At 42.1% G+C, this 144,179-nt stretch overlaps 5 protein-coding genes and 2 long non-coding RNA genes across 11 annotated transcripts in view; all 7 read right to left on the bottom strand.

The window, feature by feature from the left end:
* Window positions 1-14,463: 14,463 nt before the first annotated feature.
* On the bottom strand, window positions 14,464-31,763 carry scaf1 (SR-related CTD-associated factor 1). Its single transcript, XM_084370512.1, has 6 exons — window positions 31,584-31,763; window positions 24,026-27,547; window positions 21,399-21,481; window positions 16,082-16,387; window positions 15,488-15,616; window positions 14,464-15,212 (listed from the first exon to the last, which is right to left on the bottom strand). The coding sequence occupies exons 2-6, from the start codon at window positions 27,477-27,479 to the stop codon at window positions 15,054-15,056; spliced, it is 4,131 nt and encodes a 1,376-aa protein (XP_084226638.1). The 5' UTR covers window positions 27,480-27,547; window positions 31,584-31,763; the 3' UTR covers window positions 14,464-15,053.
* An 827-nt stretch (window positions 31,764-32,590) lies between these two features.
* Window positions 32,591-88,220, bottom strand: abcc1 (ATP binding cassette subfamily C member 1 (ABCC1 blood group)). Of its 3 annotated transcripts, XM_084370670.1 has the most exons (31): window positions 88,064-88,220; window positions 82,955-83,131; window positions 81,770-81,898; window positions 80,808-80,945; window positions 80,576-80,701; window positions 70,369-70,430; window positions 67,941-68,072; window positions 66,321-66,548; window positions 65,271-65,448; window positions 64,749-64,910; window positions 63,999-64,091; window positions 63,502-63,705; window positions 62,984-63,130; window positions 62,690-62,777; window positions 62,445-62,514; window positions 61,994-62,120; window positions 60,721-60,897; window positions 58,476-58,643; window positions 52,646-52,820; window positions 50,394-50,454; window positions 49,350-49,473; window positions 49,025-49,232; window positions 47,721-48,031; window positions 47,302-47,501; window positions 45,474-45,600; window positions 43,760-43,861; window positions 41,057-41,203; window positions 39,392-39,550; window positions 38,304-38,470; window positions 35,297-35,491; window positions 32,591-34,861 (listed from the first exon to the last, which is right to left on the bottom strand). In XM_084370670.1, exons 1-31 carry the CDS (start codon window positions 88,100-88,102, stop codon window positions 34,753-34,755), a joined length of 4,530 nt encoding a protein of 1,509 aa, XP_084226796.1. In that variant the 5' UTR covers window positions 88,103-88,220; the 3' UTR covers window positions 32,591-34,752. The 3 variants fall into 3 exon arrangements, with proteins under 3 accessions (XP_084226796.1, XP_084226798.1, XP_084226797.1); XM_084370671.1 differs by lacking the exons at window positions 32,591-34,861; window positions 35,297-35,491 and adding an exon at window positions 35,505-37,836; XM_084370672.1 differs by lacking the exons at window positions 70,369-70,430; window positions 80,576-80,701; window positions 80,808-80,945; ... (1 more) ...; window positions 82,955-83,131; window positions 88,064-88,220 and having other exon boundaries at window positions 67,880-67,984.
* A 16,873-nt stretch (window positions 88,221-105,093) lies between these two features.
* LOC311267762 (uncharacterized protein) lies at window positions 105,094-116,281 on the bottom strand (the record flags this gene model as incomplete). Its single annotated transcript, XM_084370992.1, has 10 exons — window positions 114,911-116,281; window positions 107,920-108,045; window positions 107,657-107,771; window positions 107,434-107,496; window positions 107,268-107,322; window positions 106,732-106,823; window positions 106,410-106,527; window positions 106,178-106,279; window positions 105,797-105,967; window positions 105,094-105,146 (listed from the first exon to the last, which is right to left on the bottom strand). Exons 1-10 carry the CDS (start codon window positions 115,072-115,074, stop codon window positions 105,094-105,096), a joined length of 1,059 nt encoding a protein of 352 aa, XP_084227118.1. The 5' UTR covers window positions 115,075-116,281.
* A 1,795-nt stretch (window positions 116,282-118,076) lies between these two features.
* On the bottom strand, window positions 118,077-125,429 carry LOC311267554 (uncharacterized protein). Its single transcript, XM_084370673.1, has 14 exons — window positions 125,355-125,429; window positions 124,590-124,961; window positions 124,240-124,360; window positions 123,174-123,248; window positions 121,746-122,118; window positions 121,432-121,527; window positions 120,959-121,185; window positions 120,662-120,840; window positions 120,460-120,553; window positions 120,334-120,361; window positions 120,161-120,208; window positions 119,992-120,066; window positions 119,401-119,494; window positions 118,077-119,019 (listed from the first exon to the last, which is right to left on the bottom strand). The coding sequence occupies exons 5-14, from the start codon at window positions 121,894-121,896 to the stop codon at window positions 118,959-118,961; spliced, it is 1,053 nt and encodes a 350-aa protein (XP_084226799.1). The 5' UTR covers window positions 121,897-122,118; window positions 123,174-123,248; window positions 124,240-124,360; window positions 124,590-124,961; window positions 125,355-125,429; the 3' UTR covers window positions 118,077-118,958.
* Window positions 125,430-127,361: 1,932 nt separating this feature from the next.
* Window positions 127,362-133,443, bottom strand: LOC311268195. 3 transcript variants are annotated; one of them, XR_014623944.1, is made up of 4 exons: window positions 132,907-133,443; window positions 132,254-132,708; window positions 130,767-132,159; window positions 127,362-127,563 (listed from the first exon to the last, which is right to left on the bottom strand). It is a non-coding gene; the product is annotated as an uncharacterized lncRNA (long non-coding RNA). The 3 variants fall into 3 exon arrangements; XR_014623945.1 differs by lacking the exon at window positions 127,362-127,563 and having other exon boundaries at window positions 130,377-132,159; window positions 132,254-132,301; window positions 132,379-132,708; XR_014623946.1 differs by lacking the exon at window positions 127,362-127,563 and having other exon boundaries at window positions 130,377-132,159.
* Window positions 133,444-138,942: 5,499 nt separating this feature from the next.
* On the bottom strand, window positions 138,943-139,989 carry LOC311267373. The gene is made up of 3 exons (XR_014623829.1): window positions 139,896-139,989; window positions 139,214-139,278; window positions 138,943-139,124 (listed from the first exon to the last, which is right to left on the bottom strand). It is a non-coding gene; the product is annotated as an uncharacterized lncRNA (long non-coding RNA).
* Window positions 139,990-143,522: 3,533 nt separating this feature from the next.
* The window catches only part of LOC311267764 (transient receptor potential cation channel subfamily M member 4-like), a 78,231-nt gene continuing 77,574 nt past the window's right edge, over window positions 143,523-144,179 (bottom strand). The window contains exons 33-34 of the mRNA XM_084370994.1: window positions 143,937-143,973; window positions 143,523-143,851 (exon numbers count right to left, since the gene is read on the bottom strand). Of these exons, the coding sequence (XP_084227120.1) occupies window positions 143,809-143,851; window positions 143,937-143,973 (80 nt within the window). The 3' untranslated portion in view covers window positions 143,523-143,808. The remainder of the gene's footprint in view (window positions 143,852-143,936; window positions 143,974-144,179) is intronic.

Here is a 144,179-nt window from a genome sequence, read left to right on the forward strand (position 1 = left end):
TGAGAACCAGGCTCGTCCTCCTGCACTGTCTGATGGGCTTGGTCTCCGCCAGGGTGCGAAAAGTGATCTTCTCTCATGTCTTGAAGTTGTTTGTAGTGCACACTCTGACAATCCCAAGGTTACCTGCACAATTATAGATGGGGCAGCCACCGCCCAGATGCTAAAGCCAAGTGCTGTAAAGACCTTCAATGAATATGCCCATGACATCTTCATTCCACATCTGTCCAGAAAACAAAAAAATGTGACCAGGCTTGATCTGGTGTCGGACTGCTACTTGTCTGACTCTTTGAAGGCAGCAACAAGAGCAAAGCATAGGAAAGGGATACAGAGACGTGTTGTAGGCACTGCAGCCATTCCCAGGAATTTGCAAAATTTTGTCAGAGTAGACAGCAATAAGACTGAGTTGTTCACTTCCTCTCAGAGGCTTTGCTCAGATGGTTTGAGTTTGTGCACGAGGATAAACAGCTTGTCATCACTAATGATGTGGAAGTCCTCAGCAAGCCACCCCTTGCTGATCTGTCCTCAATTTCTGCATGCACACATGAGGAAGCTGATACTCGCATGTTATTACATGTGGCCCATGCAGTACCAAATGGTCACCAGAAAATTATGATCCAAACTGTTGGTACCGATGTTATGGTTCTAGCTGTGGCAGCAGCTCAAGGTCTAAAGGCAGGGGATGAGCTTTGGTTGGCATTTGGTACTGGAAAGAGTTTTCGATACCTAGCAGCCCATGAAATCTCAGCTGCACTTGGGCCTGAGAAGGCACGTGCTCTTCCAGTGTTTCATGCTTTGACTGGGTGTGACACAGTATCAAGCTTTGCTGGGCATGGGAAAAAGACTGCATGGGCTGTGTGGGCTGTCTTTCCAGAGCTTACAAATACCCTATTAGAATTTCCTTCTGCCCCACATGACATTCTACAGGAGGTAATGGCAACTATTGACAGGTTTATAATCCTGCTCTATGATTGAACCAGCACATCCACAGACAAAGACCAAGCTAGGAGGAAGTTATTTGCAAAGAGGCACAATGTGCAGTCAATCCCTACAACAACGGCTGCCCTAAAGGAGCATGTTAAGAGGGCAGAGGTCTATCAAGGAGGCCATGTATGGGGCCAGGTGCTGGTGTCAACACCAGAGCTTCCTTCTCCTTGTAGATGGGGCTGGTCAAAGGCATCTGAGGGTCATTATGAACCATTTTGGACATGCCTGCCTGATGCAGGCCAGTCCAGCTATGAACTTATCTCCTGCAAATGTAAGAAGGGTTGTGTTAAGCAGTGTGAGTGCAAAAAAGCTGCCTTAGACTGCACAGCTCTCTTTTACTGTGAAGGGGATTGCTGAGAGTCTTCCACGATTGACCCCATGTTTGGACAGTTACTATTGTCAGTTAGGCCTATCTTGCATTGTGAGCTTCCAAATAGGCTAAATACTAAAGTTGCCACCTGAATTCCTAATCATAAAAATATGTGATTTGACCCCAATATCTTTCAAATCACAGGAATCCCTGCAACTTTGAAGCAGTAACGATTTTCAAACCAGTCATGGCAGCCATCTTGAAAAATAACAGCCATCTTGAAATGTATTTGTATCATTCATGTACAAACTCCAAAGAAGTAAATACATTTAGCTAACTATATGATCAATATCACATTTTATAATCAACACACAAAAGAACATTCACATGGAAATGGTAGTCAATGGTGGCCATTTTGAAAAATTATGCTGTTAAGCCACCCCACTATTTGACAGGTTTTGTGCAGGAGACATTGATGAACACATGGACATCTTCCTTGATGTACAGGCTACTAAAGACACAATGATCAGGGCTGGTATCAAGATTTTCCAGCACAAATCATGCATCAGGTATTACTTTGGGTGCAATTCGATACAACATGTTCTCACAGAAGGCAGCGGCCGGGCTGATCAAACCAGAAACTCTACCTCCAACAGAGGGTGCAGTTGCACAGCATTCTCTCTGCACCAATCTCTAAACCCGGGACTGGATGCTTGTGCAGAGCATGTCTTTGGACCCCAGTGACTATGGATGGATGGTCAGAGTTCATGGTTATGAGACGATTCCAACACTAGACCCCATGGCTCCTGAGGAGCAAGCTGTAATTGTAAGGAAATTGCAGCAACCGGCGGTGCACCTGCAAGAAGAATGTTGTCAAGTGTATCTCAGCATGTGGAAGTTTTAAAGGCATTACATGCGAGAACTGTATCCATGATGATGTAGAGTCTGGAGAAAACTAAGACCTAGGCTCCTGAGACATTTGACATTGTGGAGCAGTATTGTTTTCTAACCACCAATACTAGTATTCAAGATATAAAAAAAACCATATAAAGCTACTTTGAAATTTACATGTAAACATGGGAGTGGCTGTTTTTCCACCAAGGAGTGGTTTGGATGCAAAACAAACGGTTGCAATCAATTCAGAATCCTGAAAAATCACTAGTTTGACCCCTCACAAGCTACCGGTTGTGATAGGGTTTCTGCAATCGAGGGCCACGATAAAGGTAAATGGTAAAGGTAAATATTTTACATTTATAACAGACAAGGTTCCAGGTACCTCAACTTTCAGCAGCTCTCACAGATTTTCCTCAGGGAGTTTCATTTAGCACTAGCGTATTATAACAAAATATTGGTGAAATGAACTAGTTTCGCGGCGGATAATGTGTTATATAGAGGCTGTGCTTCGGTGCCCCAATCACTCGCATTATATGGATATACGCAGCGCTCCACTGGATCTAATTTCGTCCGAACAACTCCAAATGACACCAGAGTTATCTGGGTGAGTAAATGATCATATTTTACGCTAGAAATAAGGTCCAGGTTGTAAAAAACGGTAGTTCCCCTTTAAATCTAGTGTTATCAGACACTTTTAGGAATACATTGTTGAAGAAATTGTTTGGTAAGGGATTTATTCACAGATTTTCGCAATATTCCCTGATTATCCCTTGTTGTTTTATATATTTTTATCACCTGGTTGTTGCTCGGTGTTTGTGTAAATAAATGTTTGAACACATCTTGAATGTGCATGGTTAACTCCCATTTCAAACAAGCGAATGCAAATTCAGCGACCTGGGTCATGGTTGTTGGGACCCACAGATGAAGTCGTTCACTGTGGATTTCAAAATGGGCTCTGAACTGAACTCAGTTTCCCAGAATTCCCCAGTCTCCACACCTAGGTGCAAATTCAGCTTTGAGCTACTATTGGTCAGGGTGACAGACCCCCCTCTGACCTGATAGTCAAAACTCCAGCTCCTTTCTTTTGCCGCGTTCCAGTTACATGGGAGACCACTCGCCCGAGTTGCTCTTACGCGAGAACGTGACGTCATTTCCTGGCTTGGCCCACCTCTTAGCGCTCCCGTTTGCTACACGACAAGTCGGAAGAACATGGACGCCATCAGGGCAGTAGCAAGCTAATCATTGTTTTGTTATTGTTAGCTACATTAGCCTATTTAGCAAACCAGCTCGAAAACACTTTACATTGTATTGCAGGCACAGCAAGACCGTGCAATGCATAAATTGGTGACCGGATTAAGGCAGCAATGTAATCAAGTGTGTAAGAGCATTTAAAATCGACATTAAAACGACCGACATGGTACAAATACAAAGAAAATACATCAATTATGGGCGCAGCCATCTTTGTTTGTCAAGTCGTTTGTCTATCCTCGCTCAACTCGGTGTACTCTCAGGAGGACCGAGTCGGACTGTTGATATTCCGACCAAAAGGGGGCGTGCCTCGGTGAAATGTCGCGAGACAGCTGCGAGATTTCTCACTTTCCAACTCGGGCGAGTGGTCTCCCATGTAACTGGAACATGGCATTTGTTCCCTCTCTTCTCCACCTCTCTCCCCACGGGGCTGCCTGCCCTCAAGTTCTCTTCTCTTGGATTCTTCTGGGCCTAACAGCTGCTGAGAGCTGCAAACTACATTTCCAGCAGGCCCAAAGAACTTCTCCTCACTGCAGCGACACAAGTTCCTGCTAGTACTCCAGATCACTTAGCACCAGCAGCTGTGACACAAAGCTTGCCAGCTAACTCCACAGTCTGAGGAACACCAAGCAGGTTAGCACCGAGCTGCTATCCCTGCAAAGGAAAGGAGCGACCAGGTTCCTCCATCTGCTGTCTTTCGTGAGATCTTGCACAGCAAGAACAGCATTGTTCAACATTGGAATCCCAACGTTCCCTGCAACCACCAGCACCTTTTCTTCAGAGACTGGTAACGTTGAACTGGGCCTAGATAGCATAGCATAGCACGGCTAAGCACAGAACTGTTTAACTCTGGTAGTTCACTGTTTGGGTGTTATTATGATCTCAGGTCAGGTTCTTGGTATTTTGCTTTGCTACACGGCTAATTTACATTAGTTGAATGATGCTTCACACAGACTCAAGGTCTTTGCATGCAACTAACCATCTTCTCTAACCTGGCATCACGTCACACACACACACACACACACACACACACACACACACACACAGTCCTTCAGCCTGAAGCATATCACACCCACATGTGATATCAGTGAGCACATGATGTGAGCACCACCATTGTTTCTTTGTTCTGCCAGCTACACACACACACACACACACACACACACACACACACACACACACACCTGTATGTAGTACATGTTAGTTAATTTGTTTTCATCTTTGTGTTAAATAAAATACTTTTTGAACCTTCATGCTGTCTCATTTAATATTGTACAAGAGTGAATGTTGCCAACCTCTACTCTGTCAAGGACTTCAAAACCTTCGACCATTACAAGCTGTTATGGTAATTTTGGTTGTAATTATTAAATTAATTATTAATCAGAGTTACAAACAGTTTAGTACCTTTTCTGAGACTGATTTGGTGAATTGGCAATCATTTCCCTTCTTCAAGGGTGGTGCCCCGAGGTGATCTAATGTAAATTGGATCTTATTATTAATCATAATTAATAATTATCCCTGATAATCATTAATTTTAATCATTAATTATTATTGATCCAAATGTAACCCAAAACTTCACTCAGGAGATTCCCCGCTAATTCCTGCCAGTTTCTCATCAAGGTGGGTGGGCTGTGTCCTAGTTCCCCTGCACCTTGACTGTGGGCTTTTGGTGTCAGCTTTTATGTTGATCAACTTCTTTTTATAATTTTATAATTTATAATTTTTTGCATTTAAAATGTCCACACCATGTCCAAACAAACATCTTTTTTAAGTTTTCTAAACCTCCACAGCAAGACCTTTGTGTGTGAGATCTCTTTTTACCCCTTGTGAGCCTCAGTGCTCACCGGGAAGGGCAGGAAGGAGGAAACAGCAGTAGGCGGTGATGACACAGTTTATTTTCAGGCCAGCAGACAACGTGGCTCACAAATAAGGCGCAATGAAACACAAAAGAACAGCCGTCTCTCTCTCACGGCCGAGGGTCGGGAGTGTCTGCTGCCTCAGCTGCTGTCTCTGCTCCGGTCCTCTCACAGGACCCAGCCTACTGCAAGAGACCAGAACCAGGTTACAAGCGTGCTTATATAGCTGACTGATTACCTGATTCTGTCCAGCTGTCTGAGCCACTCCTCCCTCTCCTCCAGCAGCCGGCGCCTTAACCACACCCCAGTGCCACATACCCCCACCGCCCGACTTAGGCCAGGATCCCGCCGGCGGCAAGCCCACTCCCCCCCCCCTGCCAAGCGGGAGAGAAAGTCAGCCACAACCATGCGGTTACCCGGCCTATGGATCACTTTGAACCTGAAAGGCTGTAATGCCAGATACCAGCGAGTGATCCGCGCGTTGGCATCTTTCATGCGGTGGAGCCACTGGAGCGGGGCATGGTCCGACCAGAGGGTGAATGAGCGCCCCAGGAGGTAGTAGCGGAGGGCACCGACCGCCCACCTTATGGCGAGGCACTCCTTTTCCACCGTACTGTAGTTCACCTCCCGCTGAGCCAGCTTCCGGCTAATGTACAGTATGGGGCGGTCGACCCCCTCCACCTCCTGGGACAAAACGGCCCCCAGCCCACTGTTCGACAGGACGTTTGGTAAGGGATTTATTCACAGATTGTTTCTGCAGGACGAAAGGGAGAGAAAAGTTAGGAGTGTACAAGAGTGGCTCCCCACAGAGGCCTTGTTTTACCCTCTCAAACGCCAGCTGGCATGGCTCCGTCCACTGGACCAGATCTGAGGCACCCTTTCGGGTCAGGTCGGTTAGGGGGCTGGTCAGCTCCGAGAAGGCCGGAATGAGCCTCCTATAGTAACTGGCCAGCCCCAGAAACCTCCTGACCTCTTTTTTCGTCCTGGGTATTGGGCAGGCTGCAACCGCTGCGGTCTTTTGTACCTGTGGCCGCACCTGCCCCGCCTGCCTCAGAGACTCGAGCACTGCCCCCACCTGCTGCATATGCTGCTCCCAGGTCTCACTATGAATGATCACATCATCCAAGTAGGCCGCAGCATACGCCGAGTGAGGCCGCAGCACCCGGTCCATGAGGCGCTGAAAAGTGGCTGGGGCACCGAACAATCCGAACGGAAGTGTGACAAACTGGTACAAACCGTACGGAGTGGAGAAGGCCGTTTTTTTCCTTGGACTCTAGCAACAAGGGAATCTGCCAGTAGCCCTTGGTCAAATCCAGTGTCGTATAAAAGCGAGCCGTGCCCAGCCGATCCAGGAGTTTGTTGACCCGGGGCATTGGATAGGCATCGAATTTGGACACCTCGTTGACCCTGCGATAGTCCACACAGAACCGTACTGACCCATCGGACTCGCGAACCAGCACGATGGGGCAACACCAGTCACTGTTGGACTCTTCCATTACTCCCATCTCCAACATGGCCTGAAGCTCCGCCCGAACAATTTTCCTCTTGTCAGCCAATAGGGTCGTGACCGGACTGTCACACCCGGGGGTGTTTCTATGTGGTGGTGTATGAGGCAGGTGCGACCTGGCAGGGAAGAGAACACATCAGCAAAACGCTGCTGCAACAAGGCCACATCTGCTCTCTGGCTCGGCGAGAGATGGTCATCAATGGGGACCGGCACTGACTGGTTTGAATTAGCCACCTCCGGTCCCAACTCATCCCTCTCGATCACCGTGGTTGCCAGAGAAACAGGCGTCACCTCCCTCCAGGCTTTAAGGAGGTTGAGGTGGTAAATTTGTGTGGCCCCACCCCTGTCAGAACGCACCACCTCATAGTCAACATCCCCCACTCGTGTGACCACAAAGGGCCCTTGCCACTTGGCGAGCAATTTGGAGCTAGAGGAGGGGAGTAATACAAGCACTCTATCTCCAGGTGAAAACTGTCTAAGTTTAGCCTCTCTGTTGTACAGCCGTTGTTGACTCTCCTGGGCCTGGAGCAAGTGCTCTCGTGATAACTTACCCAGTGCATGGAGCTTTGCTCGCAGGTCCAGGACGTGCTGTACCTTGTTTTTGCTGGTGATTGGACCCGTCTCCCAGCTTTTTCTTAACCAGGTCCAAGACACCCCGGGGTTTTCTGCCGAAAAGGAGTTCAAAGGGGGAAAATCCCGTGGAGGCCTGGGGAACCTCCAGCACTGCAAACAACAGAGGGTCCAACCATTTATCACAATCCTTGTGCACAAACTTACGAATCATGTTCTTTAGTGTCTTGTTGAACCGCTCCACCAGGCCGTCGGTCTTGGGATGGTATACACTAGTCCGGATTGAATGGATGCCCAATAATTTCTATAGTTCGTGTAGTGTACGTGACATAAACGATGTGCCCTGATCAGTCAGGATCTCTTTCGGGATCCCGACTCGGGAGATGACCTGAAACAGTGCCTGTGCAACACTCCTTGCAGAGATGGTGCGCAGGGGCACTGCCTCGGGATAGCACGTTGCATAGTCCACTAGGACTAATGCAAAGCGATATCCCTGTGCGCTCTGGTCAAATGGCCAGATGAGGTCCATGGCAATTCTATCAAAAGGGACCTCAATTAGCGGTAAGGGGCGCAGCGGCGCTTTTGGGGTGGCCGGCGGGTTGACCAGCTGACATTCGCGGCAGGATGCACACCACCGACTTACATCCGCTCGAATGCCCGGCCAGTAAAATCGGGCCATGATCCGGCTCAGTGTTTTATCATAACCGAGGTGGCTTTGTGGCACCAACAACTGGGTGAACTCTCCTCGTCCCGCTGAGCCGTCGCGATGTCCACCAGGGCCTGGGATTGCTGCTGGAGCGCGGTGGTGCTCTCCTGCATCGCCGCAAGGTGCTGAAGGGCCAGCGACAGCGGCGTCTGTGCTTCCATGGTCCCTGTTCGGCGCCAGATGTGAGCCTCAGTGCTCAGCGGGAAGGGCAGGAAGGAGGAAACAGCGTTAGGCGGTGATGACACAGTTTATTTTCAGGCCAGCAGACAACGTGGCTCACAAATAAGGCACAATGAAACACAATAGAACAGCCGTCTCTCTCTCACGGCTGAGGGTCGGGAGTGTCTGCTTCCTCAGCTGCCGTCTCTGCTCCGGTCCTCTCACAGGACCCAGCCTACTGGGTCCTGTGACTCAGAACCAAGACCAGAAGAGACCAGAACCAGGTTACAAGCGTGCTTATATAGCTGACTGATTACCTGATTCTGTCCAGCTGTCTGAGCACTGGCTGAGCCACTCCTCCCTCTCCTCCAGCAGCCGGCGCCTTAACCACACCCCACTGCCACACCCCTTTTCTCTGCATTTACTGTGATCAAATTCATGCAGTCAGTGTGCATGAATATCAGTTTCACTGACTATTAAAGGGAATATGGGCGTTAGATGAAGATTGCAAAAGGTATAAGGTACGCAGCATTTTGAGTTGATTGTGATCTATAAACAACCCAGCATAGGACATGCATGCACATTGTGTTATAAATCAGAATATTTTATAAGCACTTTCTGTGTTTCGTCTGTACACCACCTTTTGACATGAATCCTATGCACAATTTTATAAATGAAGCCCTTTGTCAGATTGGGATCACCTTGTTCCAATTTGCTAATGTTTTTAAAAAAATCAACAAAGTCAGTGAGTCCATTTTGATCCTTGACTGGGAAAATGGGGCCAGTTGTTCAAAACATTTAATCTGGATAAAAATTATCCGGATTTGGAAATCCCATTTTTTGCTATTCATGATCAGGTAATCCGTCTTACTCTTATACCGGTTTTTCAAAGCAACATTGGACTGGATCACCCTGATCCAGATACACAGTTTTCAAGTGAAGTGTATGTGCTGTCGTCCTCCAAAGGTGTCGGCGTGTAGTATGTTGATAAAAGAATTCTGCGGAGGCAGGCTGGGTTGAATTGATAGAGCAATCTTTATTGCAACAGATCTCAGGCCAGCGTCTGAACCAGAGTGTGCACTCCCTGGTATTCTCAAATCTCAGCAAAGTGATGCCCTAAATGCTTTGCCCTCTGCTCTATCAGAACTCCTCTCAGACCCTCAGTCTTAGGAGATCAACCAAAATTCACCCCCTTTCTCTGCCTGTGCAGGCCTTTTTTAGATCCCTTTCGCCTGCACCTACCTACTTCTTCTAATTGGTCACTTTGGTGGATTGATGGTCCATCTATCCAAAAGGCAAAAGATGAGTTGATCTGTCTCTGGCCCCTTTGGGCTGTCTCATCTTCTATAAGTTACCTAACTCCACTGATGTCACTTCTTGACCTTACAACCTTAAGCTGGCCGGACTGTCCCTACATGGACATGTTTAATTTGAGGCAGCTCCACACATCTGGAATAAGAATTAAACTTGGTTGCTAAGCTAACCTTTAGCGCACAAACAGAACTGATTAACGACTCTGTGTCTTCTCACAGATCTCCTCAACATCAGCCGCCTTCCTTAAGCCCCCACAAACAGGAGCAACATGTCACTGTTAAATCATCACTCAGAATGTGTTGTTGCACAGATACCACACAAGATTACCAAATCCTGATTACTAGTGCTCTGAATGGGACAACATATCACAATGTGGGCTACCAGCTATGTAAAGAACAACAAGTAGGGCGCTACCAGGCGCAATGTCCCTCTCTGTGATGTTTATGATGCACCTGAGCCTGTTGAAGAACCAGACCAACCTCTGGCGTTCTGACAGAATGAGGGACTGACTGGACGTGTAGTAAGGGATGCAATTGTTAGAAATTATTTATGATCATCTCTGATGATTGTTTCTTTGAAATTAATATACAGTGATGAACCTGCGAGGTCCCTATTGTTTTTCAAATGATTATTAGGGCCCGAGCACGAATATCGTGCGAGGCCCTATTGGATTTGCTCGGATTATTAGGGCCCGAGCAGGGAACCTGCAAGGACCCTATTGTTTTTCGAATGATTATTATTAGGGCCCGAGCAGGGAACCTGCAAGGACCCTATTGTTTTTGTAAGGATTATTAGGGCCCAAGCAGGGAACCTGCAAGGACCCTATGGCCCGAGCAGGAAACCTGCGAGGCCCTATTGTATTTTTTTTTCCCGCTGGGATTATTATTCATCGCTCTGCGCATTAGGCGGCTTTTTGGAGGCCTGAATATGCGCCAAAACTCACAAAACTTTGCACAGACGTCGCATCTGGCGAAAAATTTTATAATCTGTTGTCGTTGTGAATTTCCACCAATAGGTGGCGCTATAATCTAGGAAAGTGCATTTTGGCTAATAACTCCCATATACTTTGTTGCACATTCAAAAACCTTACATCCAGTGCATTGTGCTGAATCTCCTGATATAGGCCACGCCCATTTCCGCCTACGTTTTTTTTAGCTAACTCGCCAAATGTCGCAAACCTACTTTTTCGAACTCCAAATTCACCAATTTGCACGAAACTTTGCACACGTCATCTGTGGACCCTCTTGACAAAAAGTTATTAAAAGAATTTTGATATGCCAAAGAATACTCAAGTTATTAAATAACAACTTCCTGTAGATTAGGGTCAAAACAGGAAGTCTTGCATATCTCCACATTGGTGTGTCCAAATTACATGAAACTCAGGATACTACTTCCCCATGAGCCCTTAAGGCTCTGTGCAAAATCTTGGCCGACGACCACTAGGTGGCGCTCTTTAAATTGAAGTACTTTATATCTCCACATCTGTTGGTCGGATTAATACAAAAGTTGGTACACTCATTGCCAATGCCCTTCTGAGTATAACTGAAAAAGGTGTTACAGATCTGATGCTAGGTGGCGCTCTGGTGGCAGTTTCATTTTATATTTGGCACTGTGCCCACACCATAACACTTAGATGGATATGAAATTCATTGGGGTGGTATAGACTGGCCCCTGTAACTCACACACCAAAAATGACCAGCAGGTAGTGCTATTATCAACACAAAAGCGTTTTTGGCTGATAATTCCACATTATATGCCACACATTGTTAAACCTTATATCTACATGTTCCCTTCATACAGCTGAATTGTGTGATGTAGGCCACGCCCACTTTCGCGCTACATTTCCATTCGCTAATTCGCAAAATATCGCAAGCCTAATTGTTTGAACTCCTCCCAGGCAATTTCTCCGATTTGCACCAAACTTTGCACACAGCATCTGTGGACCCTCCTGACAAAAAGTTATTAAAATAATTGTGATAGTCCAAAGAACGCCCAACATATAAATAAACAATTTTCTGCACATTGTCGTCAAACAGACAGTCTTCCATATCTTGATGAAATACAGTCCCATTAACACTAAAGTTTTTTTAATTGTCTTCCATGGCCGGATGAGGGTTTCTGACAAATTTGGTGCTAATTGGCCAATAGGGGGCGCTTTTATTACTAAATGACCAAACAACAGCTTGACTGCCTTGACTTTTGATTCCTCAATGAAAGTTGTTGCATGAACAAGCCCCGACAGCACCATGCCCCGACAGCAGCATGTAGCCACAGCAGCACGCCGCGACAGCAGCATGCCCCAACGCGCGTGGTCTGCGAGGGCCCGTTCATCGCTGCTTGCAGCTTTAATTATTATTAGGGCCTGAGCAGAGAACCTGCAAGGACCCTATTCTTTTTGTAGTGTTTATTAGGGCCCGAGCAGGGAACCTGCAAGGACCCTATTGTTTTTGTAGTGATTATTATTAGGGCCTGAGCAGAGAACCTGCAAGGACCCTATTGTTTTTGTAGTGATTATTAGGGCCCGAGCAGGAAACCTGCAAGGACCCTATTGTTTTTGTAGTGATTATTATTATTATTTTTATTTATTTATTATTTATTTATTTTTTAGTTATTTGTTTTTTTTCTTCTGCCGAAATGATCGCATTTTTCACTGCCTGAACATACCCCAAAACTCACCAAACTTGGAATATATGTCACACCTGGCGAAAAATGTTGTCGTTGTGAATTTCCACCACTATGTGGCGCTATGATTAAGGAAAGTGCGTTTTGGCTTATAACTCCCATATACTTTGTTGCACATTCAAAAACCGTATGTCCACGTGTTCAGTGAATTGTGCTGAATCTCCTGACATAGGCCACGCCCATATCCGCCCACCGTTTTTTTTTGCTAGGTCGCCAAATGTCAACACAATATTATCAACACAAAAGCGTTTTTGGCTGATAATTCCACATTATATGCCACACATTGTTAAACCTTATATCTACATGTTCCCTTCATACAGCTGAATTGTGTGATGTAGGCCACGCCCACTTTCGCGCTACATTTCCATTCGCTAATTCGCAAAATATCGCAAGCCTACTTTTTCGAACTCCTCCCAGGCAATTGCACCGATTTGCTCCAAACTTTGCACACAGCATCTGTGGACAGTCGTGAGAAAAAGTTATTAAAAGATTTTTGATATTCCAAACAATACTCAAGTTATTACAACTTACTGCAGATTTCGCCCCAAACAGGAAGTCTTGCGTATCTCCACATTGGTTTGTCCCAATGACATGAAATTCAGCTTACTACTTCCCCATGAGCCCCCAAGGCTCTATGCAAATTTTTGGGCGATGACCACTAGGTGGCGCTCTTTAAATTGAAGTATTTTATATCTCCACATCGGTTGGTCGGATTAACACAAAACTTGGTACACTCATTGCCAATGCCCTCCTGAGGATAGCTGACAAAGGGGTTACCGATCTGACACTAGGTGGCACTCAGGTGGCAGTCTAATTTTATATTTGGCACTGTGCCCACACCATAACACTTATGGATATGAAATTCATAGGGGTGGTATAGACTGGCATCTGTAACTCACACACCAAAAATGACCAGCAGGTGGCGCTATTATCAACACAAAGCCGTTTTTGGCTAATAACTCCCACATTAAATGGCGCACATTGTTAAACCTTATATCTATGTGTTCCCTGCATTCAGCTGAATAGTGTTATGTAGGCCACGCCCACTTTTGCGCTAAAATTTCATTCGCAAAATGTCACAAACCTACTTTTTCGAACTCCTCCCAGGCAATTTCTCCGATTTGCACCAAACTTTGCATACAGCATCTTTGGAAGCTCCTGACAAAAAGTTATAAAAAGAATTGTGCTAGTCCACAAAACGCCCAAAATATAAAACAACAGTTTCCTGCACACTGTGCTCAAACAGACAGTCTTGCATATCTTGACCAAATACAGTCCAATTAACACTAGTGTTTTTACTTACGGTAAAACTTCACGGTTTGTGAAAAATTCCAGGCAAATCAGCCAATAGGTTGCGCTTTTATTGCTAAATGACCAATGAACAGCTTGACTGCCTTCACTTTTCATTGTAAGTTCAGGCTTTCTCCAGCAGACGGCAGTGCTGCCTTGCTAATGGATACAAACCTCTCTTTAAGAGTCTGTAGGGTCACGCAGTGTAGTTGTCTCATAATTTCTTCTTCATGTACATTGCAGGGAGTTCTTCGAACTTCAGCGTACATTATTTACTACCGGCAGGAGCAGCCCACCCAAACACAGGACAGTTAAGACATGCGTGCACAATAATTGGGCAATGGGGCCGGGTAAACAGCACGCCCCGACACATGTGGACTGCGAGGGCCCGTTCATCGCTGCTTGCAGCTTTAATTAAATACGCATTTGTTGAAATTAAGAAAAAATAATACAACCATTTAGATTATTGCACTGTCTAAAAAGTGGCGTTATATCTATTCTAGATATGGTGGAATACTGTTATACTAAATATTCTGATCATGCACTTGATATCTTTTTATCAGCTTTGCATAATATGCGATAAATTCCATTGATAAAATTAAAATAGCTGAGTTAACCCAACATTTAAAAAAAAAAAAATCTTTTTGGATTACTAGAGCAAATTCCTCTATCGATTACTGTGCTGCTTTATGCCTGGTGTTATCAAAAAATGCCAAAGCATTCTAGTAGTGATGATTATATACTTAAAATATAAGTTTATCAAGTAAGCACTGCAGGACATGATATGCAAATACAGAAAACAGACTAAATAATTAGGTCTGTTTTCTGTATTGTGTACAGCTTTTCAAGTGACATTTATATTTTGTTTGTCTAGTTATTTTATAAAGATATTTTCTCAACCTCAATAACACATGCAAGCTACACACAGACAGCAGAATCAAAGAACTCAGAGGTCAAATGTCAGTGTATTTGAACCATCATCATTCAGCCCTCCATCTCACTGACAGCTCCAGCCTGCATACTGGCTGCAAAGACACAGAGACAGATAGAGGGGAAATGCAGTGTAGTGTCCTTACAGTACACAACAGTATTATATTGCCCCTCAGCTTGGATTATGATATACATGGGGGTGGTATAGACAGATTAGCATGAACACCTAATCCAGTGCTATTGAAATATAGCCTTGCAATTAGTACCACCATTGCAAAGTTTCTAACAGACACAGTCAACGAAAATTTTAAAACTATTAAGCTTCACGAAGGTAGTATTTATTGCAGGGTTGGTGTACTGGACTGTATTAAATCACACAGGTATGCATGATAGCACTTACGTCCTGAACATTGTATACATAATACATTTTCTATGTGTGACATATTTACAGTGAGGTCACAGAGATAAGAGGAGAGACCTCAATAAGATCACATAAAAGCATAGACAAAGTGGGCTATGAAACCAATAAAAAATAGACAACAATCAGTGGATGGGCCAGATCTTTTGCAGAATGCAGAGTGGGGACCATTTTTAAATAGTCTCCTATCAAGCAGAGGAATGCAAAGCTCCTGGCTCCCTCTCATCCCTCTCTTCCTCATCCATTTTGCGTCCATGTTTCCGGAAGTATTTGTAGCGCTGGACGTACAGCTTGACAAGGTTGCTGACTTTGACAGGGTTGATTTCCCCAGTGCGGCTGTGGCAGATCTGAGACAATGACACAGTGTGATTAAATAGCATGTTTTGATACAAGGATAACAGTACAGTACAGGTTAACAGTAGTTTAGCTTTTTTCATGGGGTTTCATGTAGGAATAGACACTACTATTGCTTTACCTGCCAGATTGACATATTTGTAAGCATACTCTACAAACACTAAAATATTGTGAATTACATTAAGTAAGATATGGATTGTGGTCCACACTGATTTGAGTAATCAGTGTATTCTTATGGCTGTTACGTTTTGTATGTGCTGAGGCTGACCTTGTGCACAGCTTTCCTGAGGATGTCTTTGTATTCGTCTTTGTTGATGTCTTTGCGCTGATAGTAAGGTTTGATAGCAAGCTTCACCTCCTCCACTGCCCGTTCCTGGGTATGCAGTTTCTTCAGGTACTGGACAATTCAGGTAAGATACAAGTTAAATTAATTAAAGGGTTGGAAGTTGCACAGATCTCCACATTTCCATTACAGTTAGGTTGGCATGTATGTAATTCTGACTCAAGATTAGGCTTATAAACTTTGTAGCCAGCCAAGCTGATACCCTGTACTGTTGTTCTAGGCCTACTTCGTCCCATTTTTACTTCTTATCCAAATACTAAATCAATTAGTTGAATACTTGAATACAACAGTTGCTTAGTTACAGATACTATAATTAACATATGTTTTAAAACTGTATGAATATTTTCATTTTTTCAAGACATTAACAAGATAACTTTGTACACTGAAATAATAATTTGAGATAGTTCAAAATGATTGGTTCCTTTAGTAGATGCTGAGAAGCAGCCATGCAGCATGAGTGGAATATATTACATAAAGGAGAGCAAAGTGTGCTGATCAGGTCAAGAACATCAATTTTACCTTATCAGGGTCTTTGCTCTCATTGTCCCATCCAGTGTCACCTGAGCTCCCAGTCACTCCTGACAGCACCACAGGCATGATGGAGGGCGGGGTCTGTGCACATCCACCACCTATTGATTGGTGCAGGAGAGAAGGTGGAGTTTTGGTGCAACCAACCAAAGGGAGGGAGCTGTGGAGAATGAACTGTGCTGGGCTCAGACCAGGAGGCGGGGGGAGAGCAGGAGGGGGCGGGATCTGTGAGGCAGAGGAGGCTGAGGGGGGAGGAGCGTGCTGCTGGGACTGGTTCTGGTTAGCCTGTGAGAGGATCTGCGTGAGAGACATGAGACAAAGTTAAGGGTGCTCAAATCAGGATCTTTGGGGCCAATCACGATCACCGGAGGCAGTATTGGCTGATACTGATCACTGATCAAAAGGACGTGTCTTTACGTTTTTGTCATATAGTTAATTATTAGTGGCATAGTAAAATCACCAATACAATGTTGAGGAAATAAATACATAAAGCCCTAGTGTTTCCCACACATCAATTTATTTGTGGCGGTCCGCCACAATGTCAACATTGGCCACCACATATTGATTTTCTATTTTTGGAGCCACGCATCCCGTTCTCACTCACTCATACAGCGCACCCGTCAGTGAATAGCATGTTGTTATATACTCTGATACAATGGATGGCAGTGTGGTTTTTAGTCCACCGGTAAAACCAATGAAGAAGAGGAGGAGGACTATTTAACGCAGTTGGTTTGACCGTAACTTTCTCTGAGCTCGGCTGGCTTCATCGTCGAGATCAAGCCCCCACAAAGAACCCCAGGCCTTGAAGCCAGTTTTTGTCGTGGCCAAGCCGTGTAATTACATCATCATGTGATGCACTGGGGACTTTTTCCCATAAGCTAATATTGTGAAAGACAATGCATGTACATTGCATAACGGCTCCGGTGTGGTTTTGCTCCGTTGCTGGCAACCCCCACCGACTGCATTTTGAGTCCGGCATGGCACTGTCGGACAGCTGGAGTTGTGAGACCGAGGAGTTCCCGTGATAATTACATAATCATGCGCGACCGCATTTATAAGTATGTGTTATAAACACAACAACAAGAAGTGTTCCCAAACGAAGGATTAGAAGAAGTGCTTGCGTTTGTCTCTTTTTTGAGATTTTTGTGCTGGCGTCTACATGGGGTGTTTTATTATGAAAATTAACCCGATGTTATGTTGTTGTTTCAGTGTGTGACTTCCTGTCTGCTCTGTGCTGAATTTGGCTGAATTGATGCGTTATGCTCCAGCATCTGCCAGAAATAGAAGCCCTGCGTATCTGCTCCGGATACGCATTGAGCGGAGCATGACAACACCGTGTTTGTTGTTGTTGTTCTTCTGTGTTTATTGGCTGCTCACAAAACAACTGTAAAGGTGCATACCACCACCTACTGTGTGTAGATGCTGCACTTGTTAAACCAACAAAAGCAATTTGGCTTTGTATTATCGGCTAGATATATCGGCTATAATTTCTTAATCTGCTGATAACGAATATTGTAAATTTTCCATTATTGGGCCGATAATTAATCTGTCCGATATAAATCGTGCATCCCTAATATTTATTTTACATTGATATAAAGGGATAGGTTTAAAACAAAATGAAAAGTTATCTCTAAACCGTAAAAAAAAGATTATGGGAAATTTTTTTTTGGGTAAAGTTATGTGTCTCGCTCTAAGTTGTCTCACTCTTTGTACTTCACCACCTGGTCAAGGCTTATTACATTTGTGCTCAAAAGTTTAGTCACACATACGAGTTTACATACACAGTTTTGAGTTCCAATGATTTCTACAACAACAACAAAATATGTTACTACAGTTATGCAGATGACACACAAATTTACACAACCATCTCACCAGGGGACTATAATCCCATACAAATGCTGAGTAAATGTGTTGAACAAATCAATGATTGACAGTGGCGTGCACAGATAGACACTAGGTGGTGCTAGAGCACTTGCTCGTTGCCCTCTGGACCGAGCAAGTGCCCTTATCAAAGTTATTATTTTTTTAATAGTGTACACTGTACTGTATGTGGCCCATGTTGATCGACAGGTCCGGTCTATTATAAATATATATTTAAGTATATATATATATATATTATATTATTTACAGTGAGGATTTATGTACATATAAAGTGCAATTTAGTCTGTAAATGTAAAGGCTGTGAGTGGATGATTTTGGAGTCAGGGGGTCCAGCAGGGGGCCTGTGATGTCCTTCAGGTGGCTCAACACCAGTCTCTCAAAGAACTGCAGCACTGCACTGTCCGCACAGCTCCAGACACATCTCCTCCCCTGCCACCACCCAGGTAACACATAAATGAATTGAGTGTATTGTTTGCCCCCTAAGCCTCAGTTGCCAAGCTATTTGTTGTGAAGTAGCCTCTGTCTGTCTCATACAGCGCCAAACGGCCGAGCCTAAATTCAATTAGAAAAAAACATTTCATTAGCCGACTGCCCACCTGCTTAACAAGCTAGACGCTAGCCATAATCAATTAATGGATGTAACGTGACGACCACCACACAACCAGTGTCGGTAGAATTTGGCACTTGGTACAGCATGTGAAGCTATCATACTATATATTATAGCTGAATATTTACTATTGTGTATGTAATGTTAAATACCATTACTGCTACAGCAAGACCTTTATTTTGAAATGCACCTGGACAGGAACTGTATAGAGCTAGAGAAGGAAGTAGCTTGACTGTATGTAATTTATTTGCTAAATGTCAAACAGAAAAAGTAGCCGTCTGCCTTGTTGTAATGTCACCAAGCAGTCTTATTCATACTGTTGGTCTCTTCATTTACCAATTGCAGCATGCCTAGAAAGGAAAGATTGAGGAAAGAGAAAGAAAGGGAGCTACAGCAGGCAGCCCAGGGAATCAGCCATCAAGCAGCAAGGAGGATGAGGAGGCAGGTGATGAAGAAGAAAGGTCAGAGTCAAGACCAGACTCATGTGAACTGTTTAGTGTCTTTTAAAGCTTAGATTTTAAAATTGAACTGTTCCTCTAATTTTATTGAAATATCTTAAAAGCTGTCCACAAAGTGGTTTGGCGGTACTAAATCAGGCATGAAGCACCTGACATCACATTCTGCTGTTGCTAGTTCGGAATAATATGTTATTATTATTAACATATCTAAATAAATATGCAATTACATAAAACATGTGCCTGTAATGCTTTTTATAAGGCAGCCGGCGGCTCCACACGCCGCACAAGGTGCCCTTATTTTTCGCTGAGCACCTGCCCCCCAAAATGTCTGTGCGCGCCACTGATGATTGAATGTGTCAGAGTTTTCTTCAGTTAAACAAAGATGAGACTGAAATAATTGTTTTTGGAGCCAAGGAAGAATGACTAATAGTCTCTGCTTAGCTTCAATCTGTAATGTTGTATTTTAAATGCAATTTTTAATTTCTTTGAATGTAATTTTTATGTTTAGTTGCCTTGTGTCTGAATTGTGCTATTCAAATAAACTTGCCTTGCCTTACAGCTCTCATTTTTCTGTGATGGAATCAGAGGAACACAAACTACTTTTTCACAAAAACATTCATGAAGTTTGGATCAGTAATTAATTTATTGTAGGTTTTCTGAAAATGTGACCAAATCTGCCAGATTACCAGTTTTGGTGATGAAAATTGCTTGTAGCATGGCTGCTTAACTTCTTCTAATTGATTATGATTGACAACAGCTGATGACTTTTCTGGGCCCATTTTAATGTGGCTTTTTTATACACCCATTACACTCAGCAACAAACACTACAATGGGAAAGTGCATTATTGATTAACAAGTCAGGAAAGTTACTTGGAGCCATTACAGGTTACAGGTCCCTGCATCAACTGTGCAAACAATTGTTTGTAAGTATAAAGTGCATGGCACAGTTGTGTCACTGCCACGATCAGAAAGAAAACACAACTTAACACCTGCTGCTGATAGAAAACTGGTCAGGATGGTCAAGAGTCAACCAAAAACCATAAAAGCTAGTCCTGCGATTAATTAGAAGCTGCTGGAAGACAGGCGTCAGTGTCCACAGTCGTCTGTTTTGCATCAACATGAGCTGAGGCTGACGTGCAAGAAAGAAGCCCTTTCTCCAGACGCAGCACCTTAAAGCTCAACTGAAGTTTGCTGCTGATCACATGGACAAATAAAAAACCTTCTGGAGGAAAACTCTGTAGTCAGATGAAACAAAAACAGTTTGTTTGGTCACAATGAGCAGCAATATGTCTGGAGGAGAGAAGGTGAGGCCTTTAACCCCAAGAACACCAGACCTACTGTAAAGCATGGTGCTGGTAGTATTATGCTGTGGGGCTGTTTTGCTGCCCGTGGATCTGCTGCTCTAAAGAAAGTAAATGGAATAATAAAGAAGGATGATTATCTCCACATCTTCAAGAAAACCTAAAATCATCAGCAGAAGATTGGGTCTTGGGTGCAGTTGGGTGTTCAAACGGGACAATGATCTCAAACACACATCAGAAGTGGTAAATGAACGGATCAATCAGACTAGAATTGAGGTTTCTGGCAAGTCTGTGCCAGGAAGCCAACAAATTTAGTTGAACTTCACCATTGTTTAGTTGAAGTCAAGAGGAGTGGTTCTAAATTCCGCCCGGACTACTAGGAGCTTGTGGGCTGCTATCAAAAGCACCTAGTTGAGGTGAAATATATATATAACTAAATATTAAAATTACTGTATGTATATCTTTGATCCAGCAGAGTTGCCACATTTTTTTAGTTTTAGTTTGTGTTCCACTGATTCCATCCCAGAAAAATGTGTTGTAGAAGTCATTGGAACTCAAGACTGCCATGATATACTGTACATGTTCTTCTCACAGTCCTGCTATCTGTGTTTAGCTATGCTGTAAGCTAATAGCTCTGTCTGCTGTAAGCTGTTAGCTCTCATGCTGTATGGCTCGAAACAAATGGCGTTGTGCTCCCACGCCGAGATGACTAAGAACAAAAAAAAAAGCTGCAACAGGTCCTTCTGCTGACATTACATCCTGCAATTGACTACTTCTTTTGCCCACATTGCGAGGTCGATGGTGAAACGATATATTGTGCATCCTTAGTGTACACATAGCAGTAAACTGGGGGTAAGACATTTGTTTGTCCCAAACACATTTTCTGTTGAACTCGGGATGATGGGACACTGTTAGTCTTGAGCCCTGACAGACAATTTACAGACACATTTTTTTTATGCTGCCCTTAAGGTTCCTGTTAGCATATCACAAAAAATAAATAATTTCCAATCAAAACGGAATTATAGCTGTAGACAGAAAGACAGTCAGCCTCACTCTCTTACCTGGCTGGTTGCTTGAATGAACTCCTGTGCTTTTGCTCTGCTGGCAATATTGGCTTCCTCCATTTTGAAGAGTAAAGCAGTCACTGACAGGAAGAATGATAGAGACCATTATTTCACAAAAAGTACATAGGGCTATATATTAACATAACAACATACATGCCAATGCAACATGTACAGTTGTATGTTGCATACTCCGAGAGTCTGTGACTTAATGATTTTATAATGTTTAGTGTTTCTATCAAATTTTGGGAACATTGACTCTTTTAGTTCTCCTGTTAGAACAACGCTATCGAGTGCAGATGCAGAGACTGCCCATTAGGGACACTGATGGATAGATATGTGTCTATAAAATAAATGCTCAGAACCATTTATCAGTTTTGTTTTAATTTGTGGGGTTGGCATATTTTATATTTGACAGTTATTAACAACAATTTACATCAGTTTTAGAACGTTCTACACAGCACAGCGGCTCTCACTCAACCATTTTTGGCCAAGCGCACCCCTATTCATTATCCAGGTCCCTTATTGCACCCCATCAAATAAAATGTAGGCTAATGGTCATTAGAGTATTTATATTGCATCAAATCTGTTGTGACTGGAATGACCTTGTATACTATTTGGTAGTTGCATCCAGTGGTTCCCAACCTAGAGGTCAGGCCCTTCCGAAGGTTCACAAGATAAATCTGAGGGGTGCTGAGATTATTAATGGGGTAGAAGAAAACAACTTCTGCTATGCAATTATTGATTGTTCAGGATTATTTTTCCAGAACTTTGGTCTAATCTTGGCTTTTTTGTGAAATATTTCAGTTTTACCTCTCAGATAACTATTTAAATTAAACTATATGAGGAGTCAAGGGGAAATGTCTGGTAAACACTCATGGGCACACAATGATTACATTTAGGCAAACTTTACCTATTTGGATAAATACACATATTGAAAACAAGCTATACAATTTAATACCTTGGAAAATGGCATTTCAACCTTTGTAATAGTTTTAAAGGGCCTTAATTTTTGCTAAAATTAGCAACTTTTAATACTTTTTAAGACCCTGCATACACCCTGTAGAAAGAATTAATAAGCATGTCACTAAATGCCAAATAACAGATTTGATTTAACTGGATAGTTGGAATATCATCATCATTAGTTTTCCAGGGAGCAAAAAAGCCATTCATTGTTGAAAGTTAAGCAAATGCAATAGTTAGAAATTTGACATTCAAACTTTAATTAGGCATCACAGACAGCAGCCTAAGCATTCTTATTAAATGCAGTCATAAAAAATAAAGGCAATTTAAATTGAATAGTTTAACAGTGTGTTTCTGGATGCTTGATGCCAAGTTGCTTTCACTGGAAGTCCGACAGTGGAATACCACCACGGTGATAACACAATGTTCACAGTGTATCACAGGGAAAAATTCATGCTTTCAAGAGGAAGAAACTCTTAATTGCCTTCACACTGAGTACCAAGGAAGAATTGAAATGGTAAAGGCCATTTTCATGAAATTTTAAAGCTGATACCTCTGACGTCCCGTTCCTGTGAAGGCAGCATGAAGCTGCACTGCATAAAGCTGACAATAGCACTTTTGCTATGAAATGATACACTGTCTCGTCATATTGGTGTAGGTACAGGTATGCTTTATACGTTTTGCAGACCACAATCTTGCAAGTAGATGCAATTTTTAACTCGACTTGTCAAGAATTTCTAGTGTAAACCCACAAACGGCCCCCCAAAAACACTATAATATATCGGTAATATTACATTAATTTTAACAATTTTTTTGCTTCAGTTTTTATAATGCAGGGTTTTAGGGACGTCCTGCTGCTTGTTCAGCACCCCTTCTGCCCATGGCCATGCTGATATGGCTAAAAATCCAGGCCTGGGTCTTAATCTATTTGTATAGAGCGGTTTGTAAAACAGCAACTTAACATACCATTTAAGCTTGAGCAACAGTAGAATTATGGTTGCAGACTTCTCTCATCGTTCTTCAAATTACAACTCTAAACAAGATTTATATATCAGTGTTTTTTATTAATTACCTATTTGGCCCCAAAAAGTCAAATTTGTCTCAACATAGTTTCAGAATGCTAAAAAAAATGAATAAATAAATACAATTCTCAAAATAGCATTAAAGATTTCTAACAATTTGCACTGTTGCCTCAGCAAAGCATCTTTCACTTCCAGTCAGTTAAACAGCCCCACCCCTTGCTGTAGATCCTTGCACACACTCTCTCTCATACACACACACATACACACACACTCACATCCTTCTGGTCATGAAAAGAAAAAAACACCATAAGAAGACTTTCAAGAAACAGCTGTCAGGTGAACTTGTGGTTTCCAGTAACAGTAAAGTGAAGCTGATGTGCTAGCTGTAGTCCATCTCTCTCTAGGCTGTCTTCTTGCTAACCTAGCTGGGCATTGTCTTTTGGTCTGTGTTTTATTTACCAGTGCTATGTTATATGACTTTGTGCCTGACAAACATGAAACTGAAAAACAGCCGTGTTTACATCATAACCCTACCAACTAATCACCACCATCTTAAGATTAAGCCAGAAGCTTCTAAAGCATAGCACTACAAAATAACACAAGACGACTAAGTAAAGCCACCCTACAGACTTCTCTACTCACATGCTAGAACTCCTCCAGTTGTGCAGTCCACCCCGGTTTGCAGACTCCAGGGCAAGGTGGGCGCTGCTGGAGGTGGAGGAGGAGGAGGCTTACTAGCGGATGAGGAGGACACAGAGGAAGAAGAGGAGGGGTCTGACGAAGACAGAGGTAGAGAGAGGGACGTGAGACCACAGCCTGTCGAAGAGGACGAACAAGGTGGTGAGGCCAGCGATTTGGTTGTATCATCTGGAGGAGGGGGCTTGGCAGTGGATGCAGACACGGTAATGTTGAGGCCAGCTGCCTGGGCGGTGGACATGCTGGATGGACTGGATGGCGGGAGTGTGGGGCTGGTCTGAGTTGGACAGTCCTCAGCTAGGAAAGAAGGATCTGGAGTCTTACAGCTGCTGTCTACAGTCTGAGAGTCTGGTGAAGACTCTCTGGTGTCCCGCAAAGGAGCCATAGAGGGTGGAGGCGTGTGGGGTGGCGAGGAGGAGGGTGGGAGCACACTGGTGGAGGAAGATGAGGAGGAAGAAGAGGAGGAACAAGAGGGTGCAGGGCCAGCTTGGCCAGTATGTGGACTGACTGTCTTGCTCCCATCTGCAACGGCTGACTGAACATCTAAGGAGGCTCCACCCCAGCCCTCAGATGTGGCTTTTGCTAGGCTGCCATCTCCAACTATCAAGCCTGAAGCTCCACCTTTTTCTCTTGTCTTCTTGGCCAGGCGGCGGCGACGCTTGGTTGCCAGAGATGAAGAGGGGGAGGAGGCAGAGGATGAGGTTGATGTGATGGAGCTTGGTTTTGTTTTCTTGGATTTCATCCCTGCAGGACTGGTTAAGGTGGATGGTGGTGCAGCCAGACTGCTTCGCTTGCCCACACTAGCCAAATCTTTATTGCGGCTGCCCAGTGACAGCGGCTCTGAGCAAGGTTTTAGGAATGGAGACCTGCTCTCATTGTCCCTGCAGAAGACCACTGCAATCGAGCCACCCACCACAGAGCCCCCACCACCTGGCCCTGTACCTCCTGACCCTAACAGGTCCATGCCCAGCTTTCCTGAGCCAATTGAAGTACCTGTGGTGCTGCTCACACCCTCTCGCACCAGCACAGATACTTTGGACTGTAGCTTGCCTTTCCGACTGCCACCGCTTTCTTTCTTGGATTTGCCGGAGCGACCCAAATCCTTTCTGCTGCTCTTGTCCCGGTCTTTGTCTTTCCCCATCTTCCTGGCTCGCTTTACAGAGGGGATTCCAGATGAGACAGAAGTAGAGCCTGATGTTACAGTCAGTGAGGAGAGGCATTTACTTTTAGTTCTATTGGATGAGGAGGAGGAGGACTCAGATTGGCCAATTTTCTTTAACGCATGAGACTTCTTTTTTGGGTGATGTTGTCCAGTCTTGGGGGCAATTTTAGTTTTAGGGCTTGGTACAGGTGGTTCTGGAGGCAAGGCAGCAGGGGGTGTATCCTCTAAAGATGGGTAGTCAGAGTCCAAAGCTTCACCATCCAAAGACAACACATCAATCTCTAATTTATCTGAATAGTGGTCCGACTCGTAGCTGTGATACCTTGGTGGTGTGAGCGACTGTGATCGGCTGTGACCACTTCCTCGATTCTCCACCTCTCCAGCTGAATGCCATTTTCTCTTCTTCTTTCTCTTGTGGGGTTTGTCAGATTCTTGCGTGGGCCGACAGGGAGAGGTTGGGGCGAGTCTCGGGGAGCCAGGTACGGTGGTGGTGGTTGTGGTGGTGGTTACTGTAATGGTTCGCTTGATGGCAAAGAGGTCAGACCCATTGAGATCTTGGATAGATGGCGGGACAACAGGACGACCATCCCGTCGCCGGTCCCTCTCAAGCTGCCTGTCTCTATCACCTTCCCTTTTTTCTCTGCTTCTTTTGGACCTCTTTGCAATGTTGCATTCTCTGCTGCTTGAATGTTGTCTTCTCTTTCTTTCCCTCTCCTTTCGAGAGCTAGAATCTTCATCTCTTCCATCTCTTCTACGACTACTGGTACGATTTTGCTCTCTCTCTTTATCCCTGTCTCTCTCTCTTCCCCTGTCTCTTTCCCTTTCTCTGTCTCTATCTCTAACTCTGTCCCTGTCTCTGTCTTTATCTCTTTCCCTCTCTCTGTTTCTTTCTTCGGATAGGCTGGAAAAGGAGTGCCTAGTGTGGCCTCCTCTTGCTGAAGAGTTGCCTGATCGTGGGGCATCTGGGCTGCTGTGACATCTTTTCTTCATCTTCCGGCTGCTGCTCCTGCTGCTCCTTGTTCCTTTAACCTCCTTGCGCCCTCGCTCCTTTTCTTTGCTCCTTTCCCGACCTCCCTCTTTGTCCTTCCTTCTCTTTTTTCTTTTCTCCTCTTTCTCCCCAGCTTTCCTATCCTTGCTTTTTTGTCGGTCACAGTCCTTGGAACTCTTGGAGGACTTCCGGTTCTTACTGCCTTGCTCTACAGGAGGTGTGAGAGGGGGAGAGGGTGTAGAAACTACAGGATGGGAGGGAGGAGGCAGTGGCTGAGGAGAGAGGGAGGAAGAAGCAGGAAAGGAGAGATATCTTTCCTTCCGCCTGCTGACCAGCTTCCTTCTCAAATCTTCCACTCCTACCACAGGCTCATCCTCAGGCTCCCTGTCCACCTCCCAGTTGCCCTCTGTACGCACAGACACAAAGCCATCCACATCCAACACCCGCAGGATGCGCTCTGGCTTTGAACCAAAGAAGGAGACGCTGGGAGAACCGAGGGTGAGGATTTCTCCAGCTGGTCTCTTATTGCTTCCATCTCTGTCAGCAGCCCCGACTATCTCCCCCTCCTCTATCTCAGAGTGATCAGAGTCACCACTATCCCTCTGCTCTTCAGCGTTGGTGGTGCTACAGTCCACTCTCCTTCTAAGACAGAGCTTACTGTCCATACAGGGGCTTGGCAGGTCAGTAAAGGTGTCCGTGGAATCTGGAGGTTCTTCCTCTTTCTCCTCCTCATCTCCCTGCTCAGCATTTCTCTTCACCCCCTTCGCTTTGCCATTCCTCTCATCAGCATCTGATGCTGGAGAACCCGTGGGGTCAAAGGGGTCATATTTCTCAGCCTCCCCCTCATCCCCCCTCACCCCCTCAGTTGGATGAAAAGGGTCATACATCTCCCTTTTCCTGCTCTTGTTTTCAAAATCAACACTTGGCTGCACTGAAGCGAAAAGGAAGGAATCCGATGAGTTGGTGTTAGGCCTAGGTGTGGAGGGGGACTGCGTAGCAAGAGAGGGAGAAGTGGAAGACACCCTGGCCACCTCTGTCCCCTGGGTATGACCTTTTACATGGTTCTGATAAATTGACAAGTTGGCAACAACAGAGGATGTAGACAAGGGTGAAGATGGACCCGATGAAGGCGATGACAAAGACAGAGAGGGTGAGCAGGGAGGAGTGCCCCTGGCAATCTCTCTAACTCCACTTGGGGAAGAGGAGGCAGCAGGCCTCCTTTTGAAGCCTGATGCTTGAGTCAAGTCCATGGGCCAGGAAAACTGGTGATGCGATAGTCAGACACTGGGACTTGGAGGTTGGTAGCGATCCAGGAAACCTAGTAGAAGGGAAAGGACACATTCAGTCTTTATCTTACAATGAAAATCTAATTGGAAATTTTGAGACTGATTCCAAAGTACCCTGTGGTATAATTTGTGAACACTTAAAGGTGTGAGAATAATTTTATAGGGATATAAGCTGGTTCATTAGGATCAATTACAATTAATTTGCAAGAGAGCAACAAATTTGTGTTCTTCCGTCTATTTTTTTTGGACAAAGGTGGCAGAGGCTGAAAAGCATGTGTGGTACGTGCAGAGTTAATAAAGTCAATAAAAAACAAAAACTTGAGGGCATACAAAGAAAAGTGACAAAAAAGGGATAAAAAGGCACAAAGCAAACTTAAGTTTCTAGGGATGCACAATATGGACTTTTTTTCCAGCCTATACCATAACCGATGACCTGCTTCTCCTGGCCAACACCAACACAAGATAACTAATATATAATAATTTTAAATTTTATATTTAAAAAAAAACAAACACTGGCCCATTATGAGTGCACAAGTTGATCTGACTATAATACATGTGTGTAATTAAAAGAAATAAGTATGTTGCTTATATGTATTCTTACGGCAGGCCTGTTTTAGCCTTTTTGTTTATATCTATCAGTGTCAAACAGACTTGGTAACAAGTAAAAAAAATAAATAGAGAAACATAATTCAAAGCTCTACTTCCATAGCTTATAGGCTAACAGTACACGGCTTTAATGCTTCAATCTGTCTCTGTTGTAGGAAGATATCGGTAAAAAAAGGATATTGGTTTTGATATTGTTGACTGCAGCCAACTGGGATGTTCTATAAAAAAACAATGCCATTTTCCAGAGAATGGAGTAGTCAGTGCTTATATATGTGATGATCTGTTTTTCTTGAACATAACCTGCTCTGGAGCAGCTTAGGTGTGCAACATGAGTTAACATGGCAATGTACCCCAGAAGTGAATCAGTTTTGTAACACTGAAAACAATCCATATCCTAAAGATACCTGGCTAAACTCAAATCCTGCTTCGTAGTACAGGCCCCTGTAGTTTATGCACAAGTGAGCATAAAAAAGGCCAAGATTTGGTAAACAAAGATGGATGATTTAATATTCCATAGCTCTAAAAAGACTTGTTGGGTTAAAACAGCCTTTTTTCCTTCTCTATCCTCTACCTCTCTGCATGGCTCTACCCCATTGTTTCCCCTACCGTTGTAAAGGGGGGGCGCCCCGCCCCTCCAACGGGACCCCGCGCCGCCCCCCCCGAAAGTCAAGTTAATTTCATTTATATCACCAAATCACAACAGAAGTCATTTCAGGTCACTTTTCCTATAGAACAGGTCTGGACCGTGTTCTTTTAATAAATAATGATGTTATTGAGCTAATTTAACTGATATTGGTAAGTACGCAAAAAAAGAGAAAAATAATAAAACACAGATAGATGGACTGATAAACAAAAGTAGATAGATAGATGCATAATGATAAAGAGATGGATAAAGATAGATAAATAAATAAACAAAAGTAAATAGATACATAGATAGATAGATAGATAGATAGATAGATAGATAAAACCATTGCAAATAGTTGTTAATAGTTGTACATAGTTGTAAATAGTTGTAAGTAATTGTACCTGTAATTTGTACAAAAAAGAATTGTTGGAGAGAAAAGAGAAAAATACTGTAGATGCTGAACTTTTTAAGTAAATGATAAGATTTTGTTTTGTATTATTGGCACTATTTTTTGCTTTCAATGTTATTATCCGTGATAGCTGGCAATATAAATTGAGTCAATAATTTATCTGCCCTGCCCTATGTTGTTATTTGAGACTATGAGTAAAACGAAAACGATCAAGTTGTCTTTGCAACAGCGCCGCCAACAATAATACCACTTGAAAATGCTCATGGGGAAAAATTGTCTGTTGACACTTTAAATAAGAAAAGTAGTATTAAAAAGAAGTATTTTTTCAGTCACTTGCAAAACAAATGCACACACGAGCCCAAGTAAAGATCTTTACGACATGAGGTGTTGGAAACAATACTGTCTTTGTCCACAGGTGCTGCCAAAATCAACACAAAATGAAAGCAGCTTTAAAGCTATGGTCTACGATTTGAAAGATTGATCATTATTGTTAACATTATTTAGAACAATATATATCCGACCGATAATGGGAAATTGATGTAATTCATATTTAGCCATTTAACGATACAGGGCCAATTATATAGGCAGAGTCATCATTCTCCAAATCCTTGATTCGATTTGATTTTCGTTTTTAGGGTCACAATTCAATTCAATTCCCAATCTCTTTTTCTTTTAGCACAGATGGCTATGCCATTTTTAGACTAGTCTAGGATCATTGGTTTTATGCCATGATAAACATTTAATTATTTCAAAAGATGTGCTATATGGTGTAGCAAGTGATATAATCTCCATTATTTGTTTGCAATGTACCACACTAAGGCCTTATTGTCACATTTAAATCATTTATGCACAATATAAATGTAACAATAACTTGTTTCACCAGTCAACTGGAAACTAACTGTAATCAAAAGAAGAGAAGTCATCTGCCATCTAGTGACTCTTTTGTAACTGCAGATGTGAAGAATGCACACTTAATGTAGTGTGTTGTGATGTTCATGTAGCACTGTATTGCTCTGGAGGTCCAGCAATCTGTCGATGAGGCCACTAAATCTGCACTGCTCAGACTTTTTCCTTCACATTATCATAATGGAAGGGCAACACCTTTGTGGTAAGATGCGACCTGCTTGGCATTTGGCAACGTGGTTCCAGTGTGCTAATTAAATGCTTACATCTAGGGTTTTCCAGTACTGAATAAGGTTGCATTTCTGATGCTACAAATGCTTACAAACTGTGGTTTTCTTGTCGACATCGTGAACATTGTTGACCTATCTCACTGGGAACTCAAAATATTTCCACACCGGTGATTTCAGAGAAGCAGGAGGGGGTTTGAGTTCAGTTGATGTGTCTCCTAGATCAGCAGTTGCTATGGTGTCTTTTCATTGGTTGCAGCTTCAGATTAGAGGAGGTAACGTTTACTTGCTGCATAAAACACACATCACACACACACACACACACACACACACATGCTGTCTTATTATGCAGAAAGTTAAAGTGAACATTAGCAACATAAAGATATTTTTGTCTCAGCATGCAACTAAGAAGTAGAAGAAAAATTGTTTTCTGTACATCCCTTATGTATGCCTACAGTTCACATCCCCTGGTTCATGTATTTGCCGAGACTCCTATCCATTCTTGTGTATTTGAGTCATTTCCACATAAAAAATGAGTTTTTAGCTTTAGCTTTTAGTTCTGATCTTGGGGTATCTATATACCTCCGACCAGATAGAAATGGCTGGAACTCCAATGAAAGTGGATGGGATGTATCCATACATTAATCCTTATATGGATTCTGTCACATACAGGTCTGACAGGTCAGCCTGCTAGTCCACCATATCATCATACTTATTAATAATATTTCAAGCAGTGTGTGAGGTATATGCAGCATTCCAGTCTTAGAAACTAATGCACACTGACATGTGCAAGGAATGGCTTCTCGCTATTAATTACAGGCAGCAGGGAGTCAGTCCAGTCTGGGGCGACACAGTGAAGCAAAACTGGTCTTTTGTGTAATGTTATTAACACGTTATCTATAGTCCGCTGGTTATCTGTGTCTTTGTTTTGCCAATGACCTCTAATTTTTCTGCGTGCTGTATACTGACGCAGACTTTTCTTACTTTTGCTGATGGAAAAAAGGAAATGTTTTATTTTCGTGGTAGAGACATTGCTGTGCGTAATCTGTGCTCACTAGCCAGTGTGAGCTTACGGGTAACGCCGCTGGCGGTCTAGCTACATATCTTTGTAGCTAACGTTGAATACACCATCTGTAATCAGTTTAATCACTGTCCTTAAATAACACTACATTAATTAACAGACACACACCCTCTAAAGGATATGTTGGAGCAGGTATTCAATTGGCTAGCTAGCCAATTTAGCTTATAGTCGCTAGCGAGCTGAAGGCAGCAAGAGTAGCTGTATGCTAATTAGTTACCTTTTCTCCGGTGATGTGCAGTCTCAGATTAAAGCCTTCGTTTTTCATTTACTGGTACGTCTTTTAACGACATTAAATAAACCGTTCAAAGAAACTATCGACTGCTTTTTGCCATTTTAAGACGGCAACAGGAGCCCCATTCCATCAATCGCCGCCATCTTCCTTCCCTTCAAACCGGACGACAAAGAATGATGGGAAACAGAGTTTTGTGGGCAGTCATCGTCATCGCCGCTCCATGTCACGGTTGTCTCTTGAGTTCTCCGCAGAGTTAGACCTAGTTCATCAGGGAATATTAGAAAATTCAACGCCAGCAATATAATAATGACTATTGCAAACACGGGTAGTTCATATAAAGATGATTTTCTGGATTACTTAATAACTAGATCAATAGATTTAACGTTTAAATCAATTAAGGAGCCGCTTTAATTCATATTGGGTTTATCAAGGCACTGACTGAGGCCTAACTATGGATTGCGCCATCTGAGTAATTAGACTTTGCAATGTTGAATTTTAATAAGTTCATACATAGCGATACACTTAAAAAGCTATTTAAAACTGATTAATTAGCCTCAATATACATTCAAATATTATGACATAAACAAATGAAGAGAGAAAAAATACAATGATGCTCTAACAAATCAATTCTTAAACTGGTACTTGGCAGGCACAACAAACTTTTAACTAATTATGAAACTCAATTTAATATTGATTCCTCAATATTACCCACAAAAGCAATCTATTTCTTAATAGTTATTAAAGTTATTCTTTGTGCCCGTCATCTTTTTTTTGGTTTGCTTTCAAAACAACTGCACATGCTGAACATGTCGCCTTTGTCCACAGGCACCACCGAATGATGAGGCTACAGAAACAATATTGCAATACTGCTGACCATTTAGTTTAAACTGGCAAATGTAATATTGGGTTGCCGTTGTTTGGACATGTGGGTCAAGTGCATTTTTTTTGTTTAATTTAATGTGTTATAAATATTAGCAAAACATAACATTGACTTAAGACAATTTGGTTTTATTTCAAAACAGATAAACACATGATTTCATAAACCAATGAGTGCATATACAAAACATTAAATATACACTTTGTAATCGTCAATATATCACAAGTAGCTTTATTCAATTTCAATATACTTTAAATCATACTGAAACATGTAGCCGAGGAACATTGGCAGAAGCTATTATCGGCTTTTCAACAAAGAAAAGAGACTTTATTTTGCACCAAACAGCCACAACTACATACACATTGGCATACAGATGTCAGCAATGTGGAGCCACATGATGATTTGGTAAGAGAGGCCTACCATCAACTACCCTCACATTAACAAACAGTCTAGGAGGAGACATATTGCTCTGTCCCCAGAGTAAAAGCTGGCAATGAAATCTCACACACACTCTGCCACACTACTTCAAACTTTCTAGGAGAGGATTAGGGCCATGTGAAGAACAAACTTTTGGGTTAGCAGACATTAATCTGAATTTTGAGAAACAATTCTCACTTATTCACCCACAGATACTCAGAATGAAACTTAATCTTCTTTCACTCTAACCTTAATCTAAAAATTCTGGCTTTTTCAGAAGTTTTTAGTCATTTGGCCCTAATCTTTTTAAAAAAAAGATCTCCTACTGTACCAAAAAAAGAAAAACAAAAGAAAAACATACATTCCATGCAACAGCAGTATGTTACATTTGGTAACAACATGGTAACATCCACCCAATGTGACACTGATGATTCAAAAAAACCCATCACTCTTAATATTTCTGTACTCCTTTTATATACCAACACCTTGTATGACAGTTTTTCCACTTTGAATAAATTCAATAACACAACTGCAGGGCTTGTGAAGTTACACAAACAAAAATAAATTCAACCAAGTGTCTAATGCACATTATAAACAACGTGCACTAAAACTTTGTTGTGCATTTACACTCAAAGTTTTCTTGTATGCACAGGTTAACTTCCCCACAAGGAATCATTTCTGAATAGAACAGTTTCCTCTAAATGTCTTAAAGTTTCCTTTTATGAATCAAATCACTGCAGACTTATTGTCGTCTGGTTCCATCAAAGCACTTCAGCTCCAAAGCATCTAATACATTAGTGATATATGCTTTGGAGTACTAGGCAAAACAGCAGGTTGTATGAACACATCAATTTAAAGCTGAAAGAACACAAACACAAAATAAATTAACAATCAGTGCCGGATGTAAAGTAACAGTCAAGTGGAATCTATCCCACAGATTCTGTGAGTTTGTGCGTTTTGTTGTGATTTGTATGTGTTGTGACATACAGTATATTTTGGTGTTCAATGTTACAAACCATCATTGCCTTGGTCTGTTACATCCCCCCCATACGTTTCTGATGAAATCTGCTGGTATACCTGCTTTTGCTGCCAACACCCACACACCTTCCTGACGATGTTCTGACTCTCCTCTAACAACAATGGCTCCTGATGATCTCACAAAAAACAACTATGTTGATTTCTTAATGCTGTATAGAAATAGCATACTACAAAGATGAGTACATAGAACCTTCTATATACAATTAGCATGTAGTATGGAATAAAGACAAGACAGTTATGAAGAAGGGATTTTTCAATCTTTGGTTCTTGTTTGTCAGGACATTGGGAAGATACATTAGCCCATTTTAATGTGGTTTAACCAGTATTCCACATCACAACCTGCATTTAAAACAAATGATGTATTTGATTGCAATATTTCATACTATATGATTTCATGCTTTTGTCCTCTACTGAACTCAGCACTAGTCACCACAACCAGGAGTGAACTAGTTATGATACATACTGCATGGAATTTTGTCTGTAGAGAAGTAAACCTCCACATTCTTGCTCAAGCACAAGTACAATGCTCTTTCAAAATAAAAAAGATACAAAGACCAGATCTGGGCTTACAGGAAGAAACAGGGTAGTTTGGGACAGGCAGCATCATTTTGTGTAGTTAAAGGAGGATGGAAGTGTTTGGAGGAGCAGGTCCAACCAAACCCTTTGTTCTCATCAACACTCTTGCTTGAACAGACAAATACTCTAAATCTTAAAATCCCCTACTTGATCTCCCTCTCTTTAACTCAGGACTTCAATAGCAGGAAGCCATAAGAGCTGGAAGGAGCTGGGGAGCAGCTGGACGAAGCAAGGCACATACTGCTTTCAGACCAGACCTGCATCCTTGACCATCTTGTAAAATGCTCCTCTTTGAGCGATGAGAATGGAGGGGGAGTCAAATTCTGTTGTCTCTCCTTTGTCCAACACCAGGACCCTAGAGGAGCCAGAACACTGATGAAACTCTTTCAGCACAAGTAGCACAAAGAAGTACTAGTACTACTGTTGCTTCTTCTATATATACAATACCTACCGCTATGTCTGTTACTACTAAAGCCTCAAATCTGCTTCATGCACCTGACTGTCAACACTCTAGTAGTCTATGGGCATGCACACATATTATTTCACATGGAGAAGTCAAACAATAGTTTTTCATTATCATGAGATGAGATCATATTCATTATCCCTAGATTAAACATAATAAACATATATAACTTGAAATAATGAGATGATAATGCCATGATAAATCAATATAAACAGAATCATTGGCAAGCGTGACCAGTGTTGGCTGTATAAACTGGTACTCACACAAAAAAGGTAGGTGTTAACATATAAGAACATTCTATGACTGTTAATGTGAATTTTATGTTACCTGGTGTAGTCCATGATGGTGTTAAGGCGATGAGCTATTGTTAGGACGGTACAGTCCTCAAACTGAGAGCGGATAGTGGACTGGATCAGGTTGTCTGTCTCCATATCCACAGCTGCTGTGGCCTCATCTAGAACCAGGACCTTGGTTTTCCTCAGCAGAGCTCTGGCCAGGCACAGCAGCTGCCGCTGACCCACACTGGAGTGAAAACACAGAAACTTAGGCTCAGTTCCAGGTCTCCACTACTTAGTTTTTTAAAGGATGGGTCCATTTCAGGGGCAGGTTGGCTTGCCCCTGATCTTCTTTGGGAATCAGCTGAAGCATCAAGAATGTTGTTGCATACATGTTTATGGGTTGCTGTGGGGAAGTAGCAACAGTGGCGTGCACAGATAGACACTAGGTGCTCTTTGCCCTCTGGACCGAGCAAGCATTTTTTTAATAGTGTACACTGTACTGTATGTGGCCCATGTTGACGTGATCATCGACAGGTCGGTCTATTATAATATATATTTAAGTATATATATATATATATTTTATTATTTACAGTGAGGATTTATGTACATATAAAGTGCAATTTAGTCTGTAAATGTAAAGGCTGGGAGTGGATGATGTTGGAGTCAGGGGGTCCAGCAGGGGGCCTGTGATGTCCTTCAGGTGGCTCAACACCAGTCTCTCAAAGAACTGCAGCACTGCACTGTCCGCACAGCTCCAGACACATCTCCTCCCCTGCCCCTCCTGCCACCACCCAGGTAACACATAAATGAATTGAGTGTATTGTTTGCCCCCTAAGCCTCAGTTGCCAAGCTATTTGTTGTGAAGTAGCCTCTGTCTGTCTCATACAGCGCCAAATGGCCGAGCCTAAATTCAATTAGAAAAAAAAATGTCATTAGCCGACTGCCCACCTGCTTAACAAGCTAGACGCTAGCCATAATCAATTAATGGATGTAACGTGACGACCATCACACAACCAGTGTCGGTAGAATTTGGCATTTGGTACAGCATGTGAAGCTATCATACTATATATTATAGCTGAATATTTACTATTGTGTATGTAATGTTAAATACTATTACTGCTACAGCAAGACCTTTATTTTGAAATGCACCTGGACAGGAACTGTATAGAGCTAGAGAAGGAAGTAGCTTGACTGTATGTGTGTAATTTATTTGCTAAATGTCAAACAGAAAAAGTAGCCGTCTGCCTTGTTGTAATGTCACCAAGCAGTCTTATTCGTACTGTTGGTCTCTTCATTTACCAACTGCAGCATGCCTAGAAAGGAAAGATTGAGGAAAGAGAAAGAAAGGGAGCTACAGCAGGCAGCCCAGGGAATCAGCCATCAAGCAGCAAGGAGGATGAGGAGGCAGGTGATGAAGAAGAAAGGTCAGAGTCAAGACCAGACTCATGTGAACTGTTTAGTGTCTTTTAAAGCTTAGATTTTAAAATTGAACTGTTCCTCTAATTTTATTGAAATATCTTAAAAGCTGTCCACAAAGTGGTTTGGCGGTACTAAATCAGGCATGAAGCACCTGACATCACATTCTGCTGTTGCTAGTTCAGAATAATATGTTATTATTATTAACATATCTAAATAAATATGCAATTACATAAAACATGTGCCTGTAATGCTTTTTATAAGGCAGCCGGCGGCTCCACACGCCGCACAAGGCGCCCTTATTTTTCGCTGAGCACCTGCCCCCCAAAATGTCTGTGCACGCCACTGAGTAGCAGGGTCCCCTTTCTTAGAAAAACCTGAATTTCTATATAATGAAGAAGATAATGCTGTGCAGCGTTCAGGTGTTTATTTAAAATTAGAATGTCAGCGTTATGAATAAAGCTTCAAACTATTCTGACTAGCCCTACTTTTTTGATGGCTCTGTATAGCTTTTGAAGCCAGTCTTCCAATAATGGCCATGTTCAGCATCTAAAATAAAAGCTGGATCCTACAAAGGGCCAGGCAAATACATTTCAATAGCCTGTGAATGTAAACATGTATGTTTATAATCATATGAATGCTGTTATAATGTGTTGTGATTGAGATCCTGACCCACCATGCATCCTGGAAAGTGACAAAGTTAAGTTTTTTGCTCTAAATGACATAATTACATAATCTCCATCAGTAAACAGGACGCTGCCTGACTCTCTCACTCGCAGGGAGGGAGGCTGTTTTCTGGGGGAAAGTTCACTGAAGTCTCGGTGACAGACAGGAGGACAGACAGGAGGACAGACACTTCTCCACGTATAACTGCAGTATTTCTTTCCTCATTTAAGTTGCCAAAGACACTACCAGTTACTACGTTACTGTTGTTTGGTCCTGTAACGTTGCTTTGTGGGACATTTCTTTTATTTGTTGAGTGAAGGATCTGTTTAGTTGTCAGACTGTGAACACCATCAGACCGACACACCCCTGATCCGTGCCTCCAGCTTATCCATTCACACAGACGCCGGCTCGCCTCTGCTGCGGCTCTGATACTACCTCCGGAGGTGGATCAGAGTCGGAGTGAAACTGTCCCCCCTCTCTGCATTGTTGCAGTATTGCGCATGATTCCTGCACAGAAAGGGCAGAGTGAATGGGGCTAATGTCTCCTACTCCTACTGCTTCTTCTGTGTTCTTTTTTTCTTGTGTTCAGCTTCAATGAAACTGAACACTTTACAAGTATACCAGGAAAAAGGAAGGTTCTGTCATTTAAGCTGAAAAAGAGCTCAAGAAGGCTTTCACCATGTCATAGCTGTAAAGAATATGTTGAGTGTCGCTGATATTAGCCTGAATTAACACTGAATGCAAAACATAAGCAAAATAGAGGCAACTGGAAGTAATTAGTGCATGAGAACAGTGTTAGTGTAAAAAAGTGTGTACTGATGGAATTGGGGCTATAGGCATAAAATGTCAATACAGCAAACAGCATCAACAGCAACTAAAAATCGAAAGAGTCAGTTATATATACGTATAGTTTTATATACTGGTTGAGGGAAAGCTTTTGGTTGTTGACATGGTTGTATATGAAGCAGTCATACCTGAGGTTCTCTCCACCTTCACTACACTCATGGCTGAGTTTGTTGGGCAGGGCGGATACAAAGTTCTTGAGATGGGAATACTCCAGAGCCCTCCATATTGCCTCATCAGAGTAGCTGTCAAAAGGATCCAGGTTCATCCTCAGAGAGCCTGAAAACAGCACTGGGTCCTGAGGAGAGAAGAGAGGGTTGTATGTCTGTACATCACATCGTGGGACCAAATGTTTTGTCATATGTATTTCTCAGACAAGAGGTTAGTTAGCTGTGGCTCCACTGCACGGTATAGAACAGCTCTACCTGACTCACTTTTGGTACCAGGTACTTTTCTCAATTTTCATTTTCCACTAGCGCCGGTACCCCCTCAACGTAGGCAGGACTCTGTAGTGTGGCAATTCTAGTGGATATTCTTCCTGACCAATCAGTGGTCTGCAGTGTTTTCACTCAGCCATTAAGTACCTCAACCCACTTGATACCAGAACATATCAGCTGCTCCCCACAACTATTGACAATAGAAAACCAAAAAGACTGAGCCCAGTCAATCCGACCCTGCATTGGAAACACAGCAGTACATATGTGTCCTACGAATTCAACCAAATAAGGTGACAATAAGAATTCAGTACAATGAAGCCATGACTGTGATTATTTGATCGGACCGTGACCATTCAGCATTACATTTGGATTCCACAATCAAGAGAAGTTTTGCAATTGAATAATATTTATTATTATTAACATGTTGATATAAAGTTATGTTTGTTTGAGTTCTTAATATATTATGCTTACACTTAACTGAAATTTAGGGCAATGAGTTGCAGGGTAGTTGCACGTGCAGAGTGGAGGTTTCCCACCATATTGGGGACTTATGGAATATACAGAGACAGACAGCGGCCTTTTCTTTTTCCAGATAACTGGATGAATGAACCTTTTTTGCTTTAATTTCCTGGGAGACAATTTTTGTTTCTTTAGCTTGGAAATACTTAACTGGTGCACTGTCAACTAGCTGCTTCAACGTTTCCAGTTTTCAAAGTTTACCCAGGGCTAGCATTAATTTTTTCATCTCTGGCAGACCATCCAGGTGTTTTCTCTGCACTGACCTGTGGTATGATGGTAATTCTGGAGCGGAGCTCATGGAGGCCGAGCTGAGCAATGTCCACCCCATCAATAAAGATGTGGCCCTCGGCTGCCTCTATGATCCGGAACAGCCCCAGTGTCAGAGATGACTTCCCCGCTCCAGTGCGCCCCACGATCCCCACCTTGTGGGTAGATGATGCAACTGTCAGAGGTCTTAGACATACTGTGCACATAGATAAAGTAACATACTGTAGATGTAACACAAACGCAGTACACACAATCCCTCATCAGTTCAATCACTCAGTCTTTATCTTTGCAGCACTTTTCTAACAAACAGAATGTAACACAATAAACAGTAAAAACAATAGTCCCCCATCCCCATACACACACAAAACAATCAATATAAACAGGAGCTGTGTGTCTGTGTGTGTGTGTGTGTGTGTGTGTGTAGCAATTCACAGAGGTTGTTGGGTATCCTAGTCAACACACGTGCAGCTGAGTTTTGAGGTGATTGTAACTGAGCTAAATTCTTTTTAGGGAAACCAGAAAGTAGAGCTTTACAATAGTCCATCCTGTGTTGGCTTGAGAGAGGAATTGGCACATTCCGGCATTATTCTCAAGATGATCAAATGCATTCTTAGTTACGTTTCTGATGTGAGGTTCAAAGCTAAGATCTAAATCAAAGACAACTGCCAGGTTTTTTACCTGTTGCCAGGGGTTTAATGTCAGTTAGACTCTCTGAGATTCAGGACTAATGCCAGAGACTTTTCTTTTGTCCTAACTGAGAAGAAGAAATTCTCTGCCATCCATAGCTTGATATCTTAAATACAATTACAGTAAAAAGGCATCTGTTGGTGCCGAGTCATCAGGAGACACAGCAATGTAATGCCTATCTAAAAGAAAAGAGATCTACTGTATCAAAGGTTGCTGTTAAATCAAGTAGTGCTAATACAGAAAGGTTTATTTTTTCATTTACCCATTTCACTAGTGTTGTCTCAGTGCTCTGCTTGTTAAAAACCCCATTAGTATTCTTCAAAAATATTGTGGAAGTTCATAAAATTGTGTAACTGATTTAAAAAAAGCTTTTCTAAAATGTGACGTTAAAGCAGCAGATTGGATACAGGTCTGTAGCTGAGGAAATGAGGATTCCAAACTGTTTCTTGACAGGAGAGGTTTAACACTAGGATAGCAGTGGGGAAAACATCCTACCCTGAACAGAATACTTTGCAATGTTAAGTGAATCTTTATCTGAAAAGCTGTTTTTTAAAAAGGACATGGGATGGGATCTAAAAAGCAAGTGGCAGGTTTTACAACAAAAAATAAACTAAGGTTCTGGGGTATTACGATTCATAGGCCGACAATGACATACATTTGATGGAATAGTGTCTATCTGAAGTGGACAACACATTGTAGAGCTAGTAAACATACTGCTGACCTTCATGAAAACAGGGTTGATTAAAAAGGCAATGGTTGAAAAGAGGACATTGGGGTTTTTCAGATTGTCAGTAACTTATTTTGAGAAGTGTTCTTGTCTTACGTGTTTAACCGTCTTATTATAAATCGTCAGCTGTTCACATAAAATGTGATAATTGACCAATAATTAATTCTACGATTTATAAGTGGACCGTTTTAAGTAGCTGTGCTTCAGTATAGTGACATAAAATCAGTATAGTGACATAAAAACAGACCTTCTCTCCTCCATTAATGCTTATGGTGATGTTGCGAATGGCTGGGTCCAGATCGTGGCGGTAGCGCAGACTGAAGCCTCTGATGTCTATGCAGCCATCAGTAGGCCAACCTGGAGGGAGGCTGGAAGACTTTTGTTTCCACTCTGCCTGGTGGCCAGAGAACACAATTAAGCCAAGTCAATTTTACTTGTATAGAGCCTAATCACAGTAGAAGTTATCTCATGACACATAAAGAGCAGGTCTTGCATTTACGTAAATAAGCACATGAACATCCCCAAAACTCACAGCCCACCCCTGCACTCTCATACACTTCAACATCTACGGCCTTGTTTGGAACTTGTAATGAGCTGGGAAACGGCGGTGAAAGTATTCAGATCTTTCATCTCATCATAGCTATAAATCCAACAATGTTAAAATGTTTCCAGATAAAGCAGAACAAAAAAGTGTATAGAAAAGTAGAAGTGTCTGGCAGTGTCTTTATCTACAGAAACCTGCCCTCTGCCTTCATCTTCTTGGAGCTCTATATAAATGTATTGATCAGGCTACATCGCTGTCTCCGTCGTTCTCTTCTGCTCTTGGGTTGTCATAAAGAGCTGCAGCTGTGAGTCTTTTTTACCTAGAACAGAGTGTGCTACACACAGCAAAGCAGCGCACAGAGGCTAACAGCAGCCAGCATTAAGCTGTATTCACACATCTGGAGGGTTGTGTGAAGCTGTAGATGTTTATTTGTGCTATCGGATGTAAATGCTGTGAAACAAAGAACATTAAAAACATAAGAAGTCTTTCACAGTTTTAGCTGACTGAGGTGGAGCTGAATGTAATTATTCTAATTCAACACAGTTGGGCGGTTAAATCTATTACAGCGTAATGTAATATTTTATCTATAGAAATCGTTGGTTAAAAAAATCTAACTGTGAGAAGTAACTAGTAACAATAGCTGAAAAATAAATGTATAGAAAAAGCTAAAAAAAAAACCTCTGAAATGTGTCAAAGGCCTAATTCAAAATAATACTGAACTTAATAAACTTAATATTTGCTTTCTTGTTAGGCTGAACCTAGTTAAATGACTCCTTAATATTTTCAGTTCTAGACATTGAAAACTTAACCTGGCTCACATGTATAGCTGTGAGATTAATCTTTCAAAGCACAAGTAGGATAAACAAGGATAAACAGATGTGTCCACACAAGTGCACTGCATTGTACAATTACAAAGGAACTTTGTTGATTTTCAACCAGCTATGTATCTCACTACAATATTGGCAGTATATGCAAATGTACAGTTAATCCTCTCTCCATTTGGCCTGCACCCAAAACCCCCACTTTTTTTTCAAAAATAGGGCAAAACGTGTCGTCTTGTGACTGTAGGGCTGTTGTATCAATTTGTTGAATTGTTGTTCTGCATTTTGTATTGTGCTTCCACAGATTTCATTCATTCATGACTATGACGAGACGATGGTGAGCTCAAAATAGGTCTTTGACAATAATACTATGACGAAAGGTTTTGTTTTCGTTGATGAGACAAAACAGGACTAAAATATTTCTGTTGGGCTTTTGGACAAACAATGAATGATTTTTCCCACAATGTTGTGTGTAGTCTGTCTGTCAAAATTTAACCAATACACCCGTCATCGACTGGCGTGTTAGGATTCCGAGGTGATACTTTCCCAAACTGACAGCGAGTTAATGACAACAACATGGCTTTTGGTCTGCATAAAGAAATAGATCTATGGAAATACACATGTTGGTCAGCCAAATTAATTGCTTTATCATAAACTGTCCTGTTGTTCAAGTGAAACATAGAGGGAAATGTGTTTAAATGTGCATTGCATGTTGCTGCACTTCTCAATACTCATGGGTCTGAGTGTGAACATGTTCATGGGCGTCATAGCTGGTGTGATCACATTGCAAGATGGGCTCTAGTTTTCTCATCTAAATCTTATCTTGACGTCTCTCTCTGTCATGTGTCTTTGACATTCATCAGTCTAATTAGTGTTGACAGAAGGTGATTTCTCCACTTCTGTCACATGCTGGACATTGAAGGATTACTATAGGGGAAATATTTGGACAATTTTTCACCAGAAATTCTCACAGAGTTCCGTACAAGTGATAAAGAAAAATGAGACTTGTGTGCAGTGAGACTTCCAAAGCACAACTGGACATAAAACAAACTGAGCTGTACACTGTTTAGTTCAGAAGGAGGTACAGCAGCTCTTGTTGGTAGTTTTTCTTTTAGAGTTCAGCAAAGTTCTTCAAAATGTTTCCTTCTAATTAATAGTGAAACAGTAGCTATGTATATATGTGTTAACTACACATGCTTTACCATTACAGCTGTTGTGGCGCACATTAACATTTAACAGCTTCCTGTATCTTGAACTTTTCCCTCTCGCTCTCTCCATCACTGCTGCACAGAGTCCAGTAAGAACTTTGTAATTCTCTGGTTTGTTGAGTCAGGTTGTGGATACTCTGCTGTATTGTTATTTAGGTTGTTGATCCAATAGCGTGTTTGTATTTGGGTTATTGATAGTCTGTCAGTGCTCAGCACAAATAAAGGTTTCTCTGGGTTTTCAACCATTTCTCATCATCAGTGAGAAAAGTCTGAATAAACGGTTGTGTAAACAAATGTATAAGTCTCAATCCAACACCATAAAAGAAAATGAGGAGTAACTACACCTTCCAAAAACAAAAAAATGTGTTCCCTTTTACCTCTTTTTCTGTGTCACTGTACTCTTTCACTCTCTCCACAGCCACTATGTTGGTCTCTACATCAGAGGACATCCTCACCAGCCAGGTCAGAGAGGCAGTCAGCTGCACATGGTACAAAGGAAAGGCAAGGTGACGATTAAGACAGAAACTCACATTAATGGGATCACGTCACTTATCTTTTCACTTACCACTAGCAGCATCTATCCGTGCACATAGTTTTGTTTTTATTGTGCAGGTTTGTAGATGTGTGTCTGATTTTGCTTCTACCCCAAAACAATGGAGGTTAACGGAATTCAGATTGTAACACTAGATTGGACCATTAAAAAACTTTGCTAACACTTAAATAATGTAAGAAGTTAAACACTAGTTAAGTTAAACTCCCTGTAGTTGATTCCTTATTTACTCTTCTTTTGTTATTGATGGCACCATCAGCTGACATCAAACATTTCACAGATTTCTCCTATCCTTAACTTTGCTGAAGTAGAAGCAAGGGTAACACTTTATAATAACGACCATTAGTAAGTCCTTTATAAGACATTAGTTAATGATGAACAAAACATTAATAAACCTTTGTAAATGATTAGTTAATACTAAATTAACATATCACAACTATGTTGTAAGTCATCTGCAAATGACTTGTTAACCATGAAATATTCATGAACAAATCATTAGTAAATGATTACTTAATGATTTGTTGATATATTATGAATGACTTGTGAGTGATTATAAGAAATTATTATTAATGAATGCTGTTAACATATCACAAATATTTTGCAAGTCATCTACAACTGATTAGTTAATTACGAAATATTCATGAAATAATCATTAGTAAATGTTTACCTAATGATTTGTTATGTAATGAAAGACACCTATTTAAGACGCCAGCATATTTATGTATAATTAAATTTAAGCAATCCTAAAAAGAGTTATCGTAGTTTAGATTTTTTTAAATTTAATATTAGCGGATATATGTTATATAGTATACTCACACTAACTTAAGTATGATATGATAGTCGAGTGGTTAAGTACGCTGCCAGCCATTCTGCCTCTGTGTGTGAAAGTTTCAGATGCAGCGAGGGGTGTTTACACTTTAGATTAGGGGGATGCAAAAGCACTTGTAAATGACTTATAGATGATTCAGTAATACATTAACACATGAGTTATAAAAGATGAAGAACAGTAATCAGTTGTAGATGACTTGCAACATATTTGTGATATGTTAACAGCATTCATTAATAATAATTTCTTATAATCACTCACAAGTCATTCATAATATATCAACAAATCATTAAGTAATCATTTACTAATGATTTGTTCATGAATATTCCATGTTAACAAGTCATTTGCAGATGACTTACAACATAGTTGTGATATGTTAATTTAGTATTAACTAATCATTTACAAAGGTTTTTTAATGTTTTGTTCATCATTAACTAATGTCTTATAAAGGACTTACTAATGGTCGTTATTATAAAGTGTTACCGAAGCGAGTTGCTCAGCCTCTCTCAGTGTGGGTATGAAGTGGACCATAAAGAGGGTGCTGACCTGGTAAAAGGTCAAGAAAGGTGGTGATATAAAGTAATTTATATGCTGAATTATGTAATTATATACATGTACAAAGCATGCTATCGGATGGAGTGAATTTTAACCCAACATTTCTCTCTAGAAGGTATGAACTGGAACAGGTGACACGGGTGTGACTATGAGCTTTTACCTGGAGAGCGTATGAGATGGACAGACCCATGATGCCTGGACTGAGTCTTTCTCTGGCTACAACAGCAAACAGAGCAGCAAATGACACGATGATGTTTCCTACAAACTCCAGGCGAACTGCCAGCCATCTACACAAACACAAATTCATTGACACGATGAGGAAAAAGACTACTATAGCAACTAATGGGGCTTTTCCACACACACGTGCTGGCTCAGCTTGCCTCTGTTTGACTCTGCATGTCAGTTGAGTGCGGCAGGGATTCGTATCTCCATTGTAACAAGGCTACCTGATTGAAGTTGTCTTTAACTGGTGACTCGTCTTGATAGGATGACAACAGGCACGGCACACTAGCGGGTTTAAAGATGTCGTTGCCCATATAGACTTTTTTTTTCTTTCAGCAGAAGACAACACAATTGCTATTATTATATACGGTAAGGGTGTCACGATTTTGATTTAAAATCGAAATCGATCGAAAATAATTCACAATCTTGAACTTAAAAAATAGAAACGTCGATGCTGCCACGCCCCCATGTCACGTCCGGTCGGCTTGCCAAGGGGAAAAAAACACACAGGTGTTGAAGTGCTGCGAGTCAACCTCCTCTAACTTAGCTAGACTACTAGCTAAGCCAGCAGCTGTTAGCTCCAGCCAGTCAGACGATAGCATGGTGTTACACCATTCCTGTTCGGCTCCCGGACCGTGGTCGGGAAGCACAGGGGAGATGATTTCTTCCAGGGCCGAACTTTATGTTTACCTTCGGGGAAAACCCCCTTTCACGTGTTAAGCTGGTCGGGAAATAATACCAGGGAGCTTTGCTGTATCTTGAGGAACCCTCGCCTTTATTCAGCCAAACTGCAGCCTATATTGAACACTTTATTGCTGTCGCTACTACTGCTACTCCTTTCTTCTCCTTCCTCTCCCATTCATTCACTGTCCGCACGTACGCACGCTCCCTCACTCTCGCTCGTCCACTCACACCTTTCACCTTGTGTCTAACTGTTCGGGAATAGTTCGTTAAGACACATCATTGTTCAGAGAAGACTATGGACGTGGCTGTTTTATTTTTTTGTTTGTTTTGTTGTGAACTTGCATGTCATCTTCTGTGAAGAAGACTGCAGTTACAAAAGAGAAACTAGATGGCAGGTTATTTTGTTTAAGTTTCCAATTGACTGAAGATACAAGTTATTGTTACATTATGTTGTTAATAAATGTTTTAAATTTGACAATGGAGTGTGGTACATTGCGAACAAAGGTCAGATATTATATTGCATAAAAGTCTAGTCTAAAAATGGCATAGCAACCTGTGCTTTGAAAAAAATAAATGTAAAAATCGAGAATCAAACCGTGACCTTAGAACAGAAAATTGAATCGAATCGGGGATTTGGAGAATCGTGACACCCTTAATATATACTATTATTATTAGATAAAGTTGACAGGTCTCATTTGACAGATTATGTCCAAGCATTGGCAGCATCACAGGTAGGCCATGATTGCGACATGTCGCTGCAGCCAGATGGTAGGTAGATGGTAAGTATTGGTCCCTCTCCAAAGAGGTCCATACAGAGGACAGCTCGGCTCAACTCGGTACATTTAAACTGGTAATTGTAACTCAAATCAGCGTGGCACGGTTTGACTCGGCGTGGCCAAAAGTGTCAATAAAAAAGCCCCATAAGTGGCACATTCAATACAACTGAAGAGGAAACATAACTTGAAAAAAGAAAAAAAAAGAATTCTTAAAAATCTGTTCATTTTTGTGTTTTCCTCACTTAAGACAGTGCATACTGTTGCAGCAGTAAGTATATTAGGAGTGAGTAGGAGAGTGTCCCTAACCTGTTTGCTACTATGCTGGGGTAGTAAGCCTTCTGATTGTTGTCCACTCGCTGGTCACTCTCACGGATGAAGCGTTCCTGTTCACCGAAGGCTCTGATAACAGAGGTGCCCAGCAGTGTTTCATTGAAGTGGGTGTAGATAGGTGAACGGCTGACTGACTCCAGACGCTTCAGCTGGCGAGATGACGCCACATAAAACCTCTGGACAGAATAAGGACAGATATGTCCAACAACTTCAATCATATCACTTAACCAGTTAGAATTAAATTCAGTGCAACACGAAGTAAAAGGACAGCAACACTTTTTTTGAAGACATTTACATCCACATTAGATGAAAGGTGTGGGAAATATAGATTGTTTGCACATAGCCCTCCAAAGGAAGAAAAAAAGTAGTTTTTCTTTTCTCAAATTCCTACTAACCTGCACAAAAAAGTAGAGCAGACCAAGGACAGGAATGATGATAGCTACCAGTGGTGTGGCGATCAGGATGACAACACAAGCACCCAAAACATTGAACATTGAACCCATGAACATCTTAATAATGCTCGGAATCACTGAGTCGATGGTGTCTATCTCCTTGGCAAAGCGGTTGACCAGGTTGCCGCTGGGGGTTCGCTCAAAGAAGGACATAGGCGAGCGCAGGACGTCATAGAGCATGGACTGGTGGAGACTGCGGGACGCCAGAATGCCCCCGATGGACATGGCGATGGAGTAACCAAAGACTGCCACACCTGCAAGAAAGTTATCAATGAGATCAATCAAAAGAAATTTGTCAGTGATGTATGAAGTTTCACACATCCTCAGGTTTTTAATCACACAATTATTATTCATTTAATAACTTCTTAGCAATATGAGTAAAACATATTTTTAAGCCCTTTCATCAATGTTTCCCATTCTGTGTTTGTAATTTTATCAGGAACTCTTCAACTGGAGTGGGGTGCAAGACTTTATCCCATTCTTTATGCTTCATTAAAAAGATCCTTAACTGAACCTGAAAAGTTCTGTGTTAGGAGGCTCAAATTCCTCTCTTAGCTGTTTAATGGTTTAAGGTTGCCATCCTGAAAGAGTTGGCGTAGATTAGTGAGTCCATGTTCTGACCATTGTCCTCGATAAATGGCAGCTTGTGGACTTGAATATAGTGTTTGCATCGACTTTACGAAATACAGGCCATATTGGAATCGATTCAAGTACTGATCAGATCTAATCAGATTTAATCTTTCAGTTTGGGGATGACATGACTGATTTGAAGTTGGGCAGATGTTGCAAGTCAATGATGCTGAAGTTTTGTTTTCAAGTCTTTGTTTAATTGAAGTGATGTCTACATTCACTAGATTGAAATGCGACAAAGCTTTACAGAGGAGGGATGTCCCTTCTCTGGTGGTGTCAGCTGATCTGATGCAACAGCAAGTCATCTTAAAAGTGCATAACCACAACACTGCAGTTTGTCAAACTATATGCATGAAAAGATAAATACCAGCTTCAACTCAGATGTAATAATTTTGCATTTTTTGTTTCCTGATTCAATATCTGTTGTAATGACTGTGACTATAATGAATGACACAGAAACCATAAAAACAACTCTCATGTTTTATTGGTGTGTCTGACCAATTCTTTTCAAGAGCTCTCATTCCGTTAGGCTTCTAGGGTCAATGTGTAGTTTTATTTTTGCTCAATTTGTTTGTTTTATTGTGTATCTGCTTCTCCCTCCCCTCACCCCTCCTCACCCTGGGACAGACCGAGAGCACCATACACCCCGAGTCTCATCTGTCTGTGAGGCTGAGTTCCATTAACCACTGGGTCATCGGTCCACAGGCTCAGCCAGTAGTTGGAGAACAGGGAGACCAGGTGATGTGTGAGGAACAGCAGCAGACTAATGCATGACAGGAGCACTCCTATGGCTTTCAGATAGGCCCAGAACACAGACAGCTTGACCTGGGGAGGGAGAGGAGACCAAGTGGGTTCAGGTTGAGGTTAGAAACAACACATTCTAGATTTGTGATGATGAAATCTTTGCTCCGATATTGCAGAGCATACTGAGCCTCTACCTACCTGTCCAGTGCTGGCCTTGTCAGCCTCTGTCAGCTTGCCCACCTCAGGGTTCTTGGCCTTCTTGTTCAGCACCTGGTTCTCCTTGCCCGTCTGGGACGGTTTGGAAACACTGCTGACATCCGGACTGCAATTTACAAATGGAAAAATACAATGAAACACACAGGAGACGAACAAGTAGTTAGGTCTACTTACATTAATTTAATTTGTACCTCAGAGAGAATACTAAGAATGACACATTTAGTGAATGCCACAAATTCTCTTGAATTGAATATGTGGTTCAGATCTGTCATATAAGGGTCACCTAGGATTTTCATTACATAACATTACATCAAAACTATACCATTCATGTGTCCTAAATCCTATAGCTGTAATCCAAATAGTTTATTGGTTATGAATTTTGAAATGTTGCCCTCTGACCCACATTTTATCATTTCTGTGATTCTTTGTAAGCCTCACCAACTGCTTATTTTTCACAGGACTGGGTTGAAATATGTCCTGAACATCCAAGGATCCCTAAGGATAACTTGGAGCATGTATTCAGGTAAAGAGTGTTTGTAGAATGTTCACAGAAATCAAATTGATGACAGTAAATCATTTAAATGAATTATGATGTTTTCATATTCAAAAATTCATATCTTTACTAGTTTTCAATTTGTTGTGACCACTAAATTTGAATTTCTTTAAAACACTTTTGTTTTGTTTTTTACGGGAAAGTGTTAATATTCATTGCAGTCATATATAAAAAAAAAGATTTGACTCAGTCATTTAATATTTTGGCAAAAAGCTCATTTTTCGTACCTCTCACGGGCTGCAATATTAAATTTTTATTTCATAGTAAGATATTTCTACTGTGTTAAGTTAAGGTTTTCTATTTTTGTAAATAATTGTTATTGTTACCAAATCCCATTTGGAGACCCAGACCAACAATGAATAACTACCACTAAATACCAACTACTAAATAATATGTGTTGTCTGTGTATCCAAATGCTGATCTATCTTACTTCTCTTCGCCATAGAGCTTCATTGTTGTCCATTATCACTCACCCAACAAGAGCAGCAGTGCTGCCATTCTCCATTCCTTTGGTTACACTCTTTGATACAGATTCTAAATGTTGGAAGGAAACAAAAAAGTGAACATTTCAAGACAAAGGATTGATCCCTAAAGATAATCTTTAACTATTTCACCAAACGACGAAAATCCAAAACCAAGTAAAACTGCGTTTCCACTATAGCACGTAATCCGTGGTAACTGTACCTACACATTTCCACCGGAGACAGTACTCTTGAAGGTAGACAGGGTTGTTACTGTCCGGGGTTCAGGGCCAACCCCTTTTACTTTTACAGTAGTTGGATTACAAAAGGGGAGACCGGTTTTAACTCATGAGAAGCTGCTGCATTTATTAACTGGCACACTGTGACCTGTACTGTACATTACTGCCTGACTGACAAAATAACAGACAGTGTTGGGGAAGCTACTTTGCAAGCGTAGCTTGTAAAACTACATGTAGTTCAGCCTGGCAGTAGTTTGAACAAACTACATTTCTACCCCTGGAGAAATGTAGTTTGCAAAACTACTGCTAAAAAAAGTAGCTTTAGCAACTAATAATCATTTGACTCAGCGTTAAATAAATCAACATATGGTGTATACGAAACAAAATATAATAGCCTACAAAAAATGTACATGCCAGCAGAAATATGCCTCTCAAGTCAAGTTTTATTTTTTAAAGAACAAAAGCTGACATTTTTGGTCAACATCACAGGAACTTCAGAGGCGCTAACACTTAGGCACTAGAACTAGACGCCAGGGCAGAATCGCTTGTTGACACGACACATGAGCAGTCTCTCAAAGTTTAAAGATTCATCTATATCCAACATGTACATGCTCAAATATGGCCATGGTTGGGCTGGCACGTTCGGGGGCGCATCGGGGGTGGCGGGAGGGTTGTCCATGACGTGCTTGTGCCATTTAGCACCCACCCACTCTGTGAAGCATTTGAGTGCTGCCAGGGCAAGCCATCAGAGACAGCGTTGGCTTAGCATGTCATGACATGTGTCATGCCTTTTTTCAAAGAAAAATAAAATCAAATTTATATTATATAGGTCTTTTTTTATATAAAAAAAAAATGTCATGTTATTGGCCAAAATTGTAGTTTGTAAATTGAGTAGTTAAACTACAAAAAATGATCCAAAAAGTAGTTGAAATACTTGACACAGCACAAAATATGAATGTAGTTTAACTACCAGCAAGTTACAGCAAATTGTAGTTAAGCTATGTAGTTCAACTACATGTAGTTTACGTCTCCCCAACACTGATAACAGATGACCTTTTTCTTCTGCTGTCATGATTTTGAATTTCTGTGTGGGTTTTTTCTATGCTTGGTGTGTGTTTTTCTGCCTGTGTGTTTTCAGAGGTGTGTTTCAGAGGCTGGGTGTGGTTTCCCTGGTCTGCTCTACTCTCGTTACAAGATTGTTTTTGGCTCTACAACGTGGTAGATGGCTGAATCTCTGGTGTCCCGTCTACGACCTTTTGCCTACATGAATTTTTGCTCTTCCACTGACTTAACCTTGTTTCTCCTCGACCTCTCCAGTGTTGGTTACCTCTAAGCCTCATCTCCACAAGCCACCCTGCCACCCAGCCTCCCGCACCTCTGTCACCGGCCTTGACTACACCTTGGACCTTCAGCGTCTCACTCCACCAGCGTGTCGTCTCCCTACCACAGCTGATGTCGCAGTGAGCCCTGCTAACACACCAGCTGACCCACAGCCTATGTCTAAACCTGTCTCCCCCTGAAGTGTTCCTACCGAGCTCCTACCGTCTGCACTACAGTTGTTCAATAAATTCCTTTAAACCTATCCCAGTCTGGTTGTCCGCTTTTGGGTCTTGCAACAAACACCCACTAATCGTAACACTATGCTCACATTCCTAGTCTCTTTTCTGCCGCTCTCTCTCCTTTTCTTGCTTGACCACACACTCGCTACGCACAGCACAGACATGTGGTTGTTTATTCAGGAGTTTGGGAAATACTTTGGGGGGGAAAAATAGCATAGCATGGAGCTTGGCTTTGGGTACCATTCACACCTTTTGATGATGGAAACCCAAAATGACAGTTCTAATGTGTAACGAACTTCACTGAACCGAGCTGCTAAGTGGAAACGAGGCTTTAATGTTCATGGAGCAGACATGGTCATTCTCGGCACTGCAATCATAAACCTCTCCTTGTTGTAATAGTTAGTTTTCAAAATTTGCCAAGATATACAATCATTGTGAAGTGCAGTGTGCGTACAGTGTGTCTCACCATTGTTGTCAGTGTGCTCAACAGCAGTGTATGTTCGCAGAAACTCAGCAAAGGCTCCATCTGTGTCCATGAGCTGCTGGTAGGAGCCCATCTCTGTGATCTCTCCCTCCACCATGACCAGGATCAGGTCGGCCTGGGGCAGATAGCTCAGCCCATGGGTCACCAGCACACGAGTCTACACACACACACACGCACGCACACGCACTCACTTTACATGCTTGTGTGTACAAGAGACACTACTCCAAGGATAGCAATATACACACAAGACCGATAGTTTGATAGAGGAGTGAGAGAGGCCATCTACATCAAACTGGCACAACCATCAGTCAACAGAGGAGAAGGTCTAAAAACCACTTATTAGACACTTAAAATATTCTCCTGACATCCCCTTCCATTTTTTTTGAAAAAAAGGTCCCCAGAACACTGTTTGAAGCTAGAAAGGTGGCAGGGTCCGCCACATATAAACAAAGTAAAACAGTATGAAATTGCACTGTTGTTTAGGGACAGTTTGTTTATTCAGTCATGAAAACAAAGAGAACTGGTTTATTTGTTTAGGCATTAAAAAAAAATCAGTAAATGAAGATCTCTCTTCTGATGCTTGCGTAGAAAGTATGAAAAAAAAAGGATTTTCAATAAATAACCAGGATGTGTGGCCTGTCCATATGGTATGTTTTACTGGTACACATGGCTTAACTGAGTAAATACAAGTGAAACATTTTGTTACACTCCACTCACTGTGTTTTTGGGCGTTCATGCTGCTGGCGCCCATTCACACTTGTGACTCAAAACTACTCTCAAATTATAGCCTGGTGGACTAAGGACCCACAAGTGACATCAACAACTGTACAGGTGTAAACAACATGAATGAGGTTAGATGCCTACAACTCCTCACCAGGCAACCCGAACACAGATACAAGTGAGCTTGTTTCATCCATTAGGGACAAGCTTGAATAAACAAGACAGCAGATTGAGCTGAATCCAAACAAACAGGAAGCAATGTGTTTGTTAAAATCACAAATGATAAAAACAAATTTCACAATGTGTTTAATATTTGTTTCCAATAATCATCAAATGAGAAAGAATGAAATGGAAACCAGAGCAAATGCACTATACCATTGGTGCCTTGTAATGTTTGTTTTCTGCCAAAGATTTACCTAAGGTCCACTACAAAGGACGTGCTATGAAACATAAAAGAAATAACATTTTGTGTTTCTTACATCCCAAAGATATCCCAGTTTGGGTCACAGGAAGTTCAAACAACAATCACGACTACAATCAACTACAGTGAATGCAAAACAAAGACATGAGCAGCAATAAAAGCAGAGCAAATCAGGTGCAACAAAGCAAAAAACAAACAGTCACAGACATGTCACGCAAGTTACAGAACAACTTTCCAAAAACAGATATAAGCAAGGACAGATAAAAGCAGAGAGAGCAGAGGGAGATGGGACAAATAGGACAACAGTAACAGCTGTAATGACAGTAACGTTAATATGTTACTAATGAAGGTATCCAAACTAATGCTGACAGATTTGATGGTTTGTAAGTAATGTTCCTAACTGTGTCACAACCTGGCTCGACAGTATGTGACAAAAGAGGGAGACCACACATAGTCTGTAAATAATGCAAGTGTGTTTTGCATGAGTGTTTCGACCCTTAACCATAACACTCTCCAGTTGGCGAGTCAGCAGTGATTGGCCAAGTCACTGCCCCCCTCCTCCAGGCTTCCAGCTAAGGTCCTCTCTCTTGTGCCAGAGCCAACAGGAGGCTCTCTCTTGAGCTTCTCCCAGCCTCCGAACGGCTGTTTTCCTCAAGTGGCCTTTCAATCCCATCTTTGTCAACAGATTCCATGCTGATTGGGCTGGGAATCCTCGACAACCCACTTCCACTGTCATCAGCAATGTTGTCCACCCCTTTTCCCAGCAGTCTTGGACAAGTTGTTGGTACTTCTCTTTCTTCCTCTCTGCCGCCTCCTCACAGTTCTCTTCCCACGGGACTGTTAATTCCACCAGGATGATCTTCTTCCCCTCCAGAGACCACATGACAACGTCTGGTCTCAGAGTCATGGACAGTACCACCTCTGGGAGGTGGAGTTTCCTCCCCAAGTCGACCTCCAATTCCCATTCCTGGGGTCGGTAGGGTGTCATACACTGCTCTGAGCATAAAGGAGATACGGAACGGCTCCAGCCGCCACATCTCACTCCATGTGATTGCCCTTTTGGGAAGGTTCCACCTTGTCCAGGCACCTTGAGTTCCGAGCTCGATGGATTTGGCTCTTCTTCCTTCTTCCTCAAGGCTCCTAACTTCCTCCTGGATCAAGGTCCTCTTTTCCCTGGGAGTGGACTTTGACCATTCCTGGAAGTGGGATGTTCCTAGACCCTGCCTTTCAGTGCAAGGGTTTCCAATGATGTCCTTGGTCCTCAGAGAAGCTTCTGCCTGGTTAATTGCCGTGCTGGCCGCCCACTTCCTGCCCGATCTTGTCCGTATTCCTGCTTCCCTTGTGAGTTGGTCTTCTGAATCCCTATATGTGAGGGAAAGTCTGCACTTGGCAACCTTAAACTCCTCAACAACAGAGGACAGGGGGAGCTGAAGCTGACCTGACCTTATGTAGAGCCCCACTGATGTAAAGCTTGGGGGTATTCCCAACCATCTTCGAAGGTGCTTGCTGAACTTTCTCTCCATCCCTTCAACTGATGTTATTGGCACTTCGTAGATAGTGAGCAGCCACATAAGTCGTTGGAGTAGGCCATGTTGGTAGATCCAGCACTTATATTTCCCAGGCAGGCCAGACTTGTCAATTTTGTTCAACCATTCGTCAACTTGTTTTTCAGTGCTGGAAATGCTGTTCTTGTCCGACAGGGAATCATCGTACCATTTCCCAAGGCATTTAATAGTGTTCCCCTGGATTTTCGGGATCTCTTCCCCTTGAACACACAGCTTGAACCTCTCTGTTGTTTTTCCCTTTTGAATCACCAGACATCTTGATTTCTTGGGCTTTAAGATCATTTTCGCCCAAGTGGCCATACGATCTAGTTATGCCAGGACCCATCTTGCCTGCACATGAGTTGGTGTTATGACGGTAAGGTCATCCATGAATGCCCTGATTGCTGGCTGTTGACTTCCTGCAGCAGTCTTCGGTCCTCTTGACTTTATACTCACTGCAGTGATGATCAGGTTCATTCCCATGGCGAACAAGATGGGAGAGATGGTCCACCTGGTTACTATTCCCTTCTCCATTGGCTGCCACTTTGTTGTAAACATGGCTGACTGGAATCGTAGCTTGATGTCTCCCAAGTAATCGGTGATCATACCCTGGATGTGACGTGGGATGTGGTAATGGTCCATAGCCACTTGGATCAAGTTATGGGGAATAGACCCATTTGCGTTAGCAAAATCAAGCCAGGCTACTGTTAGGTTGCCTTTCTTCTCCTTTGCTTCTTGGATAAGTTGGCTGATGACCCCTGTGTGTTCCAAGCACCCAGAGAACCCTTCGATCGCACCCTTCTGGATAGAGGTGTCAATGTATCCATTCTGGGTCATGTAGGTGCTCATTCTTCTGGCAAGCACGGAAAATAAGATTTTCCCCTCCACACTGAGCAGGGAAATGGTTAGAAACTGGTTGATCTGTGAGGATCCCCGCTCTTTTGGCACAAAGCATCCTTCTGCCCTTCTCCAGCTTGTTGGAACGGTACCTTTGGACCAGATTACTCGCATCAGCTTCCACACCCTTCGGAGGAGCCCGGGGCATTTCTTGTATACTTTGTAGGGTATACCGCTGGGACCTGGCGCAGAAGATGATCTAGCATGCTTGAAGACCTCTTGAACCTCTCTCCGTGATGGAAAATCTGTGCTCAGGGATGTTGTCGGTAGATTGATGGTGCCAAGCCCGTGATCTTCTGCCAGGGCAACATTTCTTGAAGGGTCACTGAAAGTCTCTTCCACAAACTCCTCCACCTCTTCCTTGGAACTTGTCAGAGTCCCAGACCTTGCCTCTCCCAAAAGTGCTTTGGTGAAGCGGTAGGGGTCTTTTATAAACTGGGCTCTTGCAGCTTCCCGTTTTTTCCGCCTCTGTCTCAACCTCTCAGCCCTTCTTGCTCTGATCAGCTGCTCACGATGGCTGGCTGTCAGTTCTTTTATTCCTTCCTTTTCTTCCGTGCTTGCCAGATTGAATTGCTTCCTCAGGGCTTTGATCTCCTTCCTAAGTTGCTTGATCTTCCTTTCTCTTCTGTTCTCCTGATTTTCTTGTCTGGCTTTCTTCTCTTTCCTTGGCACTGCTCCAAACCATTCTTTTCTAAGTTATAGGTGATGGCTGTCAGTGAATCCACCTTTCTTTCTGCTGATCCTGCTTGCGCCGCTTCCAGCACCTTGTCCAGATCTTCATCAAACATGGACCACTCTTTGGTCTCACACATCTTAGGCCACTTGAGTCTTTCCTTTGTTGGCTGGGGTGGGCTTTCTGGGGCGGCAGTTGAGGTTCTCCTTGTGTGCTCTTGGGGGATTGCATGCACCAAGAGATCTCTAGGACTATGGTGTGCTTCCTGCCTAGGGTTCTCCTGCGTCTCACCAGACTGCTCGTCTGAGCGGTGTGCCTGCATCCGTAATAATGTCAGTCGGCAGGTCAGGGCAAGAGAGTGAGAGGATCCTGCAGGTCTGATTTATAGCCACCTGAGCCCAGCCTGCTCAGGTGTGTTGCATCACTGATGAGGACCCAGCTCCACCCATCAACTTCCTGAAATCAAGGAAAGTCACAGCCAACAGAGGACAGAGCAGGACCAACCCTGAGGCCATCACAGCTGTCTAAAATAAGGACCTGTATGTGGTGAGTTCTCTATGGAAGAGTATTAGGTCCAGGGATGAGAAAAAAAAATAGAGAAGGAAGTTTCTTTTTCCTTTATGCACTTCAAGAAAAACATTTTAAATGTTGAGAAAAAATTTGAAATGTCGAGAATAAAGTTGAAATACGATTTTGTGAATAAAGGTGAAATGTCGAGAATAAAGTGACATTTCAAGAATTCGACCTTTTGAGACTACATCAAACACAATTATGACTGCCTCAACAAAACACCTTTTTAAACCGTTTAAACTCTACTTCAGAATCGGCTTCAGTAACAAAGAAATTATTTCTCTTTTAGCTCATAAAACACAGTGTAGTTGTCAGTATTAGGACTTTCAAGAAATCGTGCTGAAAACTGCGTCTGTTCAAAAGGAAAACCCACACTAGCTTGGAAGAGGCTCAAAAAAACAAGCTAAAATAGCGGGTAATGGACAAGTGCAAGGATATTGATGGTTACACCTGCGTGCGATTTTGAGGGGACATGTTGCATTGTATTGTATTTCACCTTTATTCTCGACATTGCTACTTTTTTCTTGAACTGCATAATGAAAAAAAAAAATTCCTCCTCATTTTTTGTCTGACCCCTGGTCTTAATACTCTTCCGTAGTTCCCTGATATCAACTGGTACAGTTTGATTTATGTGCTGCTTTGATCAAAAATGCAGTCTGAAAGCAGATTTTATGACTGGAATCATTTCAGTTTCCTCTGGTGACTCCTCCTCTTAACATTTTCACAAACGTTGCGAATGGTACCAACAGAATCACTCCACTCCATCCTGTTTTCACTACCCCTCTGATGAGGTTCCAAGTGAGCAGAGCCAATACTAAAAAAGGGGACTTAGGACAGTGACTCAAGTCCACCCGAGCACTTTGCCCACGTCCTCCTTCTGTCAGCAAAAACACACACATTTCTGAGCTCTAACGTAGACCGCTGCACAGATTATCTGCCGGCGCATGCGGTGGGGGAGTTGTTGGTTAAATCTAAAATTATACACACCTTGTCTTTCAGCATACTGTGCGGGCCGATGACTTGATCAAAGATGTGTTTTCCTACATGAGCGTCAACGGCAGACAGCGGATCATCCAGTAGATATACATCACGATCACAATAAATGGCCCTGGCCAGGCTCACCCTCTGCTTCTGACCTCCAGACAGATTCACTCCCTGTACAGAGGAGAGACAGACGGAGATAGAAACACAACAAGCGTTAGATTATCAGTTTAAGTCTTTTGTGCCTTGTGTAATGTCTATGTATGCTTTATGTATTGCATCAGCTTTTCATGAAGTTCTCTAAAAGAGAAAAGAGATCATACGGAGCATAATCCACAAGTTTGTCCAAACAGTCCCTCCTTCTGTAGCTTAGGCCAAAGGCCAGAAGACCATAGACACCAGCAAACCCTCCAAGCATGAGGAGCCGAGACAGACTACCATGGGTGGAAGCAAGCAAACTACATTTCTACATATTTATTCTAATGTTAAAAGTTAATGTTTGTGAGTAATTACTTAAGAGATCGATGACTGTTAAAATCTGAGTATTGAGGTAAGGAATGAAGATTTATATTTTGTCCAGACACAGGGAACAAGATGAAATCATCTAGTATGCGACAAACCAAGTCATTACTAGGGCTGGGTATCAATCAAAAATGTTCGATAGCGGTACTAATACCGATACCTTCACTTCGATACCGGTTCCTGAATGATACTTTTTTCGATACCAATTTTATAATATTAATTCTAACACAAAGAATATTACATAACACATTACAGTACAAATCTTGAGTTTTATTTTTCAGCTGTTTTTCAACAGATTTACAGTGTTTGATTTGATTTTTTTCATTGCAGGCAACACAAAACATTTTTTTTCAGCTTCTGGCCCCTGCAGTATTTGCAAAACAAAGATTGTCTTTGGCAACTTATATGAGGAAAAGCCTCTGTCCTCCTGTCTGTCCGACCGACTCTTCGTCACATTTCTGGCCGAAAAACAGCGTCTGTCCCCGTCAAAAAACTTAAACTCACCAACTGTTTGTCAACCCTCCCTACCGAGGCGCCGGCTTTCTGTGTGAATTATACTCTGGTTCGTCTTTCACGCCGGAGCTGCTCGGCTCTGTGTGAACAACCAACGGCGGAGAATTGTCGAACCGCCGCTGCGGTGATAATGCAGCATCTGTGTGAAAAGGGCTGGTAACTTGTGGTTGTGATGGTAACTTGTGACCTTTGCTCGCACACTGTACGCCAAAATCATTTTCCCGGTTCGCACGTACATTTTTTAAGGGGCAAATACTCGCAGTATAGAGCCCTGCACAGGCGGACTTAAGTGCTGAGAGGAGGATGGTCGGACTGCTCGTCTTGCAGTCAAACACTTCCTGCATGCTGCAATCACGTGTAACGTTACAGCCAATCATTGGCAGCATTATCAGATCTTGATCCCGTGATTAACCTCTGGGAACCGAAACTTGGCACCGAAAGACTAGGCATATTTTGATACTCGGTACTACAGAAGCATTTCGGTCGGTGCCATAAAAGAACCTAAGTTCGGTACCCAGCCCTAGTCATTACAAGCCTGACCTTAAAATTTTCCTAAACCCAAACAAAGGGATCAGAAAAAGATTGAAAAAAAGAACAACAACCTAGAAATCAACATAGTATAGATATCTACCTATGAAATAAAACCACTAATCCTCTTGATGGCAGTGTTCCAGTGTTCCCACTGATGTAAGTGATTTAAATGCAGACAACTTAGAGAAAATACCCTACATTTGCACTACAACCCTGATCCATGAAAGTTGGGATGCTGTGTAAAACATAAATAAAACTGAATGTGATAATGTTCTAATCATTTTTGACATATACTCTACTGAAAACAAAACAAAGCCAGAACATATATCTAAAATTCACCTCATGAACTTCATTGATTTTTGTAAATATATGCTTATGCTGAATTTGATTCCAGCAACACGTTTCAAGCGAGTTCGGACTGGGGCCAACACAAGACTTGGAAAGTTGCAGAATGCGCCAAAAACACCTGTTTGGAACACAAGTAAACAGGTTCATTGGTAACAGGTGATAGTATCACGTTTGGGTATGAAAGGGGCATCCTCCAAAGGCTCAGTTGTTCACAAGCAAGGTTAGGGCAAAGTTCACTTTATTCAGTTTGTATTGCCGTTTTACACAGTGTCCAAACTGGTTTCAAATCAGGGTTGTACTATGCAGATAAACGGACTATGTATTCCTGAGTTGATACCTTCTCTCCAATCTCGGTCTCATCTCCAGCAGGAAGGATCTCCAGGTCAGGCTGAAGGGCACATGCTTCCACCACACACCGGTACCAGGCCTCTCTCCTTTCCTGACCAAACATTATGTTGTCCTTCAGTGTGGAATTTTGGATCCAGGCCTGCTGGGGAACGTAGGCCACCAATCCCTAGAAGCAACATAGCAGGTGAAACAAACCACAACAACAGGTAATGATCTCAATCTTTTAATAGATGCTCTCTAAAAAAATGCAATCAGATGTTTAGCTTCTTATCTTGAACTGAACCAAAAAAGTGAACAATATCTTAGTTAACAAGAGAGTGATTCAGCTTCTGAATGATGACGCTGCTCTGCAGTGGAGTGAACAGGTAGACAGTCCAAAACAACAACATGATACACTGCAGAGACTCAGTCTGTTGCAATACTGTCTGGTATTACAAGCTAAACAGTACCTCTTGAACACCTTTTGGCATGGTAACTGTAGACATTAAAAAATGGTAAAGTAGTAGCCTCTGAATGTTTGGAAACTGGAAATCAAAACCTGCACAATGGAAAAGAGACTAAAATGTCACTATAGCTATTCTTTCACAAGACTAGAATTGGTTTCAAAATAGTGCTAAATTAACATGCAGAGTGTTCTCTCTACATGTTGGTGTTTCTGTAAATTCTGTGAAAAGCTTCTTGCCTAATTAGGGCCCGAGTATGAATCTCGTGCGAGGCCCTACTGAATTTGCTCAGATTATTATTATTATTATTATTATTATTATTATTATTATCTACGAATATATGTCTATGCATGGGATAAGGAACTCTCTAGCCAACTACCCCTCACAAGTGTCTCACTCTAAAAGGTCCTAGTGGAAACAAGCACTATATAATAATACTATTGTTGCAACTATCCCCAAATTAATAACAGGTAAAACCTTCAAATGGCAAATGTTCTTAAAAAGGTCATATGGTTTGCTTTGAAACCCCCAACCCCACCCCACACAGCAGTGTCTGTATGTCATGTTCCACTCTTATGAATCTTATGAAGTCCTTTTCTCATGATAAATTATCTTGTTGTCTCGAAAAATGTCGGCATTAAAAGAATAATTACACCAATGGGCTTCTGTACTTTCAGGACCTGTGCTACTTTAAGCCCTGAAAATCTCACGGCAGTATTCCAGGTTGAAGACGCAGCAGACGGACAGCTTTCAGTGCACACATCTGAATGAGGGTCTCAATGTGTCAGTGTATTTATGTGAGAGAGCAAGAGCAGCCACCTTGACAGCCACAGTTCCTTCTAGTTTGTCCATCTCTCCGAGCAGGGCAGAGAGCAGCGAGGACTTTCCTGAACCCACGTGTCCCACTATGGCCACCAGAGAGCCTTCTGGGATAGACACATTAAGCCTGTAGACACACAGAGACACGTTCACTTTCTTAAAAAAGGTTAATTTCTTAGAAAAAATAATTACATACTGATAAATATATATGTTATATATAAGTTGATAAATAGTGACGTTAAAAAGACACACATCTAATGAATCTCATCGGGTCTGCTTTCTCATCGAGAAAACATTATGAGGAAAAAAAAATAGGTTAAGGACTTGCACCAGGACAATATGATACCTGGCTGGTTTTCCATGCTGTGGGATTTTTTTTACTCAAATAACAAAAACAGAAACAGAAAAACTATTAATGCACTGAAGCATCCTTAGGAAAGACAACGCATACTTTTTGAGTGTTGGTGATTCAGTTCTGGACCAGCTGAAAACTCCATCCACTATGGAGATACTATATGGGGCTAGGGGAAAGAAAAAAAAGACACGTATTAATATACTATATGTGAAATACCTTCATACAGAGAAAATACAGGAAAGAGGAGCTACAAGATATGTGGGAAAGTACAATTCTGAAAGAAGGGAGTGCATAACACTAAGCAATTGTAAAGAAAAGCAGAAGAAGAGAAGACGACTCACAGCTTGCTACTGCTTTGTGCTCCACACTATCTTCCTGCAGCTCCTCGTGTGACAGAAACACTCTTAGCCGCTTCAAGGATACACTGGCCTGAAGACGGTAGAGATAGAGTTGATGTTTCCTAGACCTTTAAAATTATAATGTGAAACAACTACACTGTGGAATATACCTGCTGTAAACACAATTTAAACATACACCCTCCAAGAACAAAACATGATATGCAATGCAATCCAGTGGAAAAATGGAGACAACTGATGGTGACTGAGTTCTCAGCATGCGAATAGAGGCACACTAACCTGCACCATACTGCTGATGACCATTGGCAGCATGTTAAGAGGAAAACGGAGGATGTTGAAGAGCGCCAGTGATACGAAGGCCTTCTGGGCATCAAGTACATTATGTTCGTCGATCAGCACATACACAGTAAAAGTGGACAGGGCAACCTGTACAGGGAGCCAGCAGGAGGGAGAAAGGTCACACAGAGGCAAATAGATCTTAATGGGATTACAGTTGATTTGATTGATTCATTAATTATGAAAATATGCTCTGACAACATGTTTTTACTCGCAGAAACTGAGATAATTAAGTGAAGTTTCCCTACAAATTAAGTGCAGCTTATTTTTTTAAACACTCTGTGACACTTGTCATTTGTCATTGTCATCATCATCTGTATAGATGCTGGTGCTAGCTTGTGTTTGTACAAGCTGAACATGATTCTATGTTCTGTTGATGAGGTCCTATGTTATTTTGAAAGAAAACTATGCACTTAATTTGTTCATTGTGATCCATATCTGTCCTACTGTGCTGGACTCACCAAGAAAGGTGCACAGACCCAGGTGAAGGTGGATACTGCAGCCAGATAGGCGGCTTTCTTCAGGACCTGCAGCTCACTCTCACGGATTTCTGACACCTTGTCTTTGAAGGCCAGCTCCCAGGCGTACAGCTTCAGCACTTTGATGCCATTGAGCATCTCATTCATCAGCTTAATGCGATTGTCCTTACTCTTCATCTGAGCAACCTGCTCAACACACACATGCACAAAATATTTACAGAAACAAATACAAACTGCACAATGCTACATAGTAACATGAGGTTAACTGTGGATCCTCAGTGCTAGCGACTTGTTTCAGTAGGACCTCTGTGTGTGTTCCATCTGTGCATGAATGAAAATGAAAGTGTTCTATTGGATATGTCCTTATTGTCACTGCACACATTACCTAACGCAATGCACAGGTCTGATCACTGAAAAGGCCGGGAAAGGCCAAGAAGTTGACCCAGTCATGACAATGTTTGTCTGTGTTGAGGTCCCACCTGGTAGGTTTTGGTTTTCATGGCGATGACAGCATTAACAGGAACCATCAGAACCATCACAGCCACCCCAGCTAACACGGATGGACCCAGGTTCTGCACAGAAACAGATAAAAAAAAAACAACAACAATAAAAACAAATTAAGGAGGCAGTTCCACCATGTCCGCTACTACTCGGAAGTGGAACATCATCCCACACACATAATTCCAATATGTTTCACAGTTGTTTTGCTTATAGTTTTGTTTTACAGCAGATTGCTTTTTCATGATTGACTTGGTAAGAGGCTTTGTTACATACATTACTGAACGTCATACCCACAGTACATACATATACAGCTTATACAGTTGAAACAAATGCAGACTGATGTTTTAATACCAACAAAATTGTGTTCATAGCATCAACTGTCAAGTATTGAAAGTTAGCAGCGAGTTCATACTATTTGATCAAATAGTGTCCTAAGGCCTTCTGTCCATATAGAGTTTTTTATCCAAGCACCACCATCTTTTTAAATTGTCTCACTGAGGAGAAAGGTATGCAGCAGCACTGCTCAGAGAAGTGAGTGCACCACACTTTTTGTGTGACCACTAAGTGCTTGTAGTTGAAAATCTCATTTGTTGTTAGTCGCTCCTGCACAGGTTGACAATCATATATAGTTAAATGCAGCTCACCATCAACCTGGCGCACTGCAGGGTTTGTTGGTTATTATAGTGATCTTGGACCTGTTTCATAGTTGATAATTGCTGTTATCCTACCTGCCAGAGAAAGTAGAGGGCCAGCACCACCTGCAAAGGGGCAGACCATATCATGTTGATGTAAGTGATGAGGTCCATGAAGCGCTGAGCGTCCACCGACATTAGATTCACAATCTCTCCCACTGTGGAGGTACGGCGTGCTGCGCTGCTTATAACCAAGGCCTGAAAGAGCAGATCCAGAGGAAAAGTCCCTATAAAGGTTAGAGCCAAAGCATGCACACAACTGACCATGAGTACAATTAAACCACAAATTCAAATTATGTGACTCTAACTTTAATAAAGTTTAAATGATTGTTTCCACTCTTAATCGCTCAATCAATCAAGAATCAATCTCTTCAGGGTGAAAACAGAGGAATGAGAGAGCTTTATCTGGTTTTAATAATACTCATCCACTTGATTGTTTGTTATTGAGTCTGTGCCTTTTAATATTTTCTGTTTATTGTATTTCTGTAGCCTTTATAATTAGCAGAGAGGGAGAAATTGTAAAAGTCACTTTTAAGTTGTATTCAAATTTGCCTGTACCTTTCTGTAGACAGCTCCAATAATGGCGGTGCGCAGACGCATGCCTGAGACAAAGCAGACATGAAAGTACCTCTGGAGGATGAGTGACTGCACACAGGTACTTATAAAGAGCAGAGCGGTGTAGAAGAAGCCTTGCCACGCGGGGACACTGGTGTCGTTGATGAAGCGGATCAGGAGCCTGAAAAGGTCCGAGTAAAGAAAGTGAACATCATGGACATATTTTAACTAAGCCATAATTAAGTCACCAACACACTGTTGTTTGTTAGCCTTTCACTCCAGGACGGAGGATGATGGTCAACAGGTAAAAAAGTACCTTGTGGAATAATCTCAGTGGAAACACATTTGTAACTAATGTCTTAATAAACAAGACATAAGTACATTACCTCAGATGTCTTTTTATTAAAACTTTTTAAACTTACATTGACTAATGAAGATGAGCAACAGTTTCTTTATTACTGAACCTGAAGGGCCTCTGGGACCGTTGGGTAACAACCATACGTTGTAAGTCCAACGCATGGTAGCCCCATGCGTTGGACTTGCCAAACACAAAAATAACCAGTATAAACCAGAAAGTTCTCATTTGGACTCATCCGTCTGCAGAACATTTTTCCAACAACCCTCTGGTTCATTTACGTGGCCTCCTAAAGCAAACTTTAGATGGGCAGCAGTGTTCTTGGAGAGTAGTTGCTTCCTACTTGCTACCCATACTAAACACAATTCTTGTTCAGCGTGTGTGTCTGATGGAGGACTCATGAACACTGACATTAGTTATCGCAAGAGAGGTCTGTTGATGCTGAGATGTTATCCTGGGGTTCTCTGTGACCTCCTAGAGTATAACACACCAATCCTTAACACTTTTTCAACAAAGACAATAAGTGTTGGATCATTTTGCATAATAGATAAATGATTAAGTATAACCTTTTCTGTATATTTGTTTAACTGGATAATCTTTATCTACTTTTAGAACTTGATGGATCACATCTGATCATGTATAGGGTTCACAAACTTTCTAGCAGCACAGCATGTTTCAGAAAAACTGAGGTTTCTCACCGGAGGATCTCTGGCCCAACGAACATGAGTATGTCCTGGATGATCTTATAGAGGCAGGAGATGAAGAAGTAGGGCCCAAAGGTCAGACACAGTGCCCAGAACAAGGATGGCTCCTTTGTTTTATGGGGAGTTTTTACAAGCAAGATTTCAGCCTCTTCCACCGCTCGGCCCTCTTTGCTCTCACTTTGCGGGACCCGTTTGAGGGAATATAACGTTTTCTTCTCCGTCCTGGGAAGAGATAATGGAAGGAAATGCAGACTGCTTCCATTACACATTCTAAATAAAGAAAAGTTTATTGAGAGGAGAGTCAGAAATGATTTAGGTAATCTATTCCACCATAAGTGGCCCTCTGAAACCGAATAGTTTTTGTTTCTTCTTTGTATCTGATAGTCATTTACACGTAGCTATACTGCACCAAAGGAAAGTAAAATATTGCTGTTCCCACATGCATCAAATCTGGTGGGCATCCAGTAGGTGCAGTTTTACCAAGGTAACAGTAGCCCCATTCACACTGCCCTTTGAGTGTGGGAATCACGCGCCGATTCTCCGCATCCTCCTCTGTGTGAAAGTTTCAGATGCAGAGAGGGGGGACAGTTTTGCTGAGGCTTTGATGCACCTCCGGAGGTAGTATCAGAGCCGCAGCAGAGGCGAGCCGGCGTCTGTGTGAATGGATAAGCTGGAGGCACGGATCAGGGGTGTGTCGGTCTGATGGTGTTCACAGTCTGACAGCTAAACAGATCCTTCACTCAACAAATAAAATAAATAATAATAAATGTCCCACAAAGCAACGTTACAGGACCAAACAACAGTAACGTAGTAACTGGTAGTGTCTTTGGCAACTTAAATGAGGAAAGAAATACTGCAGTTATACGTGGAGAAGTGTCTGTCATCCTGTCTGTCCTCCTGTCTGTCATCCTGTCTGTCATCCTGTCTGTCCTCCTGTCTGTCCTCCTGTCTGTCATCCTGTCTGTCCTCCTGTCTGTCCTCCTGTCTGTCATCCTGTCTGTCCTCCTGTCTGTCCTCCTGTCTGTCCTACTGACTCTTCGTCACATTTCTGCCCAAAAAACAGCGTCTGTCCCCGGCAAAAAACTTTAACTCACTAAGTGTTTGTCTCCTTCACTATTGTGTTGTTGTAGTTACTGTCTCATGGTGACGGTCAGCCCTCCCAACCGAGACTTCAGTGAACTTTCCCCCAGAAAACAGCCTCCCTCCCCGCGAGTGAGAGAGTCAGACAGGGTCCTGTTTACTGATGGAGATTATGTAATTATGTAATTTAGAGCAAAAGACTTAACTGATGAACAGCATCCATATGATTATAAACAGTCAGCAGGTACATGTTTACATTAACAGGAGGACACCGGGAAACACGTTGAAAAAGAAAAAAAGATCTCAAAGTCATGACGTGTACCGTCACGCCTCTTTTGGAACCGCAGCGCTGGCATGCTGTATGAATTGACACACTGGAGCACCGGAGCTGCTTGGTACAGTGTGAACAACCAAAGGAAATGGTGAGCCTTCGCTGCGGGGATAATGCAGAATCTCTGTGTGAAAAGGGCTACCGTTTAATATCTCTGTAGGTTTTCTTGCAGTAATCATTCTCTGCTGTACTGAGCTCCTGACCTCTTGACCTTTTGGCACTCTGTGTTCCAGCGACACACCAGCTGTGGAACCACTCTTTGGGAGCAGTCGTCAGGGTTCAGAGACCACAGGTCCTTTTCCTCCAGAGGACGCTTATAGCCCGTCAGCATCATCCTGATGAAGACAAGATAGGAGGAGGAGGAGGAGGAGAAGCACTTAAGCCCAGTGATAGAACACAAAAGATTTAGAAGTGCAATCTGAGACACACACAGAAGGGTCATGACTGGCCAAAGGAAAGGAATATCATAAGGCCAAAGGTCACAAATGCCAGCGTACTCCTCTCTATCCTGGTTTAGGAAAATATTCACCATGTTTTTTTCCACTAATAAGACAGGACAGCTTTGTTTGTAAAAATAGAATACAACAAAAATAAAAAATAAATAGACTAGTTGAATTGGTGCATTCGTTTCCTTTGTATGTTCTTTAGTAACACCTAGTGGCGATTGCAAATAGCTGCATTGAAGAGGAAGTGAGCCTATGGTAAATATGCAGAATAATGGGAAGTGGTAATCATTTATTAGTTATTTTTTCCCCATAGGCTCCTAGAGGGAGCATCACAGTGCAGCAATCCTCTTAACGTAGTTATCCACCGTCACCAAGTGCTTGCTAATGGGGGAAATGTTGGTTCTTTGTAAATTAATCAATTAAAGGACATGGTCTAGACCTGCTCCAATTGGAAAGTGTCATGTGTCATGTCAGTCCCCAAAAATGGCTTCATCCAGTCATCCACTATTTATAATTATATTAACGTGTTTAAGTAAACATTTTTGAGTTTGATTACATTGTTTTTGATGATGGTTGGTTTGTAGTCAACTACATATACACTGATCAGCCACACATTAAAACCCCTGACAGGCAAAGGGGAATAACATTCCTTGCATTCATGTGGAAACCACTTGACACCCACCACCCAAGTAAACAATGCTGGAGATCATGTTCTCATCCAGGTCATGGTAATTCTAAGTGCTGTATCGCAGGCAATACAGACGTTTCACCTCTCATCCAAGAGGCTTCTTCAGTTCTAACTAACTGGAGGGGAGTCGCAGGCTTTTAAACTCTGTGTGGGAGTGTTCTTACAGAGTCGTTAAAGACACGTGTGAGCCCCGAGTTTCAGAGTCGTTAGGGCCAATTGTGGGTCGTTGGTCCAACCGGCCTTCATGTGGGTTGCTAGGGCTAGGTTAGCCCAGGTGTGAATGGTTTTCAAGTTGTCTGGGGAGAGACCTCAGAACTGCATTGTAGGTGGGTGATAAGTAATGTCTTAGGCCACTCCTCCTTAATGACCCTGTAACGACACTCCCACACAGAGTTTAAAAAGCCTGCCAACTTCCCTCCAGTTAGTTAGAGGTGAAGAAGCCTCTTGGATGAGAGGTGAAACATCTTCAACAAACTGAAACAAGTCCAGTTGCCTATGATACAGCACTAGAGATAGTATTCAGTATTTACAAATATACTCTTTTTTGTAGTTTTACAAATAAAATACTTTCCTTCATTTGGTCCTGCCAAACAGAACAGCCAGTCTGTTCCTTGAAGGATGCAATGCTGGAGAATATAATGTTAAGCTAGCTGTATAGCTGAATAATACCTTGCCTGCAGAATCGTTTAGTGAAGAAAGCATACAGAAAAATCTAGGGGGAAAAGGTGGAAGTAAACAATCTGCACAATAGGGCTCAGACATATATACAATATATATCATTTATTTGATATGAGATTACTTATGAACATATATTACATAAGGTTGGATATGGTTATACGATGACTTAAGTGTTGTCTTTTCCTGTCTTTCTAGGCTGCATTACAGCAAAGTGATGTCAATTTCTGAACTTACCAGACTGTACTCTAATACTGTATCCACATTACTGGTGATTAATTATCAAAAATCTCATTGTATTAATATTTTGTGAAAGTACTAATGGTCATCCCCACGATATTGTTGCAATGTTAATATTTTAAGGCCATTTTCACCAGGCCCTACTGCACAACAATGTTCCAATGAATTCAAAAGCTTTTGTATCACTTTCAGCAAAACCTACTGTCTGTTTCAACAACTATTACACTTTGGGAATAAAAAATAAAAATCCCACAAGCCTCGGCTCCTCTGTGAGAAAACTCTCCTGACTGTGACCACTCTTTTTAAAGGATTATATATGCAAATTAAATTTTGACTTCTATCACAAAGAGGGAACTTAACTTGAACCTTTAATATTCAAAACTGATACAAGTTAATTACACATGTACTACTACTTATTTTAATCTTCCAAAGATTTTCAATGAGAAAAAGACAGTTGGAGGATGGAAAGAGCAGAGTTTTAACTTTCTCATGCCTAAAGTCTTTATTAGACTGCACTGTCTGTTGACACACACAAATATCAACACCACATCCACACCACTGGGATATTAACTGCCTGCTTACCTGGAGATCCACCAGAATGATATTTTTGAGAGGAAAGAAGCGCCAGGTTCAGGGCAAGGATTCTGAGGACAAAAACATTACAGTTACACCAAAATAGTTTTCTGCTGATGAGATACTGATTAAGGAAGAGGAAGCAGCATGTAATCTGATAAATTCCAGTGACACTCTGTGCCTAAGTTGCATTGTGGGTAATGTAGGCGGCATGTTTCGGAAGAAGAACTTCAGGAAAAAAGGGGATATCTGCTGTATTGATTTTTTTCCATAATTAGTCCAACAGTGTTACAGGAGTGCAACGCTACACCAATACGTAGACTGCTCTTCAAAATCTGGAGCCTACATTAGCCACAATGCAACTTGCCCATCCATCCACCTTGAGTGACACCACTGGAGGCATTTAATCAGATTACATGCAGCTTCCTTTGGAGGCACAGAGTGTTTTCTGCTACTTTTTCCACATACTAGGTAGTACTCCCCAAGAATGGTAAACACACATTAATGAATAAAATTGGTGGAGTTACTCTTTAAGCTACTTAAAAACACTTATCGCCCTCGATTTGCTTCAAAACACACTTCTTCTCAGATTCATAACTTAGTGAAATCTGACCACACTCCGATCCGTCGCAGTGCATATATCAGCGAGCTCCGTGACCGCCTCATCCCATGCTCCGTGTCTCTTCATGTTGTTTTCCTGTCATTTGTGTATTTGGTCTCAAATCTACATACAGTCATGGTCAAAAGCCTACATGCACTTGTAAAGAACATGTATATTGTGGCAGTCTCAAGTTCCTATGATTTGATACAACTTGATTACAACTCATTTTTAAACTACTTTGTCACCAAAAACATTGATGAAGTTTGGTTCAATAATACATAGGTCTTGTGTGACCAGATCTGCTGGGTCAAGAATATACATTAGTAATTCTAATATTGTGGGGCGGCTGTAGCTCAGTGGGTAGAGCAGGTGACCAGTGACCAGCGACCAGAAGGTTGCTAGTTTGAACCCCGGCTCCCCTGGGCGGAACTGAGCTACATGCCGAAGCATCCTTGAGCAAGATGCTGAACCCCGACATTGCTCCTGACGTGCAGTTGGCACTGTGTGGCAGCCTCTCCTGTCAGAAAGGGCCCTGCGACGAACTGGCGACTCGTCCAGGGATATACCCTGACCTTCGCCCATATGTAGACTGGGATTGGCTCCAGTAGCCCCGCAACCCCCTGAAAGGGGGGATAAAGTGGCCCTGCGACACCCCGCGACCCTCACGGAAAAGCGGACAAGAAAATGAGATGAGATGAGATTAATTCTAATATTTGGTTAAAAGTCCCTTGGCCATTTTCACCTCAACTAGGTGCTTTTGATAGCCATCCACAAGCTCCTGGTAGTGTTAACTTCCTGGCCCAGACTTGTTTCTTCAGCAGAGTCCACATGTTCTCGATGGGGTTCAAGTCAGGACTTTGGGAAGGCTGTTCCAAAACCTCAATTCTAGTCTGATTAATCCGTTCCTTTACCACTTCTGATGTGTGTTTGGATCATTGTCCTGTTGGAACAACCAACTGCACCCAAGAACCAATCTTCTGCTGATGGTTTTAGGTTTTCCTGAAGATGTGGAGATAATCCTCCTTCTTTATTATTCCATTTACTTTCTTTAGAGCAGCAGATCCACGGGCAGCAAAACAGCCCCACAGCATAATACTACCAGCACCATGCTTTACAGTAGGTCTGGTGTTCTTGGGGTTAAAGGCCTCACCCTCCTCTCCTCTGTTTTTGTTTTATCTGACCACAGAGTTTTCCTCCAGAAGGTTTTTATTTGTCCATGTGATAAGCAGCAAACTTCAGTTGAGCTTTAAGGTGCCGTGTCGCGATACAAAACACGCTTGACTGTGGACACTAACACCTGTCTTCCAGCAGCTTCTAGTACATCACAGACTTGCTTTTTGGTGGTTTTTGGTTAACTCTTGACCATCCAGACCAGTTTTCTCTCAGCAGCAGGTGATAGCTTGTGTTTTCTTTTTGATCGTGGCAGTGACACAACTGTGCCGTGCACTTTATACTTACAAACAATTGTTTGCACAGTTGATGCAGGGACCTGTAACCTGTAATGGCTCCAAGTGAATTTCCTGACTAGTTCAAATAAATGAGCACGTTTACATCATTATCTGATTTATGGAGTTACCAGATTATTCAAGTGGCCATGTAAACAGCAAAATTCAATATGCTTTATTTGATAAAAGTCGTTATTGGATTATGAAAAATCTGATAAACACACCTAGTTTTTTACCCAATATTCCGTTTTATTCGGTGCAGGTTTACCGTTTATCCGGTTTCTTTTGGTCTTGCGCATGTGTGAAAACATAAAAGAAACCACATATTGTTAAAACGCGAGCGGATGTGGATGCGTTTTCTGCTCATACGCATAACGCAAAGACGGAGAGCATCATTTTGCATATTTTGCAAACCTAACAAATCCCAATTAAGGACAGCCCTGACCGCTGGAGACGCCATGATAAGTGATGCCATGTTGTTAGGATGTTTTGAAAAAATAAAAAATTAAGAAAACCCGCAGTTTTCAGTCATGTATTTGGAAAGAAATCCAACTAATTGACTGAATCATGAAAACCTGTTTTTTCCATTATCGCATTACTAAAGTGCATGTAAACACGTCAAATCAGATTATTGTCATAACCTGATTATTCCCAGTTATCGGATTATTGTGGTCATGTAAATGTGCTCATTAATGCACTCTTTCAGATCAATGCTGAGCTCCATTCGACTTCCTGTATCTGCTTGGGTGCAGACGCTTTTCTGCTTGCTCTTGCTTCTGCTTGCCTTTTTTCTACTATTATTCTGTTTTTTCTTCACTGAGAGATTACAGGCAGTGACTCCTGGATATTTAGAAACCAGTGGGAGTACAATTAATTGGAGATAAAGCATATTGCTGCCTCATTTCAACATTTTTCCGAACTCTTCAGCACTTTCTGAGCGAGGCCTAAGAAGTAGCACAAGCCTGTTAGCAGCTAAGGCTAACTAGCATCAAAATGGCTCCCTTTACTGCGGACGACTTTCAGAAGATCCTTCAGAAAATTGCTGTGCAAGAGCAGGCCTACCCAAATAACAAAAATACATCTGAAGAACAGATTTGCTCCACTCTCACAAGAACTCTCACAAGACCTTGCAAGCTCTCCGTCGCATGACCTGAAAAACATCAGGAAAAAACACGAAAAATATGAGACCAAATTCAGAAGTGAAGGGAACAGAGAGAGCTAATGACTGGGCCTCAAACACTGATCGTGGGTGATGCTGCTGTGAAGGAGGTAAACAGCTTTTGCAGCAAGAAGAACACCAAAGTACTCTGTTTTACCAATGATATGGTCTCTGACATCTCAGGAAAAATTCTGGACATCCGACAGCGAAATCTCTCATCTTACACACAGGGGCCTGTGATGTTGTGAAGCAACAATCTGAGGTATTGAAACAAGACTTTATTGATCTGTTGAGCAAAGTCAGATCTCTTGATACTGTGGTGTTTGTCAGCAGTCCTCTACCAACTGTCCGAAGAGGTGATGAGAGATTCAGCAGGTTGTTGATGTTGAACAGATGGCTCAAAGCTACATGTGCCGCTCAATCAGTGAACTTTATTGACAATTTTACCATTTTCTGGGAACGCAGACACCTCTTTAAGGCCAATGGATTTTGCCTCAACAAGTCAGGAGTAAGGCTGTTAACCTCCAACATATTTTACTCTGTGCACCACACATCAGTTCCTCCTGCCAAGGACAACAAGCGAGACAAACCAAGACAACTGATAAGTCAGCACTAGGGAGGAGAACTACTACTGCCTGAGATAAGCTCCAAACAGAGAAGACAGCTGTGCCAGGAGGAGGAGTCTTCACCGTCGCCATCTTCTCCCTCCAAAGAGGAGTGCCCTCCGGTCTCAGTCTCTCTCTTCTCGGGCTATATTTCTAAACATCTACAGGCCACCTAAATACTGTACGGATTTTTTTGATGACCTTGTTGAGTTACTGTCTCTTATCTGCACTGACTTTGATTGTGTGTTAATTGTTGGTGACTTTAACATCCATGTCGACAAACCTGAGGACAGATGGACTACAGAACTGTGTTGTGTCCTTGATAACTTTGACTCACTCAGCATGTGACGCAGCACACACACAACAGGGGCCACATCCTAGACTTGGTTATCTCCAAGGGTCTGAACATTTCTAAGGTTCTGGTATCTGATGTTGCTCTCTCTGATCATTACTGTGTTTTCTTTGAGAGTGATATATCTGTGTACACAAATGTTCAAACTGAGGTTGTCTCAAAGCGCTACATCACTGAAAACACCAGTGAGATATTCATTGAGGCTTTCTCCTCCACACCTCCCCTCTCCAGGTTCTCTGTCAATGACCTTGTAGATCATTTCAGTTCTACAGTTACAAATGTTAATGATGTCATTGCACCCACTAAAGTGAAGGTGGTCTCTGGTAAGAAAAAATCTCCTTGGAGAAATGCCTAGCTGGTCAAAATGGAAAAAAAGGAATGTGGAAAAGCAGAGCACAGGTGGCGAAAAACTAATCTCCAGGTTCATTTTGACATTTATAAAGAGAGAGTTTACATTTTTAATTTGGAACTGAAAAAGTCAAGGCAGTCCTTCTTTTCAGACATTATCACCAAAAACAATAATAATGCAAGTGCCCTGTTTGCTACTGTCGACAGGCTAACAAACCCTCCTGTGCCAGTAGCCTCTGAACATCTATCTACCAGGGCCTTTAATGAATTTGCATCCTTCTTCACTGACAAAATTCAGAAAATTAGACAAGCGGTCTGTGCCACCGTACCAGGTACAGGAGGTGTGTTGTCCATGTGTCCACCTAAAACAGACTCTAACACCATGACACAGTTTGATCCAATCAATGACAAAAACCTGCAAGAAATAATACAACATTTGAAATCTTCCTCCTGCTGCCTTGATATTTTACCAGCAGGGTTCTTCAAAAAAGTTTCAGACTGCATGACTCCAGATCTGCTACAGATTGTCAACATGTCTCTTCTCTCAGGCGTCTTCCCCCAAGCCATGAAAACTGCAGTTATTAAACCACTCCTCAAGAAGAACAATCTAGACACATCAGTAATGAATAATTATAGGCCCATATCAAACCTCCCTATTTTAAGTAAAATCATTGAAAAAGCTGTTTTTCAACAGCTGAACAATTACTTAATAGTAAATGGCTGTTTTGATGTCTTCCAATCAGGATTTCGACCACATCACAGCACTGAGACTGCTCTTGTCAAGGTCCTCAATGACATTCATTTAAACACAGACAATGGCAAAATTTCAGTCTTAGTACTACCGGATCTCAGTGCTGCGTTTGACACAGTCGACCACGTCATACTACTGGACCGACTGGAAAACTGGATGGGACTCTCTGGTACAGCACTAAATTGGTTTAAATCCTATCTAAATGATAGAGACTACTTTGTGTCTATTGGAAATTACACATCTGAACGGATGAAAATGACAAGCGGAGTACCCCAGGGCTCCATTCTGGGGCCTCTACTATACAACATTTACGTGCTTCCTCTAGCTCAGATAATGGAAAACAACAAAATATGCTACCATAGTTGTGCAGAAGACACAATTTTACATAACCATCTCACCAGGGGACTATAATCCCATACAAACGCTAAGTAGATGCATTGAACAAATCAATGATTGGATGTGTCAAAGTTTTCTTCAGTTAAACAAAGATAAGACTGAAAATAATTGTTTTTGGAGCCAAGGAAGAACGACTAACAGTCTCTACTCAGCTTCAATCTGTAATGTTGAAAACTGCAAACCAAGCCAGAAACCTCGGTGTAATCATGGACTCAGACCTGAACTTCAGCAACCACATTAAGTCAATTACAAAGTCAGCCTACTATCATCTTAAGAATATATCCAGGATAAAAGGACTTATATCTCAGCAGGATTTGGAAAAACTTATCCATGCATTTATCTTCAGCAGACTTGACTACTGTAACGGTGTCTTTAAAGGACTCTCTAAAAAATCCATCAGACAGCTGCAGCTGATTCAGAACGCTGCTGCTCGAGTCCTAACAAGAACCAAAAAAGTAGATCACATCACTCCAGTTCTCAGATCTTGACACTGGCTTCCTGTCAGTCAAAGAATAGATTTCAAAATCCTATTGTTGGTTTATAAAGCACTGGCTGGTATCGGGCCAAAACACAATTCTGATCTGCTGCCACGTTACGAACCATCCAGACCTCTGAGGTCATCAGGCTCAGGTCTGCTTTCAGTCCCTAGAGTCAAAACTAGACATGGAGAAGCAGCGTTCAGTTATTATGCGCCACATATCTGGAACAAACTCCCAGAAAACTGCAGGTCTGCTCCAACTCTCACCTCTTTTAAATCAAGGCTGAAGACCTTTCTGTTTGCCACTGCCTTTCACTGAAGCAATTTTAAGGCTTTGAACTGCACTGTGCCTTTTATTTTCTCTGTGACTTTTATTCTCTATTCTTGTCTCTAAGCTGGCGTAGGCTATTTTAGCCTACTTTCCTATTTCTTAATTTGTTTTAATGTTTTGTTTTAATGTATTTTTAAATGTTTCTAATGTAATTGTTCCATTGTAGCCTACTTTCCTATTTCTTAACCTGTTTTAAAACGCTTTTAATGTAATTTTAATGCGCCTGTAAAGCACTTTGAGTTGCCTTGTGTCTGAATTGTGCTATACAAATAAACTTGCCTTGCCTTGCCTTGCCTTCTTAGAATTTCCCATTGTAGTGTTTGTGGCTCATTCAAATGGGTGTGTCAAACAAGCCCTATTAAAATGGGCCCAGAACAGTCATGAGACTTTATCAATCATAATCACACAGAAGAAGTAAAGAAGCCATGCTACAAAACAAGTCTAAATCAGACAACTTTCTACATCACCAAAATTGGTCATTTAATTTGTTGTAGAGTTGTAGAAATCATTGGAACTCAAGACTGCCATGATATGTGTTGTTCTTAAAGGGCAACTTCACCAATTTTCAACCTTAATCTCTATCTATTGGAATTTAGTTCATGCTGAGGGACACTCTACTCAGCCCCCTCAATGTTCTCTGTGTCCCTGGGGGGCGCTGTAAAATTACTCGGAAGAAGTACAGGCCATTTCAGTTTAGATTTCTAGTCTCCACCTGTAGGAATCCAGTGGGCTTAATAGATCGAAATAATACATACATGGGGGGCGTGTCAGTTGGCACTCAAACTCAAAACTTCTTTCCTGTCTCGCTTGTATGCAAATTATCCATGCGTTCAACAGCGAAAGCGTCATTCTAACATGAGGGCAGAGGAGAGGAGGTCGTAGAGGAGAAGACTTTTACAGTGTTTTGGCTGACTATGATACTCAGACAAGATACTTATTTGAGTAAAGAGTAAACAATTGAAGAAACCCAGCAGAGAGAGGCCAAGCTGCAGCTGAAATAGCATTAGGGGACATGGTCGCCAGTGATTATCGAGAGCTGCCGACAGAAGACAGTGACTGGTGGTGGGTTTGCTCATATTGTCCTCTGATGCCAACAGAAGCAGATTATTTCTGCTGCAGTGAATTTTGGCGTGGGCAGTTTTTGTTGGATCCTGTCGCTGACAGCAAGCCTGAAGCAGCGCATGTGTGTTACATGAAAGTTCACTTCTGGTTTGCATAGAGGTGAACCAGAGACCTTCTTCAGGATCCTAAAGATAAACTGGAAAAAAACAAGACCAGCAGTGCTGAGAGGAAATATGACCACTGAGTATTTTGTCGTCTAACCCAATGTTATAAATATACTTTCTAAATATATATATATATTTTTAGAAAATATGTAGGCGTACAGTTTACCATCTCAAAACATATGCAACAGCTGTATGTGCGAGGGCCTGTGGAAAACACACACTAAAGCTTATTGTAATTACTAAACAAAAAGCCTTAATTCAAAGCACTAAGGACCCAGAAAGGACATGTTGAACGTCTGTTTCTTAGCCATCAGTATGAGGTGACCAAAGCTGTACAGGTGTAGTGGTTGGAGAGGGCACATCAAGAGTGGAACACAAAGAGGCGCATTGAGAGCGCACAGAGCCCAGCAGCATCTCTGAGAGCGCACAGGGCTGCAGCTCCAACAGGTGACAGTGAGTCCAACCTGCTGCAGCAGGCCATCTCTCTGACCACCGAACCTGCTCCAGTGGAGGAGAGGAGAGAAACCAACATGATGAAAACTGTAACCAGAGAATTACAGACGGCTCACAGCCTCACAGCCTCACACCAGCAGCCTCTGCAAGGTAACAGAATAATCCAACTCAGCTTCATAGAGCGACTGTGAAAACACCAAATAACTTGCTTTAACAAATTTTTGTTTGTTTATACAATGCAAATGTTTTTTAAATCATAATTTCCATGAGGCTCTTTTTCTCAGCAGACAGACCACAGGCAATAAACCTGGCATAAAATATTCCTCATACTCCGAGTCCCGTTCTTTTGATCGTTATTTTAAATCATTAATAATACCACAAGACAATACACAGAGCGGTCGGGTGGTGTCCAACATTTATACACATTTCTCCTTGTTTCATTTAGTGTTGCTTGAAATATGACCTGAAGTGACAGGCTGTGACGACTGCAGATCATCAGTGAACATTATACGTTCATCGGTCCACTCAGCCATCTTCCATATTATTGTTTCTGTTGTATTCATTGAAAGTTTTACAACATCGCTTCACAGTTTTTATTGTGGACAATATTATGAATTCATATTTTTTTCACCTGAATGAGATCTAAAGGATACTAAATAAACTGTATTATACAACACTACCAAATATAAACAAACATATAGTCTATGTAGTATTATAATAATGAAAACTATGATGATCGTGCTGGGCAGGTTTAGGAAGTATTAGGGGGTGGAGCGTCATGAGGCTGCATGCAATGCATCCTGGTACATGTAGGCAGGCTGTGCAAGCAGGAAAACTCTAATAACCCAACTTTCTCTTTTAAGACACCACGCACTAGGGATTTTATTGGCTCAATCAACCACATTTACCATCAACACTGATTGGGATATCCACGTAAAACATGGTGAATGTTACATGGTGAACAAGTGTATGTAAACTTTTGACCACGACTGTATGTGCATAAAAAGTGATTGGGTTCTTTGTTAGATTCAGGGGCTGTTATGTGAGAGGTTTTCTGCTGGAAAGCCTTCAGGAAGTCAGGTGATATTGTTTAAAGATGGACAAAGGCAAAGTACTCAGTAAGTCGAACTGGAGGAATTGCTCCTCTGCAGGACTTTCAAGCAGATGACCAGAGTTTTCAGTCACAATTTGGTTAGGTTTTGGAAACAAATCTACTTGGTTAGATATAGGAAAAGATCATGGTTTGGGTTAATATAATAAGTGCATGTGGGGCACCCCAGTAGCTCAGCTGGTAGAGTGTGCCGCCATGTACAGAGGCTGTGGGCCCAGGGTTCAAATCCACTCTGTGGCCCTTTGCTACATGTCATCCCCCCTCTCTCTGTTTCTGTCCAAACCTTTAGCTGTCTTGTCAAATACATGCATAAAAAGCCCAGAATAAACATATGTATATATTAAAAAAACATAATAAGTCAGCGTTTACTGTTGCTTTCGAACAGGACATGGACAGTGAAGAGCACAGAGAGTTGGAAGACAACACAGAGTGTTGTGGCAATTACAAGGGACGAGACACCCATTGTAAGCCGACAGGCACACAACACTACATGACGCAGGACCTTTGCCACCACCAAGATGTAGCAAGTTTTGGGGTTAAATTCATAGAAAGCTAAGATCCGAGCTGACGGATGTCTATGGGAGGATGATGTTACAGGAAGGGAGCGCTCTCAGCTCTGCCGGGGTTGTTCTGCTGGGGTTGTTCTCTCTAAAGGGGCCCTCTAATGGGGCTCCACCCCATTAGAGGGCCCCTTTAGAGGGCTCCACCTCTTGTTCACAGTACTTGAATGGTAGACATAGTTATCAAGCTGGCTCAATGCCACATCCAAGTGGGCATTTAAATTTGAGGACTGTCATCTTGTGGCAGTCTTGTTCAGCTTTAGCATTGCAGACAATCAACAAGTTAACATTTACAGAAACGTATAAAACATTCCACTCATTGATACAAATGAGTGAGAGTGAGAAACTTAACAGAAATTGGCAGGGAAAGAAAGAGAAAGGTTTACAGTATGACTCTCACCAAGTCTTTAACAGCCTGAGAAAAGAGAGGTGGCTGGTCAGTCAGGCAGGACAGGAACAGAGCAACCAGCAGCAGAGCGTAGTAGGCGTAGAAGGTGGTGTACCTCCACACACACACCGTCAATAGCTTAAAAAAAAGAGATGAAGCTTTTAACTCATGGAACCATTCAGACAAGTTACACATCCAGAGGTTTAATACAACTGTATTCATCCAAACTTAGTTCAAGACTGACCTGGTCCAGGGCCTGGAGGATCTTGGACCTGAAGGAGACTGTGGCACACAGCAGTGCAAGCAGCCAGAAGATTAGCATTACTCCAGACGACTGAACCCCTTTCATCCGTTCATACTGGACTACCAAAGTGGCCAGCAACTGGAACAGACACACATTTATAAATCATAGTTCACACGCGCGCACACACACACACACACACACGCACACACACACGTTTCTGTGTGCTTCCTTATGAAGAGAAAGTCATTGCATATTGTTAACTATTAATAAGAGTTGAAAAGGGACCATGTAAAATCAATGTTTTTATTGTTTCTCTATATTTTTTTAAAGCCTGTAACCTGATCTTGACAGCAGTGGAAAAATGACATATCCCATCAGGCCTTGAAAGCTGGATGGAGCCATTATAAAGGATGATGTCGATGTATAGAGTACATAGTTTATCCTGCTGCTATGAACCTGCACTTGGACGACTGTCAGAAAATGAATTAAGTAATGGACTGTAACCTTCATAACAGTCCAATTTTTGATGAGCTGCATTCAATGAATTTGTTATGGTTTATGGTCGCAGCTTTGTTCTAAAGCTTTTTTGCAGTGCAGTCAAGATGCAAGCAGATCACTATTCTATACCATTCTACCATCTACCATTCTATACTCACGATCTTTACTATGTGTGAATAAACTGCACTTATGTAAAACATACAGTTAAACTGCTCTTTAATCACACCTTTAATCTTCATGAAAATGCAAATAAAACTAAAATAAAACTGAAACAAAATAAAATCTAAATTCAACCCATTCAATTCTGGAAAAAAAAACTCTTAACTAAAATGAAGAGCTAAAACTACACTAAGAATGTCTAAGATCAAAAACACTATGAAAAATAAAATAATTAAAAGCTTTGCTATACTAGGTGATTTCTCATTGACACCCTTTCTATATGAATGACAAAGTTAAACACTCACCATGGTGAGGCCAAGTAAGGTTGGACTAACTAGGTGGACCGGTGCGGGGATACTGCTGCCATGACTTCTTTCCCAGAAAGAATAGAAAACATCTGACCAGCAGATAATCCACAGTAGAAGGCCCACAGCCTGTGGGGAGAAGAACAGCTTATTTCATATAAATCTGCAACTTTGCTAACTATACAATTGATGCATTACTGTTAGAGCAAGTGCTCTTGTTCCACTGTGCAAAGTAAGAAACTAAGAAAAATAAAATGACATAGTCATGGTGTATATTTTAATGGTGTTACCACTGGATGTGTTGAATATGATTATGTGATGCATTATATTGTTATCCTTAGACAAGACTAGAGCACTCATTCAGCCTTGTTTGAATACACAGACTTGTTACAGAACATTTCTTGAAATAAAAGGACACATTACAAAAAAGGAGTGGAATTATCTCACCCTCTGGCAGCAAAAATATGTTCAAAAACGAAATATGTGACTTACACGCACATGACTACTCTGGATGATATCCAGGATATGGTGTTTACAGGTAACATAAGTAATGGCTAACAGTGTTTCAAACTATCCCAATTGAGTGTCTTGAAGTGTCGAAAGCTGACACTTTGTTCCACAGTGTTATGGTCTCAATATTGGATTTAATTATAATAATTATCCACTGCACCAACCATTATGTTGTCAATTTGAGCTCCCTTGACTACTTGCATCTAGTTTATACTAACGCAGTGACACAGGCCCAAGGTGTGTCAGCAGTCTTCTGACTCTAAACCTATGTTACTCATGCAGCACACCAAGCTTTAAATGTTAGCTCGTATAGTAGCTGATAAATATAGCTGTAACAATGCAGCCAATACAAAAATACTTAAAACAGCTGTGCTATTTTGAGCCAAGATGGCAGTATAGGCTGACATGGAACTGTCAAAACATGCTCAAACCTACACTAACTCACTGTGGTTGTACTCAAACAGTTCCTGGGCCTCAGGAGGATTAGTTGTGCAGAGTTGGGAAAGGAGCCCCGGTTTATACTTTTGTCTTACCTATCCTTTTTAATTCTTTAAACAACTGTTTGAGTCACTTTTCATAGAGAAAACAGTAGAGAGAGCAGAATTAATAAAAATTAACAACATATGACACATGGACAATTAGAAACATAACTCCAGATAACCAAGGGTCACTCACAGTTTTGGCTTTGTTGAGGTGACTCATACATATGTAACCATGGTCATGGCTGTGGAGGTAGATGAGATAGATGGGGGCACACATCCAGAGGTAGAGACATGGCAGCCATACCAGGACAGTGTTCTGGAAGCACTGGGTGAAGTCTGGGTTATCAGTGTACCATGTACGGTTCCAATCCTAGAGGAAAAAAAGAACAAAGGAGCTTTAAAAAAATAGACCATCGGGATAGACCATCTCCAGAGTGAGGCCAAAGACTGCCCAGCCTGCCTCCAAGCGGGCTGTGGTGACGTCTCACAACCGTGGCCATACCACGAAGACCCCCTTCTGTTCCTCAAACAAGCCTCTCTTGTAAGACAAAACTCATGTCTATGCAGGAAACCTGAGAAAAATATGTTTTTAAAAGTCTCTTGGCCTTTTCCTGCTCTACGTTGAGACCGTTCAAAGGGAACCGGGGAGATGGTATTTTCCTAGGACAAAGTTGTTTTTGCTTAACCCCTTCACTTTTACCAGCAGTAATGAAACAGCTCATGAGAGACTTGAGCTTGGTGGTGAGAAGCTGCAGCTTCTATTTACTGACAACTGTATATTTCACTGTACATTTAAGTTGCTGAAAAACTGCAAATTTACAGCTGACTGCCCTCTTTTCTAGCCGCTGTGCTCTGCACACTTACCGCCGACTCTTTAGCTCTTGCTCTACCACTCACACCTTACCTACACAGATCAAAGCACTTTAGGAGCCACATTACTCTTGCAACATGTGGTTTGAAGTTTAGTTTGTCAGCATCTTTCCGGGTTAAATGATACAATTTTTAGCAATATTCCTAAAATGATAAGAAAATGTTTTTGCAACCTTGTTAAAATAGCTGATAAAATTAAGATTAGAATCTAACAAACATTTCCTGATTTTGCCACTTCATAATAAAAGCTGTAAAATAACTAAATAACAGAGGGATGTCCCGAGCCGATCTGCGGGATCGGGATCAGAGCCGATATGGGCATTGTTTCACTGATCGGGATCGGCAATTTTGAACGTGGACCCAAACCCGAGTATTTTTACATCAGCTGTAAATGGAGCACAATTTGTGGAAGAACGCAGACACGGGGGTAACGTTAGTCTGGCAACCCTGTGGGTGGAATGTCTGCAGTGTGGAAATATTTTAAATTAGAAAGCGAAAGCGGTCCAACAGCGACATGTAGCCTAACATCTGCAATACGACCGTTTTGTGAGCTGGTAACAAAAGAGCTGCATTTAATATTACACATTTGATACGGCGCGTAAAAAACAAACACTCAAAGGACCACAACGAGTTCACTCAAGCAATACAGGCAAAGGCACTGAAGCAACAAACACTCGCAGATACTTTCAAAAGGAAAGAAAAATATCCTCGAGACAGCGACATGGCCAAAAATATTACAGAGAAGGGAACTGAATACATCGCTCTGGATAACCAGCCCATCTCCGTGATAGAGGATCAGGGTTTGGTTACTGACTTTGTTTACATGGTTGTTTTTGTTAAAAAACAAAAAACAAATGAAAACCAACGTTGCAATAACATATGCAGAATAAGAAAGAGCCATATGAAAGTATTTACTTTGTTTCAACAAAATAAAAAAACCTATTAAGGAATTTTTTCTTAATGCTCTGTATTATTTAGGAAAATATTAGTTAGGGCTAAGTATCGGATCGGGACTCAGTATCGGCAGATACTAAATATTAAATGACTCGGATCGGGATGGGGGTAAAAAGAACCTGATCGGGACATCCCTAGTGGGAAATCAAACTTGTTTGCCACTAAATTAGTAGGGTTTGGTAGCTGCTCTTTCTTGAAGTAGGCTACTGCGGGGAGGAAGATTTTTCTTTTTTTTCTTACAGTTGCTCCTTTGACCACTGCACAACTCAAGCGCATCATTAGTTTAAGACAAACCTTTAAGCAGGTAGCCCTGTTATAATGGAAATGCAAATCCCTGCTGTGGTGGGCTGACGTGCTGAGTTAAAGTGAGTAGAGCCCTGCCAGCTAATGTAAAGTAAAGATGCCACAGGATACCTTTTAAAACAGCAATGAGTTATTTGGGCCGTATGGGCAGAGAACACCAGATCACTGAAATGTTCAGGTTGTAAAACTACAACAATAAGCTAAAAGAGGTTGGAGACATTCTGTAAGACGACAAAGTAGGGTAATAATTATTTATTTTTTCAGGTGACAGATGTATGAAAGTTCAGTACTTACATTAGCAATGAAACACTGTGCATGTAATGTGTGGGTCTCACATGAAGTGAATACCAGGTTATACGTTTAAAATCCAAATAACACAAAGTTTGCATTACTCAGTAAACCTGTCAGATGTAGTTTAAAACCAGTCCAGCACTTGATAATTCATTACTGTCAAAAAAAATTATGAGCTCATTTATGCTCCACAAATCGGCCAGACGATCATGGAGCTGTAATCAAGGCCCAAAAACACGTTGCAGGTCCGATTGATCATATGTATGTATGTATGTATATATATATATGTTATACATTTGTATAACTCTTCTTACTGGAGTGGCGGACATTTAAAAAATATTTCATGCACCCGGAGAGTACGGAGAGGGTCTCCGACAGGCTCTCCGTGTCCGTGTACAGCACTTTCCGCAGTAGTAAAAATTGGGCTTTAGCCTAGGGCTAAGGATACGCAGTGTAAACAGCCCTCTTTATAATCAACGATGATCTGATCACGGGTCGCCTTTCCAGCCTGTTTCTAGGCACCGTGTCACTTCCTGTTCCCCTCCTTCCATAGCCTGTCCAGAGAGCACAGACCCGTGGAGGAGGAGGAGCAGGCAGATGGTCCAAATGAGTGGCAGCAGGACAGTCGATCCAGTGTGGGAGCCGACCCTCTGCTGCACTGGTAACAGAGGGCGGCAGGTTCAAAGCCAAGTCAACGACAGTGAACAATTATTTTTAAGGCGACAACATCACTAATGCTAAAGAATATGACATGGGTTTGAATATTGGATGTCTATATGAGGTGTGAATACAATTAATAAAAATTATTTTGAGAATCCTACTGTCTCTGGTCTGTTATTGAGGAATTAATTGTTATCTCCCAGGAGATACCAGTGCCTAATCATTAAGTAGGCTAATGAGAAACTAGCCAGTAACTACTCAGTATTAAGTATCGTTTCACATGAAGGTACACAAAAAAGAAAAAAGGAGTAACTAATGAGTCTATTGAGTAACTACTCAGTATGATATCTGACTTTACTTGAAGGTACACAATAGGGTTGGGCGATATGTTAAAAATTTCCAAGCGGCCACCGTCAGCACATCAACTGCCGGTTGCCGATATATTCGGCAGTTGTGTGTGTGGCGGAGAAAAAAAAAAAGAGGGGGGATGTTACATTCATGTGATTTCGGAAAAAATCTAAAAATGACTTTCAGAATGGGATAATTCACATGAACGCCACCTCATGTCAGAAAAACAACCCGGGAACTCGGATCTTCCGACACCACGCAAAAAAGTTTAGTGTGCTTTGCGGGCGCAGGGGACGAGGCTGCAGAAGGACGCAGGATAACATACCTGTCCTATTACAACGATCGGGGTGCACAACTGCACATCTTTTTTTGATGTAGTTCTCAAATATCGTTTATGAATTAACGTTACTTTCAGCTCCGCCATTTTGTGAAAGACTCGTCGGAAATCATGTGTGAAGCTGCCAATTCCAATAGGCGCACACTTTGAATTGTGCTCTACATAGCAATTATGAACTATATGTACCGTGTTGGATTCTGTGGAGGCAGACCATTAATTAAGCAGAATAAAATGACAAAAATCGCCCCGAAAATGAAACCAACCGTGATGGAAGAGTAACTAATGATTAAGTAATTAGTAGTAACTAATGCGGTGTTCCCATTACCATTCAACTGACTGTCTGTTGGGGACTGTTTTTATCATATTGTATTGTTACATGTACAGTGAAATAAAAAAACCTTCAAAGGCCTGTTTTGTTTTGCTGTTGAATTTAAGTTATAGAATATTACTCCTTTAGTTGTCTCTAGTCTGTCCCCCCCACTCCCATTAATAACTATTGAGTGCATTAGGTAACTAAGCAACATGATGTTTCACTTTACTTGAAAGTACATAAAAAGAGAAACTAATGATTCCGTAATTAATGAGTGGTCATTAGTTCATGCCACTCAGTGGCTGGTTGATAGTTAATCAACACATGAAGAAAGTGGTCAGCATGTCAATTCACTGATATGTTTGAACTAATCATTATCTAATGATTCATTAATGTATTATCTCCCACTCTGTTCTCCATTAACTCATAATTATACACTATATAGTCCTCGAATTACAGTTATTGAGGAATTACTCCTTAACATTTCATTAATTATCCTTTCATTTCCTTACTCATTCCTCAGTAACTACTCACATGTGTGTACCTTATTGGAAAGTGTTAGAGATACATGTTTACTCAGACAGGCTCCAATGGCAAACAGCTATATTTAGAAAATGAATTACTGAGACACAAAGTCACAGAAAGAGCAACTTTCTTTGTCCTGTTTCCATCCTCCATAACAACAAGCACTTTACAAACAGCGACTGTGTTAGTACCCAACACGTTTCCTCAAACACGACTCCAAAGATCAATGTGGTATGTTTTGTTATGAAAAACTAAACTGAAAGGCATGAACGAGGACAGCTACAGGCTCTTCCTGTGTTCAACATCCTCTGTAGCTCCGACAACCACAGACGCACTCGGCGTCGCTGTGAATGGAAACACGGGACACGTGGTCGCGTTCAGCGGCTCCACTCCCGCACGGGCTGTTATGTCATTTTCATGTGGCCATGCGACGAATGACATTTGCAAAATGAAGACGGAATATTTATATGAGACGTTATTGTTGTTGTTGTTGTTGTTGTAGAGACCAACGTAATGTTCCCGCTATGTGTTTTCTCTGCGATGTTTGCAACGTAAAGAGAGCGATTACCTGTTCGTACACTAACAATGGGTACTCGCAAGATACTGATCCTGACCCGAGTCTGGCCGACACAGCGGTACCTCATAACAACTGGGCAGACTTTTAAGTTAAAGGGAAAACATGGAAGATCGTGAAATGAACTCACCCACAAAGGGTCGGAACTGCAGAACTTGTCAAACCCCATTCGCCGCAACGCAATGAAGGTTTACGTCCTGGCTGTGTTTTGGAGCTCAGCTGTGGTTTGCCCACTATAATATGCAAACGGAAGTCTCCTCCTCCTCCTTCTTCTTCGTCTTCTTCTTCTTCTTCTTCTGCGTCTTGATTTTCTTCTTTTTCTTCTTCTTCTTCTTCATTAACGACAGCTTACATCGCCAGTGTTGCATTACCGCCACCTTCCGCAGTAAGTTGAATGTCCGCTTTATCAGATGGCTCTTACTGTTCCTGCTGTTCTTCTGCCCTGTTTCTAACACCACTCTCTCTCTCTCTCTCTCTCTCTCTCTATCTATCTATCTATCTATCTCTCTCTCTCAATTCAATTTAAATTCAAATAGCTTTATTGGCATGACAAGGCAGTGCTTATATTGCCAAAGCATATAACAATAAAATAATATGAATAATAATAATAAATAAATAAACAGATGAATAAGTGACAGTCAATGGCAGAACATAAACAATAACAATAAAATATAAACAACTTAACAATTGAGACATTTATCGATCATCAACATCCAAAAGAAAATCATTGTGATCACGACATATTTACAATATTTCCAGGAGCAGAGTTTGGAGCGGTGGTTTGCTCCTCTGTGGTGTTTCCGTGGTCGTCCCTCAGTCTGTGGCAGGAGGACACATACTCAGCTGCTCGTCTGCAGCACTTTGGTTTCTCACCTAAAACATATTTTAATGTGTCTACGTCTGGAAGTGTCTCAAATTCTTCATAGTGGTTTTTAAATTTGGGGAAGAAATTTTGTCTAATTTGTCACAGCGGAGTAGAAAATGTTGCTCAGTCTCTACTTCTCCCTGTGAGCAGAGCGAGCAGAGTCTGTCCTCCCTGGGAGTCCAGGTCCGTCTGTGTCGGCCGGTTTCCAGAGCCAGACTGTGTCCGCTCAGTCTGTATCTGCTCAGTCTGTCTGAGTCTGTGGTCAGGTACGGTGCTCAGGTGTTCTGCCACTGTGTACGGCCTGTTTAAGGCTGAATAACAGTCCATTTTGCTCTGGTTCTCTGTGGTGTCTTTCCAGTAGGTGATGTACTTCTCTTTCTGTCTGCCTATGATTTGGTTGGGCCGGATGGTTTGGGGTCTGTCCTGAGGGTCTGGTGTTGAGGTCGGGGAGCTGAGAGTCAGGTCGAGCTGACTGAGGGGGCTTTTCTCCAAGTTTGTTTCTTGGGATTTTAGTGCTTTGTAGTGGAAACTCTGGGGGTCACTTGATTTTAGGTGGTTGTAGGATTTGATGGCTCTTTTTTCGATTGTAATTTGTAGGGGGTACTGACCCAGTTCTGCTCGGCAGGCGTTATTTGGGATGTGTCTCTGCAGGTGTAATATGTTTCTACAGAATTCTACATGGAATTTCTCGATTGGGTGATTGTCCCAGTCAGTAAATGTTAAATGTCTGCTGAGCGGGCCCCATATTTCACTGCCATACAGAGCGATGGGTTCTATTACCGATTTAAAGATTTTTAACCATGTTTTAATTGGAATATCTGTTTTGATGTTTCTTTTAATTGCATAAAATGCCCTTCTCGCTTCATCTCTCAGCTCATTCACCGCCGTTTGAAAATTACCTGATGAACTAATATTGAGACCTAAATATGTGTAATTTTTTGCGTGCTCTAATTCGACTTTGTCTAGATAAAATTGATGTTTAAGGTTGTGATTCCCAGACCTCTTCTGGAAAATCAGTATTTTAGTTTTGTTCAGGCTGACAGTCAGAGCCCAGGTGTGACAGAAACTGTGCAGGAGATCCAGGTGTTGTTGCAGGCCTTTTTTGGTAGGGGACAGCAAAACTAGATCATCAGCATATAACAAACACTTGATTTCAGTGTTTTCTACGGTGATACCAGGGGACACAGAGTGTTCCAGGTTTTTAGCCAATTCATTTACATAAATGTTGAATAGAGTAGGAGACAGACTACATCCCTGTTTGACGCCACGTTTCTGAGGGAAGAAAGTAGTTTGTTGGTTGCCAATTTTCACTGAACATATGTTGTTTGTATACATTGATTTTATGTCATCATATGTTTTTCCTCCAATACCCATTTCAATTCATTTGTACAAAAGGCCGTCATGCCAAATTGAATCGAATACTTTTTTTTAAATCTACAAAGCATGAGAAGATTTTGCCTTTGTTCTGATGTACCTGTTTGTTGATGAGGGTGTGGAGAGTAAAGATGTGGTCTGATGTTCGATATTTTGGGAGAAATCCAATTGGACTTTTGCTCAGAGTATTGTGTTCAGTGATGAAGTGTAAGATTCTGCTGTTAATAATGCTGCAGAATAGTTTTGCCAGTTGCTGGACACGCAGATCCCTCTGTAGTTATTTGGGTCAAACTTGTCTCCGTTTTTATATATTGGGGTTATCAGTCCTCGGTTCCAGATAGCTGGGAAAGTACCTGCATTCAGGATGATATTGAAAGCTTTTAGGATAGCCAGATGGAATTTATCTGTGTATCTGATCATTTCATTCAAAATGGCGTCTGCACCACAGGCCTTCTGGGGTTTAAGTTTTTTCATTTTGTCTGTTAGTTCTGTTTGTGTAATCGGGTGTCGATGGGGTTCTGGTAGTCTTTAATTGTTGATTCAAGGGTTTTTAATTTCCCTTGTATTTCTTGTTGGCCTGAGTTACTTGTTATTTTGCTGTAGAGGTTAGTAAAGTGAATGGTCCAGGTGTCACCGTTCTGGATTGCCAACTCATCATTGGATTTTCTGTAAAGTTTATGCCAATGTTCCCAGAATTGATTTGACTGTATTCGATTAGGTTCAGCTGATTTCTGTTGTGCTGTTCCTTTTTTGTTCTCAGGATGTGTTTGTATTGTCTCAATGTTTCTCCATAAAGAAGGCGTATACTTTGGTTATTTGGATCCCTGTGTTTCTGATTGGATACATGTCTTAGTTTTTTCCGTAGATTTTTACAATCATTATCAAACCACTTTTCACCATTTATTCTTTTTGGTTTGCTTTTTTTCTTTAAATTTGCTAGTTTTGCTTCTCAAAAATGACATTTATGTCATTAGTGGCCAAATTCACACCTTCATCATTGTAAGGGAAGGATATACTTAGAAATTTATCCAAGAGTGATTGGATTTGCGGACTATCGATTGCCCTCTGGTAGCTGTCAGCGCTGCTTGCAGTCCATTTGTAGGACTGGGCAGAGGGGTGCAGATTATTGGGTTGTAATGCTTCGTGGTTGGAATTTGTTCTGCTCAGATAGATTGTTATTTTACTATGGTCAGACAGAGGAGTAAGGGGACTGACTGTGAACGCCCTGATACATGTAAGATCAAGGTCAGAAATAAAATAGTCAACAGTACTACTGCCGAGGAATGAACTGAAGGTGTATCTCCCAAAAGAGTCTCCTCTTACTCTGCCATTAACAATGTAAAGACCTAGCGTACGACAAAGCTGTAGGACTTGTCTCCCGTTTGTGTTGGTCACTTTGTCATAGCTGTTTCTGGTCGGATATGTGGGGTGGATAAGGTTGTTGCTACCCAGTATGTGTAGATCTCCATGATTGTCCACAGTGTCCAGCCCTTCTGCTGTTCTGGCATTCAGGTCACCACAGATTAAGATATTTCCTTGGCTTTGGAAATGGATTGTCTCTCCTTCTAGGATGGAGAAGCTCTCCTCATTGAAATAGGGGAATGTATGTGGGGCAGAGGAATATGTCTTTATCGGTTGAAATTATTTCTTTTTTAATTATTATCCAGATATAAAATTCACCTCTTTTGATTAATTCTATTGAGTGGGTATATTCAGATTTGTACCAGATTATCATTCCTCCAGATTCTCTCCCCTGAGTGACACTTTTAATTTGGTGGATGGGACAATTATTTCTCTGTAACCTATTGGGCAACCACTGGAAGTGTCACCTTTACACCACGTTTCCTGGAGGACAGCAATGTCAGTGTCATTGATCCCCTTCAGTAAATCTGCATTTGTACTTTTCAGTCCAAAAGTTGAGGACCGGAGGCCCTGAACATTCCAACAAGCTATAGAAAAAGATTTCATCTGTACTTAATGTCCTAAAAAATAAGAAAACTCCCACATAAATAAATAAATATATAAATAAATAAATAAATAAATAAAGCAATAAAGATAAGAATGAGGTCAAATGTCTCATTTCCAAAATGTTGACTATATATGTAAATATGTTTGTGTATTCTGTAAGTGTGTGTGTGTGCGTGTGTGTGTGTGTCTTTTACTCATTGTGCTAAGTGTCTATCAGTTGTGAACAGAGCAGGCTGAGCATGTGCTGGATGTCGTTCAGCTGGCCGGTGGGTGGGGGGCTGGCTGCTCCTCTTACTGCCTGGGCGTAGCTCTGCCTGCCGGGTCGTGGCTCGTTAGGGGTTGGTGTCGCTTCAGGGCGGAGAAGAGGGGGTGGCCCTGTGTTGAGGTGATGAGGCCGGTGGTGCTGGGGCTGGGCGTACAGAGGTCCGGGCCGGAGGGTCCTGGCCTCTGGTCTGGTCAGGTGTCTTGGCAGCCTCGGGGAGTAAAGTGTTCTGTGTTGTTTTATAAGGGGAGGGGCCGGGCCGCGGTTCAGGGCGGCGTCCTTCAGAATCTTGGCGAAGATGGGAACAGCCTGCTTGTATAGGTGGACGTGGTCATACAGGTGGTCTAGGTCGAGGCTGGGGTGGTGGGCCAGGTGCACGTTGGGCCTCAGGGCACTGGGAGTGGCCGGCGTTGGTTCGCTGGATGGTTGCAGGGTGGAAGTCTTTCCGCTGTAGGAGGGTAGACACCACGATGCAGGAGTTGGAGAAGTTTCTTTCTGCTGAAGTTTCTTTCTCGATCACTCTCCTTAGTGATAAGGTCACCCGCTCTTGTTGGGTCCGTAGGTCGTTGGTGCCGGTGTGAATGATGATGTGGCTGGGGGAGCCGAGTTTGTCTTCACTCAGTAGCTCCATGGCTCTCGCTGTTGTTGGGCACCATATCTTCTGTATGCGGTGGTTTGGGAACAGTTTTTTCTCTTCAATGATTTTTCCGTTGGAGTCCATTAAGAGCACGACCTCTGGTCTGGAGGGAGGGGATTGGGAGTCGTGCTGTGTCGGCGCTGGGGTGGATGGGGCAGGCTGGGCGTGGTGGAGTGAGGGCTGTGTGTTTGGGACTGGTGAGGGTGGAGGTGAGGTCCGTTGAGGAGGAGATGCTGTGGCTTCTTCAGGTGGTTGGGTGCAGTGTGTGAGGTGGAGGCGTAGCTGCTCCTGGAGGTTGTCCACTTCTCCCTCTCTTCTCTGCAGTCTCTCTGTCAGCGAGCTCAGCTCTGCCTTGTTGCTCTCTCTCTCTCTGGAGCTCTCTCACTTCTTCTGTCAGGTCAGCCAGTTTGCTCTTGAGATGGTCTCTTTCTTGATGGGCACTTCTCAGCTGTGCTTGTAGGTTGTTCATCTCTCTAAGCTTGGTGGAGGGCATCTTCTCTGGGGTGTGGTTCTCCGGCTGCCACCTGTTCACCTGCTCTCTCAGGTGGACCAGCTCTATTTCCAGCTGAGTAAACTGTTCTTTCATGAGGGTCATTGTGTGGTGTATCTGGGCTTGCTCTGAACATGGAGGGTCACTCTCTCTTTCTGGAGCTTCAGATGTGGTGCAGCTTGAGGAGGAAGTGTCCGTGTTGTCTTCCTGGATGGCTTCACTCAGGGTTGTGTTCTCTCTCTGGGCTTTTTCTTTAATAGTCTGGAAGTCTTTTTCAAACTGTCTTAAGTCTCCTTGTACCATAACAGTCCCATTTTAATATATGTTGACTGTGATTGTGACACTGTCTGGGTCTTCTTGGTCTTTGATCTTTATTTTCCACCCATTGTTCTCTCTCTCTCTCTCTCTCTCTCTTTCAAATTCAAATTCAAATTCAATGGGGCTTTATTGGCATGAAAGTTTTACACCCTCAGGCTGTGGCATGTTGACACATATTGGGCAGCAGATATGCCCTGTCTCCTTCTCCCAGGAGTATTTTTAATTATGATATATCGTTTAGCTCTTTTAAGTCTGAGATTACCGAATTAAACTTATTAAAATAAATGTTCCTCGTTTCGTTGAATGTTTTACATTGTAGGAGAAAGTGCATCTGTCTCAGCCTCACCTGTCGAGCAGTGACCACATGTTCTGCTTTCTTTTGGTTGCCATGATTGTTTGTGTCTTCCTGTTTGGATTGTCAGTTTGTGGTCACTGAGCCTGTACTTGGTGAGCATCTGTCTCTGCTTTCTATCTCTGACTGTTCATTCATCGTCTCTTTTTAGGGCGAGATAACATTCTGATCTACTTTGGCTTTTAGTTTCTTCTTTCCAATGTTCCAGATAGATTTCTTTACATTGTGTTATAATTTGCTTTACTCTGATTGGTGTTTGGAGAGCAGTGTTGTTGTGAGGCTGGTCAGACTGTCTGAGAGGGGGCAGTTAGCCTCAGTACCAGCTGACATAGGGGACTCTTTTCTGGGCTCAGCTCAGAGTTTGGAGGGCTTTGGAGTGGAGGGTGTCTCTGGCTGGATTTCAGGTGGTTAAAAAGTTGAGCGTTCTCTGTTGAATGTTAATTATCAGTGGGTATCTGCCTAATTCTGCCCTACATGCATTTGTTGGTGTGTTTCTGTGTAAAATGTGTCTGCAGAATTCTGCATGTAAAGACTCTGTTGGATGTTTGTCCCAGCGGGTTTAGCTCTGATGACTGAGTGGACCCCATACTTCACTACCATACAGCCAATGGGCTGGATGACACTATCAAATATTTTAAGCCAGATTTTGACTGGAATTTGGAAATTATAAAATGTTCTCTTAATTTAGTTTTATTTATTTGCACAATTAAAAAAAGAAAAATACGCAAAGAATGGCAAAGAATACCAATAACATACAGTGCAGGGAGAGGCAGAAAACCCAGTGGGCTTATTTGAAGCCTCCACCTAAATAATGTTAAAATTTCACAAAGTTGCACGTAGGGCTCTTCAGCTTTTTCTTTTACAGCATCACTGCCATGTTGAAACTCCCTGATGCTGTCATGGTTATACCAAGGCAGGCATAACTCATGCTATGTTCAATGATATGATTATTTATGGTAAATTGGTGTTTGTTCTCCTGGCATCTGGGGCGTTTTTGAAAGATCACGACATTAGATTTCTTCATATTTACTGCCAGGGCCCAGTTCTGACAGTACTTTTCTACTATGTCCAGCTGTTGCTGTAGTCCTTGTTCAGTAGGAGACAGTAGGACAAGGTCATCAGCATAAAACAGAGACTTCACCTCTCTATCTAGGAGGGAGAGGCCAGGAGCAGCACATTGATCCAACTCAACAGCAAGTTCATTTATATACACGTTAAATAAAGTCGGACTTAAATTGCAACCCTGGCGTACACCTCTTCTCTGGGTGAAGAATTCAGTTTGTTTGTCTCCAATTTTAACAAATTTTTAACTATCTATCTATCTATCTATCTATCTATCTGTCTGTCTGTCTGTCTGTCTGTCCGTCTGTCTCAACTCAACTTTATTTAAATATCACTTGATTGATGATCCAAAGTGCTTTACAGCATACAGAGGAAAACAAAATGAAAAAAAGGAGACAAAACAAGAGAAAACATGTCATTACTGTTATTATAGCAGCATTTATAATAATAACAATGGCAACAATATACTTAATATACTGTGGGATAGGTTCCCCTCTGAACCTCAGCTCTCCCTACTGGTGCGGGGGAGCGGTGAAGCAGGAGATTCAGAATCAGAATTTCTTTATTAGTACTGCAAACGGGGAAATTTGTGCATCACAGCAGCCAAAGGACAGTTCAATATAACAATAAACAATAATAATAGTAAAAAATAAACAATATAATATAAGGTAAGAAATAGAATCGTATATACATAATATGTATGAATATAAACAGTGTAATTATAAACAGTGTTGTTATTAATAAATAATAACTATGAATATGAGAATTGCCCAGTTAGTGCAAACCAAAATGAGAAATTAGTTGCTGCTGAAGGTGAGGTTCGCCCAGGGCGTGGTGCACAATCAGTCAAGATTTATTTCATAGCGCTGTTTACAAAATTGCATTGTCACAGATTCCTTCACAGATTACAAAGAAACCTACATTTTGCCCCACCACCAAATTTCCCATCCTCCTGTCACATCTACCACCACCCACATACCGGCAGCTATCTGAACAAGAGAGCTGCAACTAATATACAGTAAAAACTACTATAAAACAATAAATTCTAAACTTTCCATTTTCATAGTCCCATTAAAGTATTCACCTTTCTAACAATTAGATATAACATAAATAAAGTTGTCCTCCTATAGGGGGATATACAATTACATTGTAGCTTCACATTTAAATAGAAAATATTGTAGTGACTGGAGGAGTACCAGTTACGGACAGTGAGGGCTAGGTGGCGCAATGACTCATGGGGGTGTAATGTCAGAAACTCATGAGACTGTTATTGTTTAGATATGTTTCGTTGTATTACTTTCTGTACATGTTCTGAGTGTTGTGGTTGTGTCCTGTTATGTTCTGAGGATATGTGTGTTTAATTAGCATAAATATAAGTTTTACATTGTGGCCGAATATGATATAGCGGGCAATGATGTTGATCAAATGTTTGACTTTCTAGGGGCGTGTCCAATGGCAATAATCTAGGTTGAACTGAAGGAGTTTTTATTGAGACTGTCTTCCTATAAAGCTTGTCACAATAAATAAGTTCACTGACATCAAGAATTATTAGTCACAAACTTTACTTCCTTCATCAAATCACAAAAAAAATCCCATTACAGCTTTGCCAATGGAATCAAGACAATTTAGCGATGCTTACGTCTGGGTTGGCGTTGTCAGCGCCGCCCCTCCCTATACGCAGAACACGCGTTGTGCGTAGGGCCCCACGATCCGTGGGGGGGGCCCATTTTGCACAAGGGGACGCATTCTCTGCAAATGCGCAAAGGATGCGCATCTCTGCCGTGAGGCGCGCGTAGAGCACCGAGTCAGCCCGAGGCAGGAGAGGAAAAAAAAGAGACGAGTAATCTGACACCGCACACGTTGCCGCAATGATTGACAGCACCCAGCATCTAACCAATCAGCGGTCAGATGCGCCAACAGGCAGTTGGATGCAGGTGGGGAGATGGCCTCCAAACGGCAATATGAATCAGGAGCAAGCAAAAGAAAGACAAAGTCAAAACAAGAGCGAGGTGAAGGAACTCTTTCAATCATCCGGGGCATATCCTGGCAAACATAGTACTGAACCCATCATCCCTTTTATTGTAACTTATTCTCATCAACTCCAGCCACTTTACTCTCAAATCAAATCCCACTTCCAGGAGGCACAGGCTAACGTCACAGGCTTACAAAACTACAAAGTGATAATAGCCTACAGGAGAAACAAAAACCTCTGTGACATCCTAGTTAAAACAGCATTTGGTAATACTCAAAAGTCAAAGGTCAGAAATCCAAAATTTATTGAAACATCTTATCTGGAGAACCGATTTTCCCAGCAGGGCTGGCCGGTGTGGCAATCCTTTTCGGAAAATTCATACAATCTTATCTATGCCATTGTCACAAACTCCAAGGCTGAACACTGCCTGCAGGAGAACCAAGTGGGATGGAGATGTGAGCACCTCCCACTGTTCCTCCCACTTTACTAATAGAGGCCCAGTTGAGGCCTTCCCCCTTTTCCTTTGTCTCCGGACTCTGTGTGTGTGTGCTGGTGGTGCTCACCTGATTTTGCCATGCGTGTTTGACTTCATCTCATTGTAAGTAAATCTAAACTTATTTCAATGCATTAAGGTTAAAGGTCAATGTTTAAGTTTCAAGGCTTAGTATTTTAACATGCCTAGTTCAATGAGAATCATTTGGTTTGATGTGTTTATGGATGATGAACTTAAAAGATTGATTGTATTCTAATTTAATGGTATTTAGTTGTATTTATCAGGCATGAATTACTTTGTTTCCTTTCTTTCTTTTCTTCCTTTTAGAAGCATGGCACTCGGTGACACCACCCCTCAATTCAAACATTAAAACAAATAAACAGAGATTACAGGCAAAGCACTTCTGTGTCCTGGTGGTTTGTGTGGCTCCAGTCTGAACCTTCACAACAGCCATAAAGTGCAGAATTTGCAAAAAAAATATACATAGGGGAAACAGGCAATACTCTAAGATGCAGAATGTATCAACACAAACACCATATAACTAAACAAAACAAATCGACACTGCTCTACGATCATTTCAGGACTCACGACCCACAAAAATACATATACATGGGCCTTGAAAATAATAATGCCTGGTCCAAACCCGAAAGGCAAAAACATGGAAGAAAATGGATCCACAAATTGAAAACAATTGATCCACTAGGATTAAATGAGAAATGTTATTGAATTTTAAGGTCTCTAAAGGCACTGCAACAGCCTGATAACACTTTCCCTTTTAAAAACACATTTTTTTTATATAAAGTGTGTTTATTCTATTACAGTTTGTGTTTTTTTAATGAATTTGCATGTTTTATATTTTATTCCTTTATGAGAATATGTATTTATTTATAATTCTACTAACGTGATTGAATTTTAACCCAGGTTTTTTTTCCAACTCCAGGGAATAGAATATCTTCAGTGCCTACCTTTTATTCATTTTAATTTGTCATTTTATCCTCATAACAGATCTGCCTTTGACCACAAACCACCAGCGCATGTCCACTTAAACAGACAGGTCGCTCCTATGGTCGATACCATCCCTCACGTGGGTCCACACGCCACCTGAAAGGAAAAACAAACCAATTCTTCACACTTCTTTTCTTTTACATACTTTAAACTCTCTCTTATGCCTCACCTTACCATTTTCCTAACCTTAACCTCCCCCCCCAGCCCTAACCTTAACCTTTTCCCTCTCCCCCCAACGCCTAATCCTAACCCTTCCTTCCCCTGCCTTACAAGTAAAAGGTTCTTTTTTTAATCTGTTGGTCTCCAATCATCTTTGAATAGCCCAACCCATGTTAGGGCCACATCCTAGACTTAGTTCTCTCCTCAGGTCTCTCTATCTCCAACACGGTTATAGAAGATTTTCCCCTATCTGATCACAGGGCAATAATGTTTGAAGTTGATCTGCCACACTTTTCCCCTACCCACCCTGCTCTTCTCTGCTCCTGCATTGGAAATTCTTCTGCAGCAACCAGGTTTGCAGAATCCTACAGGGAGGCTCCCATCATTATCAGCATGATGTTCTAAGTAAAAGTGAAAAATAACAATAGTTAATATGAGTAACATGAGAATCTTGTCTTTGACATTGTGTATTTAGAGTTCTGTGGAGATGTTATGTAATTTGTGATGATGTTTCTGCAATAAGATGATGTTCCTAGCTGGTTCATTGAGTGACAACCCAGAAGATCTACAAGTGTAGTGATGACATGTAGACTATGAATACCTTACATTATACTCGGCATCTCACTGCATTTTCTTTTATTCATTTAACATATGGTAAATTATTTTTGACTATGTGGATTATAGTGGATTACTAAATGACCTGACATCCTTGTGAATCAATTCACCCTGATAATGTATATACAATAGGCTGCAGTCAATTATATTTATAAAAGATACATTTACATAATATTTATTTATTTAGTGATCATGGTGTTGGTGCATAATAATCAATCAATAAATAAATAAATGACGTCCTTGTCAGAAGTACGTCACACCAAGGGGGGAGTTGTGGATTCTACAAGTGAAGACCACTTCCGCGTTCAAAAAGCTTCAGTTTAGATTAATCAATATTCTGAAGAAAGATCTGATTATTAGCCATAACGCTGTAACCATCCAAGGAAGACTGTAAAGATAGTATGTGCTTCTGTTGAGTCCAAAAGCCTCGTGTAATATCAACTTTATTTATTTAAAACACGTTTTGTTTCAAATGTCATATCATGGAGAAGCACTACATTACCCATAATCCTCATGTTTATCAGCGACATGTCTGATTGGTCGAGCTTGCTGTTACCAGCAAATAAAAAAATAAAACAAATTGAGCTTATATTTTCTTAGTAGGCCTAACTAAAAGGTCTTAACATCTTTTTTGTTTTCAACATTGAATGAAACGGTGCTATATTGTTAAAATTCAACAATAAAGTGCATGAAAGTTGGCTTGAATTTTGACTTCTTTTTTTCTTTTTTTTCATAATTTTCACCTGCATCTTTCTGGTCCACATCACATCACATTTAATGTAATTTTTAATTCAATGAGTGAAATTTTATTTTTTTATCTGAAAAACATTATTATGAATTCAAGGGTCAGAGGTCACAAGGAATAAAACAGGGGTTTGAAATTGCACACGGTGGATGACACTAGCCCCCTGATACACATACATATATATATATATATATACATATAATATATATATATATATATTTCAGCCCCCTGCGTCAAACCGTTGAGTTATTAATTGTCCCGCCTTTTTTAAATTCAAATTTCAAAAAAGTGCTGTCAGACATATGGCCCTCTACACCCTCTCATGCAGCTGGCTGCTTTGGAGAAACTTTTGTTCTAAAAGTCGTGCAGGTCTGAATTGTTAATATGTGGTTTGGCGGCCCGGGATGAGCGCGTAGACGTCCGTTCGGTGCCGATCGGACCCACGCTTCTCGAGAGGCGAGGCTTTAGACAGACGCTTTCTGCGGCCTTCTGGAGGTCGCCGTTTCCATGGAGATGGACCGAATCGCTCGAAACTTGGCCTGTGGAGTGGTGACAAGGCTTGGATGAATCCCCCCGAGACCCAACTCTGTGGGCTAATCAGAAAGCCAAGTAGCCTCACGGGGGTCCGATCGCAACGGGACCAAACGTTTATGATAAGAGGCCGTCTCACAGCAACATACTGAAATTTCAGGGTCCTATCTCAAAGCGTTTGTGAGATATTAAAAAAGAGCAGTCGTAAAGGTCAAATACCAAGAAAACGGTGACCTTTGACACTTGTGAAGGTCACACGGGCCTGAATCTGCACATACTGGGTGTCCCTAGCCCCCTGATACACTTATTAAAAATTCAGCCTGATAGGCCAAAGCATCTGTGAGCTATTAAAGAATTGCTGTTGAAACATTTCTCCTTTAATATGAGGTCAGAGAAAGGAGCATTATTTCTGACCCTTCTGAACGTCACAGAGCTCTGAATGTTTGCACACACAATCTACTAGACATTCTGGGACAAATGTTAAAAGCTCATCTTCATCTCAGCTTCCTGCACCAAAGTCTAAGTGATTTATTAATTTAACACTAATCAGTGACCTCTGACCCTTGAATTCATAATGTTTTTCAGATGAAATATAAAATTTCACTCATTGAATTAAAAATTACATTAAATGTGATGTGGACCAGAAAGATGCTGGTGAAAATTATGAAAAAAAGAAAAAAAAGAAGTCAAAATTCAAGCCAACTTTCAACTTTCACTTTTATTGTTGAATTTTAACAATATAGCACCATTTCATTCAATGTTGAAAACAAAAAAGGCTGTAAAGACATTTTAGTTACTAAGAAAATATCCTTGTTATAAAATAATTATCACCAATAGAAGTCTTAAGTCAGTGCATCTTTATTTCAGCAAATCATGAAACTGGTACAGCCCTTGTCAAGTTGTCTGTGTCCAGGGATCTTAAAGACTTCCAGCATGTATTTGCTTATCTATAACACAGAAAATAGTGTAACAGAATACATGACATTCAAAGAATGAGCTCTTTGCACAGATTGTTAGTCTTTGGTCAAAACATCTTCCATGCCTAGTGGCCACTAGCATGTGCAGCCTTGACATCACTGTGCCTATAACAGTCACAGTTGAGCCTCGCTGAACTAGGTCAAAAGTCATAGACTTCCTGTTAAAGCTGATCAACAAATCAACAATCATACAACACAAATCACACATATTTCTAAATATTCCTACAGTTCTACAACAAAGATGTAACAAATTTTCGAAAAAAAAGTAGAGCAACAAATAGTAAAAATCTGAAAATCACAGGTGTACTGCAAGTTAGAAATGGGACAAACCGTTTACTCTGCTCCAAATACTTTACAATATCACAACATTATTCTGTCTGTTTACATTACAATGACTCATTTGTCACTTCAGCCTGTAAACACCAATGTCTCACATCCAACATAGCATGTGCATATATAGTGTAGATATGGACAAACAAATACAGTAATTACATTATCTATGACATCATTTGATTATTAATACTGAAGCATCAGTGTTAGAGTCGCATGCGTTACTGTTGGAGATGGAGCTAGTTTCAATTACTTTACATACAGTAGCCTGTTTAGTCTGGTGGTACCCAACATAGGTCAGGCCCCTCCAAAGGGTCTTCAGATAAATAGTCATTAATCTTCTACTTCCTCTGACTCGGGGCTAGTGTAGCCATTGTCATCCCACTCCTCAATATCCTCCTGTGTGTGAAGTAAAACTGGTTCCATGGCAGCTATACCACTGTACACATTCACAGCCTCTTTGTGTTGCCCTTTGAGTGCTTGCAACCTCCGGTTGAGGACACTACTGAGACCATGTGTTGCATCCGCTGTTAGATCACCAAAATCTGCAGAGGAAGTGAATGGAAAAACATAAAGATGACATATTACATAGTAGCAAGGCTCACTGTCAGAGAAAACATGGTAATTGCAACTGTCCTTACATTCTAAAATGGCGCATATGAAAAAAACACAACAAACTGGTAATTGCATCTTAAACTGAACGATGTTAGCAGTAAAAGTGGTACTTAAAACTTTTTTAGATTAATGTTTGATACAGTGCTTGACAATTACTCAATTGACTGAAATTAACCGATTATAATCTGATAATGAAACAGTATTGCCAGAACAGAATGTTTTAGAAAGAACAATTTGACTTCAGCCTCTGCACTTAAACACAGTTGTATTGTAATCGTAAGAAATGCAATGTGTAGAGTGGAGGAAGAGATCTCATACATACTGCAGGTTTTGATGCTCTCTAAAGTTTGTCCTCTGAGTGTCTCAACCTCTTGCACTTCCTTCAGAAGGTACTTGATGTGCTGAGACATTTCTTTCACCAGTATGCTCTGCTCCTCCTCCAAGCGTTTCAGCAGCATTACCTGGTCAAAGACAGCAAGGGAGTAGGTCTGATTTTGAGATTGGTGGGGACACAAAAGTGCTCCAAGGCAGCACTCCTGAAAGTTGATGTTTTTTTGCATTAGCAATCATAATTTCACGTCATGCAGATGTTATAGGTTAAATAAGGAACATACGAGGAATAACCACAATATTAATTTGACAACTGTATAGCAACTACTGTAAACACATACACACTAGTAATACATGATGAGGCCTCTTTGAACACCAGACTTGATATAAAGCTCTGATTTTAAAGCCACATGGGTGAAGCATTGCTATTCAGATCATCATCGCACTAACATTTGTCACAGTGCTGAATGTCATGACTAACATATCCATCATTATTTAACCTCACCTGTGAATGTCCAGCCTCTCTTTCAGCTTCTCCTCCTCCATCTCCTCCAGCCTCTCCTTCTCTACCTCCTCCTGCCTCTCTTCCTTCATCTGCTCCAGCTTCTCCTTCTCTACCTCCTCCAGCCTCTTCTCCTCCATCTCCTCCAGCTTCTCCTTCTCTACCTCCTCCAGCCTCTTCTCCTCCATCTCCTCCAGCCTCTCCTGCTCTACCTCCTCCAGCCTCTCTCCCTTTACCTTCTCTGGCCTCTCCTCCCCCATCTCCTCCAGCCTCTCCTTCTCTACCTCCTCCAGCCTCTCTCCCTTTACCTTCTCTGGCCTCTCCTCCCCCATCTCCTCCAGCCTCTCCTTCTCTACCTCCTCCTGCCTCTCTTCCTCTACCTTCTCTGGCCTCTCCTCCTCCATCTCCTCCAGCCTCTCCTTCTCTACCTCCTCCTGCCTCTCTTCCTCTACCTTCTCTGGCCTCTCCTCCCCCATCTCCTCCAGCCTCTCCTTCTCTACCTCCTCCTGCCTCTCTTCCTTCATCTGCTCCAGCCTCTCCTTCTCTACCTCCTCCTGCCTCTCTTCCTCTACCTTCTCTGGCCTCTCCTCCTCCATCTCCTCCAGCCTCTCCTTCTCTACCTCCTCCTGCCTCTCTTCCTCTACCTTCTCTGGCCTCTCCTCCTCCATCTCCTCCAGCTTCTCTGCTGTCTGTCACCTTACAAACATATGTTGATGCATGACATGAACAGATACATTAGGGATACAGTGATCATAGAGCTTGATGGTACAGTTACTGCCTGAGCAAAAAAGGCTTTTACTAAATATTAAGATTACTTAATATTAATTAATTATATTTTATAATTATAAAATCACATGATCATGTAGAATCTGAGGTTTTATTGTATTTCCACCACAAATTTTCTTTATTCGTGTGTTTAAACCGTTGCTCTCTTCTACACAAATACATGAAAATAAAAATTAAAAATAACTTTAAAAAAGTGTATCTCTTTGGCATTAAATATTCACTTTTATTCAATAGCTGTATTGTTGAGCCTCTACCTATACACCCTTGAAGTAACTTACACTTTGACTCCTACAGAAGTCTCTTAAATCCAGTTTTCTTTTCTTTGACATCCTTCAAATCCTATACAGCACACACGCACGCACACACGTACACGCACGCAAACAGACACAAACACAAATGTAAATGACACCACTGATATTAAAATCCATCTAGCTGACGTGACCCAGGAAGAACAAATGCCGAACATGTTGACAACTTACACTCGCAGCTCAGTTAACATTCACTGCCTCTCGTCCGGTCCAACTAGCACTTTGCAGGTAGTTTTGACAAGCAGAAGGAGTGACAGTGGGGACAGCCAATCACATGTAAGTTAGCGAGAAACCGGCAGCCGATCAGTGAGCGGTATTTAGGTTAGAGGCGGGACTTCTAGCAGACACCGACATTTAACCCTTTGTGTGCCACAATCATTGACTGAACACTACGGACAGCGGTTGTATTGATAGTGACTACACAGTAGCGGCTGAATATTGGTAGGGACGTGTCCCTAGCGTCCCTACCCAATTCTGCGCCCTTGAAAGACAGACCTCTTCAACCTGAAGGTGTTGCCTTTAGGTAGAGAAAAGGAAAGGAGTAGTAAGCCAAGGAGTAATTATTAATATAAATGTAACAGAATGACAATTGTTTCCGACATAACTAGATATCTTTGGTTCCCTCGAAAGTTAAAAATGTAATCATTACCCAGTGACAATATAATTAGGACGGAGATAGTGAAATTTTGATGGTAATGCAAGCATCTAATTTGTGATTACTACATCAGAATAACAATGCAGATCTCACCACTCCATTTCTGCCCTAGAATTTGTATTGTGATTTCTTTTTATAAGAAAATATCAAGTCGGTGTGTCTGTGTGTTATTTTGGAAAATGTGGTGTTATCTGGAAGACCCACAGAAGCCATTTTGGGTATTTAGCTAAATGTTTGTGTTTTTGTCTGTGGTTTACGTAATTTGACACTGCGATTAAGTGTGACCTGTGCACGATAAAATCACAAACTTTACAGGTGTATAGGTCACATCAAAATGGAGGTCAAGTTTGGAAATCATTCTGATTCAAGCAAGGGCATCGTTTTAAAACATTGACATCGAGATAAAATCTGAGCCGTGCAAGATAAAGTCACAAAACGTACACGTGTGGAGTTCACATCAAAAATAGGCATAGACTATAGACATAGACTAAAAGATTTAGGAATTATCATACGTTCATGTTGTCCTTCCCATGGCAGGATGTAGCCATCTGTCAGACTGCACGCCAACTCCACATCAATCTGACCTTCTTCCACTAAGGTGTTGTACTCCAAGACCTTTTCGTGAAGCTTCTTCTTCAGCTCTGTCATTTTCTTTCGCTTCCTTTGTCGTGTTTGATTGCTATCTGCAAAGTCAAATGAAAAGAAAACCATGCCAGAACTTTTTTGTTGTTACAGAAGTGTGCATACATACGTGCACATACATGCACACCTCCACAACATCTATCTACAAAAAGAACCACAATCAAAATAAGTCCTGTGACTTTTGTGTTATCCTTGATATTATTTTAATTGTGCTTTTAAATTTAAATTACATGTTAGGTCTGATAACTAACCATGCAGACGATATAGATCTTGCTTCTTGCGCAAAAGGGTTACAGTGATGTTCTCAATATCGGCCCTCAGGTCTTCAGTACATCCCGGAGTGTAGACTCTCTCTAAATAGGACAACAACAAAAAATTGAGAGGTGATGTAATCAGTAACAGTCTCATTTGTAGCCACCTTATATTTTGTATATAAAAATAAGTCATTAACATGAAAAGACATCAAAGTATTCCATGTTTTACCTGTGGCTGCCCATTTTCTGACATCACACACCCACTGCAGAATGGTCTCCTGATCGATATGGTGTTCATTTGTGATGTTGCCGAGGGTGGCAGCTTCCACCTTTGCCCTGTCTGTGATCTTTTGAAGAGGAAAAAAAAGAAACCACCAGTTTCAGCGAAGCTTTTGGTACAAGAGCTTCATCAGAACAAGTGAAAAAGTATAGACTCCCAAGAGGTTTGGATATTCAAAAAAAACTATTGTGAGGTTACAATCTGTTAAAAGTACAGGCATTAACCATAAACATGTAGTGTCAGATGAGAAGACAAATGTAATTTCCCTTACTTTGACATATCTGTGGGCTAGTGCTTGATGAAGGCTGACTGACTTCCTTCGATTCCAACCCATGGCCTGTTGAGTCAACATGTTCACTCTTCCTAGTTAAAACAAAAATGCATCTGCAAGCAAAAAAGTAAGAATTTACATAAAAATACAAAGTGATAAACCTGACAGACATGACTAAAACATTTATTTAAAGTGTGCTGAACTACTGAAATATGTATTGTGTTGTACTGTGTGTTATGTCATAATATATTTTTATGTAATATGTTATTATATATTACATCTACATTGTTGTTTGTATGTCTACTCACCATGTTTATGTTTTATATTACTGTTTCTGTTGTGTTTTGTTCTTGTCACCGTTTCCCCAATAAAAATAAAAAGTGTGCTGTACTAGTAATTACAGTAAAGGAATACAATGACAACCTCTATAGGGAGGGAACAATGAAACAGTTTTTAAAATCATCTGTAAAAAAAACACAAAAACAACACTATTCAGGATGTATTATCAATGAGTGTGTTGGAAGTGTAATACTAACCTGCCTTTGTCATGTATTTAGTGACAAGAGCTGCCCGAGAGAGAAAGCTGTTTACCTATAAAGCAAATATATCAATTAATGTTTAGTCTCTTTAACATAAAAAAACATCTTCCATTCTATTTATACTCGTTCAATTCATACAGTTACAAAAGTAACAATGACATACTTGCTCCACTTCTTCTCCCACTGTATTTCCTGCTCCATCCTGGCTTCTGCCACCCCATTTCACCTGCAGGACAGTATGGAAAGTTTTATGTAACATTGCTTTGATACAGTAGATGAAAAATAAAGTCATAAATGGTCTCTGACATCTCACATAACAGAAGCTTTTCATTTCGATGGTGGGAAAAAGTCCCCGCACAAGCAGCTGAAAAATGTAATTCATGTACCTCGCATTTTGCTGTATGGGCTTTAGCGTGCATAACGCTAAGAAATGGTCTCATTTCTATCAGGGGCAGAAGCTCTGGTAGCCCCTCCGCTACTTTGTTGAGGTAGGGCCAGTACCTAAAAAGAAGGAGTTGCATCTTATGATTGTTACAAAGAACTTTTTTTTTTAATTGACTTGACAACAATATCAACCTAAAATCAATCATCACATCAGTGAAAAGATGAGGCACTGGCAATGGATTTGCAATAAGACAAAGATGATTACCTGCATGTAACATCCATACAGAAGAATGTTACATTTGCCTTCTTTGCCATCTCTCTTTGGAGGAACATTGGATAGGCAAATATCTCTCCACGGAAATGGTTGAGTCCTCGCAAGAGAAACCCATGCCTGTATTAAACAGAAGAGAAACTAGTGGTTAATAAAACTGACCCAGCAAAGCCTGGCTCAAGCACATAGCATCTATATCATCTGGGTGCCTAGACCAAAATATAAATCTTGCTGTTAAAAAGGATGGATAAATACCACTCCTAAATCAAAAGTGTGTATGGCTTACAATTCTAAGACTTTATCCTGACCTTGCACATGATAGGTTGATAACAGTAAGAATAGGGAAAGAATATAGTAACAAGTATGTAGTGGAAAATGGAACTCCTCAAGGGAGTATAGTTAGTCCAGTACTGTTTTCAGTTATGATTAATGAAGTGTTTAGCAGTGTAGATAGGTCTATTGGGGTTGCATTATTTGCAGATGACGGAGTCATGTGGAAAAGGGGAAGGAATGTAGAGTATATGGTTAGGAAAATGCAAGAGGCAATAGGAAAAATAGAGTGTTGGGCACGGGAGTGGGGCTTTAGATTTTCAATAGCAAAGACAAAAGTAGTATGTTTCACAAAAAGGAAAATTCAAGATCAGATTCAGCTTAAAATGTATGGAGAAAATTTAGAGAGGGTAGAATGTTTTAAATATCTGGGTATTTGGTTCGACAAAAATCTTACTTGGAAAGTTCATATAGGAAAAATTATTGAAAAATGTAAAAAAGTACTGAATGTTGTTAGATGTCTGAGGGGTAAAGAGTGGGGAGCAAATAGAGTGTCACTGAAAACTGTTTACATTGGGCTAATCAGGGCAGTTCTTGACTATGGATGCACAATATACCAGTCTGCTTCAAGAACATTACTAAATAAACTAGACACAATTCAATATCAGGCATTGAGACTCTGCTGTGGAGCTATTAAAACAACCCCAGTGTCAGCCTTACAAGTAGAAATGAACGAAATGCCATTAGAAATTAGGAGAAACCAGATTTCACTTACATACTGGGCAAACTTAAAGGTCCATAAGGACAGTCACCCCACTCAGGCCGTTTTACAAAAATGCCAAGAGAAGGAAAGGAGACAGCTGAAGAGCTTTGGTTGGACGGTGGGGGATGCGGTAAAAGAAATAGGGATAGGAGAACTAGAGATAAGCCCCACTGTACTTTTTTCCACTGTCCCACCTTGGCTAATAGGGGAGATAGAAGTAGATATACATATGTTAGAGAAGAAGAAAGGAAAAAGTATAAATAGGGATCAGGTAGATAGATATATAGAGGAACAATACTGTAGTGAATGACCCGGTGGACCGGGGAGAGTGGGGGATTGTTTGTATGGGGATAATTGCAGAGTGGCCGCACCTGTGGAGGGGAGTGTTTTCGGGAGGAATAGGAGATGTGAAAAGAGAGAGAGTGAGGGGGTGCGGGCGTCTCTGGGGAGCGGAGTTCGGTGAGCATTACAGGGTATCAGCCCAGCCGAGCATTTGCTGTTCACTCAATATCGGGGGGTGGTGGCCGTTCGCATGCCGTTTAGGGCTGCCGGCGGCGAAGATAGGCAGCGGGTGTAGGGCGAGGTTCCGGCGTGAGGCAGGGACGAAGTAGTGTTAGCGGGGAAACCTAGGAGTGTCTGTTTCCGCTTCCCGGACTGGTGTTGAGGCTCTCCTGCTGCAGGTGGAGACGTCTCACGGCGCTGGACCGGCGATCGCCTCGCAACCGACTCCGACGAAAGCCGGCCGGCGTTAAAGCTCAGACCCTGGGGGAGGGTCTCGGACCCCGGGCCAGTTAAGTGATTTTAATTGAGATCGATCAATTTGGCGTTATTTTGTCTGTGTGTGTTTTGTCTTTAGTGTCATGAATTTTAAGACAACAGCGTGGCTATAGTGACGGGGTGGGAAGGGCAGTTAGGGGAAGGTAGACAAGTCTCAGAGGTGTCACAGCATGTGGGTCCATAACACGTGTGTGTAGTGGAGAGTGAGTTGTTTGCAGTGCAGTGCAGTGTCGTGTGGTGTGCCCTGTGGGGTTTGGTTTTGCCGTGCAGTACTTGCAGTGCCCTAAAGGGGGTGTAGTTCCATGTGGTGCGGTCCATGCTAATAGTAGCCTTACCTGTTTCTGGCCCTGGAGTGGCACCTTGAGGAGCAGGCTAATGACTCTCACTGTGTCCCATCCTCGTATGCTGAGCTACTTGCTGTACTTTAAGAAACTTGTGTTAATAAAGAATATAACTACCTGCACCTTCTAGTTTCCTCCTTCTTGTGTGTGCACAGTAGAAATACTCTGTGTACGGGCCCTCTACATTTCTCGCATTAGAAACAAGGTTTATTACACTGGTGGCAGCGGTGGGATCTTGTGTCTCCCAAAATTAAAACTTGGTAGAGCGTGGCCCTTTAAGATGTCGGAGACAGAAGGTAATCAGTTGCCGCAGGTGTGGAGTAATGGGAACAATACTGAGGAGGGTCCATCTACTAGCGGCGGTCACCATGGGACCCATTCTAGGCAGTCAGTTGTTGGCCTGACGCCCCGTCCAGTCTTCATGCCAGATACATTTACGGGAGTGGGTCGTGAGTGGTCCGATTGGTCGGAACAGTTTGATTTGGCCGCTGAGGTGAATCATTGGGATGAGGCACTTAAACTTAAGTTCATGTCTCTTTTACTAGCGGGTCGGGCTAGGGACATGTACAGTGGGTTGCCCAGGGAGGCTAAGAACAACTATGCATTATTAAAATCGGCCATGACTCGATGTTTTGAGCCATGTGACAGCAACGACTGGAGCAGGGCTAGCTTTACTGCCCGGCGGCGGCGGCCCAATGAGACGGCTAGGGAGTTTGGGAACGCTTTGAGGAGGTTGGCCACTAGAGCGTACCCCACAGCGGATGAGTGCACCCGTGATATGTTGGCAAGGGATCAGTTTATTTTACATTTTGCTACAGGTGATTTTCGGGTCAGCTTGCGTGGTGCCAAACCCAAAACGCTTGAGGAGGCCATTGAGATTTCCTCCGAAATGGAGTTGCTTAGAAACTTGGAGCAGACGCAGGTAACTTCGGAGGCCAAAGTGATGGGGGTGTCGGTGACCAAGTCTAGCAGTGACGAGCAGATGGGATTGTTGGTGGGGATGGTTGAGGAGTTGAGACAGGAGGTGCGGTCTCTCCAATCCACGGTTAAAATCATGCAAGCAGCTCCAAAGGGACAAAATCCTCCCAGGCCCACTGAAAACCCAGATGGGGGCCTTAGGGGTAGTGTAACATCTAGCTGGGCAACCAATCGTGGGTTTAGAGGAGCAGGAGGGGGCTGTTGGGAATGTGGGTGTAGCAGGCACCTCAGGTGTGATTGCCCATATTTGCAGGGAAACTAGAGGGGGCAGGTACAGTAGGCCAACTGCCTGCCCCCGAACACACCGTTACAACTGTGGCCTCTGCAAGTAATCATGGGGGTTCAGGGTATATTGCAGCTAAGATAGGCGGGTTAGACTCTATCCTGTTAGTGGATAGTGGGGCAACATTGTCTGTTATTCCAAAAGGGGTTTGGTTAGCCATTACTAAGGGGGGGTCAGAGCTGGTTGGGCACCAGGGGGATGTTTCTGCTGCAAATGGTGGGGGGATGGGAATCCTAGGAAAGTGGCACACTGTGTGTCAGTTTGGTTCTCTGGCATTAGTTACAGAGTTTCTGGTGGCTGATGTGCCGTCTCAAGAGATCTTACTAGGATTTGATTTTCTCCGCAAGTATGGAGCTGTGGTGGATTTTGGGAGAAAGGAATGTAGAGTAATGGGTAAACTATTCCCCCTTATTGTGCCAGCAGAGGTGGAGAAACCACAAGTTGTATCAGTCCCTGTTGATACAGTAATTCCCCCCCGCAGTGAAGCCATTATTACCGGTAGGGTAGAAAACATTGTTGGGCCGGGACAAGAGGGAATGCTTGAGCCTGTTGAATCGGTGTCGAACCATTGTAATGTTATGGTGGCACGAGTGGTCTGTAAGGTGGAACAGGGCACTCTGCCGGTTTGGGTCATCAATGTAACCGACGACGCTCTCACCTTGAAGGAAGGGGTAAAAGTGGGTATGTGGCATACTGATATCGAAGTGGGGAGTAGGGCAGAACATCTGGGGGCGGGGGTGACGGGGGGTGTTTCACGCTCACCCTGGACAGCAGATACGCTGTTGGTACATCTTGGGTTACACCAGAAAGCTTTGGAGACTTCTGAATTGGCAGCCATTCGGGATATGTTGTACCGGAACTTATCAGTGTTCAGTTCGGGGGATAATGATTTGGGGAGAACTCACCTTACCAGGCACCAGATTGATACAGGGGGAGCAAGGCCGGTGAAGTTACCTCCTCGTCGTGTCCCTCTACATTTGCAGCACGAGGTATCAGAGCACCTAAAACAGATGCTTGAGAATGACATCGTCCAGCCCTCTCACAGCCCCTGGGCGGCGCCGGTGGTTTTGGTTCGCAAGCGAGATGGAAGTCTCCGCTTTTGTGTTGACTATCGTAAACTGAATGATTTGACTCGAAAAGATGCGTACCCTCTGCCCCGTATTGATGACGCTCTCGACAGCTTGAGTAAGGCGTGCTGGTTCTCCACTCTCGACTTAGCCAGTGGTTACTGGCAGGTCGAAGTGGATCCTCAAGATAAACCTAAAACTGCCTTCATTACGCGTCAGGGCCTCTTTGAGTTCAATGTGTTGAGTTTTGGCCTATGCAATAGCCCCAGTACTTTTCAGAGATTGATGGATCTGGTGTTGGCAGATCTGCAGTGGACGACATGTTTAGTGTACTTGGATGATATCATCGTGTTTGGCCGGAATTTTCATGAGCATTTGTCACGTTTGGATGAGGTGTTGATCAAATTACGCCAGGCTAATCTCAAAGTAAAACCATCTAAATGTAACTTGTTTTCTGCCCAGGTGAAGTATTTGGGCCACATAATCTCAGCGAGGGGTGTGGAAGCTGACCCTGCAAAGGTAGAAGCAGTGAGACAGTGGCCGACACCAAAAAACCAGACGGAAGTAAAGAGTTTTGTTGGACTGGCCTCCTATTATCGGAGGTTTGTGAAAGGCTTTGCAGAGATTGCACGCCCCCTTCATCAACTCACAGAGAAGGGTAGACGGTTTAAATGGACAGAGGACTGTCAGTCATCCTTTGAACAGCTTAAACTTAGCTTGATGTCGGCCCCCATTCTTGCATATCCTGATCCTTACAAAACTTTTATTCTAGACACAGATGCCAGTGACGCAGGCATTGGGGCGGTCTTGTCACAGGAAGAAGGAGGGCAGGAGCATGTTGTAGCTTACGCTAGTAGGGCTCTGACTAAACAGGAAAGGAAATATGCTACCACCAAGAAGGAGTTGCTGAGCATGGTCACTTTTACAAAACATTTCAAGCACTACTTGTTGGGCAAAGAGTTCGTGCTGAGGACGGACCATAACTCTTTGAGGTGGTTGCATAATTTCCAGGGGCTAGAGGGGCAGCTAGCCAGGTGGTTGGAGCAGCTGACTAGTTTTCAGTATAAGATTGTGCATCGCCCAGGGCGAGAACATGCTAATGCAGATGCCCTCTCCAGGTTGCCAGCGTTCCTGCCAGCCGCCTCGCCCACTTTGATAGAAGGCGAGGTAGCGGAAGGCCCAGTAGCTCAGGCTATATGTGCAGTACAGCATATAGGTTCTGTGGTGCCCCCAGGTCAAGAGGTGGAAGATGAGTTGGCGGAGGCTCAAAGAGAGGATGCTGAGTTGCAACAAGTCATTGCTCTTAAGGGGAGGGGGAATGAGTGTCTACAGCCTCCTAGTGAATTGCAGAGGTTTGCACCAGTCTGGGCGCAGTTGCAGGTACAGGGTGCTAGGTTGGTGAGGTTACCGCCGGTAAATTCTGATGCAGCTAAACAAGTGCAGGTTGTTCTCCCCAAATCCCTGGTGCCAAAAGTGTTAAACCAGTTGCACAATTCGGTTACTGCAGGCCATTTGGGGGTACAGAAGTTGCAAGCCAAGGTAAAGGACCGATTCTACTGGCCGGGGTGGTTTGGGGATGTCAAACGTTGGTGTCAGGAGTGTGTAGACTGTGGTTCCCGAAAGACAACTGGACAGCAATTGTGTGCCCCTCTTCAGCCCACAGTCACCTCAAGGCCATATGAGCGGGTAGCCTTAGACATTTTAGGGCCACTGCCTGAAACCCCTGAGCGAAACAAGTACATCTTAGTTATTGGGGATTACTTTTCAAAGTGGACAGAGGCTTTTCCCCTCCCCAACCAGGAAGCTCAGACAGTGGCCAAAGTGTTGGTAGAGCAGTGGGTCTGCCGACTGGGGGCCCCCCGCACAATTCACACCGATCAAGGGCGAAATTTCGAGTCCAGCCTGTTTAAAGAAGTGTGCCAGCTGCTAAACATCCATAAGACCCGCACGTCGCCTTACCACCCCCAGTCTGATGGGATGGTGGAAAGGTTTAACAGGACATTATTGTCCATGTTGTCCCTGTTTGTGGAGGAGAACCAGGCTAATTGGGATGCATTGTTGCCGTATGTGATGTTGGCATATAGAAGTAGTGTGCATTCAAGCACGGGGTTTACGCCCTATAAGGTGGTGTTTGGGCAGGAGATAGTGCTCCCAGTGGATGTTATGTTGGATCTTGATGGAAGGGAGAGGTTCTCCGCAGCGACGCAGTACGTGTCCAGGTTGGGTGACACGTTGTCCACAGTGGTGGGTGCAGTAAGGGGCCATCAGGCAAGGGCCTCTGGTAGGCAGAAGGAAGCCTTTGATGTTAGGGTCAAGTGGCAGTACTACTCAGAGGGGGAGTTGGTATGGGTCCGCTCTAAGGCTAGGAAAAGGGGTGTCTGTCCTAAGTTGCAAAGGAGATTTAGGGGCCCTTATCGGGTCATAGAGAGAATCACAGATGTCTTATATCGTTTAGTGTTAGTTGAGGGAGGGAAGGAGGTGACTTTACATTACAACAGGCTCAAACCTTTTCTCTCCCCTGTACCAGAGACGATCAACCAGGAGGGTGCATGGAGGCGGCAGGCCACGCCTCAACGTCCAGGAGCGAGCGGCAGCACCGGCTGGGTCCGTTGGCGAGCCCCAGGTGTGGCGGTGAGGTCTGGAGAGGAAGAGACCCAACGGCCAGTACATCCAGGACCAGGGAGCACATCAGCGACCAGCCAGGTGGTGACGGGAGGAGAGAGGCAGACAGGAGAACCAGCAGGGAGAATCCAGCAACCAGCAGATCCAGGGGTGCAGAGCATAGAGACTTCCAGCCAGGGTGCCCGGGAAGGAGAGAGACAGAGGAGAGGATCGACATTGCAGGAGAATGCAGCAGTGGCCAGCCAGGTGGCCGGGGAAGGAGAGAGGCAGGTGGGACAACAGACATTGCAGGAGACGAGCCAAGGACGGCGCAGGAGGCCACCTGTGTGGGCCAGGGACTACGAGATGTTTTGACTCGGGGACGAGTCAGATTTAAGGAAGGGGGGAGTGTAGTGAATGACCCGGTGGACCGGGGAGAGTGGGGGATTGTTTGTATGGGGATAATTGCAGAGTGGCCGCACCTGTGGAGGGGAGTGTTTTCGGGAGGAATAGGAGATGTGAAAAGAGAGAGAGTGAGGGGGTGCGGGCGTCTCTGGGGAGCGGAGTTCGGTGAGCATTACGGGGTATCAGCCCAGCCGAGCATTTGCTGTTCACTCAATATCGGGGGGTGGTGGCCGTTCGCATGCCGTTTAGGGCTGCCGGCGGCGAAGATAGGCAGCGGGTGTAGGGCGAGGTTCCGGCGTGAGGCAGGGACGAAGTAGTGTTAGCGGGGAAACCTAGGAGTGTCTGTTTCCGCTTCCCGGACTGGTGTTGAGGCTCTCCTGCTGCAGGTGGAGACGTCTCACGGCGCTGGACCGGCGATCGCCTCGCAACCGACTCCGACGAAAGCCGGCCGGCGTTAAAGCTCAGACCCTGGGGGAGGGTCTCGGACCCCGGGCCAGTTAAGTGATTTTAATTGAGATCGATCAATTTGGCGTTATTTTGTCTGTGTGTGTTTTGTCTTTAGTGTCATGAATTTTAAGACAACAGCGTGGCTATAGTGACGGGGTGGGAAGGGCAGTTAGGGGAAGGTAGACAAGTCTCAGAGGTGTCACAGCATGTGGGTCCATAACACGTGTGTGTAGTGGAGAGTGAGTTGTTTGCAGTGCAGTGCAGTGTCGTGTGGTGTGCCCTGTGGGGTTTGGTTTTGCCGTGCAGTACTTGCAGTGCCCTAAAGGGGGTGTAGTTCCATGTGGTGCGGTCCATGCTAATAGTAGCCTTACCTGTTTCTGGCCCTGGAGTGGCACCTTGAGGAGCAGGCTAATGACTCTCACTGTGTCCCATCCTAGTATGCTGAGCTACTTGCTGTACTTTAAGAAACTTGTGTTAATAAAGAATATAACTACCTGCACCTTCTAGTTTCCTCCTTCTTGTGTGTGCACAGTAGAAATACTCTGTGTACGGGCCCTCTACATTTCTCACATTAGAAACAAGGTTTATTACAATACTCATCATTTACTAAAATATACACAGACGCTTCAAAGACAATTAGTAACAGAGTAGGAGTAGCATTCACCATACCAGAGTTAAATATTATGTCAAGTAAAAGAATAAATGACAATCTATCAATATTTACAGGAGAAATGATAGCTATTCTGTTAGCTCTTGAGTGGGTAGAAAGAAATAGACCAAACAAAGTAATAATAGGATCAGATTCAAGCAGTGCATTAATCAGTCTCAAAAATATGAAGTCAGAATCAAGACAAGATATTCTGGTAGAAATAGCTCAAAGTGTATATAGAATTACCAAAGCAGGAGTAAAAGTGAAGTTCACTTGGATTCCAGCCCATATAGGTGTAGATGGAAATGAAATGGCAGACAAATATGCAAAAGATGCAACAAAAAAAGTAGAAGTTAATATGACAGTTAAATATAGTAAGGCAGAGGTTAAAAGCATAATCAAATTAGAAATGAAAAAGAAGTGGCAGGAGTGTTGGAACAAGGAAAACAAAGGTAGAGTGTTCTACAGTATCCAAAGGGAAGTAGGAAAGATGAGAGAAAATAGTAGAAATAAAAAAGAAGAAGATATAATATCAAGAATGAGATTTGGGCACACTGGACTTAATAATACGATGAAATTAATAGGGAAACATGAAACTGGTTTGTGTGAACACTGTAATCATACAGAAACTGTTGAACATGTAGTTATATATTGTCCTAAGTACCAGTGTCAAAGAAGGTTTCTAAAAGACAGACTAAGTAGGGAGCAAATTAAATTTAGTATTAAAGAGGTATTACAACTGAACTCAGGGCATGTAGGATATAAAGCAATATTTAAGTATTTAGAAAAGACAGGACTCATTAAAAGAATATAAGTATTAAGGTATTATTAGTATGGTATATGTTTGATAACAGTTATTTAGGTTTTTTTTAAAAATGTATTTATTTATTTTTATTTGGTTTGATTTATTTGTTTATTTATTTATATTTTCATGGTATTTTTGTTTGTTTGTTTGGTTTGTTTTTTGTTTTTCTCATCTAACGATAATCGTCAAATTCCATTCTGATCCACACTCCAGTTCAGAAGGTGGCGGAAATGCACAAAAAGTTGTTTGCCAACCGCCATTAAAAAGAAGAAGAAGCTTGCACACACGCACGCACGCACGCACGCACGCACGCACGCACGCACACACACACACACACACACACACACACACACACACACACACACACACACACACACACACACACACACACACACACACACACACACACACACACACACACACACAGACATAGACACACAACACTTACCTGCAAACTGCAACTTGAATGCCCTCCTCGTCTATTTTGGCACCAGGCTTTTTGGCCATTTCTCTGCCAGCAGTGAACTTGGCAGTGCCACAAACAGCACTGTCATTTGTCTATGAATGTGATGGCCACAGCCACACATGGTAATATCTGCCCACACTCTCATTTCATTTAATCATTCTTTAAGTTGATTTGTTTCCAGTTAAACAAATAATTTGCAGCATTGGTTTTTGTAATCGTTTACTTTGCTTAATTTTACATCATTTGGAGCCCACACATAAACATTGATTTAAACATTGTGTTAATTATTGTTTCTTCTCTTTGAGTTACCTGGCTGGAGGGTGGTGGCTCTGAGGTGAACAAAAGGCATGGCCAAGGGCATGCAGCACCTTTATGCAATCATCGGCTTAATGGGACCAAACCACCTGTTGTGATGTTCAGGGGGGTTTGGGGTTTAGTTATTGGTGTTTTGTATTAGTTTAGGTTGTTGCCTTTTTTGTTCACCCCTTTGTGCTATATTTGGTTTACCCGAGTTGGTATATAAGATCCCCTTGTTTCTCATTTGCGAGGTTCGGTTGTTTCAGTTGGTTCTTTATGATTTGCCAGTTGATCTCTAAATCCTGAGTTGTAAGTTTGATTTTGTTGCTTTTTATTGGGCAAAATAAAACCCATTTTGCATTGAAATTATACCTGTGGTCTGATTCTTACTGCTTGGTCCCTGACAATTGGTGGCAGTGGTGGGATCATCCAGTAAAAGACACAGGTTTTTTTTTTTTTTTGGTTTTGTTTTTCTCTCTTCTTTTTTTTTTTTTAACTTTGACATTTTTGGGGATTTGTTTTTTTCTTTTTTCCTCCTCTCACCTCACCTCAACAGGAAAAACAAAAAGGAGCAAGAGTGAGATAAAATGAATCGTAAACCTGTAAAGAAGCAAACACATGGTGAGGAGGAAAACGGAGCTTCTGGAGTGGTGGAGAGCACTGAGGGTGAAGGTAAGGAGCCATCTTTGTCAGACCTGATGAGTATACTAAAGGCCCACATGGGACAGCAGGAGGCCCGGGAATCAAGGCTGAATGAGATAACTGAAAGGCAAGAAGAACGTTTTAAAGCACTTCACCATCAATTCCACCTTTTGCAGTTAGAAGTTCAGGCCAGAACGGGTCCATTGTCTGACCCTCCAATCTCAGACCCTACTCCATCTACCCTACACAATCCTCCAGTGCAGGTTGAGGCCTCTGCAGGCCGGTTTCACCACCATCATGAGCCTAGATTGGAGAAATTGAATGATAATGATGACATTGAACATTTCCTAGTCACATCTGAACGAATTGCTGTCGCTTGCCAATGGCGGAAATCTGATTGGGTTTTTCATTTAATACCACTGCTTACCGGCAAAGCTAGAGGAGCATATGTGCACATGGATATGGATGACTCTCTCAATTATGACCAGGTGAAAGCAACCATCCTTGCCAAATATGATATTAATCCTGAGACATACAGACAGAGATTTCGCTCCCTTGATGTGGACCCAAATGAGAGCCCAAAAGAACTGTATGCAAGACTCAAGGAGTTGTATGGGAAATGGGTACAGCCTAAAGGTAAAAAAGGTCCAAGAAATAAATGAAATGATGATATTTGAGCAATACTTGAGGATGTTGTCCCCTGAGTTGCAGGTTTGGATTAAGGAGCATGCCCCAGGATCTGCAATGAAGGCTGCTGAGCTGGCGGATGTCTTTGTGGCTGCAAGAAAAAAAGGACAACCATGGAGTTACAACACATGGAGAACCAGAGACAACCGAAAACCCGCCCAACATTACCACCCTGACGCAGCACTCGGTGTTGGTAAGCCCCCAGTAGGCGAGAACCAGCCAGCTAGTCTGTCAATCAAACACTCAAGTATGAAGCTAATTTGTTATCTCTGTGGACTGGAAGGCCATACAAAGCCCATGTGTCCCCAAAACTCAGTCAAAATGACACAAATGTGCTTTGTACCACGCCTTTATGCTGAAATTGAGCAAGAAAATGACCAGTCTGTTAAAATGAAAAACATTGAAGTTAATGGAATCACTCTAAGGGCTCTGCTGGACTCTGGGAGTGATCAGACACTGGTTCACAGAAAGTTGGTTCCACCTCACATCATCCGCAACCATGATACCATCCCTATTTGTTGTGTTCATCGAGATGAGAAGCCGTGTCCAACAGCTGACATGTATATTAAAATCGATGGTCAAACTTACCTTCTGAATGTTGGAGTTGTTGATAATTTGCCCTTTGATGCTGTACTAGGAAGAGACCTACCACTTCTTTTTGATCTGTTGTTGGAACAAAGTCAAAAATGCAATGCTGTTGTCACCAGAATGAGGGCTAAACAACACACAGAGTCAAATGAAATACTCAGTGCCCTACCTTCTTTAATGAGGAGTTGGAAACCACACCTGCAAAGTCTCGGAAAACCTGCAGTCAGAAAAGGCAGGAGAAATTCCACAAAACGGTGGTGATGCCATCAACCAACACTGAGCCGGATCCACCACTGGGTTTTAAAGTGCCAAAATAAAACCCATTTTACGTTGAAATTATACCTGTGTTCTGGTTCTTACTGCTTGGTCCCTGACAATGAAGTAACACAAACATTTACACACACATTTTGATATAAGATACAGTAACTGTATGCAACAATCATAATAAACAAACCAAAAGTTTCTTACACTTCTCATGTTGCCCCTGACAAGGTCCACGAATGAGGCAACTTCCTCGTCCTTGGCCAGAAACAACCCTTCGTATAGGGGTGGCTCTTCAGTCCTGTCCATGTTCAGTTAACATGAAAGTAAATAATAGAAATCAATTAGCAGTACTCTCTTTATTTTCCCAGACAATCCTTAAATAAACAGGTGTAATATCTGTACCTACCCTTTCGACTTTGAAAAGCGATAATGTTTTCCGTTTCCATCACAACTTACAGCCAACATGTCTGGAGAACATGCCGGACAATCGAAATGATGGACCTGGCACATGTCCTCTTCTTTATACTTGCAGAATGCAAATTCAAAGAAACTGCGCTGAAATGTATCAGCACAGATACTGCCTGTCTGTATATTAAAAAGAATATTTTATTAGTATTTTTGAAAGAAATGCTGACAATCAACTATTTGGTATAAAGTGATATGACATTTCTTGTGTGTTTCAGTTTTATTCAAGCAGACTTACCCTTCCAGCTTGAACAGATCTGTGCTCCAACATTTTAAGAAAGGCCTGCCTAGACATGGCTGGTGCTGTTAACTTCATATGCGCAAACGTACTGAACACATCAAATTTGTACGCGGTCTGGCAGCTGCTGGTAGCTGGCCAGTACCGATATCTAAGGAGATCTTTCATGTCAGGGGTCCATTCTGCAGATGGACAGGATTTCTGGGGCAGGCAGACATCATATTTACCTGTGAACAAGAAGACAGTAGATAGAAAAGACTTGAGATATTTCAGTAATCAAATTACACATGATCATATTGTATTTTTTACAGAGATGTTCATACGATATACTGGATATTTAACATGGCATTTGGAAGTTGCCAGGGGAAAAAGAAAATTACCAGGTGATTAAAAGGTTTACATTGCTCACAGTAGTTAAATTCTGTCATACAATACTTAACTTGCACAAAAGTAGAGCTTCCAGAACAACATACCATTGATGGTGACCACAGAAATGCGCTTCCCTGGAATGACTGTGAGGTCTTGGGAGCATTCACAGATGGCTTGAGTAGACACAGGCAGCTGGCATACTGCAATACAGGGGGGAACAGTTATTAAGGGTGTATTTACAGTTTTCCCTTAAATGCATTTCCTAAAACGCTGAACTCATTCTAAAATAGGGCATAAAACCCCACAATATTAACACATATTGGCCACAGCTCTCTTCCAGCTATTCCAAATGTGCATCGATTCACAATATTTGAGGAATTTCAGCATAACTGGACATGTATTGTTCATGTTTACATACATTGTTCAAACTGAGGTTGGCCATTGTCACCCATCACCACAGCTGTTGTTGGGGGAATGGGCTCAAAAAACCCATGGATTAATGCTTCTCTGTCATGGAAGACGTTCCTCTTGTGGGCCTCCACATCACATTCTGCACAAAGGAACTCCATGTCCAGTGGCACACAGTCCAGGCACCTCACAAAGAGAGCATCTGTGGCACTTCTGGTTGATTATTCTCTCAGCGGAGAGTTTTGAATCCAAAAGTGTTGTCCTTGTTATTTTAATTTTTGCGTTTGTGAGAAGCTGCCTCTGTGTCCAGGCAGAAACCTCATTTGTTTTTTCTGGAATCGGTACTGCTGCAAGAGTGTCCCTCAACTCTTGAAGATGTGTTTCTAAAAAAAAAAAACAGCTCTTGAGCCACACTAAAACTTAAGGCATGGACATTAATGGATATTAAGCAGAGGTGGGAATTGTGGAGTCATCAAGTCATCTATATCCCATGTATTTGTTCTGCTCAGTCACTGAACCAGGTGCATTCACTAATTAGCTCACCTTCCTGGCTGAAGAGCTGTGCTGATTGGACTCAGCTGGTTTAGTTCATGAACAGAACAAATACATGACATGGAGATGACTTGATGACTCCACAATTCCCACCTCTGATATTAAGGAAGTACATTGAAAACACTTTTGAGTTGGAAAACAAATACAAGGTCTGAGCAAAAAGTTGCAGCATTGCTTCTGTTTTAAATGAATGGCACACACTACAATAATTCAGCATAATTGTTGCTGTGGGCAACGTGTTTGTGATGATGAGAGCAACAACGTTTTGCATACTTACTCACAAGGGCTATGGCCTCAACCTGCTAAATGCCCATTATTGTACTGTGCACCATTCGTCACAACAGGAACAGCCCCACAACTTTTTCCTCACATCTCATTTGCTGAATAGTAAAAGCAACATTAAAAACTCATTAACAATATTAGAGAGTAATGCCTCTACCAAACATACATTAAAGCAGAAGTAAGCGGAATATTTGTGTTAATATAAGTCTTAAATAGTTATATCTTCCGACAGCAATCACTTATATAGAGTGTTTGATCTGAAACACGGGTCTGTCAGTCACTCTGCTCTGCTGTAAGCCGAGGAGAAAACTTTCCTCGATCCTACAACCTTTATCCAATGAGGAGAGAGAACGGCATAAAGGGGCGGTCCTCTCTGTGTGTGCAGCCAAGGGATGCGCGTGAATGTGGTGACGTAGGGACGAGGGCGGGGACTGCTAACTCCATCCGCTGACAGGAAGTTAGCCAAAACGACCGGATCGCTTACTTCTGCTTTAACTCAATAGATACAATTTAACACATTATAATGAGTAACTAGATGAGTAAATAAATAGAGGAAATGGGAAAAAATGTGACCGTGAACTACTGTAACAATCAATGCACTCACCAAGGCTTGTCAGCTCCTGATCTTCCATCTGGAGGCTTTCCTCAGGAACAGGGTGCCTTCCTCTGGCTTGTGCAGCTGCAGAGACAGTAACATTTGCTTAACTCTACAATCAATCTAAAAGTACACAGTAATTTTAATATGAAAATGTTCCATAACGACTGAAGGCAAGGAAACTAAGAAAAAAATGTCCACATTATCACTAATACAATTTATATTTGTCACACAATATTATCCAGAGCAGGGTACATAAAACACAAGCAAGGATTATCAGTCACAGGTTCTTAATATCTCTAATTCTTTCGTGTGATGTATGATGTATGATGATGTATGTTTCACACACATTGCAACAGTGGTATCTTTAACTTACATCCAGTTATACTAGTACTCTACTGTTATGACCCTGGGTCATGGTTTGTTTATATTGTGTGTGAATATATATATATATATATGTATATCCACTGCTATGTCCCTCCTCCTCCTAAGGTGTGAGCAGTCTCCTCTGAGTGTGTGTGTGTGTGGGTGTGTGTGATTGATGGCAGGTTGGACGTGCTGATTGGCTATCCCTGGCTGATTGTCGACCCAGGATTGGTCAGAGGCAGGAAAGGAGCCTTTTTGAAGCACCGGCTGACTGCAGTCTTCCTCTCTACCTGTCTTCCCACATCCAACAAAGAGCTGTGATATCCAACAAAGAATTGTCTATATGGTAGCCCAGTAGGAGGGAGAAGCCTTTAATTTAACCCCTTTTCTCCTGTTTTTCCCTACTTATGAGTTAGATAAGGAGTTTGTCTTTTGGTTTACTATTTTTGGTTTTAGGTTAGGAGGTTAGGGGTTTAGACTCCTTTTTGGTTGTTGTTTTGGCTTTGGTCTCCCCCCGAAGTGAATAAATGCTACCTTTAACAAAAAACACTATATTGTGACACTGGCCTTCTTGGGAGTGGGGAGAGTGGGTGAGAGCACCTCATGTCATGTCACTGGTTCCCCTAGACCAGGGGCGTAACACTACAAAATAACAACTTAATGAATTAAAACTTTTCGTAAAATACGGTATAGTAATCAAAGAACAAACCTGATTGTGTTGGCCGACGTTTCCCACGTCTGCTTTTGACAGCTGAATTGGGGAAGGATCTCTTCCTGCTTTTATTCCTTTTTGTTTGAGGAACAGCAGGGTTTTCTTTGGCCATGGCTTCCTATATGTTTGCAGAGTTTGAGATCAAACTTTAACAAGTATAACAACAAAGTTGCAAGTTAAAACATAAGACAGCAACAATTAAAATTAAGCATTACTCGACAGCTGCACAAAAGGATCTAACTGACCCTTTACATTACAGTATCAGTAACAGTACAGCATCATGAAAAAGCAATAGCAATGATCATTTAGACTTGGGTAGTTGTTTTGTTTATCATGAAAAGCCTCACCTTGGCCTCTTGGACATATGCAGCACTAATTAATGCTGCCATGTGCTAGCCTCTCCTGGATCATCAAAGATCCTTGCAGCAGAATTGAGAGACATGGCTCTCAAACATAAAACACAAATACAAATACAGACAATACAATATGATACAAACACAATGAACACTACACAAAATGAAGAGAGAGAGAGAGAGAGAGAGAGAGAGTGACTGACTGAAAGTGAGAGAAAGACAGTGAGAATGGTTGAAAGAGAGAGAGTGATTGAAAGACAGGGGTAAGACAAACAATACAGAATGGCTCTTAAAAGTGCCTTTGTTTTTTTGGTGAGTGTGTGTGTATGTGTGTGTGGGTGTCTCGATGTAAATGTTGCAATGAAGCTGCAAAACAAGAAAAAGAAAAGCATAATTAGAATAGCTTTCAAATAAATGAGCATTTATTATTTTCTGTGACCAAATATACTATAATCAATCAAATATTTTAACCTAATCAAAACCACTATGTACAATACAAACCAATCTTTAATGTACAAATATCAGATACTACATTCACTCTGACACAAGCAAGTCCTCGCACAAGTTTATGAGTGTACACACACACATATATATACAGTATATATACAGTATATATATATGCCATTTTGAATTATTATGCCATTTTGAGCTGATGCTTTTGAATTATTCTTTGCATAGTGTTGTTTTCAATAAAGCTTTATTTTTTTTGAGCTACGTCTGTTTTTTTACGTCTCATCTCCTTGGTCAAAGCCACTCAACTTTGGTTTGACTGATATCACCTGGTGTAAATAACAATTAAAAATTGTTTTGACGGAGTTATCTGCTTTTGCAAATGAACTCTTCAATACATAGCTATATAACGTTATAACCCAAGTTACCTGTAGTGCCCTAACTCACTTCCTGCGTCAGCGGAAGTTACCAAACCCAATCCCAACAAAATAAAACACAAAAATTAAACAGCTCCTACAAAATGAGTAACTGATTTCGGTGGTTGACAGACTGACTGACAATCTAAATCTTGCCAGAGACCGCTAGCTGTCATGCAACGATAGCATAATCTGCTAATGTTCAGTCGGTCAAGCTCCTATTAGACTGTATGGTGGAGTTAACAACATAACAATGCATCGTATTAAAACACTCAAACTAAGCTCCGCAGTTAAAATGCTAGAAACACTTTGCTACAATGGAAGAAATAACAGTAATATAATTTTGTGATTTGAAATAATAAAGAGGCCTTTGGCTGAAACCGGAGAGAGTTACTTACTGTGGTCTGGCCGGAAGTGGTCTGGCGGGGGGCAGAAAACGCGGTGAATATGGGAATATGGAGGACACACCCACGTTACCAAGGCAACGGGCAACGCCGGTGTTTTTCATATAAAATATAAAATTTCACTCATTTAATTAAAAATTACATTGAATGTGATGTGATGTGGACTAGAAAGATGCTGGTGAAAATTATTAAAAAAGAAGACAAAATTCAAGCCAACTTTCACAATATCGCACAGTTTTGTTCAATGTTGAAAACAAAAAAGTAAAATAAAGTTGATATTACACGGGGATTTTGGACTCGACAGAAGCACATACTATCGTTACACAGTCTGCCTTGGATGGTTACAACGTTATGGCTAATAATCAGATCTTTCTTCAGAATATCGATTAAACTACATTTGCACTTCCGGGATCTATGAAACAACACCCACAGCGTGACGTCTTTGAAGCTGACAATGCGTGTGTCCGCCACGAAATGGATCCTAATTGACTTTCAGTGAAGACTGTTTACGTGGTGATCACACGGAATTCTTACACAATGCGTGCCAGGAGCACGCAATGCGTTATTAAGAGGTCGTGCTTATTTCACGCATTTCTGTGAGATCAGGTTGGCAATTTCATAGAAGCATGTCACCCTCTCCCACAAAGAAACACCACTCAACCACCGGCCATCATCCTCAGATTGGGCTCCTAAAACAATGGAAACTATTAAGAGGAACAAATGTGTATCTGAATGAGCATCTGACAAAAAAAAAATGCCGATATCGCAAAGAAAGCACGGTTCCTTCGCAAACAGGGAAAAATCCAGTCAACTTGGACCTCAAACTGCAAGACATTTATAAAACTCAATGGTTCACCAGAGGAGGCAAAGGTTAAAATCATCAGAGAGCTGAATGAGCTATATGTGTATCAATGACTCTGAAATCTAAACTGGGTGTTCTTTTTGATTGTCTGTGGGTTTTTATCATCATTATCATGTGACAAATTGTACATCATGTCTTCCAGATACCTACCACCCATAAATGCTGGGGAATCTATCCCCCCTGAAATTGATTTCTTAACTTTCAATCCATTTGAGCTAAATACTGATAAGAGCGGCATCTATGATGAATTTTTTAACCCTGATGAATCTTTTAAATTCAAACAATAGTATACACTCTTGTGAATATTTCTCTGAAGATCAGTTTAATGATTTGTTTCATACTCCTACACATGATGATTTTTCAGTACTACAAACTTTTTCCTCTTTCCACTTAAATGTTCGCAGTTTGCCAAAAAATTACGATCATCTAAAATTATATCTATCAACCTTGACACATTCCTTCTCAGTTATGGCATTCTCAGAAACCTGGCTGAAAGATGATATTACAGATCTTTATCCCATATCTCAGCATAATGCTATTCATTCTTGCAGAAAGACCAAAGTGGGAGGAGGTGTCTTGTTACGCTAGGTAGAATGCAGTTGGACCCAGAAGCGGACAAAAGGCAGGATGAGATGTACAAGATGCTTTATTATAGAACCAGGGGACTGCTGGTGGAGATGTGAGTCCTTGTCCGAGAGGTGGAAGGAGATCAGGTAGCTCACGGGGCGCTGGCAGCGGTGTGGCGTGTGGAAACGTAGGTGCGGCCGGGGAAGACTGTCCGCTGCAGAGGTGCGGGGAGAGCGGAGTCACAGGCAGGGTTGGATCGCAGGTGAATACTGGAGGCAGAAACAAAGTATTAGTTCAGGAAACACACAAGATACTAGAAGATCGCTAGAGCTTAATTCTGTTAATCAAATGCTGGTCTTTAAACTAGCTGTAATTAGACCGTTCCTTAAAAAGCCTAATCTTGATCCAGAAGCTTTAGCCAACTATAGACCTATATCCAACCTCCCTTTCCTCTCCAAGATCCTTGAGAAAGCAGTCGCCAACCAGCTATGTGACTTTCTTCATAACAATAGTTTATATGAGGATTTTCAATCAGGTTTTAGAGCACATCATAGCACAGAGACGGCACTGGTGAAAGTTACAAATGACCTCCTAATCGCTTCTGACAAAGGACTTGTCTCTGTCCTGGTCTTGTTAGATCTTAGTGCTGCATTTGATACCATTGATCATCACATTCTACTACAGAGACTGGAACACTTAATTGGCATTAACGGACCCGCATTACACTGGTTTGAGTCCTATTTATCGGATCGATTTCAGTTTGTACATGTTAATGATGAGTCATCCCTGTATACCAAGGTTAGTCATGGTGTTCCTCAAGGCTCCGTGCTTGGACCCATACTATTCACCTTATATATGCTCCCTCTAGGAAATATAATTCGGAAAACACTCCATAAACTGTCATTGTTACGCAGATGATACCCAGTTATACTTATCAATAAAGCCAGATGAAACTAATCAGCTTACTAAACTCCATGCATGTCTCAAGGACATTAAGACCTGGATGACCTGCAATTTTCTGCTGTTAAAAATTCAGATAAAACCGAAGTTATAGTACTTGGTCCTAAACACCTTAGAGATGCATTATCTAATGATATAGCTAGTTTGGATGGCATTAACTTGGCCTCCAGCACCACCGTCAGGAATCTGGGAGTTATCTTTGATCAAGATATGTCCTTCAACTCCCACATAAAACAAATTTCAAGGTCTGCATTTTTTCATCTACGTAACATTGCAAAAATCAGGCCCATCCTGTCCCAAAAAGACGCAGAAAAGCTAGTCCATGCATTTGTTACTTCCAGGCTGGACTATTGTAATTCTCTATTATCAGGCTGCCCTAACAAGTCTCTAAAGAGTCTCCAGCTGGTCCAGAATGCTGCAGCACGTGTACTGACAGGAACTAAGAAAAGAGATCATATTACTTCTGTATTGGCCTCTCTGCACTGGCTCCCTGTAAAATCAAGAATAGAGTTTAAAATCCTTCTCCTCACTTACAAAGCTGTTAATGGTCAGGCACCATCATATCTCCAGGAGCTCATACTACCCTATCACCCAACTAGAGCATTACGCTCCCAGAACGCAGGATTACTTGTAGTTCCTAAAGTCTCCAAAAGTAGAATGGGAGCCAGAGCCTTCAGCTGTCAAGCTCCTCTTCTGTGGAACCATCTTCCTGTTTTGGTCCGGGAGGCGGACACCCTCTCTACCTTTAAGAGTAGACTTAAAGGAATAGTTCACTCTAAAACAAAATTCAGTCATTATCGACTCACCCACATGCTGGTGAGAAGTCCGGTGTAGTTTCTTATTCCTCAAAGTGCAGCTGGAGACCCGCGGGGCTACTCTCCGGCAACGATAATCCATATAACGATGCTAAATGGCGCCCGTGAGAAAATGTCCATAAAACTACACAAAAACTTTGTAATATTCCTCCATACTGCTCGTCTGCTGCAATCCAAGTGTCCTGAAGTGGCGACATCCAGAGTTTACTCGAAACAACGTCATTTAGTATATTTTTCTAGCCTAAACAGTCACTATGCTATGTTTACACGGAGGCACGCTCCGCGTTCACGCACAGCCGATTGCACTACGGAAGCCGCGCCGGACAAGATGAACGAGAATCGCGATAGATACACACCGGCATTTACATCCTGCTGTGAGTTTCAAAGTTTCAAATCACCAGTGCAGCAGATCCCTCTTGTGTTTGTGTGTCACTCGGTGGCTCACAACAGGAAGTAAATACCGGTGTGTATCTATCGCGAGTCTCGTTCATCTTGTCTGGCGCAGCTTCCGTAGTGCAATCGGCTGCGAGGGAGACTCGCGTGAACGCGGAGCGTGCCTCCGTGTAGATATAGCTTAGTGACTGTTTAGGCTAGAAAAATGTACTAAATGACGTTGTTTAGAGTAAACTCTGGATGTCGCCACTTCAGGACATTTGGATTGCAGTGGACGAGCAGTATGGAGGAATATTACAAAGTTTTTGTGTAGTTTTATGGACATTTTCCTCTCGGACGCCATTAAAGCTTGTTATATGATGTTTACTGCCGGAGGGAAGCACCGCGGGTCTCCAGCTGCACTTTGAGGAATAAGAAACTACACCGGACTTCTCATCAGCATATGGGTAAGTCGATAATGACTGAATTTTGTTTTAGAGTGAACTATTCCTTTAAGACCTTCCTTTTTGATAGAGCTTATAGTTAGGGCTGGCCCAGGCCTGTCTTGGACCAGCTCTTAGTTATGCTGCTATAGGCCCAGTCCGGCAAATGACACACTGAGCTTCTCTCTCCTCCCCTCTCCTCTCCTCTCCATCTGTATACATTATGCCTGTATACATGCCCATTCTCTGCATGTCACTGACTTCACTTCTTCCCCGGAGTCCTTGTGCTTTCTAGTCCTACAGGCTCCCATGGATCCTGGCCGCGCCCGGGTTGTGGATCGTGGATGCGCCCACTGCTATGGCCCTGCCTGACACCCACCACTACTGTTGCTAATATTAGTCATATCTCTGTTACATACATTCCACTACTATTATTGTAATGCATTACTACATACTATCCTTACCGTTAACCACTGCTACTGTTATCACTAGTAATCACATTTCCATGTGCATTTCATTATTATTGCTGTAATACATCTTTATGTACTTTCATTCCTGTCAACCATCCATTATAATTGTATACATTGTGATCTCGTTGATCTGCTCTGTACATGCGACATCTATTGCACGTCTGTCCGTCCTGGGAGAGGGATCCCTCCTCTGTGGCTCTCCCTGAGGTTTCTTCCGCATTTTTTTTTTCCCTGTTAAAAGGGTTTTTTTTTGGGGGCAAGTTTTTCCTCACTCGAATCGAGGGTCGAAGGACAGAGGGTGTCGTCTCTGTACAGATTGTAAAGCCCTCTGAGGCAAACTGTGATTTGTGAATTTGGGCTATACAATACAAATTTGATTTGATTTGATTTGAATTCGGGCTGAGCCATATACCACGTCTGGTCGACATAATCATCTGGCAGCAGGTAGTGTGGAGAGCAGGCTTTTAAACTGGCGCTGATTGCCAACCTGCAGCAGGTGTGTGTGCCAGCAGCTCCAGTGACGCCCATCCTCTCGCCGCACCTCTGCAAGCAAGACAGGGAAACAAAACAAAAAAAGGGAATTGGTCTGATACTATTAAAGCCATATCTGCTATTCTAGTATATGTCTTCATTTAACTATTTAGATGTTTACATTGGTAGATGAGATTTCCTACACCCAGGAAATGATTTCAGAAGTGTGAGTGAGCAAAAGGTGCCTCTGATGAGATGGGGGGAAGTCATGATGTTTTTCAGCGACTCTCTTTTTCATCCTGTCATTTTTTTTAATAGATAATATCCAAAAGTCTAACTTCAAGTTACTGGCAATGTGCCTGACGCAGAAATAAAGTTTATGCTTTATTTAAGAGAGATCGCAGTGATTACTTTTTAATTCAGTGAGTTGAGACTACAGCTAAGCATCCTTGAATATACAGTAGGGTAGTGCTTGAAAGCATATAAATACACCAATATATACAAAAACCATACCCAACTGGCTGAAACAGTAACGTATGGCCTCAAATGGAACCGCCATACCTGTCATCATGAGTGACAGACTCCAGGAGTTTTATATCGCTTAGCAGTGACTTTATCAATATCTGGCTCTTGAAAGAGCGTGCACCTAGGTTTTTCCAGGTCAACTCAAGGCAAACCCATGTATTTATACGGATCCAAATCACAACCTTATGTTATCTCATGACAGTTCTCACATAGAGGATGTGTAGACTGTACTATGATCATGTTAGAATATGAGAAGCAAAACATACAGATATATCAAAAGCCTGGAGTTTGTTCATCACGTTCAAACTGGAACAAACCATGCAAAACTTGAAAACTTTGTCTCTGTAGCTCCCAAGCCCAAAGTCTACAGGGTTCATGGAGTCTAGAAATAAAATCTCCTTTGACTTTGGCTTGAGGATCTGTAAATGCAGATGACATTAAGACGTGGACCAACTGAGGGCCCACAACGCAATAAAAAACTACAAGTTTATGGGGGGAAAATGCAAAGGTAACAGACAAACAAATACACATCACATCAACAGCTACACATCAACATAAATAACATCTCTCACTTGGAAAATTTGGTAACTTACACACAAAATCCAGTGCCCGGACTCCCACGAAGGGAGTAAAATGATAATAATAATATATATATACACACACACACACACACACGTATATATGTAGACGGACAGACAGACCAAATATTTTAAAATGAAACTGACAGGTAAAGCTGCAAGGGGATCATCGTCAAATGGTGGTAACCAGGTCACCACCACATAGATGCTGAAAGTGTGGACATCTTTGCCCTGAAGAGACAGAAACAAATAGTGCAGCAGGTTTCATTGTACATTTAGAAAAAACTGTATTGTGTAATACCAAACACAACAGAAACAAGCTGACCTGTGAAGCTCCAAGAGTAGTTATGACTTGAAAGCACTGATTAGCAATCTGTTAAAAGAAATGGAGGGTCATTACTATAAGCTGATGCATTCATGTGTCCCACATGCATGGAAATATACAATTACCTGTGCTTCAACCTCTTCAAAGGCCAAAGACCAGAAGTCACATCTTGCTAATGTCCGGCCTGGGCTATAACAAAGTATGTCCTCATTTGCATCTTTGTTTTTATCCAAGACATAGGCCAACTGGAAAAGGCAATTACACACACAGATAGCACAACAATACAAAAATTAACATAAATGTAGACAAAATATTCATGGATATGACTACAAAATGATACATCACCAATTTCTGTTGTGCTGGGAGATGGGTAACAGCCCATATCCTCCTGTTCAGTTGGTCATCTGTCTGGCTTGTTGTTAGACCTGGAACTAGGTCAGACAGGCTTGGACAGTCTGAGGAGAACATTCATATCAGTGTGGCAATAAAATATTTGTACTGTCTTCACATAACTTTCCCTGTAAAAAGGGAAGTATGCTTACAAGTGAAAGACATAATTTTATGAAGATATCAAGATATATTTTCCAACATAAAGTAGGTACATACAGTCATTAGCATTATTTTTTGGGAATTTTTCCTTGTACTGTACTTACGGGGTTGTGTTGTTACATCTGCTTCTGTGGGTGGCTGTGCAGCTGTGGCTTTAGTAAAAGAAAAACAAAGCAAGGCTTTAATCATTTGAATGATATAGATGAGCATTCTTTTGTTTTAATTTGAGAAAAATATAAATGAATGAAGGCAAATTATATTACCCATTACTATCTGCCCATTGTGATCTAACTGCAGATGGACATCCTTGCCCACCACTTTCCTGATGCTGTCTTCAGTCTTGTTATTGCATTTTGTGTTATAGTGGTGCAATATGTTACGCATCATGAAGATGTGTTCAGACGGTGTGTGTGTATTCAGAAAGTAATTGTTCTTCCTCATGTCTGCAAATAATTGCTCCGCACACTGGCTGTTGACCCAGGGTCACACTCTGCACATACGGTTTCTTTTGGCACCAAGTCCTTGGGAATGTCTTCTAATGTTTGGGAGCCAGTGACCAAATCCTGGGGGAGATTTTCCGGTAGAGCTTTGTTTTTCATTATGTATTGTACCATTCTCCTGAGACCATCGTCACCAGGAGGATATTGTAGTCCTCCAACTGGTGTTGCATTGTCCTCCAGGTCTTCATTTGTCTCAGCAGCATCACCACTGGCAGTGGCACTCTCTTTGGTCATGAACATTTCTCTGTCTGTCTGAAAGAGATGCCATTTTGCCACACTTTTGTGCAAGCACAACTATCTGGGTCTGGCACATGGGCAGTGCCTTGACCTCTTTTTCATGTTGAAGGCCACCATTACCCTCCCCAGTCTGCTGTAGCATGACACTTTCGGCTCAAATACTGATATGAATTTTTTTGAGGAAGGCCCTCCAACCGTGACATCAACAGAGAGAGGAACCCCTGCAGCAGCAGATGCTCTCTGGAAGTTCAAGCAGCTCTGTTTCCTCGCGTCCCCAAATATTTTGGCAGTCACTATGTCTGACAGCACCTCCTCTTCCAGAATTATGGGGGGTGTGTCTGATCTGGGGGAAAAGGTCAATGATTTTATATGGGTTAGGGTTAGGGTTAGGAGGAGGTGCTGTCTGTGCTGCTGGTGGAAGAGGAGGTGCTGTCTGTGCTGGTGGTGGAGGAGGAGGTGCTGCCTGTGCTGGTGGTGGAGGAGGAGGTGCTGCCTGTGCTGGTGGTGGAGAAGGAGGAGGTGCTGTCTGTGCTGCTGCTGATGGGGAAGGTGGTGGTAACTTGTCCTGACAATTACCGAGATGTTTGATGAAAGCCATTCTCCGGAGTATAGTTGACGGACAATAACAACAATGAAAATGTGCTGTTTCCCTACAGCCCAGGTTGCATTTCATGATGACAAAATCTACGATGACAACTGTCTTGTGTACAGTGATGCTTCATGCAAAGTAGCACAACAGACTTCACCCCATACCAGCCCTAACTACGTGAATTTCAAGTCCTTTGTGAAAAGTACTTGCCTTGTATTTTACGTTATTTATTGCTAATAAAAAAGAAAAACTGACATAAAATAAATTACTAAATATTCATATTGGCAAAAAGTATACATTGATTGAAGGTTTGTGAAGGAATGATAGGCCAAGACATGCAAACAACAGAAAGGTCCATACAGTTCTAAACATTGTGTGGGGGATGGGCGCACACACACACACACACACACATACCCACAAGCTCACACTCACACACCTACACTAGCTGTCACTGAGGAGACATGGCTGGGCACCGAGATCTGAGGTGAGGAAGAAGCTACCTTTGGGGGCCGCGCACACTGAGAGGAATCATGGTCCATGACCGCAGGGGGCACCGCCACAGGGACCACCCCAGCCCAGGCAGACAGGAGGCTCCACACCAAGGTGCAGAGCCCTCTAGCCACCCGGGCCAGAGCCGTCCACGGGACTAAAACATTAAAATAAAACAATAAAACAGTATGATACAGTAAAAGGTAAAAAAGGGTAAAGCTGATGGATTAAGAAATTAAAAGCTAAATTAAATAATATAAAATAGAATAATAAAAAATGTAAGAATAGGGGTATGAGCACAAAAGGAATTAGAAAGAATTAAACAAGCTCGGTTAAAAGCTTGATTAAAAAGGTGGGTCTTGAGCCTCTTTTTCAAAACATCGACAGTGTCTGCGGCCCTGAGGTTCTCCGGCAGGCTGTTCCACAATCGGGGGCCATAATAACTGAATGCCGCCTCCCCGTGTGTTTTAGTTCTTACTTGTGGTATGGTTAAAAGGCTGGCACTGGAGGACCTCGGGGTCCGTGAGGGTTGATAGAGTAAAAGTAGTTAAGAAGGCCCGAGACCGTTAAGACATTTAAAAACTAATAAAAGAACCTTAAAATCGCACGGGGAGCCAATGCAGCGATTTTAAAACTGGTGTAATGTGCTCCTGCCCTCTGGTCCTCGTCAGCACGCGTGCAGCTGAGTTTTGTAGTAATTGTAGATTATACATGTTCTTTTTGGGAAGACCAGAGAGCAGGGCATTACAGTAATCTAAACGACAAGAGATAAAAGCATGCATCAGCACCTCCGTGCTGGCCTGGGAGAGAAACGGGCAGAGGTGGACAGAGTACACAACTTCACTACTTGAGTAAAAGTACAGATACTCCTTGTCAAATATTACTCCAATACAAGTAAAAGTAGCTTAGTCAAAATATTACTTAAGTAAAAGTACTAAAATATTTGCTTAAAAAATTACTTAAGTAAAAGTATTTAAAAAATATCTCAGGAAATACAGGAAAGGAAAGTAGCTTAATGTCATTATACAATACACTGATGTGATTCTGCTACAGACATGTTTATAGCTCAAAAATAAACAAATAAAGGCAAGAAGCCTCAGAACACAGACTCAGCTGCATTCATCAGCAAATGAAATGTATACTATACTCACTCTATGCTACTCTCTCTCGCTCTCTCTCTCACACACACACCCACTCTCTCTCTCTCTCTCTCTCTCTCTCTCACACACACACACACACACACACACACACACTCTCTCTCTCTCTCACACACACACACACACACACACACACACACACACACACACTCTCTCTCTCTCACACACACACACCCACTCTCTCTCTCTCTTTAACCAACATTAAGCTAGCTAACGTTAGTAACAACTTTACATACCGCGACGTGCTTCAGGTTGGAAGACGAGTTTTTGTAGGCCGTGATATAATTTGTTGGCGATAAGCACAACAAACATTTAAACTGAAACGAATCAAACATGGGTGTGAGATAAGGCCACGGGTGCTCGGTGGGAGTTTCCCCCGTGTTTGTCCAGTTTCTTCCTCCATTTCTTCGTATGGCATGACGTAGTACAGGTACGGCAATACGACTAAGACAAACCATACGCAAATCAGCAGAAACAGTTTATTTTCTCTGAATTTTGCACAAAAAAAAAAAAAAATCATCAGCTGACGTAAGCTCAAAAGTAGCGAGTAACAAGAGCATCAATAGAATTGTAGTGGAGTAAAAAGTACAATATTTGTCCTTCAAATGTAGTGGAGTGAAAGTAAAAATATCCCCAAAAAATAATTCTTAAGTAAAGTACAGATACTCAAAAACTGTACTTAAGTACAGTACTCAAGTAAATTTACTTCGTTACTGTCCAACACTGGAAACGGGCGGACCCTGGCTATATTCTTAAGATGGTAAAAAACTATCTTTGCTATGTTTTTGATGTGTGGAATAAAAGTGAGCTCAGAGTCAAAAATCACGCCCAGATTTTTTACAGATTGTGATGGTTTAAAATCCTGTAACTCTGGTAAAAGCTTCTCTCTCTGGCCTTCAGGACCAATGACTAAAACCTCTGTTTTGTCCTGGTTGAGCTGCAGGAAGTTTGCTGCCATCCATGACTTAATGTCTCAAATACAGTTTAAAAGGGCATCAATTGGCCCTGTGTCATCAGGAGACACGGCGATGTACAGCTGCGTATCGTCAGCGTAGCTATGAAAGCTGATGTCATGCCTCCTGATGATGTCCCAGAGGGGAAGCATGTAAAGATTAAAAAGAGTTGGAAAATTGACCCTTGGGAACTCATGTATCCATGCTTACAAAGAAACTTCAATCAGTAAGGTAGGACGTGAACCAGTTAAGAACAGTACCAGAGAGGCCGACCAGGTTCCTCAGTCTTTTTAATAAAATGTGATGGTCTACTGTATCGAAGGCGGTGGTTAGATCCAGTAGTACCAAGACTGTGAGTTTATGATTGTCTAAATTGCTCCCAATGTCATTTAAAATCTTTAAAAGGGCTGTCTCTGTACTGTGGTTCATCCTAAAACCAGACTGATGGCTCTCCAAAATATGTTTTGAGTTTAAGAAATCATTTACTTGATTAAGAACAAGTTTTTCTAAAATTTTACTTAGAAATGGTAAGTTGGATACAGGCCGATAATTAGTTAAAACATTGGGGTCTAAATCGCTCTTCTTCAGAAGGGGCTTCACCACCGCCGTATTAAAGGAGTTGGGGAAGACACCCGTCTGAAGAGAGCAATTCACCATATATAACAGCTGTTCCTCAAATAGCTCCATAGCTTGTTTTAAAAAGCGGTGTGGGAATTGGATCTAAAAGGCAGGTTGTGGGCTTTACTTGGGAGAAAACTCTACCAAATGTCCTCGCATCAACCAGGGCAAAACTTTCCTTAGGTGAAACCAATGATCCAGGTGTGTCGACACTTAAAAACTGTTAGGATAAAAGACTGGATCTGATGTCGTTGATTTTTCTTCTGAAGTGGTCTGCAAAGTCCTTGCAAAGGGCGTTGTCTGGTGTCTTGGAGGATCTTTTAAAATTTTTGTTTGTTACAAGATCGATTGTGGAGAATAAGAATTTGGGATTATTTTTATGATCATGGATTAGATTTTGGAAGTGGGAGATTCTTGCCTGTTCAACTGTGTTATTGTAAGTTTTGAGGTGTTCACGTAGTATTTCATAATGAACTGTTAACTTTGATTTCCTCCATCTCCTTTCAGCACTCCTGCATTCCCTTTTGAGTTTTTTAATTTCCTCAGTTCTCCACGGGGGTGTAGGTCTGTTTTTGATTGTTTTAATTAAAAGTGGAGCCACTGAGTCCAGTGTTGACTTTATTTTATTGTTAAAGCTGTCAGTGATGAAATCACAGGGTGCAGGTAAAATGTTGGCAGGAGTGCTCTGTAAAATCTGGATAAAATTTGCAGCCACTTCAGAAGTTAGGTAGCGTTTTCTCACTGTTCTCACAGGGGCCTCCCGCTGGTTAAAACTGGTGATTGTAAAAAACACACAAAAGTGGTCAGATACAGCCAGGTCCACAACAGAGGGCGCACCAATGGACAGGCCATAGGATATAACCAGGTCCAAGGTGCGCCCCCTGCTGTGGGTCGGCTGCGTGACATGTTGCTTAAAATCAAGGCAGTGTAAAAGGTTTAAAAATTCTCTGGACATTGAATCTGAAGAGATGTCCACATGTAGATTAAAATCAACGGTTATTAAAATTCTGTTAAAAGTGGTATGAATAATTGATAAAAGTTCTGAAAACTCACTAATAAAAGAAGTGGAGTACTGGGGTGGTCGGTAGACTGTCATGCAGAGGATAGGTGGGCTGCCAAAAACGAAGGCATGATACTCCAATGATGAGTTGAGCTGTTAAAAAAGACTTTGTTTGAGTGCATGGTGTTCTTTGTAATTGAAGCAGTACCGCCCCCTCTTTTGCACCCCCTACCCACTGCGCAAAGAGACGTCCAAACGACGTCTTTTCCAAGTCATTTTTGCACGTCTAATTTTGGTCAACTCAAGGTGCAGACTGTTACTCCAGACGACGTCTTTCTTTCAACGTATACTTGACGTCCATTTATGACGTCCACAGTACCGCCGTGCAGGAGCTATTTCTAGTCCAAATATGGTCGTTGTGGACGTCTTTTCTACGTCAAATTATAACTCATATTACTCTTTTTTTTTTTGCTGGTTTAGTTCCTATGCATAACCAAATGACGCTACAGTAAAATTAGCTGGTACAGGAAAACAGGTTCCTACCTTCTGGACACGTTTCTACAGTCACGTTATAATAAATCACAATCAAATCCTGACTGTTTTGTCACCAATTTTTAATTGCAGACGTCAGTTGACAATACAACAGCAGGCAGTATATACAAACGTGTAAAAAAAAAAAAAAAAAAAGGTTAGCTCTGATGTTCATCTTCGCTGTCATGACGCAGAAGTTCATCCATGTCTCTTTGGCCTTTCCGCCATTGTCTCATTTTCATAGCCATCTGTAGACACAGATGCAGTACAAGTCAGTTTAGTCTGACAATTTATTTGACTGGGTGTGTGCAAAGGAGCATGAGGTCACAATCTGTACCTTGTTTAGGTGGCTTCCAAAGGGCAGGACACCTCACTCACTTTCAAAAGAGGACCAAACACCACCTGACAAAAGGATAAGAAAAAAGGATTTAGAAACACATTACTAACGTGGCTGTGTCTGAAGCGCCCCCTCCCCCCGCCTGTATATTGGTCTGTGCTGCTAGCCCCATTAGCTGTCCCGGGTGTTAGCAAGTGCTAATCTCTCTCTCTCTCTATCTCAGCAGCAGCACGTCAAAGAAAAAGAAATAAGCGCTGGAGCCGCGGACCCATAACCGGCTGTCACCGACAAATAAAGCCTCGACCGCTAACAAGAAAGATGGCTGTGTTGTGAGGTAGCTCGATGCCAACTTCGACTAGCATTAGCGGTTAGCATCCGCTGCTAACACCCGGCCGCTCCCCAGCTCAACACAATGGCCCTCCTGCTCGTTAACACTGGAGGCCTGTTGCCGATAACGGTCATGTAATGGCCCACGGCTCCAGCGCTTCACTCCATGTATTTATTTTTCGCCGGTTTCGTTGTACGTTAAACAAAATTGGTCGTGTTCAAAAGCTAACGTTAGCAGATGTAATGCTAATTGTAGCAACAACAGGTTTGAGGCATAAAGCTAAAACGGCAAACGCTATAAATGCATAAATGAACATAAAATTAACTTACGGGTCTATGTGCTGACCGAACTTACCTGCAATTTAGTGGACGACGCTGATTTTCGGGTTGTTGTAGAGGTCGAAGGTGCACAGAGCCGAGCGGCCATTTGCTTTCACCGTAGAGAAACACCTGGGCCAATGGGAGAGGCTCTTATGATGTACGTTGATGACGCAATGCCTCAGCCAATCACAATGGCGTTGACTGTAACATCCCCCCCCCCCTTCCCCAAAGGCTACACCTTTATTGTTGTAATAAACAGAATAACACTATTTTAAAAGAGAAAAACAAAAATGTAAACAAACAAAAATATTACTTTTATTCAAAAATAATGTGTAATCACAAAATATGTCATCATGCCCATACTACTACTACTACTACTATGATAATAATAATAATAATAATAATAATGTAAATAAATAAATTACATCATGTCAATTACCTGCACCTGTCTTAGACGTCGAAATAAGTGACCTAGCCCGACATTCAAATGTTCAACTGCATATTGACGTCCAAGTGGGGTCATGATTAGATGTCCAAATAGCAGACCTAGTTTGCACATCGTGTAGTGGTCCAGAATTGGTCTTGGACCGACGGACGCAATATAGACATGATCTGGACGTCTATCAGACGTCTAATGTTTGGTGGGTAGTTGAAAATAAAAAGTTAAAATTTGGTGGGGAAGCCTCAGTGAGAACAACAGCATCAGTGCCAAGCCATGTCTCTGTAAGGAGAATGCTGTCCAGGTTATTATCTAAAATTATATCATTTTTGATAAAAGATTTGTTTAAAAGAGAGCGCACGTTCAGCACAGTCATTTTAACGTCTGCGCTGAACGTGCGCTCATCACGTTTTTCCAGAGGAAAAACAGTGTTTGATCTAAAAACAGTCCTGGGTCTCATTTGTCTGTGTGAAGTTAGGTTGGTGGTGCCCGGCTGCGGTTTCTCCTTAAGATGTCAAACCTGTTATCCAGTGGTAGATCCGGAGGCGGAGGAGGGGGAGATGGACGAGCCCCAGTGCCACCGACCAGGGTTCCCTCGGCTTGAGTGGAGTAGAGTTCACTGGAGCCGGAGCCACTACTCCATCCTCCCTGATGGAGCACTGCGACTCCACGGTGCGAAGGCAGGAGGTGGAGAGTGCCGATGTCTTGGGCTTGGCTCCCTGGCGGTGCCAGTAGGACTCGGTGAGTACTGGCGCCGGAGTTCTGATGGTGATAGAGCTGGTCCACGGCAGGGTGGTGTTGTTCGTGTCCGTCATGCTCCGGTCACCAGCGCTGGATGCCTTTAGATGGGCGATAAGCTTCGCCTGGGTCGTGGCGACGGTGGAGAAATCCATAAGGATCTTGTCCCTCTCCTTGAGGTCTGGCCTGCAGGCCAGAGACGCTCTCCCTCGTTTGTGAGGGTGGGGAGGCAGGACTCACACACCGCCATCATACAGCAGCCTGTGCAGGAGATCTGTCACCCCGGACCCCAGTGTCAACAGACGGAGGTGAGTTACATTACCCTTTTCCAGTAAGTTTTCTTCTTCTTAAAATATATTAACCAAGGCTGACACATGGGTTGAGGTATTTATTTATAGACTTTTACCTAATTCATCTTTTTTTCAGGTTGTGCGGTTTTATTAAGTGCCACAGCAAATGTGAACATTATAGTGTATCTCTGAGTACTGCTGTAACTGGAAGTGTAGTATCATCAATTCTTTTCACACTAAATGTCCTGTGCATACATTATGCATGCATAAATGGTCTATATTATAGAATACAGTTCAGTCACAAAACAAAAAATATCTGTATATTGAATAAATCTATAGTCCCTCATAAGCAATGAAACAGCAAAACAAGTCAGTATGTATTTTTTTCATGATTTCTACTTATAAATTCTGCTTACAAAATAGGTATAAACAGACAGAAAACTCAAGGGCTTTATGGAGGACTTTCTCCAAAACATGGCAGTGATGCACCCACAGGATCAGGTGTCGCAGGGGTAGGCTATCATCTGGTTGGGTCGTCAGTGGCCTGTGTGCTCGGCCGAGCACCGGCTTCTCATCCAGTGCTAACGTATCTGAGTAGTTGTGCTGTGAAATCCCAGACGTTTTGACCATGTTCTTTGCCTTCCTTCACTCTGGCTATTATCAGACTTTGTCTTGACTTTGATTGCCTTCCGGATCAGGACATTGTTCTGATAGTTTAGCCACAATGCCGGAGATGCGCTCCACTTCGGCTTTCAACTCATCTGTAGCATTGGAACTAGCTGTAGCTGTAGCTATTGGATCATCTTACCGTGAGTGAATGAAGTGGCTTGGATGGTTTCTAGCTTGCTATTGATATTGGTCTCCGATCAATAGCCAGAGGAGTTCCACTCTCGGTGTAGCGGTTACCTCCTCAATGCGAGGTCAATTTTGCCACATATTGCCTGCTTCACTGCAGAAAGTAGGAGGATTTAGCTTGTAAGATTGGCGTTTGGTTGGCTTTCTCTTCGCGTGGCTGTCTCTCAGCTAAGCCTGGGGCTTCAGTGGGGCCTTCATGCCATTCTTTTTTCAGTTTTGGTTTGGATGGCATTTTAGACTGTTTTGGGTTAGCGGTTGTGCTGGTGATGTATTTGTCATTCCTCGTGAGAAGGTGCAGCTATTAAGTGATTTTTGTTCTGTTATTAGCCTATTTTGTTGGGAAACATACAGAGCTACTTAAGCGTGCGCCCTATCACTCCATAGCTTGCTAGATGCTTTTTAACCACTGATTATTAACGCATTATCAAATGCAGGCATTCAATTCAAAAGGGGTTTCTGTTTCTCCAAATCTTCCCACTTACCCCCAACTCCTGTGCTTTACATGGTCACCTCTCCAAGCCTGGGCATGCTATAGAGTTTTGTGTTTGTTATTTGTTATTTTGTATGTGCCCAGATAGCCAAATGTACCAGACACCCTCTTCTGGCCCACATTCCACGTGGTATGCTAGCACTTGGGCAATCCACTCCTGGCCATACTATGGACTGCCATCTGGGTCAGATTCAGCCCACTAGAATAGAATGAACTGTGGCCCAGATTTGGGCGAGTTCTGGTTTATTTGGTTCACACTTGGCTGACATCCATAGCATGGCCAGGAGCAGACCACACAAGCGCCATCATTCCACGTGGTATGTGGGCCAGATGAACGTGTCTGGTGTGGGGGCTGCAACAATTTTGCTATCTGGGTCAGGGGTTTCATTGGTCTGTTTTTTGATCGGATAGCTTTATTGGATACAAAAATGCCGATTAAAGGTTTTGATATTAATTCAAATTGTTCATTCAGTGCTCAGTTATGATTTTAAGAGTAACTGAGTAGAATACATGGTGTAATGCATAATTCAGGTCCAATTAAATTACAGACTTGAAAAAAATAACTTAATTACAGCAATTTGAGTAGTTGTAATTAGTTACTTCCCACCTCTGATAGTATTGCACAGTAATGAAAGAACTGAAGGAAAGTCAATCCCTTTACCACAAAATCTCCTGTCAGGGGCTCCAGAGGCCACTGCCCAAAGTTCACTGCATGTCTATTGGTGAGGGAATTTGTAGCATTACTTTAAAATCTATTCTACAGGAAATGATTCTTTCATTTTCTTTCACAGAATACATTACTTCAGACATTCGGTCTAGTGAGTATTTAAAAATCAATAAATCATTCAGTGAAAGTGTCCCCTCTTTTTTATTTATAATATTCCAAATATGACTTCAAACTTTTCATTTTCATTTTTCAAGTAAGACTTAGACTTGTCAGTTAACAACAGTACACAAATATATGAAGTTATTTATATTTATATATATTATTATATTACTTTAAACAATTTCTATTCAGTCACTGGTGAGAAAATGTAAAATATTCTCAAGGAAAAGACAAAAATAACAATGAAAATCAGAAGTGAAGGTCAAACATATATTATTTTGGCCACATGGTGGCAACATATGGTTAGGTTCAGTTGTCATCATCATCGTCATCAAAGACATCAGCTACAGTCCTGTGAATGGAGAGACAGACAGAAGTAACAGCCCGTCATTTATAAATGTTTGAACAGGGTTCAGGTCAGTGTAGATATGACTTACTTGTAGATTGATCCAGTCACTTTGTCAAGAAAACCCTCTAAAATAAAAAAAACACAGCTTGAGTCTCCGTCAACAAACAGCAAAGTCCAACATTTCTCATTAGAGGTAGAATCGTGGCTCCATCTTAACATTACAAACAACGATGAGAGTTCATATCAGGAGGAAATCACTACAATAAGTACAACAATCTACTACTTAACGTCAGCAAAACCAAGGAGCTGATTGGTGATTTTAGAAAAAAGG

Source organism: Pagrus pagrus (genome assembly GCF_965226575.1).
Source record: "Pagrus pagrus genome assembly, chromosome: 13".
Classification (NCBI taxonomy): Eukaryota; Metazoa; Chordata; class Actinopteri; order Spariformes; family Sparidae; genus Pagrus; species Pagrus pagrus.

What these genes read in the sequence shown, in the direction of transcription:
- abcc1 (XM_084370670.1), bottom strand. Translation starts at nt 88,102, where the DNA reads ATGGGGTTTGACAAGTTCTGCAGTTCCGACCCTTTGTGG. An exon ending in TCCTCCAGGCCCTGGACCAG is followed by an intron (nt 80,702 to 80,807) that starts GTCAGTCTTGAA and finishes CTTTTTTTTAAG; the next exon opens with CTATTGACGGTGTGTGTGTG. An exon ending in CCCTCTACTTTCTCTGGCAG is followed by an intron (nt 64,092 to 64,748) that starts GTAGGATAACAG and finishes GTTTCTGTGCAG; the next exon opens with AACCTGGGTCCATCCGTGTT.
- scaf1 (XM_084370512.1), bottom strand. Translation starts at nt 27,479, where the DNA reads ATGGACTTGACTCAAGCATCAGGCTTCAAAAGGAGGCCTGCTGCCTCC. An exon ending in AACTGGAGGAGTTCTAGCAT is followed by an intron (nt 21,482 to 24,025) that starts GTGAGTAGAGAA and finishes TCTTCCTGTCAG; the next exon opens with TGACTGCTTTACTCTTCAAA. An exon ending in TCAGGAAAGCTGTGCACAAG is followed by an intron (nt 15,213 to 15,487) that starts GTCAGCCTCAGC and finishes TCATTGTCTCAG; the next exon opens with ATCTGCCACAGCCGCACTGG.
- LOC311267554 (XM_084370673.1), bottom strand. Translation starts at nt 121,896, where the DNA reads ATGGAGTTCCTTTGTGCAGAATGTGATGTGGAGGCCCACAAGAGGAAC. An exon ending in GATCTGTTCAAGCTGGAAGG is followed by an intron (nt 120,841 to 120,958) that starts GTAAGTCTGCTT and finishes TTTAATATACAG; the next exon opens with ACAGGCAGTATCTGTGCTGA. An exon ending in CGCTTTTCAAAGTCGAAAGG is followed by an intron (nt 120,554 to 120,661) that starts GTAGGTACAGAT and finishes GAACATGGACAG; the next exon opens with GACTGAAGAGCCACCCCTAT.